This window comes from Scyliorhinus torazame, chromosome 21, assembly GCF_047496885.1.
Source record: "Scyliorhinus torazame isolate Kashiwa2021f chromosome 21, sScyTor2.1, whole genome shotgun sequence".
Lineage (NCBI taxonomy): Eukaryota > Metazoa > Chordata > Chondrichthyes > Carcharhiniformes > Scyliorhinidae > Scyliorhinus > Scyliorhinus torazame.
Genome location: NC_092727.1, coordinates 3672071 through 3793966, shown reverse-complemented (window position 1 = coordinate 3793966; position 121896 = coordinate 3672071). Strand labels below are relative to the sequence as shown.

General features: G+C 46.7%; 3 protein-coding genes and 1 non-coding gene across 6 annotated transcripts; all 4 read left to right on the top strand.

Annotated features, from left to right (window-relative positions):
• Positions 1-436: 436 nt before the first annotated feature.
• vps11 (VPS11 core subunit of CORVET and HOPS complexes) lies at positions 437-23891 on the top strand. Its single transcript, XM_072486369.1, has 16 exons — positions 437-610; positions 2237-2381; positions 5173-5311; positions 5884-6047; positions 8262-8506; positions 9219-9420; positions 11114-11265; positions 11735-11921; positions 12262-12405; positions 14216-14413; positions 15025-15186; positions 16708-16847; positions 17712-17914; positions 19395-19566; positions 20771-20993; positions 22711-23891. The coding sequence occupies exons 1-16, from the start codon at positions 459-461 to the stop codon at positions 22876-22878; spliced, it is 2796 nt and encodes a 931-aa protein (XP_072342470.1). The 5' UTR covers positions 437-458; the 3' UTR covers positions 22879-23891.
• On the top strand, positions 3831-3912 carry trnas-uga (transfer RNA serine (anticodon UGA)). Its single transcript has one exon. It is a non-coding gene; the product is annotated as a tRNA-Ser (tRNA).
• Positions 23892-28427: 4536 nt separating the features above from the next.
• Positions 28428-64376, top strand: ift46 (intraflagellar transport 46 homolog (Chlamydomonas)). Of its 2 annotated transcripts, none has more exons than XM_072486368.1 (12): positions 28428-28497; positions 32580-32676; positions 34931-35025; positions 38872-38996; positions 49163-49237; positions 50922-51015; positions 52110-52238; positions 55628-55746; positions 56541-56607; positions 56711-56771; positions 60572-60657; positions 64161-64376. In XM_072486368.1, exons 1-12 carry the CDS (start codon positions 28468-28470, stop codon positions 64251-64253), a joined length of 1071 nt encoding a protein of 356 aa, XP_072342469.1. In that variant the 5' UTR covers positions 28428-28467; the 3' UTR covers positions 64254-64376. The 2 variants fall into 2 exon arrangements, with proteins under 2 accessions (XP_072342469.1, XP_072342468.1); XM_072486367.1 differs by having other exon boundaries at positions 28430-28587.
• A 14285-nt stretch (positions 64377-78661) lies between these two features.
• On the top strand, positions 78662-114793 carry LOC140397942 (HEPACAM family member 2-like). 2 transcript variants are annotated; one of them, XM_072486200.1, is made up of 7 exons: positions 78662-78957; positions 79885-80151; positions 82498-82635; positions 84424-84471; positions 85159-85206; positions 86569-86603; positions 114097-114793. In XM_072486200.1, the coding sequence occupies exons 1-7, from the start codon at positions 78771-78773 to the stop codon at positions 114217-114219; spliced, it is 846 nt and encodes a 281-aa protein (XP_072342301.1). In that variant the 5' UTR covers positions 78662-78770; the 3' UTR covers positions 114220-114793. The 2 variants fall into 2 exon arrangements, with proteins under 2 accessions (XP_072342301.1, XP_072342300.1); XM_072486199.1 differs by having other exon boundaries at positions 78662-79029.
• The last annotated feature ends 7103 nt before the right edge of the window (positions 114794-121896 follow it).

The following is a 121896-nucleotide window of genomic DNA, read 5'->3' as shown; positions in this document are numbered from 1 at the left end:
CTGGCATTCCTATTAAGTCTGAATTCGAGTTTGGTTTTAACAAATTATAGAAACACAGAGAAAGCCGATGTGGACCTGCTGCATTGTTGTGAAAACTCATCTGATTCATTAATGGCCTTGAGGGGAAAAAACGCTTCCGGCCTTAGCTAGCTTGGTGTCTGTGACGCCATTGAGGACCGAGTTGAGGAGAGGTTTGTTCTGAGGGTTGTGATCTTTGGGATTCTCTGGCCGGGGGTTGCTGACGGTGAGCGGGTTCACGGCCTCGATCGATCGATCGGTTTCGGGAGGGGCCGGGGTGGGAAGTGGATTCCAGACCGTGATCTTATTGAATGGTGGAACAGGCTCGATGGGCTGAATGGCCGTCTCTGGCCGATCAGGTGACTCCAGGCCAACACGCGGCCCCTTTAAGAGCGGTCCCATGACGCAGGTCACGTGTGTGGGTCATGTGACGGTGCAAGATGGCGGCCTTCCTGCAATGGAGACGCTTTGTTTTCTTCGACAAGGAGCCGCTGGTGGAGCGCGGGGAGGCGGAGCGGGAATTCCGCTGCCCCGGGGACTCGGCCATCAGCGTCTGCACCAGCGGCAGAGGCAGCCTGGTGCTGGGGGATATCCTTCACTTCAGCCCGGGGCTGCAGAGGCCGGAGTAGAGCCCGGGGTCCGGAATCCACCACCCCCAGGTTGGGCTGGGCCTCAGAGCCTGGGGTCCGAGTTCCATCTCCCCCGGGCTGGGCCTCAGAGCCTGGGGTCCGAGTTCCATCTCCCCCGGGCTGGGCCTCAGAGCCTGGGGTCCGAGTTCCATCTCCCCCGGGCTGGGCCTCAGAGCCTGGGGTCCGAGTTCCATCTCCCCCGGGCTGGGCCTCAGAGCCTGGGGTCCGAGTTCCATCTCCCCCGGGCTGGGCCTCAGAGCCTGGGGTCCGAGTTCCATCTCCCCCGGGCTGGGCCTCAGAGCCTGGGGTCCGAGTTCCATCTCCCCCGGGCTGGGCCTCAGAGCCTGGGGTCCGAGTTCCATCTCCCCCGGGCTGGGCCTCAGAGCCTGGGGTCCGAGTTCCACCTCCCCCGGGCTGGGCCTCAGAGCCTGGGGTCCGGGTTCCACCTCCCACGGCTGGGCCTCAGAGCCTGGGGTCCGGGTTCCACCTCCCAGGGCTGGGCCTCAGAGCCTGGGGTCCGAGTTCCACCTCCCCCGGGCTGGGCCTCAGAGCCTGGGGTCCGGGTTCCACCTCCCACGGCTGGGCCTCAGAGCCTGGGGTCCGGGTTCCACCTCCCAGGGCTGGGCCTCAGAGCCTGGGGTCCGGGTTCCACCTCCCAGGGCTGGGCCTCAGAGCCTGGGGTCCGAGTTCCATCTCCCCCGGGCTGGGCCTCAGAGCCTGGGGTCTGAGTTCCACCTCCCCCGGGCTGGGCCTCAGAGCCTGGGGTCCGGGTTCCACCTCCCACGGCTGGGCCTCAGAGCCTGGGGTCCGGGTTCCACCTCCCAGGGCTGGGCCTCAGAGCCTGGGGTCCGGGTTCCACCTCCCAGGGCTGGGCCTCAGAGCCTGGGGTCCGGGTTCCACCTCCCACGGCTGGGCCTCAGAGCCTGGGGTCCGGGTTCCACCTCCCAGGGCGGTGCCTCAGAGCCTGGGGTCCGGGTTCCACCTCCCAGGGCTGGGCCTCAGAGCCTGGGGTCCGGGTTCCACCTCCCAGGGCTGGGCCTGGGGACCGGGTTCCACTTCCCCCCCCAGGCTGGGCCTGGGGTCCGGAATCCACCACCCCCAGGTTGGGCTGTGCCTCAGCTTGAGGTCCGGGTTCCATCCCACCCGGGCTGGGCCTCAGAGCCTGGGGTCCAGGTTCCATCTCCCCCGGGCTGGGCCTCAGAGCCTGGGGTCCGGAATCCACCACCCCCAGGTTGGGCTGTGCGTCAGCTTGAGGTCCGGGTTCCATCCCCCCCCGGGCTGGGCCTCAGAGCCTGGGGTCCAGGTTCCACCTCTCCTCGGGCGGGGCGCTCATCACATTCCTGTTCTGGGCTACTGGAGATTCCGGGTTGTTTTGTACAAGGGCCGGAGGGAAGTGAAGCTGCTTCACTCTCGGACTCCTGGGTCAGTTTTAAAGGAACAGTTGCCAGTGCGAAATTACATTTCCTGACGGTGATCAGATCAGTTTTGGTTCATATTTGTGTCCTGTTTTGTGAAACTTTCTTTTCGCCTGTAGATGTTAGTTTTGCTGAGATTGTAATGAATGAATTCCTTAACAATAGAGCACATATTGAGGGGACTATCTGGTCCCTGTCGCGGACATTACAATTCAGCTCCTTCCAGGCATACAAGCTGCGAGTTACACACCTCTACCAGCTCAAACAGCACAGTATCCTGGTCTCGGTGGGTGAGGATGAGCTTGGCATTAACCCTTTGGTGAGTGACATAAACCTAGTTAATCAGCCAATGAACCATGTGTGTAATTGGGGGAAGCAGTGGTGTAGTGGTATTGTCACTGGACAGAATAATGCTCTGGGGACCAAGGTTCGAATCCCACCATGGCAGATGGTGGAACGTGAATTCAATAATAAAAGCCTGGAATTAAAAGTCCAGGAATTAAAATGGCCATGAAATCATTGTCGATTGTCATAAAAAACCTAATGTCCTTTAGGGAAGGAAATCTGCCGTCCTTACCTGGTGTGGCCCAAATGTGACTCCAGACCCACAGCAATGTTGACTCTTAAATGCCCCCTGGGCAATAAATGCTGACCTAGCCAACGACACCCACATCCCATGGACGAATAAATAAAACTCCTAATGAGCAATCAGGGCACTGCCATATCCGTAGCTGTTTGAAAGTGAAATGTCAGACACAGAGAAGATGAAACAATTGTTCAACTTAACTTCAAAATGCGCAACAGGTAAAATGTCGAAAATAAAAGTTATTCCTCTCTTTCACCCTGCCCGGTTTTCTCTTCAACTCTCCTGAGGGCCCTGACTACTGGGGTACTGGTTCCATTGACGCTCCGTGTCCCATGTACCTTACCTGGGTGGTTGTACATGGGGACCAGGCATGCGAGCTGCAGTGTGCTGCTGGTACACTGACAAAGAGTTAGGCTAACCAGTAACAAGCTGCATTTATGTAACACCTTTTAAAAAATATACATTTAGAGTACCCAATTCACTTCTTCCGATTAAGGGGCAATTTAGTGTGCCCAATCCACCTACCCTGCACATCTTTGCATTATGGAGGCGAAACCCATGCAGACACGGGGAGAATGTGCAAACTCCACACGGACAGTGACCCAGAGCAGGGATCGAACCTGGGACCTCGGTGCTGTGAGGCAGCAGTTCTAACCACTGCACCACCGTGCTGCCCTATGTATCACCTTTAACATCAGAATATGTCCCAAGGTGCTTCACAAAGGCATAATAAGAAAAAATGAAATGTGCACCAAAGATGATGTTCGTAGTTATTAGAAACTTGATCAAAAGGATGGGTTTTAAGGAGATTTTAAAATGAAGCTTGAAAAGTGGATAAGTTTAGAGAAGGGAATGCCGTTACTAAAACTAAAAGTACCGATGATGGCATGAAGGGAGGACAGAATTAAAAATACTCAGCAGAACAGTGTTCAGGGAGGGGCTGTAGGGTTGCACAAGATTACAGCTCAGCATTGGGGGAAGGTCATTGAAGGGTTTAACATGTGGATGAGAAATTTAAATGGGAGGCGGTGACTAATGACCAATGAGGGAGGACAGGGTCGATGAGGCAGCAGAGTCCTGCATAAGCTGAAGTATCTAGGAAATGGCAGGCCAGCCAGGGAGCATTGTATTAGTTGAGTTTGCAGATAAAGGCACGAGGGTTTCAGCAACATAACATTTACAGCTGCGATGGCCGACTGGTTAAGGCGTTGGACTTGAAATCCAATGGGGGTTTCCCGCGCAGGTTCGAGCCCTGCTCTCAGCGACTGTGATTCGGAATGTTTGTTCAACTCCCCGCACAAGCCGCTGACTTGGCATGTTTGTAAATGAACGGTTTGAATCGAGTTGAGTCAGATATTTAACATTTGTTTTGGATAGTCAGAGGCTTTTCCCCAGGGTAGAGGGGTCAATTACTAGGGGGCATAGGTTTAAGGTGAGAGGGGCAAAGTTTAGAGTAGATGTACGAGGCAAGTTTTTTACGCAGAGGGTAGTGGGTGCCTGGAACTCACTACCGGAGGAGGTAGTGGAGGCAGGGACGATAGGGACATTTAAGGGGCATCTTGACAAATATATGAATAGGATGGGAATAGAAGGATACGGACCCAGGAAGTGTAGAAGATTGTAGTTTAGTCGGGCAGTATGGTCGGCACGGGCTTGGAGGGCCGAAGGGCCTGTTCCTGTGCTGTACATTTCTTTGTTCTTTGTTCTTTGAGGCAGGGGGAAATGTGTTTAATTGTATAAAATGCACAGTATTGGTAATGAAGAGAATATGGAGTCAGGATCATCTTCGGGTCACATAGGGCACAAATTGTGACGTGTCTGGTTCAGCCTGAATAATGACAAATGGCTGTAGAAAGCCTCAGTGCAGAAAGAGTTGCATTTATATAGTGCCTTTCACAGTCCCCAGACATCCCAAAGCGCTTTAGACAATTAAGTACTTTTGAAGTGTAGTCTCTGTAACTTAGGATACACAACAACCAATGTTCACACAGAAAGCTGCCACAAACAGCAATGATGATTATGGCCAGATAACGTTTTTGCCATGTTGATTGAGGGATCAAATATTGGCCAGAACATTGGGGATAATTCCCCTCCTTCCCCCATAATAATACCAAGGGATCTTTTACTCCACCTGAGAGAGCTGAAGGGCCTTGGTTTAACATCATTTGAAAGATAGTACTTGTGGCAGTTCTGCATTCCTTCAGTACTATGTTGTGCAATCAACCTAGATGTTTGTGCTCAGAATCTGGAGTTGTACTTGACCCACAACCTTCTGACTAAAAGGGAAGTGTGCTACTCCTGACTCACAGACCCTCAGATGATGCAGTCAGATATTGACCATGTTCTTCGCTCCAGAAGAATTATTGGTGTTTTATTTTATTTTAAGCTGTTTATCTCTGGGAACAAGTTGTTTTGTAGAGAAATTTTGCAGATTTAGGAATTGATGAGGTGTCGATAACAGCTGGATTTTCAATAAACCTGGAATAGATGGAACTCAGTGTTTTAATTTTACTTTCCGTTCCAGGTGAAAGTCTGGAATCTGGAGAAGCGGGACAGCAGTGGGAATCCTCTCTGCACGCGGATATTTTCTGCAATTCCTGGAAATAAGCCCACGGAAGTCTCCTGCCTCACCGTCCATGAGAACCTTAACTACATGGCAATTGGTAATCGGCAGTAACTGCTGCTTATTTTGCTGAGATCAGCTTAACAGCACAAGTCAGAATATAATCTGGGGCATCATTGACATGTGAAATTCAATGCCCCATAGCACAATGCATCTGCCAGGAGGTATCCTGCATCATTAAAACCTCCTCTGTCACCTGGCAAAAATCTGAATCAGTCTCTTTAAACATTTACATTCTTTCAGTGGCTCTTCCTGTTCTAAAGTCAGGATTTATTTTTGTTAGCACACTGGGCTAAATCGCTGGCTTTGAAAGCAGGCCAGCAGCACGGTTCAATTCCCGTAACAGCCTCCCCGAACAGGCGCCGGAATGTGGCGACTAGGCTTTTCACAGTAACTTCATTTGAAGCCTACTTGTGACAATAAGCGATTTTCATTTCATTTCATTTTCAACAAAGGATCAGGAATTCAGCCCAACGGTTCTGTTCTGATGTTTGCGTTGCTGATCAGCTTCCTCCCTGTCAACATAACGCATGCCTTTCCTTTCTGTGTGTTTATCTGGCTTTCCCTTGAATACATTTGCACTGTTCACCTCAACCACTCTGTCCTCTGCAGGTTTCACAGATGGTAGTGTTGTCCTGAAGAAAGGGGACATCACTCGTGACAGACACAGCAAGACCGATGTTCTACCGGAGGCAACCTACCCCATCACTGGCCTTGGATTCCAGCAATCTGGGAAACAGACCCATCTCTTTGTGGTTACTACCGAGAATGTCAAGGTGTGTGGGATTTGTTTTTTTAACACTGGGAAAGTGAGTGTTGGAAAGGAATGTGTTGCATGTGTTGAGCACACATGGTGATTCTCTCTGATAGGAGAAGATTCAGCAGCTGAACAAAAATTGTTGCTGATCACATTGTAGCAGTTTGACTGAGGATTGGTGGGTCACGCACCCACTCCACCAATTAACCAAAGAGCAAATGCTGGAAAATCTCAGCTGGTCTGGCAGCATCTGTAGGGAGAGAAAAGAGCGAATGTTTCGAGTCCAGATGACCCTTTGTCAAAGCTCCAATTAACCATGTTGTTTGAGAAACAGCAAAGCAGAGTAGCTCTTTCCCCAGTAGATTCATGACAACTGCCCTGTTGATGAGGTTTAATATCTGGCCAATGCCAAGGTTACCAGGGCATCATTTGTCGTACAAAATCTGCACCTGGCATCTCGAGAATGGAAAAAGGGTGAATAATCTGCTAGCCAGAGGGACAGTACTGAGGGAGTGCTGCACTGTCAGAGGGTCAGTACTGAGGGAGTGCCGCACAGTCAGAGGATCAGTACTGAGGGAGTGCCACACTGTCAGAGGGTCAGTACTGAGAGAGTGCTGCACTGTCAGAAGGTCAGTACTGAGGGAGTGTTGCACTGTCGGTCAGTACTGAGGAAATGCACTGTCAGAGGATCAGTACTGAGGGAGCACCGCACTGTCAGAGGGTCAGTACTGAGGGAGTGTTGCGCTGTCAGAGGGTCTGTACTGAGGGAGTGCTGCACTGTCAGAAGGTCAGTACTGAGGGAGTGTTGCACTGTCAGAGGGTCAGTACTGAGGAAATGCACTGTCAGAGGATCAGTACTGAGGGAGCACCGCACTGTCAGAGGTACAGTACTGAGGGAGTGCCGCACTGTCAGAGAGTCAGTCCTGAGGGAGTGCCGCACTGTCAGAGGGCCAGTACTGAGGGAGTGCTGCACTGTCAGAGGGTCAGTACTGAGGGAGTGCTGCACTGTCAGAAGGTCAGTACTGAGGGAGTGTTGCACTGTCAGAGGGTCAGTACTGAGGAAATGCACTGTCAGAGGATCAGTACTGAGGGAGCACCGCACTGTCAGAGGGTCAGTACTGAGGGAGTGTTGCACTGTCAGAGGGTCTGTACTGAGGGAGTGCTGCACTGTCAGAGGGTCAGTACTGAGGGAGTGCTGCTCTGTCAGAGGGTCAGTACTGAGTGCTGCACTGTCAGAGGATCAGTCCTGAGAGAGTGCTGCACTGTCAGAGGGTCGGTACTGCGGGAGTGCTGCACTGTCAGAAGGTCAGTACTGAGGGAGTGTTGCACTGTCAGAGGGTCAGTACTGAGGGAGTGCTGCACTGTCAGAGGGTCAGTACTGAGTGCTGCACTGTCAGGGTCAGTACTGAGGGAGTGTCGCACTGTCAGAGGGCCAGTACTGAGGGAGTGCTGCACTGTCAGAGGGTCAGTACTGAGGGAGTGCTGCACTGTCAGAGGGTCAGTACTGAGGGAGTGCTGCACTGTCAGAGGGTCAGTACTGAGGGAGTGCTGCACTGTCAGAGGGTCAGTACTAAGGGAGTGCCGCATTGTCAGAGGGTTTGCACTGAGGGAGTGCTGCACTGCTGGAGGGGAAAAGGCGCTGTCTTGAGTGAAGGGGGTGTAACGGATTTACAGTGCTGTCGAGAGGGGGGTGGGCAGCAGGGCCGAGGGTGTCCCTTGGAATAAGATGTTAAACTGAGGACCTGCCTGTACCAATGGTGGATGTAAAATATGGCAGGAATGATTTGAAGAGGCGCAAGTGTGTCCGCCCCAATTTCCTTGCCTTTGTTTATTTTTAATTAGCAACACTGAACCAGATTAGGTTAGTCATTAGCATGTTGGATCTGGTTTAGCACAGTGGGCTAAACAACAACTGGCTTGTAATGCAGAACAAGGCCAGCAGCGCGGTTCAATTCCCGTACCAGCCTCCCCGAACAGGCGCCGGAATGTGGCGACGAGGGGCTTTTCACAGTAACTTCATTGAAGCCTACTTGTGACAGTAAGCTATTACTATTATTATGTTGCAGTTTGTGAGATTTTACTGTGCACTAATTGGCTGCCATATTCCCTGCATTACAACAGTAACTACGCTTCAAAGAATGTCTTTTTTTGTAAAGTGCTTTGGGATGTCCTAAATTGTCTGTGCTATATAAATGCAAGTTCTTTCTAGCTCTCACTTTGCACTCTTTTGTAGTCGTTCAATGTTTCAGTGAAGGATTTCCCTGTGATTGAGCTGGATAACCACGGCTGCAGTCTGCACTGTTGCGCCCTGTGTGACCCCTCGCAGGATAACCAGCTGATTGTTGCGGGCGATGACTGCGTTTATCTGTACCAGCCCGATGAGCGTGGCCCCTGCTTTGCTTTCGATGGGCAGAAACAGATTGTTCACTGGTATCGTGGTTACCTTCTCATCGTCTCAAAGGAAAAGAAGATCTCCAAGTATGAGAATAGTTTTATTTCCTGTCTTAGGGGTTGTTATTATTGAGCTTTAGACAGTCACCAATTCATTTGAAGAAAAAAAGCAGCTCTCAATTATGAAGGACCAGACTAGAATTAATTAGACCAGTAATAAACATGGCAGCAGCAGACCCAGGATTAATCAACCTCACATGGGAATAAAGCTCCCTCTACACTGTCCCCATCAATCACTCCCAGGACAGGTACAGCACAAGGTTAGATACAGAGTAAAGCTCCCTCTACACTGTCCCCATCAAACACTCCCAGGACAGGTACAGCACGAGGTTAGATACAGAGTAAAGCTCCCTCTACACTGTCCCCATCAAACACTCCCAGGACAGGTACAGCACGGGGTTAGATACAGAGTAAAGCTCCCTTTAGATTGAGTAAGTTATTGATGGTGAATTCTAGCTCTCAGCTGAGAGGGAGATGGGGTTGCCAAGGCCAGGGTCTTCAGGATGGGCTGGGAGTGTCCAGAGGTCTGATTCCATTGTTCCCGGTGGAGGTTGTGCGGTGATGGTGGATGAGATTATGGACTGAAACCTGCCATTCTATTCCCGTTCACAATGCCCCATCATCACCCTCAGGGGAAAAGAGGAATCCTTCCTCACAATGCCTAAGAATTCATTTTTAAAAGTTGTAGGTTGGGGGTTTCCCTCACTATCTCTCATCCTTCACTGCTTATTTCCCCCAGGACTGATTTTGTTGGAGGGAATGAACAATCCTGTGAAAAGCAGATATTAACCATATACGACATCGAAAATAAATTCATCGCCTACATGGCAGCTTTTGATGACATTGTTGATGTTATGTCCGAGTGGGGATCACTCTATGTGCTGACCAGCAATCGGAAAATCAGCATTCTGCAGGAGAAAGACACTCAGACAAAACTTGAGGTACTGACCTTGCAGACTCAGGGCGGTCAGCGTGAGGCAGACACACAATAGCAGTCGGTTCATCGTTCGTTTTTTTTAATACAGAGGCCCCTGTACAATTTGCTCAGTATGAATCATGTCAGAATGGTTGAGGTGGAGCACTCTGCGTCTAATTTTTGGGCTGCAGTGTTGTAGTGGCTGATGCTGAATGAGTTCAAATCTCTGTATAAAATTTCAAAAATGGGCGGCACGATGGCGCAGTGGTTAGCACTACAGCCTCATGGCGCTGAGGACCTGGGTCACTGTTCGTGTGCAGTTTGCACATTCTCCCCCTGTCTGCGTGGGTCTCACCCCCACAACCCAAAGATGTGCAAGCTAGGTGGATTGGCCCCTTAATTGGAAAAAAAAATAATTGGGCACTCAAAATTTATAAACAAATATAAAACTTCAAAAATTTGAATTGAGTAATTGGATCTAAGCTGGTCTCAGCAAAAGTGATCATGGAGCTGTCACAAAAATCCAACTGGTTTATTTGTGTCCTTGAGGGAAGGAAATGTGCCATCCTTAACTGGGCTGCTCTGTGACTCCAGTCCCACATTAACATGCTCTCTGAATTGATCTACCAAAGTTACTCCTTTTATATCAACCTGTTACTAGTGGTTCAGAAAAGGCAGCCCATTACCGTCAGCTTTGGCAACTAAAAATGGGCAATAAACGATAGTGACAGCTGCATGCTGGAAATCATGATGAAGTTAAGAGTTCAAGACCCACTCCAGAAATTGAGCTCCTTGATCTATGTTGACACCAAACGCCCCATTGTGCGGATGTTGCACTATCAGAGGTGATGTCCTTCGATTGAGGCAATGAGCAGGGGTCCTTTCTGTCAGATAAAGCAGAGGGGTTTTTTGTTTGCTTTGTGGAACACTGAGGTTAAATAACAGAAAGGCTTCTCAAACAAATCAGTAACTTGCAAGTATGTTTAAGAATCATGGTGAGGTTACATGTTTAAAGCAGCTTTCTGGCCATTGGAAAATAGGCATTCAGTTTCTGTCTCATGTTTGACTGATGATCCTGCACATGTTTGAGTCGTACAGTTGCAATTTGCACAGTTAATTAACCAGGACAGATCCCCCTTGCAATATTGAGGTAAAATATCGTACTGGAGTAGAGCAAGGGCAAATGTGAGGTTATTCACATTTGAGAGGAACAACAACAAAATCTAACCATTGGAAATGGTGACGTACTATTATGTGTTGTAGTTCAGAGGGATTTGGATATCCTTGTAGATGAAACTTGAAGTTAACTTGTCGGCATTGTATGCTGGAGTTGGAGTCAGGAAACCTTGCTGCAATTATATGGAGCTTTGGTGAGATGACAGCTGAGTACTCTAGTTTTGTCCTCCAACTCCGGTTTCTTGTGCAGTCCCAGTTTTCATTGTTCCAGCATTGGTAATCATGCTTTCAGTTGCCCTGGACCCTGAGCTCTGCAATCTCCTCCCCAAACCTTCACCATCTCTACCCCTTTGTCCTCCTCTTAGACAATCCTTAAAGGGGTAGCGCTTTGGCAAAGTTTTTAGTCACCTGTGCTGTTAGTTCTTTATGTTGCTTGGTGTCAGATTCTGTCCAGTGAAGAGCCCTGAAATGCGTTTTCTACAGATTATTGGTGCTATATAAATGCAAATCTTTGCTGATAAGACATTGTTCCTGTTTGACAGATGTTATTTAAGAAGAACTTGTTTGTTATGGCAATCAACCTGGCAAAGAGTCACCATTTAGATAATGATGGACTAGCGGAAATCTTCCGCCATTACGGTGACCACCTGTATGTGAAAGGGGATCATGATGGTGCCATCCAGCAGTACATCCGGTACGTGCAGCTCAGACCATCCGGTGCGTGCCACGCAGACCGCCCGGTGCCCCGACCGCCCGGTGCCCGCGGCCCAGACCGTCCGGTGCCCAGACCGCCCGGTGCATGCCACGCAGACCGCCCGGTGCCCAGACTGCCCGGTGCCCAGGCCGTCCGGTGCGTGCTGCCCAGACCGCCCGGTGCCCAGACCGCCCGGTCAGTGCGGCCCAGACCGCCCGGTGCCCAGACCGCCCGGCGCGTACGGCTCAGTTCCTAAGGGGTGGGTGGGGGGAGAGCTTCTGATCCACAGCCTCGAGTCACCTTCCAACAAGCATAAAATTGATTAATAAATGGCACAGAATTGCAGAACCAAACCCCAACTCCAACTCCACCTCTCAGATTGGAGAACACGCCACACAGCCAGGTGGTTAGGAGTCCCAGCGATTGTGCAACTGTTTCACGACACCACTAAACCTCTTCCTCACTGCAGCACGATCGGGAAGCTGGAGCCATCCTATGTTATACGGAAGTTTCTGGATGCACAGCGGATCCACAACCTAACAGCTTACCTTCAGGCCTTGCACCGGCAGACACTGGCTAATGAGGACCACACAACACTTCTCCTCAACTGTTACACGAAACTGAAAGACAGCTCAAAGCTGGAGGAGTTCATCAAGGTAAAACAGCAACTCTTCCCACTGCCTACCAGCCCCGAGCACACAAACAACCTGCTAATTCACAATGAGGAAACACAAGTCCTTCAGCATCCTTTTGCTGTTCACAGTTTCACTCAGAATTTATGAGCTTGAGACTCTGAAGAGAATACTGGATAGGTGGGTCTGACTGGTGGCCGGCGGGGGATGGGTGGCGGGGGTCAGCGGGCAGGAGGGGAGCTCCGAGGGAAGGTGAAGGTTGTGAAAGGTGCTAGAGATATATTATTTTGTAACATCTGATTGGACGGCAGTTCAGAATTGGGATTGACCTCTGCATGTTGATCTTTATTCACTTTCACCGCAGACCAGCGACAGTGAGGTCCACTTTGATGTTGAGACTGCCATCAAGGTGCTGCGGCAGGCGGGGTATTACAGACATGCTGTCTATCTGGCCGATAAACACTGCCACCACGAATGGTACCTGAAGATCCAGCTCGAGGATATCAAGGTAACTCTTTGCTGCTGTCAGCTGCTCCTTCCTCTGAACAATGGCACCAGTGTGTGCTTATCTGATAGGGGCTGAAATGCGAAAGGGGAGGAGGGGGTTGTGTAGACCCTGCTCACGCCCAGGCACTGTGTTCTGCACCCTGTCATCTTGTTATTTCTCTCTCTGGCTCTGCCGGTTTTCCAGTGCTTGGATCTGTTATCAGATGTTACAGCAACTCCATCTCTGTCCCTGGGAGATTAACGAGCAGGAGTCTGTGTGTAATAAGTGGCTGGTGAATGTGACCCTGGATCGTTACAGATTAGACTGTCTACCTGTGTCTGCAGATGTTCTTCATTCCATCATCACTCTCCCACTGCACACCCAACGCAAGCATTGAGTTTTGTAATTGAGCACAAGAGAAATGGGTGACAAGTTGGTCACATTTTGTACCCTCCAGAAACCCCTGGGGGCAGCACTGTAGCACAAGTGGATAGCACTTGGCTTCACAGCGCCAGGGTCCCAAGTTCGATTCCCTGCTGGGTCACTGTCTGTGCGGTGTCTGCACGTTCTCTCCGTGCCTGCGTGGGTTTCCTCCGGGTGCTCCAGTTTCCTCTCACAGTCCAAAGACGTGCAGGTTAGAACAAAGAACAAAGAACAAAGAAATGTACAGCACAGGAACAGGCCCTTCGGCCCTCCAAGCCCGTGCCGACCATACTGCCCGACTAAACTACAATCTTCTACACTTCCTGGGTCCGTATCCTTCTATTCCCATCCTATTCATATATTTGTCAAGATGCCCCTTAAATGTCCCTATCGTCCCTGCCTCCACTACCTCCTCCGGTAGCGAGTTCCAGGCACCCACTACCCTCTGCGTAAAAAACTTGCCTCGTACATCTACTCTAAACTTTGCCCCTCTCACCTTAAACCTATGCCCCCTAGTAATTGACCCCTCTACCCTGGGGAAAAGCCTCTGACTATCCACTCTGTCTATGCCCCTCATAATTTTGTATACCTCTATCAGGTCGCCCCTCAACCTCCTTCGTTCCAGTGAGAACAAACCGAGTTTATTCAATCGCTCCTCATAGCTTATGCCCTCCATACCAGGCAACATTCTGGTAAATCTCTTCTGCACCCTCTCTAAAGCCTCCACATCCTTCTGGTAGTGTGGCGACCAGAATTGAACACTATACTCCAAGTGTGGCCTAACTAAGGTTCTATACAGCTGCAACATGACTTGCCAATTCTTATACTCAATGCCCCGGCCAATGAAGGCAAGCATGCTGTATGCCTTCTTGACTACCTTCTCCACCTGTGTAGCCCCTTTCAGTGATCTGTGGACCTGTACTCCTAGATCTCTTTGACTTTCAATACTCTTGAGGGTTCTACCATTCACTGTATATTCCCTACCTGCATTAGCCCTTCCAAAATGCATTACCTCACATTTGTCCAGGTTAAACTCCATCTGCCATCTCTCCGCCCAAGTCTCCAGACACTCTAAATCCTGCTGTATCCTCAGACAGTCCTCATCGCTATCCGCAATTCCACCAACCTTTGTGTCGTCTGCAAAGATTAGGTGGATTGGCCAGGCTAAATTGCCCTTAGTGTACAAAAAGGTTAGGAGGGGTTATTGGGTTACGGGGATAGGGTGGAAGTGAGGGCTTAAGTGGGTCGGTGCAGACTCGATGGGCTGAATGGCCTCCTTCTGCACTGTATGTTCTATGTTTCATAGATACTGATTCACCACATTCCCCAGATGTTTCTATTGGGTAAAATGTTTCCTCCTTGCCCCTCTCTGAGCTCCTAATTCCAGGGATCTGTTGTTTCTTCACAGAACTACCAGGAAGCTCTGTACTACATTGCGAAACTTCCCTTTGACCAGGCAGAGAGGAACATGATGAAATACGGGAAAACACTGATCCATCACGCCCCAGATGAGACCACTGAGCTGCTGAAGGCCCTGTGTACAGACTACAGACCCGGAGGAGACCCTCCAGCAGAGAGAGAGCCTGTCAGCAGATACAAGGACAAGGTACTGGCACAGCCCACTGCCAACCACACTCAATATCACCAAAGGTGGAGGCTATTTGCTCCATTGTGTCTCTGCCGGCCCTTTGAAAGAGTCATTCAATTAGTCCACTCTGCTCTTTTCCCACCCGCCCTTTCAGAGCCCTGCAGATGATTTCCAGTCCAGGATCGGTATAACTCTCTTTTCAAACTTATTGAATATGCTTCCGCCGCCCTTTCAGACAGAACCTTCCAAATTATCACAACTCGCTGCATTTAAAACAACAACTTCTCATCTCCTTAATTCTGCCCCCACCCCCACCTTCTGGTTACAGAACCAGCAATGGAACCATTTTCTCCTTATTTACCTTAGTTCTGTACACCTTGATCAAATCACTCCTTAACACCTTTTCTAATCTAAAGAGAGCAACCCGAGCTTCTCCAGTCTCTCCCCGGAGCTGGAGTCCCCTCATCCCAGGTATCATTCTTGTAAATTTCCTCTTCACCCTGTCCAAGGATTGACTTCGTTCCCAAGTTGTCTTACCCCAAGTTGGACACGAGCGGGGGCTGGACCAGTGGTTTCCTAAAGTTCCTCATAATTCTCACTTTTCCTTGTGATTTTCTGTTTTGTTTTAGGCAAATTCCGAGCAGTTTATTTCAATCTTTGCCAACAACCCACGGGAGCTGAAGAATTTCTTGGAGCACATGATCCAGGTTCAGGTTAACTCGCCGCAGGGGGTGTACGATACGCTTCTGGAACTCCGACTGCAGGACTGGGCACACGAAGGGGACTCTCAGGTTAGAACGCTATGTTATTCCCCCATGGTGATTTTCACTGATTTGCAGATGGGTAATGAAGACACTTTTGTATCCCGAGTACAGTGTGGGGTAGAGGGGTGAAAATGTTCCTAATGCCTCCTCCAACAATATACATCATCACAGCCTCAATAGTACCTCTTTCTGGTCCTCTGCAATTCCGATTTCTTCCACTGCCCCTTCTGGAACTTCAAAAAAAAAAAAATTTAGAGTACCCAATTAATTTTTTCCAATTAAGGGGCAATTTAGCGTGGCCATTCCACCTAACCTCCACATCTTTGGGTTGTGAGGGCGAAACCCACGCAAACACGGGGAGAATGTGCAAACTCCACATGGACAGTGACCCAGGGCTGGGATTGAACCTGGGACCTCGGCGCCGTGAGGCTGCAGGGCTAACCCACTGCGCCACCGTGCTCCCCCCCCCCCCCCCCCCCCCCCTTCTGGCACTTTTGATTGAGATTCTTAATTTATTGGCGAAGATTCCCATTTATGTTTGTGCTCGCTTGATGTCACAAGGCCTTTGCTTCATCACTCTGTTTGATCAATGAATAATTATATCAAATTTAAAGCACAGACCAATCCGTGTTGGCATTAACAAGAACCGTCTCCTGTCCTTCCTCACTCACTCCATCAATGTAACCCTCTCTTACGTTCTCCCTCGTGTTTATCCTGCATTTATGCCATTTTCCTCAGCCACTCCGTGATAGTGAGTTCCACATTCTCATCCGTATCTGGCTAAAGACATTTCTCTGTTTGATTTCTTGGCAAATATTATTTTTTGGTGGCCTTGAGTTTTGCTCTTCCCAAATGGAAACATTCTGTGTCTACTCTTATCAAACTCACCCACAATTTGAAGACCCTGATTTCATTCATCACTCCTCAGCCGTCTCTTCAAGATAAAATAGTTCATCATTTCTTGATATATATGACCTCAATTCTGCTATCATCCTTAACTCTTTCTTGCACTTCTCCAATGTCTCCAAATCCTTTTTATAAATTGCACACGTTCTCCATGTGTGAGCTAAGATTTGATATGTTTAGTATAACCGTTCTACTTCTCAATCCCCCTCATGTTTGGCTTGCTTTCTATATGGCCTTGTTAAACTATGTGACTACCTTTGGTGATGTGTATATTTACCTCCAAGTTTCCAAATTGTTGCCCCAAAATTAAATACCTCACATTTACCTATATTGACATTAATTGCTTGTGGACCCATTCTGCTAGTATATTAATGTTCTCTTGTGTTATTACTGTCGTCCTCTCTGCTGACCACTCCAGCTCACCACCAAAATGCGGTGTCATTCACAAAAGCGCAGTTTTAAGAGCCAGGACTCAAAATGATCAATGGCACTTTGATTCCAGCAGCAGGGGTAGTGGGTATGGAGGGAGAGCGAGTTTGACATCCTTGTGCTTCCAGGCAGTCAGTAGTGATGGCAGAGCTCCTGTTTGCTGTGGCCTACTGCTCTGTATTGAATGGTGATATTGTTACATTTCTCACTCAGGCAAAGAAACAGCTGCAGGAAGATGTGATGAGCCTGTTGAAGAGTGGATTATTTAAGGCTGTCTTTGACAAGGCACTGGTGTTGTGCCAAATGCATAATTTCAAAGATGGGGTGTTGTACCTGTACGAGCAGGGCCGACTGTGAGTACAGAATGTGATCACTCGTGTTTCTGGATGTTGTGACATCCTTAACCTGTTGCGAAGACACCGACTGTCCCACTCTTTTCTAATTTACAGCTACTGCTCAGAGGTGTACTCAGAGCAAGCATTGCTGTTAGTTTTACTCATGGGGGAGCTGGCGGGGGGAAGAGTTGGGGAGATGGCGAGGGGAGAGAGTTGGTGGGGGGGAAGAGGGTCAGGGGGTGGGGGGGGGGAAGAGTCTGGGAGCTCGGGGGAGGGGTAGTCAGGGGAGCTAGCGGGGCGTAGGGGGAGAGTCGGGGAGGTGGGGAGGGCCAGTCGGGGAGGTTACGGAAGGACTTCTAGAGCCTTAGGGATCCAGGTAATTGAAGGCATAGCCAACAGTGACAGAGTGAAAGGATACACAAGGTCACATTTTGTGGAATGTGGAGAAGCTGGGAGGTCGTACCTCCTGGAGGTTGAAATGGGGAGAGGTGAGACCATTGGAAGAGTTTGAACGCCAAGGGCGTGGACAGAGGGACTCCGGGTGGCAACATCGAGTGTGGCTCAGAGGGCAGCAGCTTCAGCTCAGAGTCAGAAATTCTGGGTTCAAGTTGCACTCCGGGGACCAATATTGCTGGACTGCTGCACTCTGAGAGACCGTGATGTCAAATCAGGACCCTGTGTGCTCCCTCGGGTGGATGTAAAGGATCCCATGGGAATCCCATGGCACTGTTTCAAGAGGATCGGGGTGTTCTCCTTACTGCCCTGGCCAATATTTATTTTATGGAGAGAATGCTGACTGAGGAAAGGGCAAAAGGATAGACATTGTCCTAGTCTCTGGTGTCTCTCGATTCTATGTTGTAACTACTCTCTGTGCCGGTACAGGTACCAGCAAATAATGCATTATCACATGCAGAACGATGAGTATGCCAAGGTGATTGAGACATGTGAGCGGTACGGGGAGCAGGAGGCCTGTCTGTGGGAACAAGCACTCGGATACTTTGCACGAAAGGAGGAGGATTGTAAGGAATACATTGGCAATGTGTTGAGGCACATTGACAGGAACAACCTCATGCCTCCGTTGCTGGGTAAGGCCTGGGTCATCTTGTTGTATCGTGTTTGTGGGTGAAACTGGACTCACTCACTGACCCGATTAAATTCTGAATGTCTTGTGGGTCAGCCTATCCTTTTTTCAATTTTGAAATGTGCTTTCATAGATCATAGAATTTACAGTGCAGAAGGAGGCCATTCGGCCCATCGAGTCTGCACTGTTGGAAAGAGCACCCTACCCAAGGTCAACACCTCCACCCTATCCCAGGGACCCCACCCAACACTAAGGGCAATTTTGGGCACTAAGGGCAATTTATCATGGCTAATCCACCTAACCTGCACATCTTTGGACTGTGGGAGGAAACCGGAGCACCTGGAGGAAACCCACGCACACACGGGGAGGATGTGCAGACTCCGCACAGACAGTGACCCAAGCCGGGAATCGAACCTGGGACCCTGGCGCTGTGAAGCAATTGTGCTATCCACAATGCTACCGTGCTGCCCTCCACAATGCTACCGTGCTGCTTTCCAAGTCATTCTAGTAGCAAATCACCAGGGACTCTTTTACACACACCCCCAAGCTGCACATACAATAGTGTAAATGGTCTCACCTATTTCACAATCATCCACCAGCATCCCATAACTGAAGAAGTGAACGATTTGTCTACTCTGATGTTTGCTTCAACAGAGAACACAGAAAGGTGCAAGTTGGCAGCCACACAGCATGTGACAATCTGCATCAAATCACATGATCAGAGATGATGTCTGTTACATTTTACTAATCGGCACTAAGTCACGATGTTCATTTGGAGAACCAGTACAAACACGATGGGCCAAATGGCCTGCTGCACTGCTCCAATTCTTTGGGAATTTCATTAGCTACATCTGGTTTCCCAGTTCACCACATGTGGCCAGTGGTTAACTTACTGGATAGCACCGGGTTACAGTAACAGAGGTTCAGTAACATACCGAATGATGTTGTGCAGACACTGCTCTGTGAGTGGGCTGACTGCAGTGAGGCAGACAGAGACCAGACCACTTTACCACACCGGTACTTCACAATGTTGTGTAAATTTACAGCGAGTGTAAAGTTTCCTCAAAACCTAAGAAACGCGGGCCTGGTTCTCCTGACAGAAGGACTGTCCGCGTGCTTTACAATTGCGCGACCAGAAATAGGGATGGAGCAATTGTACAGTTTGGGCAAAAGAAATTCCAGCTTGTGGGAGGGTACGTTGCCATTCCCTTCATGCCTGGGTGCAACACATTGCTCCTCTGAAAAGAGAACTGGACAGCACTCATTGAGGCCATCAGCCCATTGCACCTTTGCTATCTCTCTGAAAGGGCTTTCCAGATTTATCCAATCTCTGCCCTGACTTTTCCTCATAAACCTTTTAAATGTTTTCTTTCAAATATTTACCCACTTCCCTTTTAAAAGCTGTTTGAGATTCTGCTGCCTGCCTTAGCGGTTCTGTTATCTGTTCATGAATCTGAGCTGTCTCCGGCCTTCTCTTCTCTCAGTTGTACAGACGCTGGCTCATAACTCCACAGCCACACTTTCGGTCATTAAGGATTATCTCATTAACAAGCTGCAGCAGGAAAGTGACCACATTGCTGAGGATGAGCGAAAGATCAAACAATATCGAGAGGAAACCAAGAAAATCCAAGAAGAGATTGAGGAACTAAAGAGCAGGTAAATTAGCATAAAGCAGCCAGGATGTTTCTCTGCCTCATTGGGTCAGGTATAACTTAAAACTGGGATTGATGTCCCCTGTCTGCATCTCACCTACAATGCAAACTGGGACTCAACCTGCAACCAAACCCCCTGACATCTGGCACTACTGCGATATGTGTTTTGCACCTCTTCAGGGTATTCGTTTTCCAAAGGTTTTGGGGTAACTCTGTCTCAGGGCTGCGGAGAGGTTTGTTGGGGTTCAACATTCCTGTCTTCAGGAAGCAGAGGCTTAACCTGAGCTCCGCACTGCCGTGTGCAGAGAGCAGGTTCCATCCTTTAGCTGTGAACATGAGTGCATGGGCTCCCTTTCTCTAACTTCCTCATTTTCACTCATGTTCCTCACCCTCCTGCATGTTAGATTTTTAAATGAAAGATTGTGTATTAGGACGGAGTTATCGTGTGTTTTGTATGGAGTTATCGTGTGTTTTGTATGGAGTTATCGCGTGTTTTGTATGGAGTTATTGCGTGTTTTGTATGGAGTTATCGCGTGTTTAGTACGGAGTTATCGCGTGTTTGGAGTTATCGCGTGTTTAGTACAGAGTTATCGCGTGTTTAGGATGGGGTTATCGCGTGTTTAGGATGGGGTTATCGCGTGATTAGGATGGAGTTATCGCGTGATTAGGATGGAGTTATCGCGTGATTAGGATGGAGTTATCGCGTGTTTAGGATGGAGTTATCGCGTGTTTAGGATGGAGTTATCGCGTGTTTAGGATGGAGTTATCGCGTGTTTAGGATGGAGTTATCGCGTGTTTAGGATGGAGTTATCGCGTGTTTAGGATGGAGTTATCGCGTGTTTAGGATGGAGTTATCGCGTGTTTAGGATGGAGTTATCGCGTGTTTAGGATGGAGTTATCGCGTGTTTAGGATGGAGTTATCGCGTGTTTAGGATGGAGTTATCGCGTGTTTAGGATGGAGTTATCGCGTGTTTAGGATGGAGTTATCGCGTGTTTAGGGAGGAGTTATCGCGTGTTTAGGGAGGAGTTATCGCGTGTTTACTGAGGAGTTCTCATGTTTAGTGAGAAGTTATCGTGTGTTTAATGAGGAGTTATCGCGTGTTTAGAGAGGAGTTATCGCGTGTTTAGTAAAGAGTTATCGCGTGTTTAGTGAGGAGTTATTGAGTGTTTAGTAAAGAGTTATCGCGTTGATGTTGATCTGTTGTCAGTGCTAAGATTTTTCAGAAGCCCAAGTGCAGCATGTGTAACAGTCCCTTGGAGCTGCCATCTGTCCACTTCCTGTGTGGCCACTCCTTCCACCAGCACTGCTTCGAGAGTTACGCAGATACTGACTCAGAGTGTCCGACTTGCATGCCCGAAAACCGCAAAGTCATGGACATGATCCATGCCCAGGAGCAAAAACAGGATCTTCATGAAAAGTTCCAGCACCAGGTAACTTGAAAAGTTTTGCATGCGAGGCCCGAGGGTTAACGGGACGGTATTGTGTTTGAGGACTGACAGAGTACTTGCCCGTGACGGCCTTCGCAGTTGATTCTGATCCCCTCTGACAGCCAGCTCCGCAGGAATTGAAACTCAGACTGCCTCCCTCCTTCGACCCAGAGTCACTGTGGACCTAGATCCATAGAATTCCTACAATGCAGAAGGAGGCCATTTGGCCCATTGAGCCTGCACTGACCCTCTGAAAGAGCACCCTACCTCGGCTCACTACCCCCATCTTTGCCCCGAGGGGCAATTTAACATGGCCACCTAACCTGCACGTCTTTGGACTGTGGGAGGAAACCGAAGCACCCGGAGGAAACCCACGCACACACGGGGAGAACGTGCAGACGCCGCACAGACAGTGACCCAGCCGGAATCGAACCTGGACCCTGGTGCTGTGAGGCAGCAGTGCTAACCACCGTGCCACTGTAGTGGAGGTCAGTCAACTATGTACAACACTGTGCATTGGACAGAGCCTTACTCAAAGCCTGGCATTCCTCCACACGCGTCACTGATTGTGTCGCGTCACTGATTGTGTCGCGTCACTGATTGTGTCGCGTCACTGATTGTGTCGCGTCACTGATTGTGTCGCGTCACTGATTGTGTCGCGTCACTGATTGTGTCGCGTCACTGATTGTGTCGCGTCACTGATTGTGTCGCGTCACTGATTGTGTCGCGTCACTGATTGTGTCGCGTCACTGATTGTGTCGCGTCACTGATTGTGTCGCGTCACTGATTGTGTCGCGTCACTGATTGTGTCGCGTCACTGATTGTGTCGCGTCACTGATTGTGTCGCGTCACTGATTGTGTCGCGTCACTGATTGTGTCGCGTCACTGATTGTGTCGCGTCACTGATTGTGTCGCGTCACTGATTGTGTCGCGTCACTGATTGTGTCGCGTCACTGATTGTGTCGCGTCACTGATTGTGTCGCGTCACTGATTGTGTCGCGTCACTGATTGTGTCGCGTCACTGATTGTGTCGCGTCACTGATTGTGTCGCGTCACTGATTGTGTCGCGTCACTGATTGTGTCGCGTCACTGATTGTGTCGCGTCACTGATTGTGTCGCGTCACTGATTGTGTCGCGTCACTGATTGTGTCGCGTCACTGATTGTGTCGCGTCACTGATTGTGTCGCGTCACTGATTGTGTCGCGTCACTGATTGTGTCGCGTCACTGATTGTGTCGCGTCACTGATTGTGTCGCGTCACTGATTGTGTCGCGTCACTGATTGTGTCGCGTCACTGATTGTGTCGCGTCACTGATTGTGTCGCGTCACTGATTGTGTCGCGTCACTGATTGTGTCGCGTCACTGATTGTGTCGCGTCACTGATTGTGTCGCGTCACTGATTGTGTCGCGTCACTGATTGTGTCGCGTCACTGATTGTGTCGCGTCACTGATTGTGTCGCGTCACTGATTGTGTCGCGTCACTGATTGTGTCGCGTCACTGATTGTGTCGCGTCACTGATTGTGTCGCGTCACTGATTGTGTCGCGTCACTGATTGTGTCGCGTCACTGATTGTGTCGCGTCACTGATTGTGTCGCGTCACTGATTGTGTCGCGTCACTGATTGTGTCGCGTCACTGATTGTGTCGCGTCACTGATTGTGTCGCGTCACTGATCCCATGCTCTGCGTCCCTGTCCCTAACACTCTCATTCTTTCTTCCCAGCTGAAGTGTTCAAAGGATGGATTCTCCGTCATCGCGGATTACTTTGGTCGTGGGGTCTTCAACAAACTGACACTAATCACGGACCCCCTCCCTGGGAGAGCAGCCACGGCGAACATTGACGTTGCACTTCAGAGGGACTTGTTGATACACACTAAGAGAACAACCTAGGGGCAGAACCCAACAACTGCACCTTCGTCAAACATTTTGTGCCGACCTCCTGAAATCTAGAAGTTACAGAAAGTTGACTTGTTTGGTGACCGAGACTTGCTGTGCCGGTGAGGGGTTTGTGTATCTGATGTGAATCAAGAACCCTTTAGAGCCACATCTCATTGGGTGTAGCTGGCAATAAGCATTCTAGCCATCGATTAAACCCCAGAGACCCCTGGTTACTATTGGCTGGAGAGACCGATCCCTCCAGCTCTTATTTTGGGATAAGGCTGGCTCAGCTTTCACTTTGGAGTAATTTAAAATTGTCGGAAAACACAACACTGTGTCCAGGGTGTATGCTGGGTCCCACAGCCCTCCATAAAGGAGCCAGAGAAGCTGGCAGTGTCCAGCTGCACCGTCCATTCATGTGCAATATTGAATTATGAGTTTGAAGTCGTGTATCATGAGGGTTCTGCATGCAGACCCACCAGAACTGTTTGGTGATGGTGTTGGTGTGAATTGATCTCGCTGACAGTTGACAGCAATGCTGGAGAAAATCTTACAAATCATGAATGGATTATTGCCCCAACGCCTCCGCATTAAATCCCCTTCCTCCACCTGCTGCATGATAAGATCCCGTCCGACATTCCCCCATCTGGCAATGTTGGGGGAGCGGCAATTGTTTCCTCCATCTCAGTCCATCTGCTGTAAATGTCTGATTGTAGCCATTATATATCTTACCAGGAGACAGGAGGGTACTGCCCTGATGATAGTATCCTGTGTGGTTTTCCAGGTGCCCCATAAGGAGTTTATATTGCTTTGAGGATTTGACTTCACTGACTTGAGGCCAGCTTCTCACTCTGACTTACACAGATCACTGGGCAGGACTCTGTCTTTGCTTCTTTGTGATTTGTCTATTTCCTATTCTTGCATTTTCTGCTCTTCTGCCTGGTCAGTGATAGATTGTATCTGTGTAGCTGAAATATAACCGTCACAATTTGAAAATATAAATAAAGAGCATTGCAGTACTCCAATTGCTGTTGTTTTTACTCATTTATGGGATGTGGGCCAGCATTTATGGCCCATCGCTAATTACCCTCCGTTACAGAGGGCATTTATGAATCAACTGAATTGCTGGGGGTCTGGAGTCGCAAAGGCCAGACTAGGTACGGTCGGTAGATTTCCTTCCTGAAAGGACATTAATGAACCAGATGGGTGTTTGCGACAATGACAATGGTTTCACAGTCGTCATTAGCTCCAGGACCGGGTTTAATTCCAGCCTTGAGTAACTGCGTTGAGTTTGCACGTTCTCCCCATGTCTGTGTGGCTTTCCTCCTGGTGCTCTGGTTCCTGTCACAGTCCAAAGATGTGCAAGTTAGGTGGATTGGCCACGATAAATTGTCCCTTAGTGTCCAGGGATGTACAGGTTAGGTGGGGTTATGGGTTTAGGGTGGGGAATTGGCCTAGATCTGTGCTCTTTCAGAGGGTCAGTGCAGATGTGATGGGCCGAATGGCCTTCTGCACTAAATATTTTATGATTCTATTAGACTTTTAATTCCAGATTTTGTGTTTATGAAATTCAAATGTCACCATCTGCCATGGTGGGATTTGAACCCAGATCTTGCCGTGGGTCTCTAGATGACCAGTCCAGTGATGCCATTGCTGTTCATTGAACATTATTATCTGCATGGACATTTTTGACAACAGTTGCATTTATCAAAACATCCTGAGGGAAGTTATACAACGAAATTTGAGACTCAGTCACACAGGAAATATCAGGAGAGGTGACCAAAAACTTGTTCAGAGGGGTAGGTTTTAAGGAACATCTTGGAGGTGGACGGCACGGTGGTTAGCACTGCTGCTCACAGCGTCAGGGACCCGGGTTCATTTCCGTCCTTGGGTGACTGTGGAGTTTGCACATTTTCCCTTTGTCTGCGTGGGCTTCCTCCGGGTGCTCCGGTTTCCTCCCACAGTCCAAATACCTCAAACAACGATGCTTTAGAGAACAAGTGGGAGATAGAGAACCAAGTGGAGTGGTGTAACAACAACAATCTCTCCCTCAATGCCAGCAAAACTAAGGAGCTGGTCATTGACTTCAGGAAGCAAAGTATCGTACACACCCCTGGCAGCATCAATGGTGCGGAGGTGGAGATGGTTGACAGCTTCAAATTCCTAGGTGCACACATATTCGTGATAATAAAGATTATTATTATCTGTCCTGGTCCACTCACGTCAACGCTATGACCAAGAAAGCACAACAGCGCCTATACTTCCTCAGAAAACTTAAGGAAATTCGGCATGTCCACATTGACTCTTACCAATTTTTAAAGATGCACCATAGAAAGCATCCTATCTGGCTGCATCACAGCCTGGTATGGCAACTGCTCAATCCAAGACTATAAGAAACTACAGTGTCGTGAACACCGCCCAGTCCATCAGCGAAACCACCTCCCATCCATTGACTCTATCTACACCTCCGCTGCCTTGGGAAAGCGGGCAGCATAATCAAAGACCCCTCCCATCCGGGCTATTCTCTCCTCCAACTTCTTCCATCGGGCAGGAGATACAAAAGTCTGAGAACACACACGAACAGACTCAAAAACAACTTCCCCGCTGTTACCAGACTCCTGAATGACCCCCTCATGGACTGAACTGATCTCTCCACACATCTTTACTGTGTAGTACTACACTATGCTTTACTCAATGTCTGTGTATTTACATTGTGTGTTTATTGTATGTCCTATGTTTATATGTATGGAACGATCTGCCTGGATTGTACGCAGAACATTACTGTACCTTGGTACACATGACAATGGATCCAAATCTAAAAAATATGTGCATGTTAGAGAATTGGCCATGCTAAAATTGCCCCTTTAATGTCCAGGGATGTGCAGGTTCGGTTATGAGGTTAGGGCGGGTGAGGAAGGGTCGATATAGACTCAATGGGCCGAATGGCCTTCTTCTGCACTGTAGGAATTCTACAGGGAGAGAATTCCAAAGCTTAGGACCTAGTTAGCTGAAGGCCTTCCAATGGTAAAGAGATTAAAATGGTTGCTCAAGAGGCTGGAATTGGAAGTGTGCTGTGATTTTTGGAGGCAGTTTGACGTAGGACTGGATCAGCCAGAGATAAGTTGAAAGTTTCTCTCCATTGAGTGGGTATATTTCACTGTTGGCCCACAAAGCTTCAGAACTACTTCGTCTCCAAGCTCTTGGTGTTAGCTAATCGCAGAGCTCCATTTAAGCTTCATCTGATCACAGTGAGCAGACCGGAGAAATGTGTGCAGATCTGGTTGAGAAGGTGAAGGCTCGGCTGTGACATCCTTCACTTAAATGAAATGAAAATCGCTTATTGTCACAAGTAGGGTTCAAATGAAGTTACTGTGAAAAGCCCCTCGTCGCCACATTCGCCCGGCGCCTGTTCGGGGAGGCTGGTACGGGAATTGAATCCGCTCTGCTGGCCTTGTTCTACTTTACAAGCCAGCTGTTTAGCCCATTGTGCTAAATACAGTAAGAAGTCTTACAACACCAGGTTAAAGTCCAACAGGTTTGTTTCGAATCACTAGCTTTCGGAGCGCTGCTCCTTCCTCCGGTGAATGAAGAGGTGGGTTCCAGAAACATATATACAGACAAAGTCAAAGATGCCAGACAATACTTTGAATGCGAGCATTTGCAGGTAATTAAGTCTACAAATCTATTTCAGTTAAATAGACTGTTGACATTGCAGTCAGCGCGCATATGAAAAATGGCCACTTGGGTAGATAGCAGAGACCAAACTGAACATATTTACCCACAATTTGGGAACTGTTGACCTCTGGGTCAGTTCTGCAGTCAAAAGACTGAATTGGTTAAGTGTTCTTAACCAAGCTAGAGCAATTCAGTGGCATTGCGACTCAAAATGAGGATCATAGAATTTACAGTGCAGAGGCCATTCAACCCATTGAGTCTGCACCAGCCCTTGGAAAGAGCACCCTACCCAAGCCCACACCTCCACCCCATCCCCACCCCCATTTTTTCCATTCTGTCCGGAAAATAAAAAAGCACAGCCGAAACGGACGGAGGGGGGGACAACGGGGACCAATCCAGAGGGTAACGAAATACACATAAGGTCAGTCAAACGAAGGACAAAATAAACCTCTTGCTGATTTTCTCCTTGGTTCAATTGCTCTGTTTTATTACCTTTGCTCTCGAGTCGCCAGGTATCTTTATGATACCGCCACGAGGTTCAAGTCCGAGTAATGATCAATAACCCAATACACCGATTGGTAAGATTTAAATCAAAGCACATTTATTATACACAGTAATCGCTACTCATGCACAAATTCTACATCTAAGCTACTTCTACAACTAATAGGCCTATACTTAACTTCGGACTGGCCCACCAGGTCAGGGGAACAAATGGCCTTTCGTTCGGGTTCTGAGTCTGCGGGATTCGAAGTTGGTACGGATTGGTAGATAGGAGCTCCTATCTCGTAGCGTGCGTTGAATTAAGACTTACGTCAGTCGACGATCACTGCACCGGTTACGGTCAATGTTGGTTCGTGTTGCTGGGTGACCCGGGCAGGAGGAAGAGAGTGAAGAGGGCTTGGGGCTCAACTCTTAGTCTCCAGGGACTTCCCGCCTTTCGGGGCGGACCCTGTACCTGGTCCCAAGTGATTGGACTTTGTCCCAATCGCTTGGTTCAATTTTCTCCAATACTGGAGCGGTTCCCTGATCGATGGGCGGTCTTGAGATGCTCGTTCACCTCCTTTGTGTTGGCTCCTGCTGGCGCCGAGGAGCCTGGCTTTGCTTTGTGTGTCCAAAATGTTACTTATTGTTCCCGGGGATTGCTCATCAGTATGCAGATGGCTGCTACTTTGTTATGCTGATGGTCGCTGGTATTGATGTTGTCTGGCCTTTGCAGAGGTAAATACACAGCAAACCTGCAGCTGCTGGTTTCTGACTTGTTGGCTGACTTTCCCATCAGCCTTTGCCGTTCACCATTTTAAATCGGGAGTTGGCCAATTTAGGTGGCTACACCTCTCTGTATAATAAAGCAAATTAGTGCGGGCGAGAAAAATGTGATGTGTATATATACAACTGTTTATAAATATGAGAAATGCCAATAAAAAGATTTCTTTAAAAAACTGTACCACCGTGCCGCCCAGGCAACTCCAATTCTATGACAGAGTCATCGGACTCGAAACGTTCGCTCTTTTCTCTCTCTACAGATACTGCCAGACCTGCTGAGATTTTCCAGAATTTGCTCTTACCTCCAATTCTATAGCACCTTTTACCAGGGTTCACAAAGTGTTTTACAGCCCATTAAATGCTTTTGATTTATCACTGTTATAATGTAAGAAACTGGGCTGTGTAAACAACAGTAAAATAAGTAAGATGCAATGTGACTCATGAAACTGAATCGACTAAAAATGGGACGTTTTCAATGTGCAAACAATTGCGGTGGTGCTCAGTTGCAGTTCTCTGAATCTCCGGGCCGTGGCGCATCAGCGGGAGGAGCGGAGTCGGGGAACCGGCCCTCGGGGTCTTCTCCTGGCCTTTCACCCGTCGACGGCAGGGGGTGCCAGCGGCGGGTTCTGCGCATGCGTGCATCTGGCCGGCGGCGTCGTCGTCATGGCGGAGTCGGACTCGGAGGGAGCGAAGGTAACCATAGCAACGCGGCCTGAGGCCCGCCGCCGCCCCACTCCAAAGCGCCGCCGCTCGGGGTTCCGGGGGATGAGGGGAAGCCACCAGGTAACCGGCGGGAGCGCGCCACAGCGCACAGCAAGATCCCACCCTGGGCTCGGAAACTGGAGAGGGAGGAATGTTGGTCAAGACACTGGACCGACCAACCCGCCCGGCCGGAGCGGAGCCGCGAAACTCCGGGGCTCAGAAACAATCTTCCCACTAATTTACTATAATAACAGTGAAGGAGCCAAATAGCAAGTAAACCCCTCAATACAGTGCAGCACTCAGTACTGACCCTCTGACAGTGCAGCACTCCCTCAGTACTGACCCTCTGACAGTGCGGCACTCCCTCAGTACTGACCCTCTGACAGTGCGGCACTCCCTCAGTACTGACCCTCTGACAGTGCGGCACTCCCTCAGTACTGACCCTCTGACAGTGCGGCACTCCCTCAGTACTGACCCTCTGACAGTGCGGCACTCCCTCAGTACTGACCCTCTGACAGTGAGGCTCTCCCTCAGTACTGACCCTCTGACAGTGCGGCGCTCCCTCAGTACTGACCCTCTGACAGTGCGGCACTCCCTCAGTACTGACCCTCTGACAGTGCGGCACTCACTCAGTACTGACCCTCTGACAGTGCGGCACTCCCTCAGTACTGACCCTCTGACAGTGCAACACTCCCTCAGTACTGACCCTCTGACAGTGCGGCACTCCCTCAGTACTGACCCTCTGACAGTGCAGCACTCCCTCAGTACTGACCCTCTGACAGTGCGGCACTCCCTCAGTACTGACCCTCTGACAGTGCGGCACTCACTCAGTACTGACCCTCTGACAGTGCGGCACTCCCTCAGTACTGACCCTCTGACAGTGCGGCACTCACTCAGTACTGACCCTCTGACAGTGCGGCACTCCCTCAGTACTGACCCTCTGACAGTGCGGCACTCCCTCAGTACTGACCTTCTGACAGTGCGGCACTCCCTCAGTACTGACCCTCTGACAGTGCGGCGCTCCCTCAGTACTGACCCTCTGACAGTGCAGCACTCCCTCCGTACTGACCCGCTGACAGTGCAGCACTCCCTCAGTACTGACCCTCTGACAGTGCAGCACTCCCTCAGTACTGACCCTCTGACAGTGCAGCACTCCCTCAGTACTGACCTTCTGACAGTCCAGCACTCCCTCAGTACTGACCCTCTGACAGTGCAGCACTCCCTCAGTACTGTCCCTCTGACAGTGCGGCACTCCCTCAGTACTGACCCTCTGACAGTGCAGCACTCCCTCAGTACTGACCCTCTGACAGTGCAGCACTCCCTCAGTACTGACCCTCTGACAGTGCAGCACTCTCTCAGTACTGACCCTCTGACAGTGCGGCACTCCCTCAGTACTGACCCTCTGACAGTGCGGCACTCCCTCAGTACTGACCCTCTGACAGTGCAGCACTCCCTCAGTACTGCACTAGGAGTGTCAAACTAGATTTTTGGCATGAAATGTGAACCCAAAGTTGCTGACTGATTCGTGAAGCCACGTCTGGCACTTGAAACACATTGAAGCAAGAGTCGGAAAATTGTCGTTATCCGGATAGCTGCAGGAAATAGTCCTGGAATATATAATAGATTTTACAAGGGAAATTACTAAAAGTTTAGGGAAATAAAATTTTGAAAGTGTGTCAGTCTGTCTTCATACGTTACTTACTGTGGTGCTGCTGGAATATGAGCATTTTCCTGGTGACTTGATCAGTATTAGCATTCAATAAACACCAAAATGCATTAACTGTTCATTTATCTCGGTGGTATCTGAATCTCGCCTCCCTGACAGTGACAGCATGTCAGTGTGAACCATTTTCGACTTGGGCTTTGGGACATTTCTGACAAATGTGAAAAGACAGTCTGTAAATCATTTTCTTTTTATAACAGACTGAATGTAAATCCTTTCCAGTGATGTACCATGACTGCTGGGTTTGCTGATACCCAGGCTCTTTGCATGTGAGTGGAGCCTATATGTGGTAAATAGCCTGCTGGATTCATGCTGTGTGTAGTACACAGCCTGCTGGATTCATGCTGTGTGTGGTACACAGCCTGCTGGATTCATGCTGTGTGTAGTACACAGCCTACTGGATTCATGCTGTGTGTGGTACACAGCCTGCTGGATTCATGCTGTGTGTAGTACACAGCCTGCTGGATTCATGCTGTGTGTGGTACACAGCCTGCTGGATTCATGCTGTGTGTGGTAAACAGCCTGCTGGATTCATGCTGTCTGTAGTACACAGCCTGCTGGATTCATGCTGTGTGTAGTACACAGCCTGCTGGATTCATGCTGTGTGTGGTAAACAGCCTGCTGGATTCATGCTGTGTGTGGTAAACAGCCTGCTGGATTCATGCTGTCTGTAGTACACAGCCTGTTGGATTCATGCTGTGTGTGGTAAACAGCCTGCTGGATTCATGCTGTGTGTGGTACACAGCCTGCTGGATTCATGCTGTGTGTGGTACACAGCCTGCTGGATTCATGCTGTGCGTGGTACACAGCCTGCTGGATTCATGCAGGGTGTGGTACACAGTCTGCTGGATTCATGCTGTGTGTGGTACACAGCCTGCTGGATTCATGCTGTGTGTGGTACACAGTCTGCTGGATTCATGCTGTGTGTGGTACACAGCCTGCTGGATTCATGCTGTAAGTGGTACACAGCCTGCTGGATTCATGCTGTATGTGGTAAACAGCCTGCTGGATTTATGCTGTGTGTGGTACACAGCCTGCTGGATTCATGCTGTATGTGGTACACAGCCTGCTGGATTCATGCTGTGTGTGGTAAACAGCCTGCTGGATTCATGCTGTGTGTGGTACACAGCCTGCTGGATTCATGCTGTGCGTGGTACACAGCCTGCTGGATTCATGCAGGGTGTGGTACACAGTCTGCTGGATTCATGCTGTGTGTGGTACACAGCCTGCTGGATTCATGCTGTGTGTGGTACACAGTCTGCTGGATTCATGCTGTGTGTGGTACACAGCCTGCTGGATTCATGCTGTAAGTGGTACACAGCCTGCTGGATTCATGCTGTATGTGGTAAACAGCCTGCTGGATTTATGCTGTGTGTGGTACACAGCCTGCTGGATTCATGCTGTATGTGGTACACAGCCTGCTGGATTCATGCTGTGTGTGGTACACAGCCTGCTGGATTCATGCTGTAAGTGATACACAGCCTGCTGGATTCATGCTGTATGTGGTAAACAGTCTGCTGGATTCATGCTGTATGTGGTACACAGTCTGCTGGATTCATGCTGTGTGTGGTACACAGCCTGCTGGATTCATGCTGTATGTGGTACACAGCCTGCTGGATTCATGCAGTATGTGGTAAACAGACTGCTGGGTTCATGCTGTGTGTGGTACACAGCCTGCTGGATTCATGCTGTATGTGGTGCACAGCCTGCTGGATTCATGCTGTATGTGGTAAACAGCCTGCTGGATTCATGCTGTATGTGGTACACAACTTGCTGGATTCATGCTGTGTGTGGTAAACAGCCTGCTGGATTCATGCTGTATGTGGTACACAACTTGCTGGATTCATGCTGTGTGTGGTAAACAGCCTGCTGGATTCATGCTGTGTGACGTACACAACATGCTGGATACATGCTGTGTGTGGTAAACAGCCTGCTGGATTCATGCTGTATGTGGTAAACAGCCTGCTGGATTCATGCTGTATGTGGTACACAGCCTGCTGGATTCATGCTGCTAACTTTTTATTTCCTATTTCAAGTCTCGAACTCTGATTCAGTTCTGGCCTGAACCTCACCCAAATGGCCATGCTTCACATGTAAACCTAGCCTGAATATTCAACTGTGGGAGTCATCACAATGGAGTCTGATGACATCCTCAGCAGATGTTTCCAGAGTCTTCCCAGCAAGAGATACTGGATGATGATCAGGATTGTTACCCACACCAATATTTTTCACCCCTGTCCTTTAGCCGAGATGTTTATTTAATGAAGTATATCACAAACGACTGATTTGCATCCGTGTTTGAAACCACTTATTTTATTTAACTTAAAATAACCTTTCAATTTCTTTTCAGACAAAGCTTGTTACTAATCAACCATATGATGAAAGTCTGGATGTGAATGATTCTGAAGAGGTAGCTAGCATCTACACTCCATCCCCAAGACAGCCGGGTAAGTGCCAGTTGGAGGAAACGTGGTCCGAGGTAGAGGCAGAAGAGGTTACGTAGTGGGGATTGCAGACTGGGATGTTCCATGAAGGGTACACATGAAATAAAATGCCTTAACATAACATGACAAATGCCTCGGGCTGATGAGGGAAATCATCAGAAACATAGGATGGGATTCTCTCATCCTGCGGCAGAGTGTTCACGCCGTCGTAAACACCGTCGCGTTTTACAACGGAGTGAATGGGCCGCTGCCAGGACTAATTCTGGCCCCTACAGGGGGCCAGCACGGCGCTGGAGCGGTTCGCGCCGCTCCAGCTGTCGATCCCGGCGCGAACAGGGCGCCGCGGGATCTGCGCAATGGCGCCGGCGCCAACGCAGTGGCCTCCTTCAACGTGCCGGCCCCGACGCAACATGGCGAAGGACTGCAGGGGCCGACGCGTAGGAAAGCAGGCCCCCAGCCAGAGAGGCTGGCCCGCCAATCGGGCCCCGACCGCGGGCCAGGCCGCATCGGAGGTCCCCCCTGGGGTCGGCGCCCGACCCTTCCACGCTGAGGTCCCGCCGGCTGACAGCAGGTTAGACCTGCACCGGCGGAACTCAGCGTTTCCATGATTGCCGCTTGGCCCATCCTAGCTAGAGAATCGGTGGGCCGGCTGCGTAGTGCGGCCCGCGACCAGCGCCGTGCCAAATACGGCGGCGCCAATGGCGCCGATTCTCGGCTCTGCGGCATGGCCCGGATGCGGGGATTCTCTGGCCCGGCCCCGGGCTGAGGGAATCCCGCCCATAGTCATAGGTGCAGGTTTTGAATGAAATTCATTGCTGAGGGTGTGGGAAGACTGAGTCGCGTGGGGTAATGTCTATTTAATTGTTATTGTATATTCTCTTTTTGCACTATGTTAATGTTCACTCTATTTTGTTTTATTATTGTTGCTGCTGTTTTATTATGAAAAATTCTGCAAAATCTTAATAAAAATATTTTTTTAAAACAAATTCATTGCTGAGAGTAATTTATTCTGTTTCTGATGGCTGTAGTTTGTTCCCAACAGAACAAACAAAACATCTGTTGGCTAAAACGACTTGCAGTTGTCTCTTGACATCTGCAATGTCACCCCTTGTCTTGCAAAGGTAATGACTCCTGAAGGAGGTACAGTTCCAGGGACATACAGTGCTCTCCACTTTATTACCCAATTAGCTGTTGTTATTTGAGAAAGCTGTTATTCACAGTGGGAGGTAACACAGGAGCCAAATTCCATTCTCACTCAATCTCCTGCACACCTAATTGCTTTGAACAGGAATCACTGGTTAATGATCCAGAGTGAGGATTATTGTGGATATTCTCCAAGGATTCCAAATTCAACTTTGCTTCCCTTACTGTTCCCTAGCGGAATCCTGCGAATGCAGCACATATTGGGCATTGAACCCGACACCTTCCTGATTCATGTTACTCAATGAAGCATTTCAGAAAATAACCGTGTGAGCTGAGCTGGTTTGTGCTTGGCACTCAGCGGTACCAAGATGCTGAGACCTTCAGGTATTTTATACTCGGGTCCTGCTGTTATTCTGGCACGCTGGGCATGTGTCACTACGAGCTCTGCCTCTCTATAAACTTGTATGCAGCATTTAAATTTGTTGTGCCGGTCCTGCAATCATTGCAGTGAAAGGTCTTGAGTTGGAAAGATAGGTAATTCCCAATCAATATAACTCAACCCTTAACAAGATCTGTAGTATTTTGTAACAGTTTTATTTCAACCTACTGCTCCATTCATTAAATGCGTTGATAGGAGCGTGTGTCTGTGCCTCACTGGTGTGTACTGCTGAGGTCTACAAAGAAGTCTGAACTGTTCATGTATCACTGGAATTTGATTCTGTTCAGGTTGTGCTTGACAATAAATTACTGATTTGGTGCAGCAGATGGGTGTGCGCTCAACATTGTGAAATATATCCCATCTTTCTTCAAGTAATCCTGTTTAATATGAATATTGAGACCTGTCCGTGTGGAGTTTGCACATTCTCCCCATGTCTGCGTGGGTCTCACCCCCACAACCCAAAAGATGTGCAGGGTAGATTGGCCACGCTAAATTGCCCCTTAATTGGAAAGAAAAGAATTGGGTACTGTAAATTTATTTTAAAAGAAATGAAAAATCAATATTGAGAACTCTGTCTGCACTGCAGTGGAAGTAAGATGCATTATTTACACATGCACTATTTACTCGAAGCAAAACTCAAAGAATTTTCTGAAGTTTCATTCTGTTTGCTTGTAGCTGATTCGAGGTCAAACCGTTCTCAGACCAGGCTCATGGCGGATAACAGCAGTGATGAATATGAGGAGGAGAACAGTAAAATAACATCCACTGAGGTAATGCATATATTCATCAGAACTACTCATATCGGCTCTACACGCACATCCATCTGCAGTGATGCACCAACACAACACAATGATAATGTATTTTTTTATATAAATTTAAATTGCCCAATTCTTTTTTCCAATTAAGGGACAATTTAGCACGGCCAATCCACCTATCCACATCTTTGGGTTGTGGGGGTGAAACTCCTCAGATATTTATTTAAGGTGTCAGTGAGATGGGTGTGCCTACTTTTCACTGCAGACTTTGTCCATCATTGTGTGGTGTTTGCTGGACACCCCAAGCCGGCTGCATTATTACTTTCCACATTATTTTGCGGAGCACTGCATCAGATAGGATCCAAAAAGCAGATCACGTGACATCCGGCCATCAGTCTTTCAGTCCATTCCGGAGAACATGGTTTTCAGGCATTTGTTCCACTCATCAGATTCCAAACTCTCTACAAACACACTCAAGTCAACTCACTCACCAATCTAGAAGTTACAATCCTAGCCACTGTAGCATATCACAATGCAATTGCCTCCAATTATTAAACTCATTGTACATTCCTTGGATTACTGTTCAAACTCTTTCCACATTAACTGATGAATGGAGGCTCCTACAGTCCTTTTCTGTTCTCACTGGAGCACCATTTATGTAAAAAGTAGTGCTTGAAGAAGCTGTCAGGACCTTCTACCATGCTTTTTAAAAATAAAAATTAAGAGTACCCAATTCATTTTTTCCAATTAAGGGGCAATTTAGCGTGGCCAATCCACCTACCCTGCACATCTTTGGGTTGTGGGGGCGAAACCCACACAGACGCAGGGAGAATGTGCAAACTCCACACAGACAGTGACCCAGAGCCAGGATCGAACCTGGGACTTCGGCACCGTGAGACAACCACTGGCCACTGTGCTGCCCTGGACCTTCTACCATGCTGATCACTGTTAGTAATGCCAGCTCTAGGGAGCGGGGATAATCTATGGGTAATTTTAGGAACACCTCCAGGGAGATTCCTCTCCAAGTCCATAAGACAGTTGAGCAACTTTCAGGAAATTGTGTTTTCCTGTGATGCCTTACTTGGTCCCTTGCCATGCATTTCAGTGGTCTCTTCCCTCACAGACATGATAGGCCACTCAAGGAATTTAGCAGACCCATATTGACAATAATCACCAATACATGAAGTGCCTGACCAGCTGAGGAGTCTTGTAGTTTCTCTGTTCTCTCGTGTGGAAAACAGTTTATTGTAAATTCACCATGCAGTTCAGCCTGGTGTCCTTTAGTCTCAGGCCCAACCATCTTCAGCTGCGTCTTCAATGATCTTCCCTCCATCATAAGGCCAGAAATGGGATATTTGCTGATCATTGCACATTCGCAACTGGTCAGATACTGAAGCAGGCCGAGTACAAATGCAGCAAGACCTGGACAACATTCAGGCTTGGGCTGATAAGTGCTGAATAACGTTTGCACCAAACAAGTATCTGGTAATGACCATCTCCAGTGAGAAATAATCTAATCATCTTCCCCTGACATTCAATGGCATTACCATCGCTGAAATCCCACTATCAACATCTTGAGTTTCACAGTCAGGAGTGTGTTGGAATACTCTCCCCTTGTCTAGATGAGTGCAGCTCCAAAACATTCAAGAAGCTTGACAGCATCCCAGACAAAACAGCCCGTTTGATTGCCACCCCTTCCAGAAACATTCACTACCTCCACAACTGACACACAGTAGCAGCCGTGTCTACCATTTACATGATGCACTGCAGTAACTCACCAAGGTTCTTAGACAATGCTTACCAAATCCGTGACCTCTGCCACATAGAAGAATAAGGGCAGAAGATACCTGGGAACCCCACCACCTGGGGGTTCCCCTGACTTGGAAATATATCGCCCTTCCTTCACGGTTGCTGGGTTAAAATCCTGGAATTCCCTCCCTAATAGCACAGTGGGTGTACCTACACCACATGGTTCAAGAAGGCAGCTCGCTCCCACCTTCTCAAGGACAATTAATAAATGCTGGCCTAGCAAACAATGCCCTTATCCCATGAACAAATAAAAAAAGCTGCTTTAGACCTTAAGTTAAACAATGCTGACCATCAAGATCCCAGATTCATGGCTGTAGTGGTGTTGCCAAAATTGCCCTTGGTGCCCTTTGGGTTCAAGTACAAGGGCAATCAACCAGTGTTACCATTCCTTTTCCCCGTTCAATCACTTCAAGTACTGGAAAATGTTGTGTGTATAAATCAGAAGTGATTAAACAATCAGATCACATGTGGACACTCGCAACCGATAATAAACATTGCCTGTAGTATTAAAGGACTATTGGCTCCACTGCTGAGGAAGTGGCATGGGCTCAGCAGCAGGCAGGTTCCGGCTCAATAAAAGAGGGAGCTCAATAGGCGCAATGGCCTTGTCTCGGTTTGAGTTTCTTGTGTTTTTTCAAAGTGGTCGAAGTTGGCATTGTGCCTCGTTCTTCGTGGATTTATACTCCTGTCAACGGATCACAGGGATCATGCAGATAACAGCAGTAGGAAATGAATTACCCTTTTCAAAACTGAGTCAGAAGGGCCTTGGATTAGATTTATGTTGAGCTGGCTGATTTCAGTTGATGTGGCCCATTTGGGTTCAGTGTTGGCAGTTAGAGGCTGGAGTAATCGGCCACGGTTCCTGCTCATGATCACTATCCACAGATGCATGTGCGTAGACAGGATCAGCCTCAACTGTCACTGATTAGTAAGTTTGCAGATGACACAAAGGTTGGTGGAATTGCGGATAGCGATGAGGACTGTCAGAGGATACAGCAGGATTTAGATTGTCTGGAGACTTGGGCGGAGAGATGGCAGATGGAGTTTAATCCAGACAAATGTGAGGTCATGTATTTTGGAAGGTCTAATGCAGGTAGGGAATAGGCAGTAAATGGTAGAACTCTCGAGTATTGACAGTCCGAGAGATCTAGGAGTACAGGTCCACAGGTCACTGAAAGGGGCAACACAGGTGGAGAAGGTGGTCAAGAAGGCATACGGCATGCTTGCTTTCATTGGCCGAGGCATTGAGTATAAAAATTGGCAAGTCATGTTGCAGCTGTATAGAACCTTAGTTAGGCCACACTTGGAGAATAGTGTTCAATTCTGGTCGCCACACTACCAGAAGGATGTGGAGGCTTTAGAGAGGGTGCAGAAGAGATTTACTAGGATGTTGCCTGGTATGGAGGGCTTTAGCTATGAGGAGAGGTTCTCACTGGAACGACGAAGGTTGAGCGGCGACCTGATAGAGGTCTACAAAATTATGAGGGGCATAGACAGGGTGGATAGTCAGAGACCTTTTCCCAGGGTAGAGGGGTCAATTGCTAGGGGTTTAAGGTGCGAGGGGCAATGTTTAGAGGAGATGTACGAGGCAAGTTTTTTTTTTACACAGAGGGTAGTGGGTGCCTGGAACTCGCTGTCGGAGAAGGTGATGGAAGCAGGGACTTTAGTGACGTTTAAGAGGCACCTTGACAAATACATGAATAGGATGGGAATAGAGGGATACGGACCCAGGAAGTGTAGAAGATTTTAGTTTAGACGGGCAGCATGGTTGGCGCAGGCTTGGAGGCCTGTTCCTGTGCTGCACTTTTCTTTGTTCTTTGTTCTTGGTTCTCAGGACCCAGGATCTCACTCATAAGCGCTCGCCAAGGTACCAGAGTTGGCCAATCCTACAGAATTCCGAGAATGAGTCAGTACCTCTAGAGGAGGGAAAATCAGCCAGAGTTAATTTCAGTCAAGAAGTACAGTAGTAGAAGGCTTAACGATATGGAACAAACACAATCAGCTGAAATTATTTCTTCTTCAAAATGAACAATCTTTGCATTTGTTTAACAGAAAAAGAAAGGGTCAAAGGCCTTGCAGCAGGGGTTTGTGGAGAATGAGGATGAGGAGGATGATGAAGATTCAGATGATACAGAATCTGATGATGATGACGAGGAGCATGGAGCACCACCAGAAGGGTGAGTCAGTGCAAAACGTGAGCAGAAATGAAAGCCAGAGATGGGCAGCACAGTGGCCAATCCGCCTACCCTGCACATCATTGTATTGTGGGGATGAGACCCATGCACAATGGGGAAAATGTACAAACTCCACACAGACAGTGACCCGGGGCAAGGATCGAACCCAGGTTGTTGGTGCTGTGAGGCAGCAGTGCTAACCACTGTGTCACCGTGCTGCCCCGCATTTCCATTTATGATGGGTTCAGGTAAAAAATGCCAATGGCATAAGGCTCAGCATCTGAGAGGGTGGAGAGTGCCTGATACTGCAGGACGTTTCTGTGAGCAGTCAGGAATGAATGAATTGAAGAATTTCATGCTTATCACAGGCAGTTATTTATGTCCATTCACTGTTGCGGACCATTTTTTATTGCATCAATTACAAAGGAGCCATTTGAAAAGTATTAAATGCACCAACTATTTTTTGCCGTTCAGCACTTGCTGATTGTCAATTGTATAATAATTGAATATTTCATTTGTGTTCAAATGATGGGAATTATCTGGAGAATCACCTTTGCTCCGATATGTAGGTGCAGATCCCAAATTCTCCCTCAGAAACTCAGCCCCACAATTTGAAACATCTTGCGGAAATTCCCTCCATGCCATTTCAATCTGCATGGGCTGCTGCTACTGCACCACCTTCACTCCATCGCCCTCGCCAACCATCCCGGCACGCTGCGGTGTTGCGTCCTGCTGCCCAGAGGTAACTGGGGCCCAGAGGAGGGCTTTCTTTTTTAAAAAAAATATATATTTTATTCAAATTTTTCGGCCAAACAAAACAGTACAAAGGTTTTTCCCTTTTTACAGCAACAAAACAATATAAATAACAGCGACCGTTTTTTAACAAATAAGTAAATATATATACTAAATGGCAACTGCCATAATAAAAATAATAACTCTCCCAAATAATAGAATCAAACAATCCAATATACATAACCAAGTACAAATATCTATACATAAACACTCCTGAGGGACCCCCCCCCCCCCCCCCCCCCCCCCCGGTTGCTGCTGCTACCTTCCCATTTCCTTTATCGTTCTGCGAGGTAGTCAATGAACGGTTGCCACCGCCTGGTGAACCCTTGCGCCGAACCTCTTAGTGCAAACTTTATCCGTTCTAGTTTTATAAACCCTACCATGTCGTTTATCCAGGTCTCCACGCCCGGGGGTTTGGCTTCCTTCCACATAAGCAATATCCTTCACCGGGCTACTAGGGACGCAAAAGCCAAAACATCAGCCTCTCTCGCATCCTGCACTCCCGGCTCTTCTGCAACCCCAAATATAGCCAACCCCCAGCTTGGCTCGACCCGGACCCCCACCACCTTTGAAAGCACATTCGCCACCCCCACCCAGAACCCCTGTAGTGCCGGGCATGACCAAAACATGTGGGTGTGGTTTGCCAGGCTTCTCGAGCATCTCCCATACCTATCCTCTACCCTGAAAAATTTATTGAGCCTTGCTCCGGTCATATGCGCCCTGTGCAAAACCTTGAATTGTATCAGGCTAAGCCTGGCGCACGAGGACGAAGAGTTCACCCTACATAGGGCATCTGCCCACAGCCCCTCTTCAATCTCTTCCCCCAGCTCTTCTTCCCATATTCCCTTCAGCTCATCCACCATGATCTCCCCCTCGTCTCTCATTTCCCTGTATATACCTGACACCCTACCATCCCCCACCCATGTCCCTGAGATCACTCTATCCTGAATCTCCTGCGTCGGGAGCTGCGGGAATTCCCTCACCTGTTGCCTCGCAAAAGCCCTCAGTTGCATGTTCCCTTAGGGCAACCCATATTTTTCCGTCAGTGCTCCCAGACTCGCAAACGTCCCGTCTAAGAACAGATCCCTCAATTGCACAATCCCAGCTTTCTGCCATGCTCCAAATCCCCCATCCATTCTCCCCGGGACAAACCTATGATTATTTCTTATCGGGGACCGCACCGAGGCTCCCGTCATTCCCCTATGCTGTCTCCACTGCCCCCAAATTTTCAGTGTTGCCACCACCACTGGACTTGTGGTGTATTTCTTCGGGGAGAACGGCAACGGCGCCGTCGCCAGTGCTTGTAGGCTGGTTCCTTTGCAGGACGCCATCTCCAATCTCTTCCACGCCGCTCCCTCCCCTTCTCCCATCCACTTACACACCATTGAGACATTGGCGGCCCAATAGTACTCACTTAGGTTCGGAAGTGCCAGTCCCCCCCCCTATTCCTGCTATGCTGCAAAAACCCCCTCCTCACTCTCGGGGTCTTCCCAGCCCACACAAAACTCATGACACTTTTCTCGATTTTCTTGAAAAAAGCCTTCGTGGCCATCACCGGGAGGCACTGAAACACAAAAATGAATCTCGGGAGGACCACCATTTTAACCGCCTGCACCCTACCTGCCAATGACAGGAACACCGTGTCCCATCTCTTAAAGTCCTCCTCCATCTGTTCCACCAACCACGTTAAATTAAGCCTGTGTAATGTACCCCAATTCTTGGCTATCTGGATCCCCAAGTACCGGAAGATCCTTGTTACCTTCCTCAACGGTAAATCCTCTATCTCTCTGCTCTGCTCCCCTGGATGCACCACAAACACCTCACTTTTCCCCATGTTCAGTTTGTACCCTGAAAAATCCCCAAACTCCCCAAGTATCCGCATTATCTCTGGCATCCCCTCCGCCGGGTCCGCCACATATAGCAACAAATCATCCGCATACAGAGATACCCGGTGTTCTTCTCCCCCCCCTGAGTACTCCCCTCCACTTCCTGGAACCCCTCAATGCTATGGCCAGGGGTTCAATCGCCAGTGCAAACAATAACGGGGACAGAGGACATCCCTGCCTCGTCCCTCTATGGAGCCGAAAATAGTCAGACCCCCGTCCATTCGTGACCACGCTCGCCATCGGGGCCCTATACAGCAACTGTACCCACCTGATATACCCATATACCCATCCCCAAAACCAAATCTCCTCAGCACCTCCCACAAATAATCCCACTCCACTCTGTCAAATGCTTTCTCGGCATCCATCGCCACCACTATCTGCGCTTCCCCCTCTGGTGGGGGCATCATCATTACCCCTAGCAGCCTCCGTATATTTGTATTCAGCTGTCTCCCCTTCACAAACCCAGTTTGGTCCTCATGAACCACCCCCGGGACACAATCCTCTATCCTCATTGCCATTACCTTGGCCAGAATCTTAGCATCTACATTCAGGAGGGAAATTGGCCTGTAGGACCCGCATTACAGCGGGTCTTTTTCCTTCTTTAGGAGGAGCGATATCGTTGCCTCTGACATAGTCGGGGGCAGCTGCCCCCTTTCCCTCGCCTCATTAAAGGTTCTCATCAGTAGCGGGGCCAGCAAGTCCATATATTTCCTATAGAATTCAACTGGGAATCCGTCTGGTTCCGGGGCCTTCCCCGCCTGCATGCTCCCAATCCCTTTCACTACTTCCTCCGTCTCAATCTGTGCTCCCAATCCCACCCTCTCCTGCTCCTCCACCTTGGGAAATTCCAGCTGATCCAGAAAGCCCATCATTCTCTCCTTCCCATCCGGGGGCTGAGCTTCATATAATCTTTCGTAAAATGCCTTGAACACTCCATTCACTCTCTCCGCTCCCCGCTCCATCTCTCCCTCCTCATCTCTCACCCCCCCATCTCCCTCGCTGCTCCCCTTTTCCTCAGTTGGTGGGCCAGCAACCTGCTCGCCTTCTCCCCGTATTCGTACTGTACACCCTGTGCCTTCCTCCATTGTGCCTCTGCCTTACCCGTAGTCAACAAGTCAAATTCTACATGTAGCCTTTGCCTTTCCCTGTACAGTCCCTCCTCCGGTGCCTCCGCATATTGTCTGTCCACTCTCAGCAGTTCTTTCAACAACCGCTCCCTTTCCCTACCCTCCTGCTTTCCTTTATGTGCCCTAATAGATATCAGCTCCCCTCCAACCACTGCCTTCAGCGCCTCCCAGACCACTCCCACCTGTACCTCCCCATTATCATTGAGTTCCAAGTACCTTTCAATACACCCCCTCACCCTTAAGCACACCCCCTCATCTGCCAATAATCCCATGTCCATTCTCCAGGGTGGACGCTGTTTTTTTTCTTCCCCTATCTCCAGGTCCACCCAATATGGAGCATGATCCGAGATGGCTATAGCCGTGTACTCCGTCCCCGTCACCTTTGGGATCAGTGTCCTTCCCAGAACAAAAAAGTTTATCCGTGAATAAACTTTGTGGACATAGGAGAAAAACGAAAACTCCTTACCCCTAGGTCTACTAAATCTCCAGGGGTCTACTCCTCCCATCTGCTCCATAAAGTCCTTAAGCACCCTAGCTGCAGCCGGCCTCCTTCCAGTCCTGGACCTCGATCTGTCCAGCCCTGGGTCCAGCACCGTATTAAAATCTCCACCCATTATCAACTTCCCCACTTCTAGGTCCGGGATTCGTCCTAACATACGCCTTATAAAGTTGGCATCATCCCAGTTCGGGGCATACACGTTCACTAATACCACCGCCTCCCCTTGCAATTTGCCACTCACCATCACGTATCTGCCCCCACTATCTGCCACTATAGTCTTTGCCTCAAACATTACCCGCTTCCCCACTAGTATGGCCACCCCCGTTTTTTGCGTCTAGCCCCGAATGAAACACCTGCCCCACCCATCCTTTGCGTAGTCTGACCTGGTCTATCAGCTTCAGATGCGTCTCCTGAAGCATAACCACATCTGCCTTAAGTTTCTTTAGGTGTGCGAGTACCCGTGCCCTCTTAATCGGCCCATTCAGCCCTCTCACATTCCACGTGATCAACCGGGTTGGGGGGCTCTTTACCCCCCCCCCCCCCCCCCCCCCCCCCCTTGACGACTAGCCATCTCCTTTTCCAATCCAGCTCCTCACCCGGTTCCCACGTAGCCGTATCTCCCCCAAGCGGCGCCCCGACCACCCCCCCCCCCCCCCATACCAGCTCCCCCTTCTCCCCAGCAGCAGCAACCCAGTTAACCCCCGCCCCCCCCACCCCCCGCTAGATCCCAAACTAGCGTAATTGCACCCCCCATGTTGCTCCCAGAAGTCAGCAAACTCTGGCCGACCTCGGGTTCCCCCCGTGACCTCGGCTCACACTGTGCAAGGCCCCCTCCTTCCTGCTTCCCTGTTCCCGCCGTAATTACCATAGCGTGGGAACAAAGCCCGCGCTTTCCTTTTGGCCCCGCCCCCAATGGCCGGCGCCCTCAGCTCCTCATCCTCCCTCCCCCTCGACATGGGGAAGAGAGAAAAGTTACAGGGTCGCAGGATGAACAACTTGGGAAGTCATCTCTTCCCTCTTTTCCCCCCCTTCATCCCACATATTCACCCCCCACTTTGTCCCAAACGTTCTTTTTATGGCCCGCTCACTCCAGTTTCTCCTCGACAATAAATGTCCACGCCTCATCTGCCGTTTCGAAGTAGTGGTGTTTCCCTTGATGTGTGACCCACAGCCTTGCCAGTTGCAGCATTCCAAATTTAATCTTCCGTTTGTGCAGCAAACCCGATTAAAGCTTGCCCTCCTTCTCGCCACCTCCGCACTCCAATCTTGATATACGCGGATCACCGCGTTCTCCCACCTACTGCTCCGAGTTTTCTTTGCCCATCTGAGGACCATTTCTCTGTCCTTATATCGGAGAAATCTCACCACTATGGCTCCAGCCCTCGGTCTTCGCGCCATAACTTGATAGGCTCCCTCCACCTCCAGCGGACCCGTCGGGGCCTCCGATCCCATTAACGAGTGCAGCATCGTGCTCACATATGCCCCGACGTCCGCCCCTTCTACACCTTCGGGAAGACCAAGAATCCTTAAATTCTTCCTCCTCGCATTATTCTCCAGCACCTCCAGCCTTTCCACACACCTTTTGTGTTGTGCCTCGTGCATCTCCGTTTTCACCACCAGGCCCTGTATGTCGTCCTCATTCTCAGCAGCCTTTGCCTTCACGACCCGAAGCTCCTGTTCCTGGGTCTTTTGCTCCTCCTTTAGCCCCTCAATCTCTTGTAATATCGGGGCCAACAGCTCCTTCTTCATCTCCTTTTTGAGTTCTTCCACGCAACGCCGCAGGAACTCTTGTTGGTCAGGGCCCCATATTAAACTGCCTCCTTCCGACGCCATCTTGCTTTGTGCCTGCCTTCCTGGCCGCTGCTCTAGAGGATCCTCTGCAATCCGGCGACCTTCCTCTCTTTTTTCCATCCGTGTCCAGGGGGATTCCCTTCTGGATTACAGCACAGTGTTTTTTGCCGTTAAAATTGCCGTTGGGGCTCCTATTAAGAGCCCAAAAGTCCGTTCCACCGGGAGCTGCCGAAACGTGCGACTTAGCTGGTCATCGCCACACCCGGCCTGCCTTTAATTTCTTTAGGTGTGCGAGTACCCGTGCCCTTTTAATCGGCCCGTTCAGCCCTCTCACGTTCCACGTGATCAACCGGGTTGGGGGGCTCTTTACCGCCCCCCCCCCCCCCCCCCCCCCCCCCCCCCCTTGTCGACTAGCCATCCCCTTTTTTAACCCAGCTCCTCACCCGATTCCCACGTACCTGTATATCCCACCAACGGTGCCCTCCCCGTCTCGACCACCCCGTCCCATAGCAGCTCCCCCTTCTCCTTAGCAGCAGCAACCCAGTTAATTCCCCCCCCCTCCTCCGCTAGATCCCCCTCTAGCGTAGTTGCACCCCCCATGTTGCTCCCAGAAGTCAGCGAACTCTGGCTGACCTCGGCTTCCCCCTTTGCCCTCGGCCCCTCACTGTGCGAGGCCCCCTCCTTCCTGCGTCCCTGTTCCCGCCACAATTACCATAGCGCGGGAGCAAAGCCCGCGTTTCCCACTCGGCCCCGCCCCTAATGGCGCATTTCCGTTCTCCTTCCCCTTTCCTTCCCACCGGCGCCCACAGTTCCTCATACCCCCCCCCCCAAAGAGGGGAAGAGAGAAAAGTTACAGGGTCGAAGAATTAACAAATTGAAAAATCATCCGCCCCCTTCCCCTTCCTCGCCCCACATAATCACCCCACCACTTTATCCCAGAAACTCTTTCTCTCGCCAGACTATTCCAGCTTCTCGTCCACAATGAATGTCCACGCCTCTTCTGCCATCTCAAAGTAGTGGTGCTTCCCTTGGTGTGTGACCCACAGTCTCGCCGGTTGCAACATTCCAAATTGAACCTTCTTTTTGTGAAGCACCGCCGTAGCCCGATTGAAACTTGCCCTCCTTCTCGCCACCTCCGCACTCCAATCCTGGTATACGCGGATCACCGCGTTCTCCCACCTACAGCACCGAGTTTTCTTCGCCCATCTGAGGACCGTCTCTCTGTCGTTGTAGCAGAGAAACCTCCCCACTATAGCTCGAGGTATTTCTCCAGCCTTTGGTCTGCGCGCCAGAACCCGATAGGCTCCCTCCACCTCCAAAGGGCCCGTCGGGGCCTCCGATCCCATTAGCGAGTGAAGCATCGTGCTTACATATGCCCCGACGTCCGCCCCCTCTGCGCCTTCGGGAAGACCCAGGACTCTTAAATTCTTCCTCCTCGAATTATTCTCCACTGCTTCCAACCTCTCCACACACCTTTTGTGCTGTGCCTCGTGCGTCTCTGTCTTCACCACCAGGCCCTGTATTTCATCTTCGTTTTCAGCAGTCTTTGCCTTCACGACCCGAAGCTCCAGCTCCTGGGTCCTCTGCTCCTCCTTTAGCCCTTCAATCGCCTGTAATATCGGGGCCAATACCTCCTTCTTCAACTCCTTCTTCAGCTCTTCCACGCAGCGCCGCAGGAACTCTTGTTGCTCCGGGCCCCATAACAAACGGCCACCTTCCGACGCCATCTTGCTTCGAGCTTCCCTTCCTTGCCGCTGCTCCAGAGGATCTTCTGCAATCCGGCCGCTATCCTCTCCTTTTTCCATGTGTATCCGGGGGGAATTCCCTTCTAGTTTACCGCACAGTGATTTTGGCCGTTTAAATTGCCATTGGGGCTCCTATCAAGAGCCCAAAAGTCCGTTCCAACGGGAGGTGCCGAAACGTGCGACTCAGCTGGTCATTGCCGCACCCGGAAGTCCAGAGGAGGGCTTTCTATGTGCGAGTTCTCACCTTCAACTCGGGGATTTAGTCCTGTACCATTGTAGGTTAAGATGGTTGATGGACTCCCAGGCTGTGTCAGGTTATACAGGGGGCTATTGAACAAGACCATTTGACCCTATTCTGCGACTGTGTCTGCGCCAGGTTGACCCTGGGGACAAAGCACGTGGTGTCCACTGATAGGCTTGAGGTCTTCCATGACAGGTGGGCTCCACAGAGGCTGAAATGCGTCATCAACCCTGGGAACGACATTTTCAGTTAATTAGGTAAGTTTCCTTTGTTAGATTGCTCCTTTAACAGGTTGTCACCCTGTTAATTAATTTATTTTTGTTTATTCATGTGTTTAAAAGAGTCGGTGCAGATCCAAACTCTCCCTCAGGAACCCCAGCCCCACAACAATTTCAGCTGTTTCTCAGAAATTCCCTCTGCCTTCTCGATCTGCATGGAGGCGTTTCCTGTGCAGGTTGCTGCTGAGAACCCTTCACTTCCTCACCCTCACCAGCTATCTGAACTCACGGTGCCATTCCGTCCTGTTGTCTGGAGCTGGCGGGGAACCTCCAGTGGAAGGATTTGTAAGTGGGAGACGTCTCCTTTAGCATTGCGGATTTGGCACAGAAGTTGTTGCAGTCCCTTGTAATAGAGGATTGAGATGTTTCACAGACTCCCAGGTCAGGTCGCCTATATTCTCTGTGACCTCAAGGAGTCAATGTTCAACGTATAGAGGCCGTGTGAAGTTGCTGTCCCTTTCCACAATTTGAAGGGATGGCTGCTCAATTTTGTTTCCACTTCACCCCAGCGCTCCAGATATTTAGCCTCCTGATACGGAGGGGGACAGGCAGATATGAACACATATATACGAGTTAGGAACAGAAGTAGGCCACTCGGCTTCTCCAACCTGCTCTGCCATGTAATAAGATTGTAACCTCAACTCCACATTCCTGCCAACCCCTGATAACCTTCTCCTCCTTTGCTTATCAAGAATCTATCTAGTGCTGCCTTAAAATTGCTGGGTAGGTGGATTGGCCAAGCTAAATTGCTCCTTAAACAAAAAGGATCTTATTTGTTTCAATCTAGTTGTCTCTCACTCTTCTAAACTCCAGTGACCACAAGCCCAACCTGTCCAGCCTTTACTCATAAGACAATCCTTCCAATCCAGTTATTATCTTTGAATTGTTTCCAATGTATTTACATCCTTCCTTAAATAAGGAGACCAATACTGTACACACTACTCCAGATGTGGTTTCACCAATGATCTGTATAACTGAAACATCACCTCGCTATTTTCAGAGGGTCAGTGCAGACCCGAGGGGGCGAATGGCCTCCTTCTGCACTGGAAGGATTTTATGATTTCTATGATTTTGTATTCAATTCCCTTCTTAATAAATTATTACATTCTATTAGCTCTCCTAATTACTTGCTATACCTGCATATTAACCTTTTGTGATTCATGCACTAGGCAACCCATAGATCCCTCTGCATCTCAAAGCTGAGAAATCTCTCACTATTTAGATAATAAGCTTTTTTCTTTATTCTTCTTGCCAAAATGGACAATTTCACATTTTCCCACATTATACTCCATTTGCCAGATCTTTGCTCTCTCACTTAACCTGTCTGTATCCTTGTGTAGCCGCCTGAAGTGCTCTTTACAACATTTTCAGATCAGATTTTCTAATTTAGCACTGATGTTAACCTGTTTAAAATAACTTGCTTGTTGCCATCGTCTTTACCTTTGTATTTACACTAAATTATCCCCTTGGATTTGTTAACACCTACCACAACATTGGATTTCTTATCCAGATTTATTTGTACAACGGCTGACAGGAGCAAGATCCAGGGACTGAAGGGGGAAGCTTTGTAGCTGTGTACTCCCTGTACAAGGTGCGGTAGGTGGAATAAACACGCACTTGATCAGACTAATACAAATCAACAGGTACTTTATTTATGCCAGAAGGAACTGTAATTCTAGGAGGAGACATGAGACACAGGACTGTTTTCACTAAACTGAAGATTTTAATATTAAAAAGATTTAATTCAGATCTAGCATTGAATAAGAATCTGGATCACTACCTAGAACCTAGATTGTTCTGTCTCTTTCAGTGCATATGATCCTGCAGATTATGAGCATCTACCTACCTCCACTGAGATAAAGGAGCTCTTCCAGTACATCACAAGGTAACCGTCAGCCAGTCATTTTTAAAATAAATTTAGAGTACCCAATTCATTTTTTCCAATTAAGGGGAAATTTAGCATGTTCAATCCAACTACCCTGCACATCTTTGTGTTGTGGGGGCGAAACCCACGCAGACACGGGGAGAATGTGCAAACTCCACACGGACAGTGACCCAGAGCCAGAATCGAACCTGGTACCTCGGCGCCGTGATGCCAATAATTTATTTAATGTGGATCCCTGTGTTTCTGACAGTGCTTTTATATTCCAGCGGGTTTGAGAGTGGTCCTATGGCAAACCCTCAGCAATAATCTCCGACAGTTTATATACCCAAAAGCCTCTGTTCTCCCAACAGGTGCCAGGCAGAAGGAACTTGTGAATCCAGTAATTACTCCCAAGATTCATGCAAAAGTGGATTTTTCAGTTTAGATCAAGCTGGCAATTTTATATTAATGACTGCAGCCAGCGGACTTACTGTTTGGTTGAAAAGCATATACCTAACTCACTGTGTACCTGTACAGCATGTACCTCATTCACTGTATACCTGTACAGCATGTACCTAACTTGCTGTGTACCTGAACAGCATGTACCTCATTCACTGTGTACCTGTACAGCATGTACCTCATTCACCGTGTACCTGTACAGCATGTACCTCATTCACTGTGTACCTGTACAGCATATACTTAACTCACTGTGTACATGTACAGCATGTACCTCATTCACTGTGTACCTGTACAGCATGTACCTAATTCACGGTGTACCTGTAGAACATATGCCTAATTCACTGTGGTCCTATACATCATATTCGTAACTCACTGTGTACGCACAATGTTCCTAACTCACCCTGTACTTGTAGCATGTACCTAACTCACTGTGTACCTGCAAGGCATGTACCTAACTCACTATGTACCTGCAGAGCATGTACCTAACTCACTATGTACCTGCAGAGCATGTACCTAACTCACTATGTACCTGCAGAGCATGTACCTAACTCACTATGTACCTGCAGAGCATGTATGTAATTCGCTGGATACTATGCAGCATGTTCCTGACTCATGCTGAGAAGAGGGGACATTTTTACTGTAGAGATGGGAAGGTGATCATTGGGAGCATCGCCATGGGGGAAATTTTTCGGCCAATTAGAAGGTATGACTTTACCCACACACTGAATTGTTTATCTCGACTGCTGGGTTGGAGAACAGGCATTTCCAAACAAAGAGGGGGCTCTGGGCTCTCTCAAAACAAGAAAAAAGATAAGGAATGGAATTGTCACGATTGAAGTGGAGAAATTGTTTCCATCATGAAAAATCAAAAACCTGGGGGCACCCATCAATACAAAATCCAACAGGGAAATAGGAGAGATTTCTTATTTAGCGAGTGGTCAGAATGTAGAACTTACTACCACAGGCAGTGGTTGAGGTAAATAGCTTAGATACTGGAAACTTAATGAGTTCACGACAGCCTATGGAAGAGCAACTTGCTGAAAGCGGAGGGAAGATGGATGCAATGTGGCCACGCAAGTGGAGAATAAACAAGGGCACAAACTGAATTGGGCTGAATGTTCTGATTTTTGTTTGCTGTTTATTTTCTTAATTCTATGTATCATCAAGCTTCCCTTTAAATGCATAAACTGAGCAAGTGCTAAGAAGTGGTTATGTATTTGAGTATGTTTGTCCTTGTGTGTAACAGATATACTCCACAATCCATCGAACTGGACCATAAACTAAAGCCGTTCATTCCTGACTTTATTCCTTCAGTGGGTGATATTGATGCCTTTTTGAAGGTAAAGAAGTTAAATATTAATGTAATAAATACATTTAGCACAGTGGTTTAGCACAGTGGGCTAAACAGCTGGCTTGTAATGCAGAACAAGGCAGCAGCGCGGGTTAAATTCCCGTATCAACCTCCCCGAACAGGCGCCGGAATGTGGCGACTAGGGGCTTTTCACAGTAACTTCATTGAAGCCTATTTATGACAAGCGATTATTCTTATTAATTACAATACATAGCTTCCCCTTCTTCATGCTTGCTTTTCTAGCCCTAATTTTATGGTTTAATTTGTCGCTGCGTAGAATCCATATAATCGCTACAGTGTAGGAGGCCATTCAGCCCAGCGTGTCTGCACCGATCCTCCAAAAGAACACCCTGCCCAAGCCCACTCCCCTGCTCTATTCCCCGTAACCCCACCTAACCTGCACATCTTTGGACACGAAGGGGAAATTTAGCATGGCCGATCCACCTAACCTGCACATCTTTGGACTGTGAGAGGAAACCAGAGCACCCGGAGGAAACCCACGCAGACACGGGGAGAACGTGCAGACTCCGCACAGACAGTGACCCAAGCCGGGAATCAAAATTTAAAATAAAAAAAAATTAAAAAATTTAGAGTACCCAATTGAGTTTTTCCAATTAAGGGGCAATTTAGTGTGGCCAATCCACCTAGCCTGCGCATCTTTGGGTTGTGGGGGCAAACACGGGGAGAATGTGCAAACTCTACACGGACAGTCACCCAGAGCCGGGATCGAACCTGTGACCTCGATGCCTTGAGGCAGCAGTGCTAACCCCCTGCGCCACCGTGCTGCCCTACCACTCAATCTATTCTAACCTTTTTTTTTCTCAATGCGCCTTATGAGCATGTTCCACATGTCACAGTCACAGTAATGCATCAAACCAGGAACAGCCACTGACAAACTAGTTGACTAATAAAATTGCCCTCCGAGCCTGGGTCAGCTGGGCAAACGTCAATATATCTGTGGCATGCTAAGTGTTTAAACTATTTACTGATTTCAGCACACCAGAGATTAATAAAGACTCTATTGTGAACGTTTATCACTATGATTTCTCTAATTAGTGGAGTTATTTCCCACGTGACCTGTAGGTACCCCGTCCTGATGGAAAGCCTGACAACCTGGGCCTGATCCCATTGGATGAACCTTGTGCGAAGCAGTCCGATCCAACTGTACTGTCACTGTGGCTGACAGAGAATTCAAAACAGCACAGTATCACGGTAAAGGGATAAACAGTTAATAGAGGTGACACACCCTTCGCTGTAGTAACATTATTGATTAAACAAACCACCCAAACCAGCTTAGTGCACTCGCTAGGGATTCAGCAGAGTGTAATGGAAATTAAATTAAATTTATACAGTGTGCCTGCTTATACTGCAAAATATCCAGCAGCTTAATTCTAGAGTCCATCCTTGTAGACGTGTGTCTCGAGAGAGTGCTTTGGATTATAGACTGTACTAGTGGTTACAAGATTGGCAGACTCAATCTCCCAAAAAGCTGTTGCTGCCGGAGGTCTGTTGAAAATTTCAAAACTGATATTTATCAATTATTGTTAAAGATATTAAGGGCTACAGAACCAAGACAAGCTGGGTGGAGTTAAGATATAAATGAACCATAAACTTAACTGAGTGGTGGAACAGGCTGGAGGGGCTGAATGGCTGCCTCCTGTTGACATGTAGGAATCATTTTAGAGGAAGAATTCAGAGCATCATGCAAGAATTGTACATTTCATGTACTTTTTCCTCTAAATAGTCGTTTGGTTCCACAGAACTTGAGTATTGCTGAAAAAGATAATTTCTTGAAGCTTTTCCTCTTGCACTCATCAGGACAAGCACAAGAATACCAATGTCAGGGGAAACAACAACTTGATACTGTATGAGAGGCGTGTAATATTCTTGTCGGATGGCCTGATTTATATTACAAGAACACTTGTAGCTAAAGCTATAAACGATTTATTAACATTAACTGTGGATGAACTATATACCAAACAACAGATGAATTACAGTATGATCATGCACAAGCAACCTCTCTCTTCCAGCTCTTCAGTCAGTCTCCAGTCACCTGACTCTAACATTCACTTATATACTAATGAGACTCCTAGTGGTCAGTCGGTGAATTACAACACAACCATGATATCACCACCAAGAGAGTGCTGATTGGTTGGCAAGTGGACTTTGGTAGACACCTATCACACAAATTAATAATGTGATATATGAATTTCAGTGCCAGTGTAATGCTGGGTAAGTAGGTCATACATCCCAAACACTAGCTGATCGTATCAAACAGCATGTCTCTTCTGCTGTTCGCAATAAGCAAGGTACAGACTACCCAACCAGCCCATGCTTACAAAACTCAAAGCACAATGTCCAGCATTAGATGTGATTCGGCGGAGCAGCACGGTGGCGCAGTGGTTAGCACTGCTGCCTCACGACGCCGAGGACACGGGTTCAATCCCAGCCCCGGGTCACTGTGTGGAGTTTGCACATTCTTCCCCGTGTCTGCGTGGGTCTCAGCCCCACAACCCAAAAATATGGGCAGGGTAGGTGAATTGGCCATGCCAAGTTGCCCCTTAATTGGAAAGAAAAAAATTGGGTACTCTAAATTTATTTTAAAAGAAATGAAAAATCAATATTGAGAACTCTGTCTGCACTGCAGTGGAAGTAAGATGCATTATTTACACATGCACTATTTACTCGAAGCAAAACTCAAAGATTTGGTTACTCTAAATTTATTTTTTTTAATTTAAAAGATGTGATTCGGAGATTGGACAACTTTTACTAATTAATCCTCTGTGTGCTTAAAAATTACCTGACAACCAATTTAAGATTGTCAGTTGGGCTCGAAGTGTGGTGTATTTCTGTGTACTGGAAGCCACATATATTAATACATAGAACACTGTTCTTTGCAGACAGAAATAACATGTACATACATTGCACCTATTTCAGCTAAACAAAATAAATGGCAGCTATCCTCAGGGCAATGCTTTGACCAATCGGAGTCGAGCTGCCTGGTTTACATTTTCAGTCAATGCTTGGTAGTTAACTGTCAGCCACCATTATCTGGTACATTCTCCATGGCAACGCCTCTACCAATAAGTTTATTTCCCAACCAATAAACACTCTCTGCTCACATATTATAAGTTGTTTCCCCTGATATTGGGATTCTTGTGATTGTCCTGATGAGTGCAAGATGGAAAACTTTGACAAAATGTATTTTTTCAGCAATACTCAAAATTTCTCCCTTAATGGTGGCGTAATTAAAATCGGGGATGCAAAGGGCCCAGAACTGGAGGAGTGCAGATATCCGAGAATATTGTATGTTTGTGGGAGATTACAGAGACAGAGGGTTAAGGCTATGAGGGATTTAAAAACAAGGTTGGGAATTTTAAATTTGAGGTACAACGCAACCATGATATCGCCACAAAGAGACTTTGAGAAGGAGAACAGGTCTGTAATTGTGTCTGTATCTCCGTCTAAAGAATTATTCCTACAGTTAAAGGTTCTGGTATTACACCTGAATTGGAGGGCTGTGACTAGTGGTGTTCCGCAGGGATCAGTGCTGGGACCTTTGCTGTTTGTAGTATATATAAATGATTTGGAGGAAAATGTAACTGGTCTGATTAGTAAGTTTGCGGATGACACAAAGGTTGGTGGAATTGCGGATAGCGATGAGGACTGTCAGAGGATACAGCAGGATTTAGATCGTCTGGAGACTTGGGCGGAGAGATGGCAGATGGAGTTTAGTCCGGACAAATGTGAGGTAATGCATTTTGGAAGGTCTAATGCAGGTAGGGAATATACAGTGAATGGTAGAACCCTCAAGAGTATTGACAGTCAGAGAGATCTAGGTGTACAGGTTCACAGGTCACTGAAAGGGGCAACACAGGTGGAGAAGGTAGTCAAGAAGGCATACGACATGCTTGCCTTCATTGGCCAGGGCATTGAGTATAAAAATTGGCAAGTCATGTTGCAGCTGTATAGAACCTTAGTTAGGCTACACTTGGAGTATAGTGTTCAATTCTGGTCGCCACACTACCAGAAGGATGTGGAGGCTTTAGAGAGGGTGCAGAAGAGATTTACCAGAATGTTGCCTGGTATGGAGGGCATTAGCTATGAGGAGAGGTTCAATAAACTCGGTTTGTTCTCACTGGAACGACGGAGGTTGAGGGGCGACCTAATAGAGGTCTGGAAAATTATGAGGGGCATAGACAGAGTGGATACTCAGAGACTTTTTCCCAGGGTAGAGGGATCAATTACTAGGGGGCATAGGTTTAAGGTGCAAGAGGCAAGGTTTAGAGGAGATGTACGAGGCAAGTGTTTTTACACAGAGGGTAGTGGGTGCCTGGAACGCGCTGCCGGAGGAGGTGGTGGAAGCAGGGACGATAGTGACGTTTAAGGGGGATCTTGACAAATACATGAATAGGATGGGAATAGAGAGATACGGACTCCGGAAGTGTAGATGATTTTAGTTTGACGGGCAGCATGGTCGGCACAGGCTTGGAGGGTCGAAGGGCCTGTTCCTGTGCTGTACTTTACTTTGTTCTTTGTTCTTTGAAAGTGGCTTTTAAGTGCCTTCATGGTGTGGTTATCATTCATTTCTTTTACAACAGCAATTGAAGGTGAAAAGTCTGGAGAATGCAGAGAAGAACCCAAAAGCTCTGGATAACTGGATGGACAGCATCAGTGAACTACATCACTCCAAGCCACCTGCCAACGTCCACTATACCAAGTGAGTGATGTCTGTCCCCTCTCCCCACCTCTTCCGGCACCGTCCAAAAATGTGCCGTTAGGTGGATTGGACTTGCTAAATTACCCTTAGTGTCCAAAAAGGTTGGGTAGGGTTATTGGGTTAATGGGGATAGGGTGGATGTGCGGGCTTGGGTCGGGTGCCCTTTCCAGGGGCCGGTGCAGACTCGATGGGCCGAATGGCCTCCTTCTGCACTGTAAATTCTATGATTCTAATCGGTCCATTGTATCAAATATTCAGAATCCACACAGCAGCATGACATTGTACTGCTTGCCCCTTACTTGTGCTCACAGTGGATATTCATGTCAGGTTGAGTATTACGGATGTGGTTTCTGAACCCGTTGCCTTGTGCTGCTTGCCATTTTTGAAAGTTTACAGGATATCCTCTTGTGGTGTGAAACATTTATCTCACCAGTAACTCAGATGCTGGATTTTCCCTGACCCACATTAAATTTTTTTATTTCAGCAGTAAGCTACTACAGTTGTCTTCAAAACTCTCCATTAGGAGGGGGCAATGAGCCAGGAATCCTGATCATTGCCCAGTGGCCACTGCTGGAAAGCACAGGGGCACCGAGTGATAAGACAGGGATTACCCATGTAACCCATTGATATTCACTGGCCCAGCTTGAATGTGAAGCATTGTGATGGCTCCAGCTGGTGGATGGGAATTGTGGAGCTTCGCCCCAATAAGACCCATTGCTCTGAGGAGAAAAAGGGCTAAATGATCAGCTTGTAGCTGCGAGCTGATGTAAATTGATACTCTTCCTTCCTTACAGGCCAATGCCTGATATCGAAGCTCTCATGCAAGAATGGCCACCAGAGTTTGAGGAGCTGCTGGGGAAGGTGAGTAAGTCTGATCAGGACTGTAAAGCTGTGCCATTTATTAGCATTGCAAGTGTGAAATATTTCCCTCTGTGACTAAATTATATAACTTCTTTCAACCTAGGTGAGCCTGCCAACAGCAGAAGCCAACTGTGACCTGACCCAATACATTGACATGATCTGTGGTAAGAACAATGTTAGAACACTGAACCAGACCCCAACTTGTATTGGGATCCAGGAAGGGAACCCCAAACAATTTTTATATTTGTAAAACTATGAGGAAAGGATACTTCACCCCAGGAGTGATGACCCTGACCAATAAGTGTCTTTTATGTTAAAGCAAAGTTTAATTTAAACACGGAATTGACCACGTTAACATCAGACACAACTTTACGATTATCAGTTAAACAGTTCTTAAATTAAAAAAAATTGAATGTACTATCGACACCTACCATTAATTCCATTTAAGCAACCCAATACAGTTCAAGTGCCACTTATAAATAAAGTTAATAAAACAGCTTTACTCATTTATCTGTGCACAACTTTGGAGAGAGTTCCTTTCATGAGCAGATTCAGTACCCTTATGCTCAAACTGACCGCATTTGGCAAAACTGCTGTTTAATTTAAAATCCTATAACATATTGCAAAACTACAGGTAGTCCTGGCTCCACCCATTATTACATAATTTGTATCGCACTAAGTTCCATGACCTGCTTAGCTCGGACAAAATACAATCCCTCAGATTATATACACTCCAGGGAATCTCCAGCAATCAAAACACTATTCCATTAGTCTTTAATCTGCAACCAAGTAAGTGGTTAACATGAATGATCAACTCACCTTTTTTGGCTGTTTAATTACAGCTTTAGTAGACACACTGCTTGTATTTTCATTCTAACCTGCCCGGATCCTATTGACTAGGGACAATTGGTTACCCCATGTTCTTCGGGGGATATGAGCTCCCCCAAGGAGAGGAGGGGGGGGGGTCACTGGGCAGTCATTAGCAGTGCAGCTGTATAAATAGAGCTAGTCAGAGTGGTACTGGCCAGAGAGGGAACCAGTAGTGAACTGCTGGTACTTTGTACATATTGTTGTAAATAAAGTTACTTTTTATTTGACTCTACAAACTCATGCTGGATTCTTCGTGGCCCCCACAAAAATATTAAACCAGTGTTTTTAATAATAATCATCTTTATTAGTGTCACAAGTAGGCTTGTATTAACACTGCAATGAAGTTACTGTGAAAATCCCTTAGTTGCCACACTCCGGCACCTGTTCGGGTACACGGACGGAGAATTCAGAATGGCCAATTCACCTAACAAGCACGTCTTTCGGGACTTGTGGGAGTAAACCGGAGCACCCGGAGGAAACCCACACAGACACAGGGAGAATGTGCAGACTCCGCACAGATAGTGACCCAAGCTGGGAATCAAACCCAGATCCCTGGCACTATGAAGCAACAGTGCTAACCACTGTGCTACTGTGCAGCCCATATCATTATTGCAACAGAATATAATATATAACAATTTCTACATTCATCACAGCAAGTGTTAGCATTAAACAATTGGCAAGAAGGAAGTTAATTACATATTGGGTAACTTCAGAAAACCTGTCCAGATACAGAATGGCTGCCACAGTGTGTATGGATCGGAAATCAGTTCCATCCACTCGCAAATCTGCGTGATAATCCAGACTGAGGATTTGAGGTGCTATGTCGTGCGTCAGATCCTGTTTATTCGACACTGCATCTATGAGTCAGTCATGTCCTCAGCCAAGGTGTTAACATTGGCAGCTTGAGGCCAGGGAGAGGAACAGATCGACAGACTGCCTGATGCTGATCACTGTGCCTCCAGTCCAGTGTGGATGTGAGACATAATTGAAAACATTTCTGCTTTATTCCAACCATCAGCATGTAGATGAGATTAGGAATTTTCTGTGTGATATTTTCAAAAAGAACGAGTGACCTGTACACCAGCTCAATGCACTGTCCACTGTACTGCGCCCAGACCCACACCCTTACCCTGTACACCAGCTCACTGCTCTATCCGCTGTACTGCGCCCAGACCCACACCCTTACCTGTACACCAGCTCAATGCACTGTCCGCTGTACTGAGCCCAGACCCAGACCCTTACCCTGTACACCAGCTCAATGCACTGTCCGCTGTACTGAGCCCAGACCCACACCCTTACCCTGTACACCAGCTCACTGCTCTATCCGCTGTACTGCGCCCAGACCCACACCCTTACCCTGTACACCAGCTCAATGCACTGTCCGCTGTACTGAGCCCAGACCCAGACCCTTACCCTGTACACCAGCTCAATGCACTGTCCGCTGTACTGAGCCCAGACCCACACCCTTACCCTGTACACCAGCTCACTGCTCTATCCACTGTACTGCGCCCAGACCCTCACCCTTACCCTGTACACCAGCTCAATGCACTGTCCACTGTACTGAGCCCAAAACCACACCCTTACCCTGTACACCAGCTCAATGCACTATCCGCTGTACTGCGCCCAGACCCACACCCTTACCCTGTACATCGGCTCAATGCACTGTCCGCTGTACTGAGCCCAGACCCACACCCTTACCCTGTACATCGGCTCAATGCACTGAGCCCAAATCCACACCCTTACCCTGTACACCAGCTCAATGCACTGTCCGCTGTACTGAGCCCAGACCCACACCCTTACCCTGTACATCGGCTCAATGCACTGTCCGCTGTACTGAGCCCAGACCCTCACCCTTACCCTGTACACCAGCTCAATGCACTGTCCGCTGTACTGAGCCCAGACCCACACCCTTACCCTGTACACCAGCTCACTGCTCTATCCGCTGTACTGCGCCCAGACCCACACCCTTACCCTGTACACCAGTTCAATGCACTGTCCGCTGTACTGAGCCCAGACCCACACCCTTACCCTGTACATCGGCTCAATGCACTGTCCGCTGTACTGAGCCCAGACCCACACCCTTACCCTGTACATCGGCTCAATGCACTGTCCACTGTACTGAGCCCAGACCCACACCCTTACCCTGTACATCGGCTCAATGCACTGTCCACTGTACTGAGCCCAGACCCACACCCTTACCCTGTACATCGGCTCAATGCACTGTCCACTGTACTGAGCCCAAATCCATACCCTTACCCTGTACACCAGCTCAATGCACTGTCCGCTGTACTGAGCCCAAATCCACACCCTTACCCTGTACACCAGCTCAATGCACTGTCCGCTGTACTGAGCCCAGACCCACACCCTTACCCTGTACACCAGCTCACTGCTCTATCCGCTGTACTGCGCCCAGACCCTCACCCTTACCCTGTACACCAGCTCAATGCACTGTCCGCTGTACTGAGCCCAGACCCACACCCTTACCCTGTACATCGGCTCACTGCTCTATCCGCTGTACTGCGCCCAGACCCACACCCTTACCCTGTACACCAGTTCAATGCACTGTCCGCTGTATTGAGCCCAGACCCACACCCTTACCCTGTACATCGGCTCAATGCACTGTCCACTGTACTGAGCCCAGACCCTCACCCTTACCCTGTACATCGGCTCAATGCACTGTCCACTGTACTGAGCCCAAATCCACACCCTTACCCTGTACACCAGCCAATCAACGGATTTAACTATGGCAGCTAATCAATAAGTTTTAGTAAAATACTATCGATGTTGGAAAACTGGAAGAGGAACAGAAATTGCTGGAAATGTCCTGCAAGTCTTTCAGCGTCTGTGGTGAAAGAGAAACAGAGTTGATGATTAGGGTTTGCTGTTTCCCTCTCCACTGACGCCATAACCCCAGCTGAGTACATCCAGCACTTGCTCTTGTTACTCAATGTGTGCCCATCACAGCCAATCAACAGAGATTCTTCAGGAGTTCATTAGCTAAGTCTCTGAGGAAATATCCCATTTAATTTGCTGCAGCCCAAGCTATTGACAATATTTATTTTAATAAATACTTATTTTCCTCCTCCCTCCACAGCAATCCTAGATATTCCTGTGTACAAGGACCGCATTCAGTCCTTGCATGTGCTTTTCACCCTCTACTCTGAGTTCAAAAACTCACAGGTAAGAGTTATTGCGATACGGTCTGAATCGCTGGGCCTCACTGTCTTTAGTTATCCTCAGAGTCAGAGTCACACAACAAACTGCAATTATGGTTGGCAGATTCCTCTACAAAGAAGGAAGGTTTGTCAATGTTCCCACCATTCTTGCTGTCTCTTTGTCTCTCCAATAATGATTCCCCTCTCCTCTGGATGGCATTTGTGCTGAATGAATGTAGCAGCTCTGGCCCAGTGACTGTCACCAGACAATTGTGGGTTCAAGTCCCATTGAGGGAGTGCTGCACTGTCAGAGGGTCAGTACTGAGGGAGTGCTGCACTGTCGGAGGGTCAGTACTGAGGGAGTGCCGCACTGTCAGAGGGTCAGTACTGAGGGAGTGCCGCACTGTCAGAGGGTCAGTACTGAGGGAGTGCCGCACTGTCAGAGGGTCAGTACTGAGGGAGTGCTGCACTGTCGGAGGGTCAGTACTGAGGGAGTGCCGCACTGTCAGGGTCAGTACTGAGGGAGTGATGCACTGTCAGAGGGTCAGTACTGAGGGAGTGCTGCACTGTCAGAGGGTCAGTACTGAGGGAGTGCTGCACTGTCAGAGGGTCAGTACTGAGGGAGTGCTGCACTGTCAGAGGGTCAGTACTGAGGGAGTGCTGCACTGTCGGAGGGTCAGTACTGAGGGAGTGCTGCACTGTCAGAGGGTCAGTACTGAGGGAGTGCTGCACTGTCAGAGGATCAGTACTGAGGGAGTGCTGCACTCAGAGGGTCAGTGCTGAGGGAGTGCTGCACTGTCAGAGGGGTCAGTACTGAGGGAGTGCTGCACTGTCAGAGGGTCAGTACTGAGGGAGTGCTGCACTCAAGAGGGTCAGTGCTGAGGGAGTGCTGCACTGTCAGAGGGTCAGTACTGAGGGAGTGCTGCACTGTCAGAGGGTCAGTACTGAGGGAGTGCTGCACTGTCAGAGGGTCAGTACTGAGGGAGTGTCGCACTGTCAGAGGGTCAGTACTGAGGGAGTGCCGCACTGTCAGAGGGTCACTACTGAGGGAGTGCCGCACTGTCAGAGGGTCAGTACTGAGGGAGTGCCGCACTGTCAGAGGGTCAGTACTGAGGGAGTGCCGCACTGTCAGAGGGTCAGTACTGATGGAGTGCTGCACTGACAAGAGGGTCAGTACTGATGGAGTGCTGCACTGTCAGAGGGTCAGTACTGATGGAGTGATGCACTGCTTTCAAATGAGATGTTAAACAAAGGCTTCATCTGTCCACCTCGATGTTGGTACGGGATTGTGCAGCGACTCTTTTGAAGAGGAGCAGGGGAGGTCCCAAAATCGTCCTTCGTAACATTTTTACCCTTGTCAACACTAAAGCAAAATATCTGGTCATTAGTTCATTGATATTTGTGGGAGCTTGCTGTGCACAAATTGCCACATATCCTAGACCACAATGCAAAGTACTTGTATGGATGTGGTTTGGGACAGTTTTTCTGAAATCCTTAAAAACATACATAGAAAATAGGAGCAGAAGGAGACCATTCGAGCCTGCTCCGCCATTCTTTGTGAACATGGCCGATCGGCACGAGCAGCATGGTAGCACAGTGGGTAGCACAGTTGCTTCACAGCTCCAGGGTCCCAGGTTCGATTCCCGTCTTGGGTCACTGTCTGTGCGGAGTCTGCACGTTCTCCCCGTGTGTGCGTGGGTTTCCTCCGGGTGCTCCAGTTTCCTCCCACAGTCCAAAGACGTGCAGGTTAGGTGAATTAGCCATGACAAATTGGTCTTCATGACCAAAAAGGTTAGGTGGGGTTACGGGGAAAGGGTGGAGGCGTGGGCTTAAGTGGGGTGCTCTTTCATAGAACTTAGAAGATACAGTGCAGATGGAGGCCATTCGGCCCATCGAGTCTGCACCTACCCACTTAAGCCCTCACTTCCACCCTATCCCCGTAACCCAAACCCCTACTAACCTTTTTTGCTCACTAAGGGCAATTTATCACAGCCAATTAGTCCCAAGAGCTATATCTAATTTCTACTTGAAATTACGCAATCTTTTGGCCTCAACTACTTTCTGTGGGAGTGAATTCCACAGATTCACCGCTCTCTGGGTGAAGAAATTCCTCCTCACCTCAGTCCCGTATCCTCAAACTATGACCCCTAGTTCTGGACTGCCCCACCATCGGGAACATTCTTTCTTAATCTACCCTGTTAGAATTTGATAATTTTCATTGAGATCCCCTCTCACTCTTCTAAACTCCAATGAATATAATCCTAACCATAATCCTTAAATCCTGAGTGGATATATTGTAATATGTATACGGTGACTGGTCACCGGTAAGATTCTCACCTGAACTGCATTCACATTTATTGTGGAAATGAACACAACTCTTTGGCTCAGCCGGTTTGTCTTACTCATTCACATCCTGAATCTCACTTCCTGAAACTGCCCCAATGTTCACTGCTCAACAACCCTTGTTTCAACCTTAATACCAACATACCAGCCAGGAACCAGAGGAGGCCATTGAACTCTCGAACCTGTTCCACCGTTCATACAATCGGGGCTGATCTGATTGTGGCTTCAACTCCACCTCTGTCACACATAGGGATTAGCACCCACCCACTTCGGGCAACGGTATAGGGCGAGATCTACTGCCGCGTTGCACCCGAAAAGCAGTGTGGGGCAGCCAGTAGATCCACAAGATCCCACTTCTGGGGTCTACCTGGCTCACCACGAGATTAAAAAAAAAACTTTATTAAGGCATTTATAATTTTAACACTTTTAAACAGAAAAGGCAAAAAACCCACAATAACATAGCCCCCCCCCCCCCCCCAACACCGACACCAACCAACATGGTCCGTATAATAACTCCCCCTTGCCTCACAAAATTTAATGTGATCTCGCGAGATGCCGCGATTTGAATCCCGCTATTGTGGGTGGGATCACTTTCTGGCAAATCTGCATGTTAGAGTGAGACAGCTAGTCTCACTCCAATACGCGTTCTCAAAATATAACCACGGTGTGGGATCTAACACCCTCGCCTTAGAGACTTGGGGTGAGCGCCGTTCAGTGTTGGTCCCCCACAAACGGGGACCAGCTGGGATGGCACTTGTGGGGTCTCCCAGGGGATCGGAGGCCATCAGGTCCCCTATGCCTTGTGTTGCTATGTTCCAGGTGCTTGTCCTGTGGGAAGGGTGGTACCCTGGCACTGCTGGTGCCACCTGGACATGCTGCCACTGCTGGCCTGGCAACCTGGCAGTGCCACTGGACGCCAGCGTGAGTGGAGCTCCTCCGTGCAGGTTCTGGCCACGCATTTCCTGCTGAGGACCCCGATCTATCCGGATGGGTGTTGGATAGCATGGTGTTTCTTGGCGTTCCGAGCTCCCGGAAACACCCGGCCAATCGCACGTGCTGTCCCCATTCAGGTAGATTGTGTCCGTACCTTTTTCTGACAAACACTTCACAGTCGAAGGGAGCAGTGGGCAGGGGCAGGTGTCTTCTTGTTGTCTCCAACCAACAGTTCTCCTCTCCTGTTTGCAGCATTTCAAAGCTCTGGCTGAAGGGAACAAGGTGAGCAGTTGTGAGGAGCCGACACCTCACAGTGCAGAAGTGGACACTGTGACATTCGACTGAATAACAGCTCTGAGCAAAAAAATCTCTGGAAACTTCTGAATCTTCCTTTTGTTCTAAAAACACAGCTTCAGTTATTTTTCTATTTATTGTATAATTTTTCCTAATAAACATTATTCTGAACAACGTTTATCCTCATTAATATATTGCATCTCATACAACTGAACAAATGTGTCACGGGGCATTTGGGTATAAATAGACACACTGTTCGGTATGTCATCAGATATTGTGTGCGCCCATCTATCACCTATCCCAAGGTGTTTAACTTTTATATTTGTCTTGCAAACAGAGACAAAAGTACAGCGAAGATTCACAGTTCCTATGCTGCTATGGTCTGATTCCAATCCATTCTCCGCACATGTTCAGTCAAAGCCCATATAGGAAAAAGCTGAAAATTGAGTTATTGCAGGGTAGCACAGTGGGTAGCACTGTTACTTCACAGCTCCAGGGTCCCAGGTTCAATTCCCGGCTTAGCTCACTGTCTGTGTGGGTTTCCTCCGGGTGCTCCGGTTTACTCCCACAAGTCCTGAAAGATGTGCTGTTAGGTAATTTGGACATTCTGAGTTCTCCCTCTGTGTACCCGAACAGGCGCCGGAGTATGGCGACTAGGGGCTTTTCACAGTAACTTAATTGCTAATGTAAGCCTACCTGTGACAATAAATATTATTATTATTTCTTATAATGCAGAAATGGCAGACATGTTGAACAATTCCGTTGCCTCAGTATTTACAGTTGAAAAGGAGGATAACTTGCTGGAAATCCCCAAAATATTAATAGTCGATAGAGGACAAGGACTTAATACAATTAACGCAAGTACAGCATCGGTAACTAGGAGATTAATGGAACTAAAGAATGGCAAAATCCCAGGACCCGACGGTTTCCACCCAAGAGTGTTAAAGGAAGTAGGGGAATACATTGTAGATGCCCTAACTAATCTTTCACAGAAAAGCAAATTATTGCGGATGCCGGAATCTGAAACAAAAATACAAAATACTAGACAATTGCAGCAGGTCTGACGGTGTCTGTGGAGAGAGAATGGTGCTAATGGGTGGAGTCTGGATAATCTTTCAGAGTGCCCTGGATTCTGGATTGTAAAATTGCATGTTACTCCATTTTTTAAGAAGGGGGAAACCATGGAATTACAGACCAGTTAGCCTAACATATGTGGTGGGGAAATTGTTGGAGTCTATAATCAGGGATGGGGTAACTGAACATCTCGAAATTTTGGTTGATCGGGGAGAGGAAGCATGAGAGCAGCACGGTGGCGCAGTGGTTAGCACTGCTGCCTCGTGGCGCTGAGGACCCGGGTTTGATCCCGGGTCACTGTCCGCATGGAGTTTATACATTTTCCGCGTGTCTGCGTGGGCCTCACCCCCCACAAACCCAAAGATGTGCAGGATAGGTGGATTCTCCATGCTAAATTGCCCCTTAATTGGAAAAAAAGAATTGAGTACTCAAAATCTATTAAGAAAAAGGGAGAGCCAGCATGGATTGGTGAAGGGAAGTCTTGGCTAACAAATCTCATTAAATTTTTTGAAGAGGCCACTAAGGGGTAGTCAACAAGGGAATGTTTCTGGATGTTAATTATATGGACTTCCAGAGGCATTTGATAAAGCCCCACTTAAAAGACTGTTAACTAAGGTGGAAACCCACAGAGTTGAGGGCAAATTATTGACATGGTTAGGAAATTGGTTGAGTGGCAGCCGACAGAGAGTTGGGACATCCTACTTGGTAGAATATGACAAGTGATGTACCACAGGGATCTGTGTTTGGGGCCTCAGTTATTCAGATTATTCCTAAATGACTTGGATGATAGCATAGAAAGTCATATATCCAAATTTGCTGATGATACAAAGACAGCATTGTAGACAGCCTAGATGATGACATAAAATTGCAAGATGATATTGACAGACTAGGTGAATGGGCAAAACTAAGTTTGCAGCAAGTGGGTGGCATGTGGCGCAGTGGTTAGCACTGGGACTGTGCCGCTGAGGACCTGGGTTAGAATCCCGGCCCTGGGTCACTGTCCGTGTGGAGTTTGCACATTCTCCCTGTGTCTGTGTGGGTTTCACCCCCACAACCCAAAGATTTTTATATATTTTTTTTAATTTAGAGTACCCAATTCATTTTTTCCAATTAAGGGGCAATTTAGTGTGGCCAATCCACTTAGCCTGCACATTTTTGGGTTGTGGGGGCGAAACCCATGCAAACACTGGGAGAATGTGCAAACTCCACACGGACAGTGACCCAGAGCCGGGATCGAACCTAGGACCTCGGCCCCGTGAGGCCGCAGTGCTAACCCACTGCAACACAACCCAAGGATGTGCAGGTTAGGTGGATTGGCCACGCTAAATTACCCCTTAATTAAAAAAATAATAATCGGGTACTCTAAATTTATTTTAAAAAAGATTGCAGCAAAGTAACAACAAACAGGAGCATTAATATAATTTTCAGAGGAAACATTGATATGAGAAGAATCACAGATTAGTTTTGGGTTTTAGAAGTAGGTGCAATATGCATAGGTGCCTAAATCCTGTGTAACCTGCAATCAGTTTGAGTGTAAAATTTAATTCATACATTGATATGCTTTTTAATAGAGTTTTGTTTGGTTTGAAATTGCATTCTATATTGTAGGGAAGAGCTCAGATGGTGAATAATTCAGCCATAAAGGACTTTACTATAGCTGTTACCACTCCCATTGCCTTTTGTTCGGTGATATTTAATATCTGCTCCATCCTTTACCTTATCCCAGACATTTCCTTTTGTTCTCCTCCCACCCCCACCTTTCAACAGCATGAAACTCGTCACGTTTCTACCTTCCTTCAGTTCCAAAGAAGAACCATATTCAACTTGATACAGCAATTAACTCTGAAGCCCCTAACTTCCTCGGAGTGGCAATGGGACTGGTGGAGGTTACTCTGCAGGATTAGGTCTGGGACTTTAAAATAGTTGCCCTGAAGTTGGAAGCGTTTTTTCTTGTCACTCTTTCAGGGTGTCGGAGTGTTAAAGTAGCAGAACTATCCGATGGTAGCGGTTTAAATTACTTTGTCAGATGTTTGGTAGCTCAGCGCAATTGTCCAGTGGAAGTTAACCCTTCTGGACAGTTGCCAGGTTAATCCTTATGTGGGAACTTCCAAGAGGGGCTCCATAGCGCATCATTGGAATACACCCCCAAATCCTACACTGGGGAGCCCAGAAGTTATGGCCCAAAGTTTGGACTTTAGAGAATGTTTAAATATGAAGAACAGAGAGCAAGAAGAAGTGGCTGAAACTCTGCTGTTAAAAAAGGAGCAAAGAAAGAGTCTCAAGCTGAAGGACTGAGTTGATGAATTGTACATCAGGCTACTGAACTCTGAGCTCCTGTATCTTGCTATTATATCCATATGTTCAGAGGCTGACACTCCACAGGTCTGACTGTAATCCCACTTAAACTCACACACAATACAGGTAAATGTCATACATCAATATTTACTTACCAAACGTCTAGCACCATTCAATAACCAAGGAATTGAAACATTCATACACCCTGCTTCACCATTTTGTTAACAGAAAGGGTACAGTTCACAAGCATGACTCTGAAAAATGTGAACATTTAAATCACAAATGTGCATCTTAATCACTTTATTTATTCACTAGAAGTTTAATTAGTCATATGTGGCTAATGTATTAGAGAACATTGTCTTAGAATAATCCACAGCTTTTTCCCATGTATGGTATAAAGCACTTAAATAGTAATTTGGTTACAAAAATTTAACAAGACACAAGAGGGTATGAAACAACATTGGTCAAACAGCTATTTCACAAAGCCAGCTTTGTGGGAAGAGGGTTAGATTAGAATATTAAGCACAATGGATTGTTTGTTTTCACCAAAGCCTTCGTGGGACCATGTATTGCTTCTCCGGCTTCAAACCACCCTCAATCCACATCTCCATGTTATGCACACATTAAGCACAATCAAATAGTGATAATGCTCAGCTTCTAACCAAAAGTATTTGTTTACATTTAACTTTCCTATTATTGAGTGAAAGGAAACCACAATCAATTAACAAGATCAAACCATGCACCAGAATCACAGCATCATGCAATCACTCTCAAACGTTTGAACCTCCAGCAGGAAAGTCACGTGAAAACTAACATTTGCCTATCAAGAAATGCTGGTGCAAATTAATAGGTATATTCATATTGCACCAGGGATTTGGTAAATAGGCGGGTTAGCAGTGAAGAGGAGAGCAGCTGACCAGTAAACAAACTAAGTGCAGCTCGGGAAGGTAAGGCAGTTCTCTGTCTGTCTCTGTCTCTCTGTTTATCTCTGTCTGTCTCTCTCTGTCTCTTTCTCTCTGTCTGTCTCGTCCTGTCTGTCTCGCTCTCTCTGTCTGCCTGTCTGTCTCTGACTGTCTCTCTCTCTGACTCTCTGTCTCTGTCTGTCTCTGTCTCTCTCTGTCTCTGTCTCTCTCTGTCTCTGTCTCTCACTCTATCTGTCCCACTGAAACTGACAGAGTCCTGATTGGGAGAAAAAACAAAGTGACACAACAGGAAGGCTGTGATTTGATTGGCTGATAGAAAAACTTAAATTTGAAAAGTGATTTTATTACAGTTTATAAATTGTTTTCAGATAGAGGTAATAAGGAGAGATTATTTAAAGATTTTTTTTTGAATAAAAAAATAGGGTTAATAAAAATTAAAAACGAATTAAATAAAATAGAGATGAAGAGTAAGATGATGTGCTGTTCCTGCATGATGTGGGAGCTGGTGGGCCCCTTTGTGGTTCCAAGTGAGCACGTCTGTAGTAAGTGTTGATTGCTTCAGGAACTCCGGCTCAGAGTTGATGAGCTGGAGTCTGTGACACATCCGGGAGGGGAAGAGGTACCTGGACAGTGTTTCTTGAGACAGTCACACCCCTTAGAATAACTAACTTAAATTTGGCCAGTGATCAAGTACAGGAGGGTGTGTCTGCAAGTGAGGCAGGTAGAAGGATCCAGGAGGTAGGGTTGCAGGAGCCTCAGCCTTTATCCCTGTCCAACAGGTTTGAGATTCTTGCTCCCTGTGTGGACGGGAACGGGGACTGCAGGGAGGATGAGCAAACTGACCACAGCTCCGTGGTACAGGGAGCCATTCAAGGGGTGGGAGGGAAAAGAAATGAATCATAGAGTCTACAGTGCAGAAGGAGGCCATTCAGCCCATCGAGTCTGCACCAGCCTTTGGAAAGAGCACCCCACTCAATCCCCACACCATCCCCTTTACCCCCGTAACCCAGCAACAGACAGGAGATAGAGGCTGGGATTCTCCGCCCCGCAATCGCGTTTGTGCGGGGGCGGAGATTGGGTGCCAGGCCCATGATTGGGTCCGACGCCGCTCCTGCGATTCTCCGGTCGCCGCCAATCATGCACACATGGTTGACGCATCGCCGGTCAGGGGCCATTGAAAGAGGCCCCCGTGGCGATTCTCCGCCGATTATTGGCCGAGTTCCCGCCGGCGTGGTTCACTAATGGTTCCACCCTGCGGGAGCTCAGAGTGGCGGCTGCGGATGGGGAGGTCCGTCACCGGAGGTGGGGGCCTCCAGGACGGCCAGGCGCGCTTGATCGGCCACCGCAGGCGCGGACCCGCGGCCGGAAGTGCAGGGCCCCGTATGGGCAGCCAGAGCTGCGAGGAGCCACTCCGGGGCCCTGCTAGCCCCCTGCAAAACAGAATCTGAGTGATTTGTTCATTTTTCCGCGGGCGTAGGGACATAGCCCCATTATCAGAGAATTCCGCCCAAAGAGCTGGGATAAATGGGTATTTTTCTGGATGGCAAGATGTAACTAGTGGGGTACCACAGTGTTCGGTCCTTGGACCTCCGCTATTTACAATCTATATTAACGGCTTGGATAGAAGGTTCGATAGCCAAATTCGCAGATGACACTAAAATAGGTGGGACAGTAAGTTGCAGTGAAAACCTTACAAATGGATATAGATAGGTTAAGGGAGTGGGCCAAAATGTGGCAGATGGAGTTTAATCAACATGGATAAGTGTGAGGTCATGCATTTTGGTCAGAAAAATGGGAAGGCAACTTATCTAAATGGGGAGAGACTTCAGGGAGCTCCGCTGCAGACTGGGGGTCCTCGTGCATGGGTCACAGAGAATGAGCATGCCGGTACAGCAGATAAGGAAAGCAAATGGAATGTTGGCGTTTATAGCAAAAGGAATTGAGTATAAAGATAAGGAAGTTTTGTTGCAACTGTACAAGATGCTAAAAGGTTTGGCTAAAGTAGACGTGGAGCAGATGCTTCCTCTTGTGGGGATTCTAAAACGAGAGGTCATAATCTTCGAATAAAAGGTAGCAAATTTAAAACAGATTTGAGGAGAAACTATTTCTCCCAAAGGGTTGTGAATCTGTGGAATTCGCTACCCCAGGGTGCGGTGGATGCTGGGACAGTGAGTGAATTTAAGGAGGAGTTAGACATATTTTTAATTGGAAATGGGTTGAAGGGTTATGGAAAACGGGCAGGACGGTGGAGTTGAGGCCAGGGTGGGATCGGCCATGATCACATTGAGGGTGTTAGGCTCGGGAGGCTAAATTGCCGATTCCCGCTCCTAGGTCATGTGTTCTCGGGAGGAGACGCTCTGGCTGATTTCATAATCCAGCTCTTGGTCTGTAACATTCTAGGTAGCAGATGAGGAACATATCAGCTATGGTGGAGCAGACTCGATGGGCCGAATGGCCTAATTCTGCTCCTATATTCTATGAACCTATGATGAGAAGGTGGGGCTAAGTACTCGAGAGAAGGTGGGTAGGTAGAGTTGAGGGACCATAGTGGGATTGATCTGAAAGGGATAGGTTTATTAGGCTGTGTCCCCTCTGCTGTTTGCATTAGCAATTGAACCTTTAGCCATGGCGTTAAGGGAGTCGGGGAAATGGAAGGGGGTGGTTCAAGGGGGAGAGGAACATCGAGTGTCGCTGTACGCAGATGACCTGTTGCTGTATGTGACGGATCCAGTGGGGGGGGGGTGGTTGAGGTAATGCAGATCCTACGGGAGTTTGGAGACTTTTTGGGCTATAAGCTCAATGTGGGAAAGAGTGAGCTCTTTGTGATCCATCCGGGGGACCAGGGAAGAGGGATAGACGACCTACCGTTGAGGAGGGTGGGAAAGGAGCTTTCGATACTTGGGGATTCAGGGAGCTGGGGGGCACTGCACACGCTTAATTTGACGCAGTTGGTGGAACAGATGGAGGAGGATTTTAAAAGGTGGGACATGTTGCCACTCTCGCTGGCGGGTAGGGTACAGTCGGTTAAAATGGTGGCCCTCCCGAGGTTTCTTTTTGTATTCCAATGCCTGACAATTGTGATTACTAAGGCCTTTTTTAAGAGGGTAAGCAGGAGCATTACGGGATTTGTGTGGGCGAGCAAGACCCCGCGGGTAAGGAGGGGTTCTTGGAGCATAGCAGAGATAGAGGAGGGTTGGCGTTGCCGAATTTGGGTGGTTATTATTGGGCAGCCAATGTGGCAATGATCCGTAAGTGGGTGATGGAGGGAGAGGGGACGGCGTGGAAGAGGTTGGAGATGGCGTCCTGCAAAGGAACGAGCCTGGGGGCGCTGGTGACGGCACCGCTGCCACTCTCGCCAACAAGGTATACCACGAGCCCAGTGGTGGCAGCAACGCTAAAGATCTGGGGGCAGTGGAGACGGCACAGGGGTGCGACGGGAGCCTCGGTGTGGTCCCCGATCAGAGACAACCATCGGTTTGTCCCAGGAAGGATGGACGGGGGATTTCAGAGCTGGCATCGGGTAGGGATTAGAAGAATGGGGGACCTGTTCATTGACGGGACGTTTGCGAGCTTAGGGGCGCTGGAGGAGATGTTTGGGCTACCCCCAGGAAACGCTTTCAGGTACATGCAAGTGAGGGCGTTTGTGAGGCGGCAGGTGAGGGAATTTCCGCTACTCCCGGCACAGGGGATTCAAGATAGGGTGATTTTGGGCGTATGGGTCGGGGAGGGCAAGGTGTTGGCAGTATACCAGGAGATGAAAGAAGAGGGGGAGGCTTTGGGGCTTTGGTAGAGGAGCTGAAGGGTAAATGGGAAGAGGTGCTGGGGGAGGAGATTGAGGAGGGGCTATGGGCTGATGCCCTAAGTAGGGTTAATTCCTCTTCCTCGTGTGCCAGGCTTAGCCTGATACAATTTAAGGTGGTTCATAGAGTGCATATGACGGGGGCGAGGCTGAGTAGGTTCTTTGGAGTGGAGGACAGATGTGGGAGGTGCTTAGGAAGTCCGGCGAACCATGTCCATATGTTTTGGTCATGCCCGGCACTGGAGGGGTTCTGGAGGGGAGTTGCGGGAACAGTATCTAAGGTGGTGAAAGTCCGGGTCAAGCCAAGCTGGGGGCTAGCACTATTTGGAGTAGTGGACGAGCCGGGAGTGCAGGAGGCGAAAGAGGCCGGCATTCTGGCCTTTGCGTCCCTAGTAGCCCGGCGAAGGATCTTGCTAATGTGGAAGGAGGCGAAGCCCCCCAGCGTGGAGGCCTGGATAAATGATATGGCTGGGTTTATCAAGTTGGAAAGGATAAAGTTTGCCTTGAGAGGGTCTGCGCAGGGGTTCTACAGGCGGTGGCAACCGTTCCTAGACCATCTCGCGGAGCGTTAGATGAAGGTCGGACAGCAGCAGCAGCAACCCCGGGGGTGGGGTTCCGCTGGGGGGCATTTGAGCAAGAAAACACATGAATGATCCGGAAACTGACACGTACGGGAAGATTCCAATGTACAAAGTTCTGTATCTTATTGACTTGCCATGTTCATGTCTTGCCATGCGAGTTCTTTTTTCTTTTCTTTGTTATTGGGGGGGGGGGGGGGGGGTTGTTTGTAAGGTGGAAAATATTGTTGTTGAAAAATTCTTAATAAAAACATATTTTAAAAAAAAGGGTTTATTAGGCTGAATGGGTTTCATTTTCCTGAATGTGCTTCTGTTTCTATGTGTCACACAGGTGTAGGTGAGTTTATAAAATATGTGATTGTTTTAAGTGACACATTGGGACCTCAGACAGTAGACTGAACCCAACAAGGTCAGAACACAGAAACAATTTGGGCTGGGTGGCCTAAGCATGGTTCTGAGAGCTGGGAGGCTGCACGTCAAAGTCCAGTCTTTATTCTTTTATGGGATGTGGGCATCACTGGCAACACCAGCATGTTGCCCATCCATAATTGCCCTTGAACCCTTGGTCATTTCAGAGGGCAATTCAGTGTCAACCACATTGCTGTGGGTCTGGAGTCACATGTAGGCCAGACCGGGTAAGGGCGGCAGATTTCCTTTCCTAAAGGACATTAATGAACCAGATGGGTTTTTACAACAATCAATGATAGTTTCTTGGTCATCGTTACTAAGACTAGCCTTTATATTCCAGATTTATTAATTGAATTTAAATTTCACCAGCTGTCACAGTGAGATTTGAAACCAGGACCCTAGGCCATCAGCCTGAGCCTCTGGATGACTAGCTCAGTAAAGTTTAAAAAGTGTTAGGTGTTTTTGTGGTACATTGAAAGTTTTGGGCAAAAAACATGTTCGCAAGCCTCCTGCTTGATCTGTTGGTCGGGACACAGCCCACACCAGGGAGCCAGACAGAAGAAGAACAGAATAAATTAAAAAGGCGCGAGATTAACTGATGATTTACCCTATTCTGGCTGGTGAATCTCTACCCGTAAATGAGCCTTCACCACAATTTGAAAAAGTGCTGATGCAGGCATTAGATATTCTGCTGATCATAGGGTGATTCAATAGACCTCATCGACATTGTGGTTTAATCTTAGTTTCCATCTCCATTTTGCTGCTGGTTCAATAACGGAATAGGGTGGACCTATACACTGCTTTGGTGAAGAGTCTAATGCACAGCAGAAAAATCTTTTCTTGTGCTAATTCACTTGTGTTTTATGAAAAATCCGACATGTTGGCTCAGTTTAATTTGGAATTCCTTGCACTAGACCAGAGGTGTGTTCCTGGGAAGTGTTTGTGAAATCACAGGGACCATGCTGCCTTCCTGCACATATCTAACTTCCATCATAATCTTGCTCTTTGGGCAGCAGCAAGGTAAGTGTGAATGTTACTTCAGAACCGTGGGTTTAAAAGCCTCGAGGAAGTCAATCATTGTCTTGTTCAGTGATATCAGTACATCGCTTGCAAGAAATGACGGTGTGGGATAGGGAGGACCAAGCTTGAAAGTTTATAAAGTGGATCACCAAAACCAGCTCAGTCAAACGCTTCTCGTTTGCCAAGTGATAAAATGCCAAGATAAATCAGGAAGTTTGCAGTGTAATAACTTTTTCTCCCAAAGCATAATTGAAATGTGATGTAAGCTAGCAGGAGGGATATTAATGTGCACAGTGGAAATGGGGTCAAGATGCAATTGGAACATCAAGATCCCGGAATAGGAGAAAAATTGTTGTGATCCGGAATATGGTGCCTGAAATAGCGGTGAAAGCAATGATAACTTTCAAAAGGGAATTCAATAAGTACCTGAAGATGTGGAAATTATTCCGGGCTTTCGGCCAAGGGCAATCGTGGGGAACTAATCATGGAGCTGGCCCAGGGTGATGGGCTGAATTGTCTCCTGTGATATATGCAGCAAGCCCTCTCTGGGGAAAACATGCCAAGCTGGCTACCAGTAATCAAGCAACGGTGGCTTCACTGGCTTGGTCAGTGCGCAGGATGAAAGATAGTCACATCCCCTAGGATCTACTATTCAGCCCATGTCTAGAGACAGCAGAGCACCCAAAGATCCGATGCAAGGATGCTGTCAAAAGAGACACGAATGCCCTAAACAGCATACACAGCTTATCAGGGGAAACTGTAGCTGACAATCGATGCAAATTGCAACACCAGCAGGTTTTTGCCGCCACATTGACATTTAGTTCCCGAACCAGATGCCACTCCTGCAAACAAGGCGTCACCAGGGATTATCCCACATCACCGGCGAGGTACAACTTCCTGTTTGGTACTATGGCAGACTTTGCACTTTCAGATTCAGCTTGTTCAGCCATCGAAAGAAATGCAACAGATGATCTCATCTGACCTTAGCAAAGTTTCCATCATCTCTTGCAGATAGACGAGTGCCAATTAAGCTGCAGTAAGAGTCGATGATTCCCATTCAGCTCCTGGTAACGCTGCAAGTCAGTGCTCCCACAGGCAAGATAATCCTGGCTAGGCAACACGACAAAGAGTGTGAACACCGCCCAGTCCATCATGTGAACTCACCTGCCATCCATTGACTCTGTCTACACCTCCCGCTGTCTTGGGAAAACGGGCGGCATAATCAAAGATCCCTCCCACCCGGGTTATTCTCTCTTCCAACCTCTTCCACCAGGCAGGAGATACAAAAGTCTGAGAACACGCACTAACAGATTCAAAAACAGCTTCTTCCCCGCAGTTACCAGACTCCTAATCGGCCCTGTTATGGACTGATCTGATCTCTCCACACATCTTCTCTACTGAGTAGGACTACACTCTGTATGCTTCACCCAATGTCTACGTCTATGTATTTCCATTGTGTATTTATCGTATGCCCAATGCTTTCATGTATGGAACGATCTGTCTGGACTTTACGCAGAACAATACTTTTCACTGTACCTCGATACACATGACAACAAATCCAATAATAACCTAGCAGTTTGTAGGGCGGCACGGTGACGCAGTGGTTAGCACTGCTACCTCACGGCGCCGAGGTCCCGGGTTCGATCCCGGCCCCGGATCACTGTCCTTGTGGAGTTTGCACATTCTGTCCGTGTCTGCATGAGTCTCACCCCTCCCCCACAACTCAAAAAGATGTGCAGATTAGGTGGATTGGCCACGCTAAATTGCCCCTTAATTGGAAAAAAAAGAATTGGGTACTCTAAATTTACAAAAATAAACTAGCATTTTCATAGAATTTTTCATAGAATTTACAGTGCAGAAGGAGGCCATTCGGCCCATCGAGTCTGCACCGGCTCTTGGAAAGAGCACCCTACCCAAGGTCAACACCTCCACCCTATCCCCATAACCCAGTAAACCCCACCCAACACTAAGGACAATTTTGGACACTAAGGACAATTTATCATGGCCAATCCACCTAACCTGCACAAATTTGGACTGTGGGAGGAAACCGGAGCACACGGAGGAAACCCACGCACACACGGGGAGGATGTGCAGACTCCGCACAGACAGTGACCCAAGCCGGAATCGAACCTGGGACCCTGGAGCTGTGAAGCAATTGTGCTAACCACAATGCTACCGTGCTGCCCTTCCCCAGAGAGGGATTGCTGCATTTTGATAGCCTTTGATGTGTGAAATCACCCTGAGCAATTATTTTTATTTATTTTTTAAATTTAGTGTATCCAGTTCATTTTTTCCAATTAAGGGGCAATTTAGCGGGGCCAATCCACCTACCCTGCACATCTTTGGGTTGTGGGGGCGAAACCCACGCAAACACTGGGAGAATGTGCAATCTCCACACGGACAGTGACCCAGAGCCGGGATCGATCCTGGGACCTCGGCGCTGTGAGGCAGCAGTGCTAACCACTGCGCCGCCGTGCTGCCCTGCCCTAAGCACTTAGAACCAGAACGCTATTCAACCCTTGAGATATTAACAGGGAAAGACAGGGTAGATAAAAATAAACTATTTCCACTGGTTGGAGATTCTAAAACTAGGGTCATCGTCTGAAACTTAGGGCCAGACCGTTCAGGAGAGATGTTAGAAAGGAATCCTTCACTCAAAGGATTCCCGTACCAGCCTCCCCGAACAGGTGCCGGAATGTGGCGACTAGGGGCTTTTCACAGTAACTTCATTTGAAGCCTACTTGTGACAATAAGCGATTTTCATTTCATTTTTCATTTCAAAGGGTGGTAGAGGTTTGGAACCCTCTCCCACACACAGCAGCTGAAGCTTGAACAGCTGCTCATTTTCAATCTGAGATAGAGACATTTTTGTTCAGCAAAGATATTAAGGGATATGGGCCATAGGCAGGTCATAGATCAGCCGTAATTTCATTGAATGTCAGGACAGGCTCGAGGGGCTGAATGGTCTACTCTTGTTTATATGTTCATCTGAGCCTGTTCCACTGTTCAATGTGATCTGATTGATGTCTGACTTAACTCCATAAATCACATTACTCCATTTCCTTTAATAACCTTGGTTAACAAAAATCCAGAAGGACAGAATTTCAATTTACAAAGAAGCTTTCTGTGCTTCGCTGCTATCCCTCTTTCCCTGGATAAACTCCATACACATACTTGGGGTCCTGAATTCTTGGTTTTCCAACCTGCACTTGTATCTCTGGATGGGTAACTGGGGATGGGGTGACCGTGTGGAGAAAGAAACAGCACACCACGTAGGTTACGGGCCGGGTTATGGGACAAGTGCAGGAAGGTGGGATTGGAAAGGCCACCAGCTGGGCAGCACGTGGCACAGTGTTTAGCACTGCTGCCTCACGGCGCCAGGTCCCAGGTTCGATCACAGCTCTGGGTCGTGGTCTATGTGGAGTTTGCACATTCTCCCTGTGTTGGTCTCACCCCCACAACACAAAGATGTGCAGGGTAGGTGGATTGACCACGCCAAATTGCCCCTTAATTGGGTATTCTAAATTTTAAAAAGGGAAAGGCCACCAGCTGGTGTGGACAAGTTGGGCCGAATGGCCGCCTTCTGTGCTGTAACGTTTCTACGGTAAACCAGAAACGAGGAGCGGGATTCTCCGTAGCCTGGCGCCGATATCGTAATTGGAGATCGGGCAGAGACTCCCTGTTTACGACCAAAATCGGGTCGGTGCCTGTTTTCGGATGCTCCGCCCCCTCCAAAACGGCATCACCGAGGAGTACGCCGCACACCGTTGGGACGGCCTCAGGACGTCACCTGAAGGCCCTTCCCCCGATGCTCCGCCCCTGATGGGCTGAGGTCCCAACCGTGTGGGGCACATGTGCTCTCAGTTTTCATGAACCCGGGGTGGCGGCTGCGGAGTGTGTCCAGCGTCGCCCCAGTTGGGGGGGGGGGGGGGGGAGCCTTGCTGCGGCCCGGGGTGCTTCGGCGAGGGCTGGGGGGCGGCCCGGGGGGCACTATCTGGCAGGTCGGGTCCACGTGCCGCCGGCAGCATGTTGCACGTCGCGACCACTGCAGGCCGCCGCCATTCGCACGCACGGCCACCGAGCCGGCAATTCTCCAGCCGTTTATATCGGGAAGGCCGTGCGTTTTACGTGGCGCACCTGCTCGCCCCTCACCGGTCGGAGGATCAGTGCTGGGGCCTCACCGATTCTTTCATCGTAAAACTGGACACTTTCTCCGGACATAGCCTGAAAATCGGAGAATCCAGCCCGTGTTGTCCATTTCTCATAAACTTTGCTTTTTAAAGATGGGTTCCCACACCACAACAAACTAAATAACTTTCTCTGAGGTGAAAGGCTGATGCCTGGCCTCATCACATCACCCAGGCCCTGGAAACAAAATAACTTTCTGTTATTTTAATATGTGTTGACTTCCCTTTCAGCATTTCCTGCAATCCAAGTGACTGGTTTCCTGCATCAACCTGTCTGTCTTGCAATGGGGAGTAGGAGTGAGTCGAGTTCAGTGCAAACCATCAATTGGCACAAAGGGGGCCAGACAATACTTCAGTACGACAACAATGAAACAGAATCGTCAGTAATCTTCCCCAAGTACAAGGAACGTGTGACCTACATCGCAGAAAACAACTCATTACTCATCCATCAGCTGAACCTGCAGGACGAGGGTGAATACAAGATAACCATTACACTTCAAGTGGGGATACAAAATGTGACATTCATCAACCTGACAGTGCTAGGTCAGTTTATCAAACTTTTCTGAGCAATTTTAGTTGAAGGCGAGGGAGGCCGGTTAGCATCAACATTCACAGTCCCAGATACAATTCTACTTGGTTCAAGCTCTCTATATGGGACATTGTAACTCATTTAACCGTGGGAAATCAAACCTCAGACAGCCATTAATTCCCTCATTCTGTGGTGCACTTTGGCCAAGGAAACCTTTCATTCAAATAACATCTTTTTACTCAGAATCCATGTAGTTGGTGAATAGAGAGTTGTCCCACTGCTCAAGAGCACCTCTCAATAATGAAGCAATATGTGGCATCCCCTGTGCTGGGAAGAGGCACTCCACCCAGTGATGGAGCAGAGGCATTGTGCCTTTGACTTTCCATAAAATAGAACCATAGAACCCTGCAGAAGGGGGTCATTCGCCCCATCGAGTCTGCACCGACCCTTCGAAAGAGCACCCTACCTAAGCCCACTCCCCCGCCCTATCCCCGTAACCCCACCTAACCTGCACATCTTAGGATATCGGAGGATATCCACGCAGACACGGAGAGAATGTGCAGACTCTACACAGGCAGTCACCCAAGGCCTTGGTGCTGTGACCAGGACCCTGGTGCTGTGCGGCAGCAGTGCTAACCAGTGTGCCCCCCTAATGGATCAGGGTCACCCGTTGGGATCAAGGGAAGAAATCATGGCCCTTGGTACTAAGAGTAACCGCAACACCCCAACTGGTAGCGGCTGGGATCAGCATTGAATTCCAGGCCCTCTCTTGTTCCGGTGCTTTAGCAATGCACCATTTAGTGCTTTTAACATGCCTACGCCACCATGGTGCTGCTAGTCTCCGTCTCATATGGTTTGTGCTTGTTTAGTTCCAGTTACAGAGCCCAGGATTACGGTGCAGACACAAGACCCTCCTCACCCAAAGCTGACCATGAACTGCACAGTCGACAATGGCTCCAATCCCAAATTCTCCTGGATGAAAGATAACAAAACCCTCCTGAATGACCGACAATTCCAGCTATCAACAGACCACAGCACTTTAGGAGTCATCAACCTGACCAGCTCAGTCTGTGGGACTTACATTTGCAGTGTGCAGAACCCTGGCAACAAGGTCCAAGTTCAGCAGCTGATCACCAGTAAGGATAAATAAATAACTTGTATTTATATAAACCTTTTACACCCTTTGGGACGATAGATAGACTGGTTAGATGGGCAGAAGAGTAGCAAATGGAATTTAACCATGGAAAGTGTGAGGTGATGCATATTGGGAGGACTAACAAAGCAGGAAGTATACAATGAATGGTCGGACCCCAGGAAGTACAGAGGATCAGAGGGACCCAGGAAGTTCAGAGGGACCCAGGAAGTACAGAGGATCAGAGGGACCCAGGAAGTTCAGAGGGACCCAGGAAGTACAGAGGATCAGAGGGACCCAGGAAGTTCAGAGGGACCCAGGAAGTACAGAGGATCAGAGGGACCCAGGAAGTTCAGAGGGACCCAGGAGGTACAGAGGATCAGAGGGAGCTTGGTGCGCAGGTTCACAGTTAGCTGAAGGCAGCTGGACAGGTAGCTGGGGTGGTTGTTTCCTCCTACAAGTCCCGAATGACGTGCTGTTCGGTAAATTAGACATTCTGAATTCTCCCTCTGTGTACCCGAACAGGCGCCGGAATGTGGCGACTCGGGGATTTTCACAGTAACTTCAGAGGATCAGAGGGACCCAGGAAGTTCAGAGGGACCCAGGAGGTACAGAGGATCAGAGGGAGCTTGGTATGCAGGTTCACAGATAGCTGAAGGCAGCTGGACAGGTAGATGGAGTGGTGGTTTCCTCCTACAAGTCCTGAAAGACGTGCTGTTAGATGAATTGGACATTCTGAATTCTCCCTCTGTGTACCTGAATAGGCGCCGGAATGTGGCGACTCGGGGATTTTCACAGTAACTTCATTGCAGTGTTAATGTAAACTGACTTGTGAGAATAAAGATGATTAATTATATAAGAAAGCCTATGGGATACTTGCCTTTATTAACCAAGGCAGTGAATATCAGAGCAGGGAGGTTATGCTGGAGCTGTATAAAACGCTGGTTAGACCCCAGCTGGAGTACTGTGGGCAGCTCTGGTTACCACACTGTAGATTTTATTTATAAATTTAGAGTATCCAATCCTTTTTTCCCAATTCAGGGGAAATTTAGCGTGGCCAATTCACCTACCCTGCACATCTTTGGGATGTGGGGGTGAGACCCACACAGACACGGGGAGAACTCCATAGACATAGACTTTACAGTGCAGAAGGAGGCCAGTCGGCCCATCAAGTCTGCACCGGCCCTTGGAAAGAGCAGCCCAGTCAAACCCACACCTCCGCCCCATACCCGTAACCCAGCAACCCCACCCAACCCCTTTGGACACTAAGTGCAATTTAGCATGGCCAATCCACCTACCTGCACGTCTTTGGACTCCACACGGACAGTGACCCAGAGCCTGGATCGAACCGAGGCCTTGGCGCCGTGGGGCAGCAGTGCTAACCACTGCGGCACCGCGCTGCTTGTTATATTACCTTTGGTGGTAATATGTCATTGTTCTTTGCCTTTTGATCCAGAACGGTCCGATGAGTCGATGACAAAGAAACCACCAATCATTAGATTGAATCAAAACTAATTTATTGGATAACGATTAATTAAATGAAGTTCGCAAACACTACTGAGCTATAACTAATAATAAAGTAATATTGAATCTGTCTGGCAGTAATCAATAATCTAGTAGTCACTAATAATATCCTTGTGCTAACTCTCTCTAATCTAATCTACTCCTTGTGCTGTTCTGTCTTTCTCCTTTGCTAACTACCCAGCATTCCCTGAGGTCTGATATATATGCAGAGAAATGGCGGTGCCCTCTTGTGTTTGAATCACACAGAGATGTAATAATTAACCCTTCACTAGCTTGCCTATATACATATCATTACACTGCCCAGACCATACTATAGAAATAAAGTGATTGCAATGTAGAGGGTGCAGAGGAGATTCACCAGTTTGTTTCCTGGGCGGAATCGTTCAGCTATCAAGAGAGCCTGGATAGGCTGGGGCTGTTTTTGCTGGAGCAGAGAAGGCTGAGGTGTATAAAATTATGAGTGATATAGATAGGGTGGACAGGAAGGTACTTTTCCCTTTAATGGAAGAGTCAATAACCAGGGACATAGATTTAAGGTAAGGCACATTGGTCGCTTACCAATTGTGTCCCCGAACCGGGAGGTCAAAAAGAGTCTCCAGCTGCCTGTGGAATACACAAAGTGGATTTTATTGTGTGTGCACCTGTGTGGAGTTCAAAACTCTGAGTACATCTCCCAGTCAAAGACAATTCCAACCTGTCTGCTGTGGGACTATACCCGAAGGGGACTCAACATGATGGAGTCAATGTCTTAAAAGGAGAAGAAGGTGATCAGTGGAAATTGTGAATGGGAGCAGTTTGCATCTTAGTTTGTTTCTTCTTTCCCTAGATAAACATTTCCAGGAATGTTCACAGCCGTTCCGTCCGCAACAAAGACAAGTTGTGGTTGTGATAGTAGCTGTGCTGTGTGTGATCGGTTCCATTGCGGTTTTCCTTGCAATCAAAAAATGCAAAGAGCAGCGAAGGGGTAAGGTTATTAAATATGCGAGTCCGTCACTGAGTGCCTCACAGAGATTTAACCTGAGGGTCACCACACCTCAGGCAAGTTTGAGAAGGCGGGGCAGCACGGTGGCACAGTGGTTAGCACTGCTGCCTACGGCGCTGAGGACCCGGGTTTGAATCCCGGCCCTGGGTCACTGTCCGTGTGGAGTTTGCACATTCTCCCCGTGTCTGCGTGGGTTTCGCCCCCACAACCCAAAGACATGCAGGTTAGGTGGATTGGCCACGCTAAATTGCCCCTTAATTGGAAAAAAATAAAATAATTGGGTACTCTAAATTTATAAAAATGAAATAAAACAAAAAGGTTGAGAAGGCGGGACCTTCATGAATAATCTCAGTTGGAACAGGAATTGAACCCACGCTGTTGGTGTCACTCTGCATCACGAACCAGCCGTCCAACCAACTGAGCTAACCGACCCCGTCACTGGGATTGTTAGCATTTATTATCTCTAATTGAGTAGCCTGCTAGGAAATTTTAGTTGACAGTTAAGAATCAACTACATTGCTGCAGCCACATATTCACCAGAGCAGAAACAGACGGCAGATTCCCTTTCCGAAGGGGTATTAGTGAACAGCCCCTGGAGTTTAGCGCAGAGACTGGGTTCTCCACCCTTGGTGTTTTGCCCTGTGGGACCGTGTGTGTGTGTGTGTGTGTTTGTGTGTCCCTCCCCTGGAGATTTGTCCTGTGGGACTGGCCCCGCTGCCCCTGGTGTTTTGCCCTGTGGGACTGTGTTCCACCGCCTCGATTACTGTCCTGTGAGATTGAGAAATCAGACTGTGTCACCGGTCAGGTTAAGATGCTGATTTTCACAGGGTGATTTCGGGTGTATGGGTTGGAGAAGGCAAGGTTTCGGCGATTTACCAGGAGTTGAAGGAAGAGGAGGAGGCCTCGGTGGAGGAGTTAAAGGGCAAGTCGGAGGAGGAGCTTGGAGAGGAGATAGATGAGGGTCTGTGGGCTGATGCCCTGAGTAGGGTTAATTCTTCCTCCTCTTGCGCCAGGCTCAGACTAATACAGTTCAAAGTTACTCACAGAGTGCATATGACAGGGGCGAGGTTGAGTAGGTTTTTTGGTGTGGAGGACAGATGTCGGAGGTGCTCGGGGAGTCCGGCAAACCATGCCCATATGTTCTGGGCGTGTCCGGCGCTGTATGGGTTTTGGAGGGGTTTTGCGAGGACTGTGTCCAAGGTGGTGAATGCCCAGGTCAAGCCGAGTTGGGGATTAGCATTATTTGGGGTATCGGACGAGCCAGGAGTGCAGGAGGCGAAAGAGGCCGGTATTCTGGCCTTTGCGTCCCTAGTAGCCCGGTGGAGGATTTTGCTACTATGGAAGGATGCGAAGCCCCCTAGTGTGGAAGCTTGGATCAATGACATGGCAGGGTTCATCAAGCTGGAGAGGATAAAGTTTGCCTTGCGAGGGTCTGTGCAGGGGTTCCTCGGGTGGTGGCAACAGTTCCTAGACTATCTCGCGTTGCGTTAGGAGGAGGTCAGCAGCAGCCCAGGGGAGGGGCGTGGGGGTGTGTTTCCTCTTGGGGGGGGTGTTTGGGGCAAGGTGTTTTTTTCCCCCTATTTGTGCTGGTTACTGTTATAAGGGGGGTTTCTGTACATGGGGAAATCCAACGTATAATTTCTACTTGTGTTCTTGTTGCTTTCTTTTTGTTGGGGGGGGTTGTTGTTGAAAATTTGTTGAAAAACTTGAATAAATATATTTTTTTAAAAAGATGCTGATTTTCTTACTAAATGCTCTGTTTTTGCCCAGAGTTGCACCTCAGGGAGCATCTGAGTGGGGAGGAAGATCTATTCGAAGGTAAGGAATATCCTTTCGATTTTCGTTTTGAATCTTGCTGTTGTTTCTTTAACGGTGCCATTGTGAATTTTGTTCAGACTATCTGACAGCATGTGAGGATACAATTAGTGTGTAGTAACCGGGTATGATGTCACACATTTTCGGATGGGAGGGGCTGGCACTGATACCTTTCCTGGTGGTGTTATTCCAATTTCTCTTTCCATTCCACGGTGCAGGGAGCTGAGAACAGCAGAACAGTGAGAGGCCATTCAATCACTGAAGCCTGTTCTGCTATTCACTGAGCTCCTGACTGGTCTGTATCCAAACTCCATCACCTGCCTCATGCCGGTATCCATGGATTGAGGCCAGACATTTTCTTGCAGGTGATGCTGGTTCTTACTATGCGTTAGGATGTGTGTCACAGAGATACCTGCCAACCACTCACACTTAGCACAAAGTTTAAGTGGAGCCGCAGCTGGGCCTTTGGGATACAGATGGAGCCCAGACAACTTTCCAATGGGAATGGGTTAGAATTGGAGATTGATCAGCCTCGAGTTGCTCTCTGATCCTGCCTGGTGTCTGCACCCGGCCGCGGGATCCAACCCATAGTGTACGTGCTGTAGACAGATCTCAGACTCTGCTTTAATCAGTGTTGTTAGCTATTTGATCTTATTCAAATACAATTTTCCTTCTGTTTTGGTGTGGCAGGGACCAGAGGCATCAGGAGACCGTCCCCGGAGGCTGCAGAATTCCTCGGTATGGCACAGCGACCTCCCTGTGTGTTCTGAGTCTCTTCCTAACACTTCCTTCTTACCACGCAAATAAAAAATAGACAAATATTCTATTGCACCTTTCACAGCTGCATCGTAAAGCTCTTTGCAGCTACTGACGTACTATTTGAAGATTAATCAATGTTGGAGTAAAATATATGTGGAGGCCTAATTGTGCAGTAATTTCCCACAAACAGCAATGTACTATAAACAAAATCATCTGTTTTTGTGATGTTGGTTGAGGGACGAATATTGATCAGGAAACCAAGGGGAATAGTGTCCTGGTTTTTGTTACCTTAACCTGAATGCGTAAACAAGGCATTGGTTAATATCCCATGTAAAAGAAGGATCCTCTGACAGTGCAGCACTCCCTCAGTACTGACCCTTTGACAGTACGGCACTCCCTCAGTACTGACCCTCTGACAGTGCAGCACTCCCTCAGTACTGACCCTCTGACAGTGCAGCACTCCCTCAGTACTGACTCTCTGACAGTGCGGCACTCCCTCAGTACTGACCCTCTGACAGTGCGGCACTCCCTCAGTACTGACCCTCTGACAGTGCAGCACTCCCTCAGTACTGACTCTCTGACAGCGCAGCACTCCCTCAGTACTGACCCTCTGACAGTGCAGCATTCCCTCAGCACTGACCCTCTGACAGTGCAGCACTCCCTCAGTACTGACCCTCTGAGAGTGCGACACTCCCTCAGTACTGACCCTCTGACAGTGCGGCACTCCCTCAGTACTGACCCTCTGACAGTGCAGCACTCCCTCAGTACTGACCCTCTGACAGTGCAGCACTCCCTCAGTACTGACCCTCTGACAGTGCAGCACTCCCTCAGTACTGACCCTCTGACAGTGCAGCACTCCCTCAGTACTGACCCTTTGACAGTGCAGCACTCCCTCAGTACTGACCCTCTGACAGTGCAGCACTCACTCAGTACTTACCCTCTGACAGTGCAGCACTCCCTCAGTACTGACCCTCTGACAGTGCGACACTCCCTCAGTACTGACCCTCTGACAGTGCAGCACTCCCTCAGTACTGACCCTCTGACAGTGCAGCACTCCCTCAGTACTGACCCTCTGACAGTGCAGCACTCCCTCAGTACTGACCCTCTGACAGTGCGACACTCCCTCAGTATTGCACTGAGAATGTCAGTGTGGATTTTATGTTCCAATCTCTGGAATCAGAGTCCGCAGTGCACCAACTGACACATGTTGATGACAGTGGGAGCTGAGGGTGATGACACTCAAAGGCATTTTAGTAATTTTTTGTTTTATTTGGGAAGAATGCGGTGGTCAAACTAATTTTCAATTATGAAGGAAAACTGATATTATTCTTTCGTTTGCAGAGGATGAGATCCAAAATGAAGACAGCCAAACTAATGTGAGTAGCAATAAACCAGTGTTCCATAGAGAAAAATTCCAAATTTCCCAGTTGAGATAAATCTACCTGTGTTTGTACCGAGAGCTTGGTGGAGTAATCAGCAATAGGTGGAGTAATCAGCAATAGGTGGAGTAATCAGCAATAGGTGGAGTAATCAGCAATGTGTGGAGTAATCAGCAATGGGTGGAGTAATCAGCAATGGGTGGAGTAATCAGCAAGAGGTGGAGTAATCAGCAATGGGTGGAGTAATCAGCAATGGGTGGAGTAATCAGCAATGGGTGGAGTAATCAGCAATGTGTGGAGTAATCAGCAATGGGTGGAGTAATCAGCAATGGGTGGAGTAATTAGCAATGGGTGGAGTAATCAGCAATGGGTGGAGTAATCAGCAATGGGTGGAGTAATCAGCAATGGGTGGAGTAATCAGCAATGTGTGGAGTAATCAGCAATGGGTGGAGTAATCAGCAATGGGTGGAGTAATTAGCAATGGGTGGAGTAATAAGCAATGGGTGGAGTAATCAGCAATGGGTGGAGTAAACAGCAATGTGTGGAGTAATCAGCAATGGGTGGAGTAATTAGCAATGGGTGGAGTAATAAGCAATGGGTGGAGTAATCAGCAATGGGTGGAGTAATTAGCAATGGGTGGAGTAATCAGCAATGGGTGGAGTAATCAGCAATGGGTGGAGTAATCAGCAATGGGTGTAGTAATCAGCAATGGGTGGAGTAATTAGCAATGGGTGGAGTAATAAGCAATGGGTGGAGTAATCAACAATGGGTGGAGTAATTAGCAATGGGTGGAGTAATCAGCAATGGGTGGAGTAATCAGCAATGGGTGGAGTAATTAGCAATGGGTGGAGTAATCAGCAATGGGTGGAGTAATTAGCAATGGGTGGAGTAATAAGCAATGGGTGGAGTAATCAGCAATGGGTGGAGTAATTAGCAATGGGTGGAGTAATCAGCAATGGGTGGAGTAATCAGCAATGGGTGGAGTAATCAGCAATGGGTGGAGTAATCAGCAATGGGTGGAGTAATTAGCAATGGGTGGAGTAATCAGCAATGGGTGGAGTAATCAGCAATGGGTGGAGTAATCAGCAATGGGTGGAGTAATCAGCAATGGGTGTAGTAATTAGCAATGGGTAAATCAGTGGTGTATAAATCAGCAGTGTGTGTTTGATTCAGTGGTGTATAAATCAGCAGTGTGTGTTTGATTCAGTGGTGTTTAAATCAGCAGTGTGTGTTTGATTCAGTGGTGTATAAATCAGCAGTGTGTGTTTGATTCAGTGGTGTATAAATCAGCAGTGTGTGTTTGATTCAGTGGTGTATAAATCAGCAGTTTGTGTTTGATTCAGTGGTGTATAAATCAGCAGTGTGTGTTTGATTCAGTGGTGTATAAATCAGCAGTGTGTGTTTGATTCAGTGGTGTATAAATCAGCAGTTTGTGTTTTATTCAGTGGTGTATAAATCAGCAGTGTATGTTTAATTCAGTGGTGTTTAAATCAGCAGTGTGTGTTTGATTCAGTGGTGTATAAATCAGCAGTGTGTGTTTGATTCAGTGGTGCTTAAATCAGCAGTGTGTGTTTGATTCAGTGGTGTATAAATCAGCAGTGTGTGTTTGATTCAGTGGTGTATAAATCAGCAGTTTGTGTTTGATTCAGTGGTGTTTAAATCAGCAGTGTGTGTTTGATTCAGTGGTGTATAAATCAGCAGTGTATGTTTGATTCAGTGGTGTTTAAATCAGCAGTGTGTGTTTGATTCAGTGGTGTATAAATCAGCAGTTTGTATTTGATTCAGTGGTGTATAAATCAGCAGTGTGTGTTTGATTCAGTGGTGTATAAATCAGCAGTGTGTGTTTGATTCAGTGGTGTATAAATCAGAAGTTTGTGTTTGATTCAGTGGTGTATAAATCAGCAGTGTGTGTTTGATTCAGTGGTGTATAAATCAGCAGTGTGTGTTTGATTCAGTGGTGTTTAAATCAGCAGTGTGTGTTTGATTCAGTGGTGTTTAAATCAGCAGTGTGTGTTTGATTCAGTGGTGCTTAGATCAGCAGTGTGTGTTTGATTCAGTGGTGTATAAATCAGCAGTGTGTGTTTGATTCAGTGGTGTTTAAATCAGCAGTGGGTGTTTGATTCAGTGGTGTATAAATCAGCAGTGTGTGTTTGATTCAGTGGTGTATAAATCAGCAGTGTGTGTTTGATTCAGTGGTGTATAAATCAGCAGTGTGTGTTTGATTCAGTGGTGTATAAATCAGCAGTGTGTGTTTGATTCAGTGGTGTATCAAGAACAAAGAACAAAGAAATGTACAGCACAGGAACAGGCCCTTCGGCCCTCCAAGCCCGTGCCGACCATACTGCCCGACTAAACTACAATCTTCTACACTTCCTGGGTCCGTATCCTTCTATTCCCATCCTATTCATATATTTGTCAAGATGCCCCTTAAATGTCCCTATCGTCCCTGCCTCCACTACCTCCTCCGGTAGTGAGTTCCAGGCACCCACTACCCTCTGCGTAAAAAACTTGCCTCGTACATCTACTCTAAACTTTGCCCCTCTCACCTTAAACCTATGCCCCCTAGTAATTGACCCCTCTACCCTGGGGAAAAGCCTCTGACTATCCACTCTGTCTATGCCCCTCATCATTTTGTATACCTCTATCAGGTCGCCCCTCAACCTCCTTCGTTCCAGTGAGAACAAACCGAGTTTATTCAATCGCTCCTCATAGCTTATGCCCTCCATACCAGGCAACATTCTGGTAAATCTCTTCTGCACCCTCTCTAAAGCCTCCACATCCTTCTGGTAGTGTGGCGACCAGAATTGAACACTATACTCCAAGTGTGGCCTAACTAAGGTTCTATACAGCTGCAACATGACTTGCCAATTCTTATACTCAATGCCCCGGCCAATGAAGGCAAGCATGCCGTATGCCTTCTTGACTACCTTCTCCACCTGTGTAGCCCCTTTCAGTGATCTGTGGACCTGTACTCCTAGATCTCTTTGACTTTCAATACTCTTGAGGGTTCTACCGTTCACTGTATATTCCCTACCTGCATTAGCCCTTCCAAAATGCATTACCTCACATTTGTCCAGGTTAAACTCCATCTGCCATCTCTCCGCCCAAGTCTCCAGACAATCTAAATCCTGCTGTATCCTCAGACAGTCCTCATCGCTATCCGCAATTCCACCAACCTTTGTGTCGTCTGCAAACTTACTAATCAGACCAGTTACATTTTCCTCCAAATCATTTATATATACTACAAAGAGCAAAGGTCCCAGCACTGATCCCTGTGGAACACCACTGGTCACAGCCCTCCAATTAGAAAAGCATCCCTCCATTGCTACCCTCTGCCTTCTATGGCCTAGCCAGTTCTGTATCCACCTTGCCAGTTCACCCCTGATCCCGTGTGACTTCACCTTTTGTACTAGTCTACCATGAGGGACCTTGTCAAAGGCCTTACTGAAGTCCATATAGACAACATCTACTGCCCTACCTGCATCAATCATCTTAGTGACCTCCTCGAAAAACTCTATCAAGTTAGTGAGACACGACCTCCCCTTCACAAAACCGTGCTGCCTCTCACTAATACGTCCATTTGCTTCCAAATGGGAGTAGATCCTGTCTCGAAGAATTCTCTCCAGTAATTTCCCTACCACTGAAGTAAGGCTCACCGGCCTGTAGTTCCCGGGATTATCCCTGCCACCCTTCTTAAACAGAGGAACAACATTGGCTATTCTCCAGTCCTCCGGGACATCCCCTGAAGACAGCGAGGATCCAAAGATTTCTGTCAAGGCCTCAGCAATTTCCTCTCCAGCCTCCTTCAGTATTCTGGGGTAGATCCCATCCGGCCCTGGGGACTTATCTACCTTAATATTTTTTAAGACACCCAACACCTCGTCTTTTTGGATCACAATGTGACCCAGGCTATCTACACCCCCTTCTCCAGACTCAACATCTACCAATTCCTTCTCTTTGGTGAATACTGATGCAAAGTATTCATTTAGTACCTCGCCCATTTCCTCTGGCTCCACACATAGATTCCCTTGCCTATCCTTCAGTGGGCCAACCCTTTCCCTGGCTACCCTCTTGCTTTTTATGTAAGTGTAAAAAGCCTTGGGATTTTCCTTAACCCTATTTGCCAATGACTTTTCATGACCTCTTCTAGCCCTCCTGACTCCCTGCTTAAGTTCCTTCCTACTTTCCTTATATGCCACACAGGCTTCGTCTGTTCCCAGCCTTTTAGCCCTGACAAATGCCTCCTTTTTCTTTTTGACGAGGCCTACAATATCATTCGTCATCCAAGGTTCCCGAAAATTGCCGTATTTATCTTTCTTCCTCACAGGAACATGCCTGTCCTGTATTCCTATCAACTGACACTTGAAAGCCTCCCACATGTCAGATGTTGATTTGCCCTCAAACATCCGCCCCCAATCTATGTTCTTCAGTTCCCGCCTAATATTGTTATAATTAGCCTTCCCCCAATTTAGCACATTCATCCTCGGACCACTCTTATCCTTGTCCACCAGTACTTTAAAACTTACTGAATTGTGGTCACTGTTACCGAAATGCTCCCCTACTGAAACATCTACCACCTGGCCGGGTTCATTCCCCAATACCAGGTCCAGTACCGCCTCTTCCCTAGTTGGACTGTTTACATATTGTTTTAAGAAGCCCTCCTGGATGCTCCTTACAAACTCTGCCCCGTCTAAGCCCCTGGCACTAAGTGAGTCCCAGTCAATATTGGGGAAGTTGAAGTCTCCCATCACCACAACCCTGTTGTTTTTACTCTTTTCCAAAATCTGTCTACCTATCTGCTCCTCTATCTCCCGCTGGCTGTTGGGAGGCCTGTAGTATACCCCCAACATTGTGACTGCACCCTTCTTATTCCTGATCTCTACCCATATAGCCTCACTGCCCTCTGAGGTGTCCTCTCGCTGTATAGCTGTGATACTCTCCTGAACAAGTAGCGCAACTCCGCCTCCCTTTTACATCCCCCTCTATCCCGCCTGAAACATCTAAATCCTGGAACGTTTAGCTGCCAATCCTGCCCTTCCCTCAACCAGGTCTCTGTAATGGCAACAACATCATAGTTCCAAGTAGTAATCCAAGCTCTAAGTTCATCTGCCTTACCCGTAATGCTCCTTGCATTAAAACATATGCACTTCAGGCCACCAGACCCGCTGTGTTCAGCAACTTCTCCCCGTCTGCTCTGCCTCAGAGCCACACTGTCCCTATTCCCTAGTTCTCCCTCAACGCTCTCACCTTCTGACCTATTGCTCCCGTGCCCACCCCCCTGCCATACTAGTTTAAACCCTCCCGTGTGACACTAGCAAATCTCGCGGCCAGGATATTTATGCCTCTCCGGTTTAGATGCAACCCGTCCATCTTATACAGGTCACACCTGCCCCGGAAGAGCTCCCAGTGGTCCAGATAACAGAAACCCTCCCTCCTACACCAGCTGTTTAGCCACGTGTTTGTCTGCTCTATCTTCCTATTTCTAGCCTCACTGGCACGTGGCACAGGGAGTAATCCCGAGATTACAACCCTCGAGGTCCTGTCTTTTAACTTTCTGCCTAGCTCCCTGAACTCCTGCTGCAGGACCTCATGCCCCTTCCTGCCTATGTCGTTAGTACCAATATGTACAACGACCTCTACCTGTTTGCCCTCCCCCTTCAGGATTCCCTCTACCCGTTCGGAGACATCCTGGACCCTGGCACCAGGGAGGCAACATACCATCCTGGAGTCTCTTTCACGTCCACAGAAGCGCCTATCTGTTCCCCTGACTATAGAGTCCCCTATAACTATTACTCTTCTGCGCTTTGACCCTCCCTTCTGAACTTCAGAGCCAGCCGTGGTGCCACTGCTCTGGCTGCTGCTGTTTTCCCCTGATAGGCTATCCCCCCCGACAGTATCCAAAGGGGTATATCTGTTTGAGAGGGGGACAACCACAGGGGATTCCTGCACTGACTGCCTGCCCTTTCTGGTGGTCACCCATTTCTCTGCCTGCACCTTGGGTGTGACCACACTTACATAACTGCGATCTATGACGCTTTCCGCCACCTGCATGCTCCTAAGTGCATCCAATTGCTGCTCCAACCGAACCATGCGGTCTGTGAGGAGCTGCAGTTGGGTGCACTTTCTGCAGATGAAGCCATCCGGGACGCTGGAAGCCTCCCGGACCTGCCACATCTCACAGTCAGAGCACAGCACCCCTCTAACTGACATTGCGTCAATTAATTAAAATTAAAATTTGTCTTTTTTTTATTTTTTTTATTTTTTTATAAATACTTTTTTTTTTTAAATTACAAAGTTACTGTCAACTATCTGTTTCCTAGCACTAGATTTCTAATAGAAATGCGATAGCTAACTATAATATCCTCCGATCTCTGGCTTAGATATCCTCTAAATTATAATTAAGTTATTATGTTTAATTAGTTCCCAAATACTCAGGTCACAGCTTTTCTGTGATGTCACTTCAGTTTCCCCCCGACACACACAATTTGAAAAAAAGGTATAAAAGTAAAAATCACTTGCTTACCTTCTGAGATGTTCTCAGGTTCTCTCGCTGACAGAGACTGCTCCTCCACCTCCAATCCTTGGCCTGCACAATGCTAATAATATAATAATATAATATGGCACTTACCTTACACCAATGGGTCTTATTATTAGGTTAGAGGAGGAGGGCGGGTGGGAGACACTACACGTGTAGTGTCTCGGGTTTCCTCCCCACCAGAATTTATTGGGGGGGGGGGGGGGACTTGCCAGAGGTCGAACTTCCGGTTCCCGCCGAAATCCAAAGGGCTGCTCCTGTAAAGGTAAGAGCTTTTAAACTCACTACTCACCTCCCAGAAGGCCCCTGCGCACCGCTGCCGCCGAAATCCAAAGGGCTGCTCCTGTAAAGGTAAGAGCTTTTAAACTCACTACTCACCTCCCAGAAGGCCCCTGCGCACCGCTGCCGCCGAAATCCAAAGGGCTGCTCCTGTAAAGGTAAGAGTTTTTAAACTCACTACTCACCTCCAAGAAGGCGCCTGCGCACCGCTGCCGCCGAAATCCAAAGGGCTGCTCCTGTAAAGGTAAGGTTTTTAAACTCACTACTCACCTCCAAGAAGGCCCCTGCGCACCGCTGCCGCCGAAATCCAAAGGGCTGCTCCTGTAAAGGTAAGGGTTTTTAAACTCACTACTCACCTCCAAGAAGGCCCCTGCGCACCGCTGCCGCCGAAATCCAAAGGGCTGCTCCTGTAAAGGTAAGAGTTTTTAAACTCACTACTCACCTCCAAGAAGGCCCCTGCGCACCGCTGCCGCCGAAATCCAAAGGGCTGCTCCTGTAAAGGTAAGAGTTTTTAAACTCACTACTCACCTCCAAGAAGGCCCCTGCGCACCGCTGCCGCCGAAATCCAAAGGGCTGCTCCTGTAAAGGTAAGAGCTTTTAAACTCACTACTCACCTCCCAGAAGGCCCCTGCGCACCGCTGCCGCCGAACATCAATCAGTAGTGTGTGTTTAATTCAGTGGTGCTTAAATCAGCAGTGTGTGTTTGATTCAGTGGTGTATAAATCAGCAGTGTGTGTTTGATTCAGTGGTGTATAAATCAGCAGTGTGTGTTTGATTCAGTGGTGTATAACTCAGCAGTGTGTGTTTGATTCAGTGGTGTATAAATCAGCAGTGTGTGTTTGATTCATTGGTGTATAAATCAGTAGTGTGTGTTTGATTCAGTGGTGTATAAATCAGCAGTGTGTGTTTAATTCAGTGGTGCTTAAATCAGCAGTGTGTGTTTGATTCAGTGGTGTATAAATCAGCAGTGTGTGTTTGATTCAGTGGTGTATAAATCAGCAGTGTGTGTTTGATTCAGTGGTGTATAACTCAGCAGTGTGTGTTTGATTCAGTGGTGTATAAATCAGCAGTGTGTGTTTGATTCATTGGTGTATAAATCAGTAGTGTGTGTTTGATTCAGTGGTGTATAAATCAGTAGTGTGTGTTTGATTCAGTGGTGTATAAATCTGCAGTGTGTGTTTGATTCATTGGTGTATAAATCAGCAGTGTGTGTTTGACTCAGTGGTGTATAAATCAGCAGTGTGTGTTTGATTCATTGGTGTATAAATCAGTAGTGTGTGTTTGATTCAGTGGTGTTTAAATCAGCAGTGTGTGTTTGATTCATTGGTGTATAAATCAGCAGTGTGTGTTTGATTCAGTGGTGTATAAATCAGCAGTGTGTGTTTGATTCAGTGGTGCTTAAATCAGCAGTGTGTGTTTGATTCAGTGGTGTATAAATCAGCAGTGTGTGTTTGATTCATTGGTGTATAAATCAGCAGTGTGTGTTTGATTCAGTGGTGTATAAATCAGCAGTGTGTGTTTGATTCATTGGTGTATAAATCAGCAGTGTGTGTTTGATTCAGTGGTGTATAAATCAGCAGTGTGTGTTTGATCCAGTGGTGCTTAGATCAGCAGTGTGTGTTTGATTCAGTGGTGTATAAATCAGCAGTGTGTGTTTGATTCAGTGGTGTATAAATCAGCAGTGTGTGTTTGATTCAGTGGTGTATAAATCAGCAGTGTGTGTTTGATTCAGTGGTGTATAAATCAGCAGTGTGTGTTTGATTCAGTGGTGTTTATATCAGCAGTGTGTGTTTATTTCAGTGGTGTATAAATCAGCAGTGTGTGTTTGATTCAGTGGTGTATAAATCAGCAGTGTGTGTTTGATTCAGTGGTGTATAAATCAGCAGTGCGTGTTTCATTCAGTGGTGTATAAATCAGCAGTGTGTGTTTGATTCAGTGGTGTATAAATCAGCAGTGTGTGTTTGATTCAGTAGTGTATAAATCAGCAGTGTGTGTTTAATTCAGTGGTGCTTAAATCAGCAGTGTGTGTTTGATTCAGTGGTGTATAAATCAGCAGTGTGTGTTTGATTCAGTGGTGTATAAATCAGCAGTGTGTGTTTGATTCAGTGGTGTATAACTCAGCAGTGTGTGTTTGATTCAGTGGTGTATAAATCAGCAGTGTGTGTTTGATTCATTGGTGTATAAATCAGTAGTGTGTGTTTGATTCAGTGGTGTATAAATCAGTAGTGTGTGTTTGATTCAGTGGTGTATAAATCTGCAGTGTGTGTTTGATTCATTGGTGTATAAATCAGCAGTGTGTGTTTGACTCAGTGGTGTATAAATCAGCAGTGTGTGTTTGATTCATTGGTGTATAAATCAGTAGTGTGTGTTTGATTCAGTGGTGTATAAATCAGCAGTGTGTGTTTGATTCATTGGTGTATAAATCAGCAGTGTGTGTTTGATTCAGTGGTGTATAAATCAGCAGTGTGTGTTTGATTCAGTGGTGCTTAAATCAGCAGTGTGTGTTTGATTCAGTGGTGTATAAATCAGCAGTGTGTGTTTGATTCATTGGTGTATAAATCAGCAGTGTGTGTTTGATTCAGTGGTGTATAAATCAGCAGTGTGTGTTTGATTCATTGGTGTATAAATCAGCAGTGTGTGTTTGATTCAGTGGTGTATAAATCAGCAGTGTGTGTTTGATCCAGTGGTGCTTAGATCAGCAGTGTGTGTTTGATTCAGTGGTGTATAAATCAGCAGTGTGTGTTTGATTCAGTGGTGTATAAATCAGCAGTGTGTGTTTGATTCAGTGGTGTATAAATCAGCAGTGTGTGTTTGATTCAGTGGTGTATAAATCAGCAGTGTGTGTTTGATTCAGTGGTGTTTATATCAGCAGTGTGTGTTTATTTCAGTGGTGTATAAATCAGCAGTGTGTGTTTGATTCAGTGGTGTATAAATCAGCAGTGTGTGTTTGATTCAGTGGTGTATAAATCAGCAGTGCGTGTTTGATTCAGTGGTGTATAAATCAGCAGTGTGTGTTTGATTCAGTGGTGTTTAAATCAGCAGAGTGTGTTTGATTCAGTGGTGTATAAATCAGCAGTGTGTGTTTGATTCAGTGGTGTATAAATCAGCAGTGTGTGTTTGATTCAGTGGTGTTTAAATCAGCAGTGTGTGTTTGATTCAGTGGTGCTTAGATCAGCAGTGTGTGTTTGATTCATTGGTGTATAAATCAGCAGTGTGTGTTTGATTCAGTGGTGTATAAATCAGCAGTGTGTGTTTGATTCAGTGGTGCTTAAATCAGCAGTGTGTGTTTGATTCATTGGTGTATAAATTAGCAGTGTGTGTTTGATTCAGTGGTGTATAAATCAGCAGTGTGTGTTTGATTCAGTGGTGTTTAAATCAGCAGTGTGTGTTTGATTCAGTGGTGTTCAAATCAGCAGTGTGTGTTTGATTCAGTGGTGTTTAAATCAGCAGTGTGTGTTTGATTCAGTGGTGTATAAACCAGCAGTGTATGTTTAATTCAGTGGTGTATAAATCAGCAGTGTGTGTTTGATTCGTTGGTGTATAAATCAGATGTGTGTGTTTGATTCAGTGGTGTTTAAATCAGCAGTGTGTGTTTGATTCATTGGTGTATAAATCAGTAGTGTGTGTTTGATTCAGTGGTGTATAAATCAGCAGTGTGTGTTTGATTCATTGGTGTATAAATCAGCAGTGTGTGTTTGATTCAGTGGTGTATAAATCAGCACTGTGTGTTTGATTCAGTGGTGCTTATATCAGCAGTGTGTGTTTGATTCATTGGTGTATAAATCAGCAGTGTGTGTTTGATTCATTGGTGTATAAATCAGCAGTGTGTGTTTGATTCAGTGGTGTATAAATCAGCAGTGTGTGTTTGATTCATTGGTGTATAAATCAGCAGTGTGTGTTTGATTCAGTGGTGTATAAATCAGCAGTGTGTGTTTGATCCAGTGGTGCTTAGATCAGCAGTGTGTGTTTGATTCAGTGGTGTATAAATCAGCAGTGTGTGTTGGATTCAGTGGTGTATAAATCAGCAGTGTGTGTTTGATTCAGTGGTGTATAAATCAGCAGTGTGTGTTTGATTCAGTGGTGTATAAATCAGCAGTGTGTGTTTGATTCAGTGGTGTTTATATCAGCAGTGTGTGTTTATTTCAGTGGTGTATAAATCAGCAGTGTGTGTTTGATTCAGTGGTGCATAAATCAGCAGTGTGTGTTTGATTCAGTGGTGTATAAATCAGCAGTGCGTGTTTGATTCAGTGGTGTATAAATCAGCAGTGTGTGTTTGATTCAGTGGTGTTTAAATCAGCAGAGTGTGTTTGATTCAGTGGTGTATAAATCAGCAGTGTGTGTTTGATTCAGTGGTGTATAAATCAGCAGTGTGTGTTTGATTCAGTGGTGTTTAAATCAGCAGTGTGTGTTTGATTCAGTGGTGCTTAGATCAGCAGTGTGTGTTTGATTCATTGGTGTATAAATCAGCAGTGTGTGTTTGATTCAGTGGTGTATAAATCAGCAGTGTGTGTTTGATTCAGTGGTGCTTAAATCAGCAGTGTGTGTTTGATTCATTGGTGTATAAATTAGCAGTGTGTGTTTGATTCAGTGGTGTATAAATCAGCAGTGTGTGTTTGATTCAGTGGTGTTTAAATCAGCAGTGTGTGTTTGATTCAGTGGTGTTTAAATCAGCAGTGTGTGTTTGATTCAGTGGTGTTTAAATCAGCAGTGTGTGTTTGATTCAGTGGTGTATAAACCAGCAGTGTATGTTCAATTCAGTGGTGTATAAATCAGCAGTGTGTGTTTGATTCATTGGTGTATAAATCAGAAGTGTGTGTTTGATTCAGTGGTGTTTAAATCAGCAGTGTGTGTTTGATTCAGTGGTGTATAAATCAGCAGTGTGTGTTTGATTCAGTGGTGTTTAAATCAGCAGTGTGTGTTTGATTCAGTGGTGTATAAATCAGCAGTGTGTGTTTGATTCAGTGGTGTATAAATCAGCAGTGTGTGTTTGATTCATTGGTGTATAAATCAGAAGTGTGTGTTTGATTCAGTGGTGTTTAAATCAGCAGTGTGTGTTTGATTCAGTGGTGTATAAATCAGCAGTGTGTGTTTGATTTAGTGGTGTTTAAATCAGCAGTGTGTGTTTGATTCAGTGGTGTATAAATCAGCAGTGTGTGTTTGATTCAGTGGTGTTTAAATCAGCAGTGTGTGTTTGATTCAGTGGTGTATAAATCAGCAGTGTGTCTTAGATTCAGTGGTGTATAAATCAGCAGTGTGTTTTTGATTCAGTGGTGTATAAATCAGCAGTGTGTGTTTGATTCAGTGGTGTATAAATCAGCAGTGTGTGTTTGATTCAGTGGTGTATAAATCAGCAGTGTGTGTTTGATTCAGTGGTGCTTAAATCAGCAGTGTGTGTTTGATTCATTGGTGTATAAATTAGCAGTGTGTGTTTGATTCAGTGGTGTATAAATCAGCAGTGTGTGTTTGATTCAGTGGTGTTTAAATCAGCAGTGTGTGTTTGATTCAGTGGTGTTTAAATCAGCAGTGTGTGTTTGATTCAGTGGTGTTTAAATCAGCAGTGTGTGTTTGATTCAGTGGTGTATAAACCAGCAGTGTATGTTTAATTCAGTGGTGTATAAATCAGCAGTGTGTGTTTGATTCATTGGTGTATAAATCAGCAGTGTGTGTTTGATTCAGTGGCGTTTAAATCAGCAGTGTGTGTTTGATTCAGTGGTGTATAAATCAGCAGTGTGTGTTTGATTCAGTGGTGTTTAAATCAGCAGTGTGTGTTTGATTCAGTGGTGTATAAATCAGCAGTGTGTGTTTGATTCAGTGGTGTATAAATCAGCAGTGTGTGTTTGATTCAGTGGTGTATAAATCAGCAGTGTGTGTTTGATTCAGTGGTGTATAAATCAGCAGTGTGTGTTTGATTCAGTGGTGTTTAAATCAGCAGTGTGTGTTTGATTCAGTGGTGTATAAATCAGCAGTGTGTGTTTAATTCAGTGGTGTATAAATCAGCAGTGTATGTTTAATTCAGTGGTGTTTAAATCAGCAGTGTGTGTTTGATTCAGTGGTGTATAAATCAGCAGTGTGTTTTTGATTCAGTGGTGTATAAATCAGCAGTGTGTGTTTGATTCAGTGGTGTATAAATCAGCAGTGTGTGTTTGATTCAGTGGTGTATAAATCAGCAGTGTGTGTTTGATTCAGTGGTGCTTAAATCAGCAGTGTGTGTTTGATTCATTGGTGTATAAATTAGCAGTGTGTGTTTGATTCAGTGGTGTATAAATCAGCAGTGTGTGTTTGATTCAGTGGTGTTTAAATCAGCAGTGTGTGTTTGATTCAGTGGTGTTTAAATCAGCAGTGTGTGTTTGATTCAGTGGTGTTTAAATCAGCAGTGTGTGTTTGATTCAGTGGTGTATAAACCAGCAGTGTATGTTTAATTCAGCGGTGTATAAATCAGCAGTGTGTGTTTGATTCATTGGTGTATAAATCAGCAGTGTGTGTTTGATTCAGTGGCGTTTAAATCAGCAGTGTGTGTTTGATTCAGTGGTGTATAAATCAGCAGTGTGTGTTTGATTCAGTGGTGTTTAAATCAGCAGTGTGTGTTTGATTCAGTGGTGTATAAATCAGCAGTGTGTGTTTGATTCAGTGGTGTATAAATCAGCAGTGTGTGTTTGATTCAGTGGTGTATAAATCAGCAGTGTGTGTTTGATTCAGTGGTGTATAAATCAGCAGTGTGTGTTTGATTCAGTGGTGTTTAAATCAGCAGTGTGTGTTTGATTCAGTGGTGTATAAATCAGCAGTGTGTGTTTAATTCAGTGGTGTATAAATCAGCAGTGTATGTTTAATTCAGTGGTGTTTAAATCAGCAGTGTGTGTTTGATTCAGTGGTGTTTAAATCAGCAGTGTGTGTTTAATTCAGTGGTGTATAAATCAGCAGTGTGTGTTTAATTCAGTGGTGTATAAATCAGCAGTGTGTGTTTGATTCAGTGGTGTATAAATCAGCAGTTTGTGTTTAATTCAGTGGTGTATAAATCAGCAGTGTGTGTTTGATTCAGTGGTGTATAAATCAGCAGTGTGTGTTTGATCCAGTGGTGCTTAGATCAGCAGTGTGTGTTTGATTCAGTGGTGTATAAATCAGCAGTGTGTGTTTGATTCAGTGGTGTATAAATCAGCAGTGTGTGTTTGATTCAGTGGTGTATAAATCAGCAGTGTGTGTTTGATTCAGTGGTGTATAAATCAGCAGTGTGTGTTTGATTCAGTGGTGTTTATATCAGCAGTGTGTGTTTATTTCAGTGGTGTATAAATCAGCAGTGTGTGTTTGATTCAGTGGTGTATAAATCAGCAGTGTGTGTTTGATTCAGTGGTGTATAAATCAGCAGTGCGTGTTTGATTCAGTGGTGTATAAATCAGCAGTGTGTGTTTGATTCAGTGGTGTATAAATCAGCAGTGTGTGTTTGATTCAGTGGTGTATAAATCAGCAGTGTGTGTTTAATTCAGTGGTGCTTAAATCAGCAGTGTGTGTTTGATTCAGTGGTGTATAAATCAGCAGTGTGTGTTTGATTCAGTGGTGTATAAATCAGCAGTGTGTGTTTGATTCAGTGGTGTATAACTCAGCAGTGTGTGTTTGATTCAGTGGTGTATAAATCAGCAGTGTGTGTTTGATTCATTGGTGTATAAATCAGTAGTGTGTGTTTGATTCAGTGGTGTATAAATCAGTAGTGTGTGTTTGATTCAGTGGTGTATAAATCTGCAGTGTGTGTTTGATTCATTGGTGTATAAATCAGCAGTGTGTGTTTGACTCAGTGGTGTATAAATCAGCAGTGTGTGTTTGATTCATTGGTGTATAAATCAGTAGTGTGTGTTTGATTCAGTGGTGTATAAATCAGCAGTGTGTGTTTGATTCATTGGTGTATAAATCAGCAGTGTGTGTTTGATTCAGTGGTGTATAAATCAGCAGTGTGTGTTTGATTCAGTGGTGCTTAAATCAGCAGTGTGTGTTTGATTCAGTGGTGGATAAATCAGCAGTGTGTGTTTGATTCATTGGTGTATAAATCAGCAGTGTGTGTTTGATTCAGTGGTGTATAAATCAGCAGTGTGTGTTTGATTCATTGGTGTATAAATCAGCAGTGTGTGTTTGATTCAGTGGTGTATAAATCAGCAGTGTGTGTTTGATCCAGTGGTGCTTTGATCAGCAGTGTGTGTTTGATTCAGTGGTGTATAAATCAGCAGTGTGTGTTTGATTCAGTGGTGTATAAATCAGCAGTGTGTGTTTGATTCAGTGGTGTATAAATCAGCAGTGTGTGTTTGATTCATTGGTGTATAAATCAGCAGTGTATGTTTAATTCAGTGGTGTATAAATCAGCAGTGTGTGTTTGATTCAGTGGTGTATAAATCAGCACTGTGTGTTTGATTCAGTGGTGTATAAATCAGCAGTGTGTGTTTGATTCAGTGGTGTATAAACCAGCAGTGTATGTTTAATTCAGTGGTGTATAAATCAGCAGTGTGTGTTTGATTCATTGGTGTATAAATCAGCAGTGTGTGTTTGATTCAGTGGCGTTTAAATCAGCAGTGTGTGTTTGATTCAGTGGTGTATAAATCAGCACTGTGTGTTTGATTCAGTGGTGTTTAAATCAGCAGTGTGTGTTTGATTCAGTGGTGTATAAATCAGCAGTGTGTGTTTGATTCAGTGGTGTATAAATCAGCAGTGTGTGTTTGATTCAGTGGTGTATAAATCAGCAGTGTGTGTTTGATTCAGTGGTGTATAAATCAGCAGTGTGTGTTTGATTCAGTGGTGTTTAAATCAGCAGTGTGTGTTTGATTCAGTGGTGTATAAATCAGCAGTGTGTGTTTAATTCAGTGGTGTATAAATCAGCAGTGTATGTTTAATTCAGTGGTGTATAAATCAGCAGTGTGTGTTTGATTCAGTGGTGTATAAATCAGCAGTGTGTTTTTGATTCAGTGGTGTATAAATCAGCAGTGTGTGTTTGATTCAGTGGTGTATAAATCAGCAGTGTGTGTTTGATTCAGTGGTGTATAAATCAGCAGTGTGTGTTTGATTCAGTGGTGCTTAAATGTGCAGTGTGTGTTTGATTCATTGGTGTATAAATTAGCAGTGTGTGTTTGATTCAGTGGTGTATAAATCAGCAGTGTGTGTTTGATTCAGTGGTGTTTAAATCAGCAGTGTGTGTTTGATTCAGTGGTGTTTAAATCAGCAGTGTGTGTTTGATTCAGTGGTGTTTAAATCAGCAGTGTGTGTTTGATTCAGTGGTGTATAAACCAGCAGTGTATGTTTAATTCAGTGGTGTATAAATCAGCAGTGTGTGTTTGATTCATTGGTGTATAAATCAGCAGTGTGTGTTTGATTCAGTGGCGTTTAAATCAGCAGTGTGTGTTTGATTCAGTGGTGTATAAATCAGCAGTGTGTGTTTGATTCAGTGGTGTTTAAATCAGCAGTGTGTGTTTGATTCAGTGGTGTATAAATCAGCAGTGTGTGTTTGATTCAGTGGTGTATAAATCAGCAGTGTGTGTTTGATTCAGTGGTGTATAAATCAGCAGTGTGTGTTTGATTCAGTGGTGTATAAATCAGCAGTGTGTGTTTGATTCAGTGGTGTTTAAATCAGCAGTGTGTGTTTGATTCAGTGGTGTATAAATCAGCAGTGTGTGTTTAATTCAGTGGTGTATAAATCAGCAGTGTATGTATAATTCAGTGGTGTTTAAATCAGCAGTGTGTGTTTGATTCAGTGGTGTTTAAATCAGCAGTGTGTGTTTAATTCAGTGGTGTATAAATCAGCAGTGTGTGTTTAATTCAGTGGTGTATAAATCAGCAGTGTGTGTTTGATTCAGTGGTGTATAAATCAGCAGTTTGTGTTTAATTCAGTGGTGTATAAATCAGCAGTGTGTGTTTGATTCAGTGGTGTATAAATCAGCAGTGTGTGTTTGATCCAGTGGTGCTTAGATCAGCAGTGTGTGTTTGATTCAGTGGTGTATAAATCAGCAGTGTGTGTTTGATTCAGTGGTGTATAAATCAGCAGTGTGTGTTTGATTCAGTGGTGTATAAATCAGCAGTGTGTGTTTGATTCAGTGGTGTATAAATCAGCAGTGTGTGTTTGATTCAGTGGTGTTTATATCAGCAGTGTGTGTTTATTTCAGTGGTGTATAAATCAGCAGTGTGTGTTTGATTCAGTGGTGTATAAATCAGCAGTGTGTGTTTGATTCAGTGGTGTATAAATCAGCAGTGCGTGTTTGATTCAGTGGTGTATAAATCAGCAGTGTGTGTTTGATTCAGTGGTGTATAAATCAGCAGTGTGTGTTTGATTCAGTGGTGTATAAATCAGCAGTGTGTGTTTAATTCAGTGGTGCTTAAATCAGCAGTGTGTGTTTGATTCAGTGGTGTATAAATCAGCAGTGTGTGTTTGATTCAGTGGTGTATAAATCAGCAGTGTGTGTTTGATTCAGTGGTGTATAACTCAGCAGTGTGTGTTTGATTCAGTGGTGTATAAATCAGCAGTGTGTGTTTGATTCATTGGTGTATAAATCAGTAGTGTGTGTTTGATTCAGTGGTGTATAAATCAGTAGTGTGTGTTTGATTCAGTGGTGTATAAATCTGCAGTGTGTGTTTGATTCATTGGTGTATAAATCAGCAGTGTGTGTTTGACTCAGTGGTGTATAAATCAGCAGTGTGTGTTTGATTCATTGGTGTATAAATCAGTAGTGTGTGTTTGATTCAGTGGTGTATAAATCAGCAGTGTGTGTTTGATTCATTGGTGTATAAATCAGCAGTGTGTGTTTGATTCAGTGGTGTATAAATCAGCAGTGTGTGTTTGATTCAGTGGTGCTTAAATCAGCAGTGTGTGTTTGATTCAGTGGTGTATAAATCAGCAGTGTGTGTTTGATTCATTGGTGTATAAATCAGCAGTGTGTGTTTGATTCAGTGGTGTATAAATCAGCAGTGTGTGTTTGATTCATTGGTGTATAAATCAGCAGTGTGTGTTTGATTCAGTGGTGTATAAATCAGCAGTGTGTGTTTGATTCAGTGGTGTATAAATCAGCAGTGTGTGTTTGATTCAGTGGTGTATAAATCAGCAGTGTGTGTTTGATCCAGTGGTGCTTTGATCAGCAGTGTGTGTTTGATTCAGTGGTGTATAAATCAGCAGTGTGTGTTTGATTCAGTGGTGTATAAATCAGCAGTGTGTGTTTGATTCAGTGGTGTATAAATCAGCAGTGTGTGTTTGATTCATTGGTGTATAAATCAGCAGTGTATGTTTAATTCAGTGATGTATAAATCAGCAGTGTGTGTTTGATTCAGTGGTGTATAAATCAGCAGTGTGTGTTTGATTCAGTGGTGTATAAATCAGCAGCGTGTGTTTGATTCAGTGGTGTATAAACCAGCAGTGTATGTTTAATTCAGTGGTGTATAAATCAGCAGTGTGTGTTTGATTCATTGGTGTATAAATCAGCAGTGTGTGTTTGATTCAGTGGCGTTTAAATCAGCAGTGTGTGTTTGATTCAGTGGTGTATAAATCAGCAGTGTGTGTTTGATTCAGTGGTGTATAAATCAGCAGTGTGTGTTTGATTCAGTGGTGCTTAAATCAGCAGTGTGTGTTTGATTCATTGGTGTATAAATTAGCAGTGTGTGTTTGATTCAGTGGTGTATAAATCAGCAGTGTGTGTTTGATTCAGTGGTGTTTAAATCAGCAGTGTGTGTTTGATTCAGTGGTGTTTAAATCAGCAGTGTGTGTTTGATTCATTGGTGTTTAAATCAGCAGTGTGTGTTTGATTCAGTGGTGTATAAACCAGCAGTGTATGTTTAATTCAGTGGTGTATAAATCAGCAGTGTGTGTTTGATTCATTGGTGTATAAATCAGCAGTGTGTGTTTGATTCAGTGGCGTTTAAATCAGCAGTGTGTGTTTGATTCAGTGGTGTATAAATCAGCAGTGTGTGTTTGATTCAGTGGTGTTTAAATCAGCAGTGTGTGTTTGATTCAGTGGTGTATAAATCAGCAGTGTGTGTTTGATTCAGTGGTGTATAAATCAGCAGTGTGTGTTTGATTCAGTGGTGTATAAATCAGCAGTGTGTGTTTGATTCAGTGGTGTATAAATCAGCAGTGTGTGTTTGATTCAGTGGTGTTTAAATCAGCAGTGTGTGTTTGATTCAGTGGTGTATAAATCAGCAGTGTGTGTTTAATTCAGTGGTGTATAAATCAGCAGTGTATGTTTAATTCAGTGGTGTTTAAATCAGCAGTGTGTGTTTGATTCAGTGGTGTTTAAATCAGCAGTGTGTGTTTAATTCAGTGGTGTATAAATCAGCAGTGTGTGTTTAATTCAGTGGTGTATAAATCAGCAGTGTGTGTTTGATTCAGTGGTGTATAAATCAGCAGTTTGTGTTTAATTCAGTGGTGTATAAATCAGCAGTGTGTGTTTGATTCAGTGGTGTATAAATCAGCAGTGTGTGTTTGATCCAGTGGTGCTTAGATCAGCAGTGTGTTTTTGATTCAGTGGTGTATAAATCAGCAGTGTGTGTTTGATTCAGTGGTGTATAAATCAGCAGTGTGTGTTTGATTCAGTGGTGTATAAATCAGCAGTGTGTGTTTGATTCAGTGGTGTATAAATCAGCAGTGTGTGTTTGATTCAGTGGTGTTTATATCAGCAGTGTGTGTTTATTTCAGTGGTGTATAAATCAGCAGTGTGTGTTTGATTCAGTGGTGTATAAATCAGCAGTGTGTGTTTGATTCAGTGGTGTATAAATCAGCAGTGCGTGTTTGATTCAGTGGTGTATAAATCAGCAGTGTGTGTTTGATTCAGTGGTGTATAAATCAGCAGTGTGTGTTTGATTCAGTGGTGTATAAATCAGCAGTGTGTGTTTAATTCAGTGGTGCTTAAATCAGCAGTGTGTGTTTGATTCAGTGGTGTATAAATCAGCAGTGTGTGTTTGATTCAGTGGTGTATAAATCAGCAGTGTGTGTTTGATTCAGTGGTGTATAACTCAGCAGTGTGTGTTTGATTCAGTGGTGTATAAATCAGCAGTGTGTGTTTGATTCATTGGTGTATAAATCAGTAGTGTGTGTTTGATTCAGTGGTGTATAAATCAGTAGTGTGTGTTTGATTCAGTGGTGTATAAATCTGCAGTGTGTGTTTGATTCATTGGTGTATGAATCAGCAGTGTGTGTTTGACTCAGTGGTGTATAAATCAGCAGTGTGTGTTTGATTCATTGGTGTATAAATCAGTAGTGTGTGTTTGATTCAGTGGTGTATAAATCAGCAGTGTGTGTTTGATTCATTGGTGTATAAATCAGCAGTGTGTGTTTGATTCAGTGGTGTATAAATCAGCAGTGTGTGTTTGATTCAGTGGTGCTTAAATCAGCAGTGTGTGTTTGATTCAGTGGTGTATAAATCAGCAGTGTGTGTTTGATTCATTGGTGTATAAATCAGCAGTGTGTGTTTGATTCAGTGGTGTACAAATCAGCAGTGTGTGTTTGATTCATTGGTGTATAAATCAGCAGTGTGTGTTTGATTCAGTGGTGTATAAATCAGCAGTGTGTGTTTGATCCAGTGGTGCTTTGATCAGCAGTGTGTGTTTGATTCAGTGGTGTATAAATCAGCAGTGTGTGTTTGATTCAGTGGTGTATAAATCAGCAGTGTGTGTTTGATTCAGTGGTGTATAAATCAGCAGTGTGTGTTTGATTCAGTGGTGTATAAATCAGCAGTGTGTGTTTGATTCAGTGGTGTTTATATCAGCAGTGTGTGTTTATTTCAGTGGTGTATAAATCAGCAGTGTGTGTTTGATTCAGTGGTGTATAAATCAGCAGTGTGTGTTTGATTCAGTGGTGTATAAATCAGCAGTGCGTGTTTGATTCAGTGGTGTATAAATCAGCAGTGTGTGTTTGATTCAGTGGTGTTTAAATCAGCAGAGTGTGTTTGATTCAGTGGTGTATAAATCAGCAGTGTGTGTTTGATTCAGTGGTGTATAAATCAGCAGTGTGTGTTTGATTCAGTGGTGTTTAAATCAGCAGTGTGTGTTTGATTCAGTGGTGCTTAGATCAGCAGTGTGTGTTTGATTCATTGGTGTATAAATCAGCAGTGTGTGTTTGATTCAGTGGTGTATAAATCAGCAGTGTGTGTTTGATTCAGTGGTGCTTAAATCAGCAGTGTGTGTTTGATTCATTGGTGTATAAATTAGCAGTGTGTGTTTGATTCAGTGGTGTATAAATCAGCAGTGTGTGTTTGATTCAGTGGTGTTTAAATCAGCAGTGTGTGTTTGATTCAGTGGTGTTTAAATCAGCAGTGTGTGTTTGATTCAGTGGTGTTTAAATCAGCAGTGTGTGTTTGATTCAGTGGTGTATAAACCAGCAGTGTATGTTTAATTCAGTGGTGTATAAATCAGCAGTGTGTGTTTGATTCATTGGTGTATAAATCAGAAGTGTGTGTTTGATTCAGTGGTGTTTAAATCAGCAGTGTGTGTTTGATTCATTGGTGTATAAATCAGTAGTGTGTGTTTGATTCAGTGGTGTATAAATCAGCAGTGTGTGTTTGATTCATTGGTGTATAAATCAGCAGTGTGTGTTTGATTCAGTGGTGTATAAATCAGCAGTGTGTGTTTGATTCAGTGGTGCTTAAATCAGCAGTGTGTGTTTGATTCAGTGGTGTATAAATCAGCAGTGTGTGTTTGATTCATTGGTGTATAAATCAGCAGTGTGTGTTTGATTCAGTGGTGTATAAATCAGCAGTGTGTGTTTGATTCATTGGTGTATAAATCAGCAGTGTGTGTTTGATTCAGTGGTGTATAAATCAGCAGTGTGTGTTTGATCCAGTGGTGCTTAGATCAGCAGTGTGTGTTTGATTCAGTGGTGTATAAATCAGCAGTGTGTGTTGGATTCAGTGGTGTATAAATCAGCAGTGTGTGTTTGATTCAGTGGTGTATAAATCAGCAGTGTGTGTTTGATTCAGTGGTGTATAAATCAGCAGTGTGTGTTTGATTCAGTGGTGTTTATATCAGCAGTGTGTGTTTATTTCAGTGGTGTATAAATCAGCAGTGTGTGTTTGATTCAGTGGTGTATAAATCAGCAGTGTGTGTTTGATTCAGTGGTGTATAAATCAGCAGTGCGTGTTTGATTCAGTGGTGTATAAATCAGCAGTGTGTGTTTGATTCAGTGGTGTATAAATCAGCAGTGTGTGTTTGATTCAGTGGTGTTTATATCAGCAGTGTGTGTTTATTTCAGTGGTGTATAAATCAGCAGTGTGTGTTTGATTCAGTGGTGTATAAATCAGCAGTGTGTGTTTGATTCAGTGGTGTATAAATCAGCAGTGCGTGTTTGATTCAGTGGTGTATAAATCAGCAGTGTGTGTTTGATTCAGTGGTGTTTAAATCAGCAGAGTGTGTTTGATTCAGTGGTGTATAAATCAGCAGTGTGTGTTTGATTCAGTGGTGTATAAATCAGCAGTGTGTGTTTGATTCAGTGGTGTTTAAATCAGCAGTGTGTGTTTGATTCAGTGGTGCTTAGATCAGCAGTGTGTGTTTGATTCATTGGTGTATAAATCAGCAGTGTGTGTTTGATTCATTGGTGTATAAATCAGCAGTGTGTGTTTGATTCAGTGGTGTATAAATCAGCAGTGTGTGTTTGATTCAGTGGTGCTTAAATCAGCAGTGTGTGTTTGATTCATTGGTGTATAAATTAGCAGTGTGTGTTTGATTCAGTGGTGTATAAATCAGCAGTGTGTGTTTGATTCAGTGGTGTTTAAATCAGCAGTGTGTGTTTGATTCAGTGGTGTTTAAATCAGCAGTGTGTGTTTGATTCAGTGGTGTTTAAATCAGCAGTGTGTGTTTGATTCAGTGGTGTATAAACCAGCAGTGTATGTTTAATTCAGTGGTGTATAAATCAGCAGTGTGTGTTTGATTCATTGGTGTATAAATCAGAAGTGTGTGTTTGATTCAGTGGTGTTTAAATCAGCAGTGTGTGTTTGATTCATTGGTGTATAAATCAGTAGTGTGTGTTTGATTCAGTGGTGTATAAATCAGCAGTGTGTGTTTGATTCATTGGTGTATAAATCAGCAGTGTGTGTTTGATTCAGTGGTGTATAAATCAGCAGTGTGTGTTTGATTCAGTGGTGCTTAAATCAGCAGTGTGTGTTTGATTCAGTGGTGTATAAATCAGCAGTGTGTGTTTGATTCATTGGTGTATAAATCAGCAGTGTGTGTTTGATTCAGTGGTGTATAAATCAGCAGTGTGTGTTTGATTCATTGGTGTATAAATCAGCAGTGTGTGTTTGATTCAGTGGTGTATAAATCAGCAGTGTGTGTTTGATCCAGTGGTGCTTAGATCAGCAGTGTGTGTTTGATTCAGTGGTGTATAAATCAGCAGTGTGTGTTGGATTCAGTGGTGTATAAATCAGCAGTGTGTGTTTGATTCAGTGGTGTATAAATCAGCAGTGTGTGTTTGATTCAGTGGTGTATAAATCAGCAGTGTGTGTTTGATTCAGTGGTGTTTATATCAGCAGTGTGTGTTTATTTCAGTGGTGTATAAATCAGCAGTGTGTGTTTGATTCAGTGGTGTATAAATCAGCAGTGTGTGTTTGATTCAGTGGTGTATAAATCAGCAGTGCGTGTTTGATTCAGTGGTGTATAAATCAGCAGTGTGTGTTTGATTCAGTGGTGTTTAAATCAGCAGAGTGTGTTTGATTCAGTGGTGTATAAATCAGCAGTGTGTGTTTGATTCAGTGGTGTATAAATCAGCAGTGTGTGTTTGATTCAGTGGTGTTTAAATCAGCAGTGTGTGTTTGATTCAGTGGTGCTTAGATCAGCAGTGTGTGTTTGATTCATTGGTGTATAAATCAGCAGTGTGTGTTTGATTCAGTGGTGTATAAATCAGCAGTGTGTGTTTGATTCAGTGGTGCTTAAATCAGCAGTGTGTGTTTGATTCATTGGTGTATAAATTAGCAGTGTGTGTTTGATTCAGTGGTGTATAAATCAGCAGTGTGTGTTTGATTCAGTGGTGTTTAAATCAGCAGTGTGTGTTTGATTCAGTGGTGTTTAAATCAGCAGTGTGTGTTTGATTCAGTGGTGTTTAAATCAGCAGTGTGTGTTTGATTCAGTGGTGTATAAACCAGCAGTGTATGTTTTATTCAGTGGTGTATAAATCAGCAGTGTGTGTTTGATTCATTGGTGTATAAATCAGAAGTGTGTGTTTGATTCAGTGGTGTTTAAATCAGCAGTGTGTGTTTGATTCAGTGGTGTATAAATCAGCAGTGTGTGTTTGATTCAGTGGTGTTTAAATCAGCAGTGTGTGTTTGATTCAGTGGTGTATAAATCAGCAGTGTGTGTTTGATTCAGTGGTGTATAAATCAGCAGTGTGTGTTTGATTCATTGGTGTATAAATCAGAAGTGTGTGTTTGATTCAGTGGTGTTTAAATCAGCAGTGTGTGTTTGATTCAGTGGTGTATAAATCAGCAGTGTGTGTTTGATTTAGTGGTGTTTAAATCAGCAGTGTGTGTTTGATTCAGTGGTGTATAAATCAGCAGTGTGTGTTTGATTCAGTGGTGTTTAAATCAGCAGTGTGTGTTTGATTCAGTGGTGTATAAATCAGCAGTGTGTGTTTGATTCAGTGGTGTATAAATCAGCAGTGTGTTTTTCATTCAGTGGTGTATAAATCAGCAGTGTGTGTTTGATTCAGTGGTGTATAAATCAGCAGTGTGTGTTTGATTCAGTGGTGTATAAATCAGCAGTGTGTGTTTGATTCAGTGGTGCTTAAATCAGCAGTGTGTGTTTGATTCATTGGTGTATAAATTAGCAGTGTGTGTTTGATTCAGTGGTGTATAAATCAGCAGTGTGTGTTTGATTCAGTGGTGTTTAAATCAGCAGTGTGTGTTTGATTCAGTGGTGTTTAAATCAGCAGTGTGTGTTTGATTCAGTGGTGTTTAAATCAGCAGTGTGTGTTTGATTCAGTGGTGTATAAACCAGCAGTGTATGTTTAATTCAGTGGTGTATAAATCAGCAGTGTGTGTTTGATTCATTGGTGTATAAATCAGCAGTGTGTGTTTGATTCAGTGGCGTTTAAATCAGCAGTGTGTGTTTGATTCAGTGGTGTATAAATCAGCAGTGTGTGTTTGATTGAGTGGTGTTTAAATCAGCAGTGTGTGTTTGATTCAGTGGTGTTTAAATCAGCAGTGTGTGTTTGATTCAGTGGTGTATAAATCAGCAGTGTGTGTTTGATTCAGTGGTGTTTAAATCAGCAGTGTGTGTTTGATTCAGTGGTGTATAAATCAGCAGTGTGTGTTTGATTCAGTGGTGTATAAATCAGCAGTGTGTGTTTGATTCAGTGGTGTATAAATCAGCAGTGTGTTTTTGATTCAGTGGTGTATAAATCAGCAGTGTGTGTTTGATTCAGTGGTGTATAAATCAGCAGTGTGTGTTTGATTCAGTGGTGTATAAATCAGTAGTGTGTGTTTGATTCAGTGGTGCTTAAATCAGCAGTGTGTGTTTGATTCATTGGTGGATAAATTAGCAGTGTGTGTTTGATTCAGTGGTGCATAAATCAGCAGTGTGTGTTTGATTCAGTGGTGTTTAAATCAGCAGTGTGTGTTTGATTCAGTGGTGTTTAAATCAGCAGTGTGTGTTTGATTCAGTGGTGTTTAAATCAGCAGTGTGTGTTTGATTCAGTGGTGTATAAACCAGCAGTGTATGTTTAATTCAGTGGTGTATAAATCAGCAGTGTGTGTTTGATTCATTGGTGTATAAATCAGCAGTGTGTGTTTGATTCAGTGGTGTTTAAATCAGCAGTGTGTGTTTGATTCAGTGGTGTATAAATCAGCAGTGTGTGTTTGATTCAGTGGTGTTTAAATCAGCAGTGTGTGTTTGATTCAGTGGTGTATAAATCAGCAGTGTGTGTTTGATTCAGTGGTGTATAAATCAGCAGTGTGTGTTTGATTCAGTGGTGTATAAATCAGCAGTGTTTGTTTGATTCAGTGGTGCTTAAATCAGCAGTGTGTGTTTGATTCATTGGTGTATAAATTAGCAGTGTGTGTTTGATTCAGTGGTGTATAAATCAGCAGTGTGTGTTTGATTCAGTGGTGTTTAAATCAGCAGTGTGTGTTTGATTCAGTGGTGTTTAAATCAGCAGTGTGTGTTTGATTCAGTGGTGTTTAAATCAGCAGTGTGTGTTTGATTCAGTGGTGTATAAACCAGCAGTGTATGTTTAATTCAGTGGTGTATAAATCAGCAGTGTGTGTTTGATTCATTGGTGTATAAATCAGCAGTGTGTGTTTGATTCAGTGGCGTTTAAATCAGCAGTGTGTGTTTGATTCAGTGGTGTATAAATCAGCAGTGTGTGTTTGATTGAGTGGTGTTTAAATCAGCAGTGTGTGTTTGATTCAGTGGTGTTTAAATCAGCAGTGTGTGTTTGATTCAGTGGTGTATAAATCAGCAGTGTGTGTTTGATTCAGTGGTGTTTAAATCAGCAGTGTGTGTTTGATTCAGTGGTGTATAAATCAGCAGTGTGTGTTTGATTCAGTGGTGTATAAATCAGCAGTGTGTGTTTGATTCAGTGGTGTATAAATCAGCTGTGTGTTTTTGATTCAGTGGTGTATAAATCAGCAGTGTGTGTTTGATTCAGTGGTGTATAAATCAGCAGTGTGTGTTTGATTCAGTGGTGTATAAATCAGCAGTGTGTGTTTGATTCAGTGGTGCTTAAATCAGCAGTGTGTGTTTGATTCATTGGTGTATAAATTAGCAGTGTGTGTTTGATTCAGTGGTGCATAAATCAGCAGTGTGTGTTTGATTCAGTGGTGTTTAAATCAGCAGTGTGTGTTTGATTCAGTGGTGTTTAAATCAGCAGTGTGTGTTTGATTCAGTGGTGTTTAAATCAGCAGTGTGTGTTTGATTCAGTGGTGTATAAACCAGCAGTGTATGTTTAATTCAGTGGTGTATAAATCAGCAGTGTGTGTTTGATTCATTGGTGTATAAATCAGCAGTGTGTGTTTGATTCAGTGGCGTTTAAATCAGCAGTGTGTGTTTGATTCAGTGGTGTATAAATCAGCAGTGTGTGTTTGATTCAGTGGTGTTTAAATCAGCAGTGTGTGTTTGATTCAGTGGTGTTTAAATCAGCAGTGTGTGTTTGATTCAGTGGTGTATAAATCAGCAGTTTGTGTTTAATTCAGTGGTGTATAAATCAGCAGTGTGTGTTTGATTCAGTGGTGTATAAATCAGCAGTGTGTGTTTAATTCAGTGGTGTTTAAATCAGCAGTGTGTGTTTGATTCAGTGGTGTATAAATCAGCAGTGTGTGTTTAATTCAGTGGTGTATAAATCAGCAGTGTATGTTTAATTCAGTGGTGTTTAAATCAGCAGTGTGTGTTTGATTCAGTGGTGTTTAAATCAGCAGTGTGTGTTTGATTCAGTGGTGTATAAATCAGCAGTGTGTGTTTGATTCAGTGGTGTATAAATCAGCAGTGTGTGTTTGATCCAGTGGTGTATAAATCAGCAGTGTGTGTTTGATTCAGTGGTGTATAAATCAGCAGTGTGTGTTTAATTCAGTGGTGTTTAAATCAGCAGTGTGTGTTTGATTCAGTGGTGTTTAAATCAGCAGTGTGTGTTTGATTCAGTGGTGTATAAATCAGCAGTGTGTGTTTGATTCAGTGCTCGGTGCTACATTAGTTGTCAGAGATCGGAGCATTGCTTGGTCATTAATGTTTTATATTGCTGTTTCGCAGATGTCCAGCTCGGTGGAAGGGACTCAGCGATGCCTGTACACCTACCTGCAATTCATCCCCAGCAGTAGAAATCAAGAGGATCAGGATCCATCCTATTATCACACCATCGGACCACAACTGTGAACCCTGATTAAATTACAGTGTATTCTTTGCCTAACCTTTGAACACAATGCACGGTAACTCAGTGTTTCAAGGGCTGCACAGCGTGAGATTGAAAGTTTAAAAAGAGACAAAGCTCTTCTGGAACTTAATCCAGGCTGTGGAACAGGGTGCTGCATGCATGCTGACACACAGGTTAGTCTCCACCAGGCCGAGGTCACCTGCCTGCATCCTGGTTCTGGAGCAGCAGATTCCGGTCTAATCTCTTCACCCATCCAGATGTGACTGTGGGGGTTGTTTGAAATGAGAATTGTATCAATTCCTCAGGACCGTCAGTAACTTTGGGAGAGATGGGGCTGTACAATCTCCACAGCCACAGAGAGAGAGATTGAACATAAATCCAGAATCCTGTTAGTCATGGATTTATGCCATTTCTCTTCCACCCTCTTTAGCTGTTTCCTCCTTCAGGAACCAATGGCTAGTGGTTTCTTTAATACAAGCGGCTTTGTTTATGGGATGGGGAAGCAGTCAATTGATAATGTTTGAATAAACATCATTGGTTCATCACTAGGGTGGCTCTCAATCCAGGAGATTCCCATTGAATGTGTACAAAATAAATGATACATATTTGAACATGATACAAAGCTAGCTGCATCCAGATCCTGTTAAACATACAATGATCTCTCTGCAGTCTCTAACTCCAGTAATGGTACTGGTTAGGCAAGTCCCTCGGTCAAACACAAGCATCCTGTAATAAATCACTAAGATCTGCACTTATCAAACCTCACAAAGGCTGGTAGAAGGGTAAAAGACTGTCCTACAAAAAAATAATATACGTCAGCTCAATGAACAACTTTAAATAAGATGAATAGATTTTTGTGACTCAAGGGTGTTGAGGGATGTGAACCAGGGTGGGTCGCTGAAGTTAGGATATAGATCAGCTGTGATCTCACTGACGGGCAAAACAGACATGGGGAACTGAGTGGCCACCTCCTATGAGCTAATGGGCTGTCTCTTTTTCTTTTTTTTTATAAATGTTTTATTGAAAATTTTTTCCCAAACAACAATTTTTCCCCTCTTACAAAGCAAACGCAACAATAACAATACAGAAATTTTAAACAATACACAAGTAACAAAACCCCTTTATCTTTGACCTAAACTAAACCCCCCCCCTCCCCCCCCCCCCCCCTCCCCCTGGGTTGCTGCTGCTGGTCATCTGTCTTCCCTCTAACGTTCCCCTAGGTAGTCGAGAAATGGCTGCCACCGCCTGGTGAACCCTTGAGCCGATCCTCTCAGGGCAAACTTTATCTGCTCCAGTTTAATGAACCCCGCCATATCATTTACCCAGGCCTCCAGTCCGGGGGGTTTCGCCTCCTTCCACATGAGTAGGATCCTGCGCCGGGCTACTAGGGACGCAAAGGCCACAACGTCGGCCTCTTTCGCCTCCTGCACTCCCGGCTCTTCCGCAACTCCAAATAGAGCTAACCCCAGCCTGGTTTGACCCGGGCCTTCACCACCCGCGAAATCACTCCCGTCACTCCCTTCCAATACCCTTCCAGTGCCGGGCATGCCCAAAACATATGTGCGTGGTTTGCCGGGCTCCCGCCACACCTCCCACATTTGTCCTCCACTCCAAAGAACCTGCTCAATCTTGCTCCCGTTATGTGTGCTCTATGTAGCACCTTAAATTGAATCAGGCTAAGCCTGGCGCATGAGGAAGAGGAATTTACCCTGCTTAGGGCATCAGCCCACATACCCTCCTCTATCTCCTCCCCTAGTTCTTCTTCCCACTTTCCTTTTAGTTCGCCCACCGACTCCTCCCCCTCTTCCCTCATCTCTCGGTAAATCTCTGACACCTTGCCCTCTCCGACCCACACCCCTGAAAGCACCCTGTCCTGTATCCCCTGTGTCGGGAGCAACGGAAATTCCCTCACCTGTTGTCTAGTAAATGCCCTCACCTGCATATATCTCAAGAAATTTCCCCGGGGCAACTTATACTTTTCCTCCAATGCTCCCAAGCTCGCAAAAGTCCCATCTATAAATAAATCTCCCACCCTCCTAATTCCCAACTGGAACCAGCTCTGAAAACCTCCATCCATTCTTCCTGGGGCGAACCTATGGTTGTTCCTGATTGGGGACCCCACCAGGGCTCCCCGCACCCCTCTCTGTCGCCTCCACTGTCCCCAGATATTCAATGTTGCCGCCACCACCGGGTTCGTGGTAAACGTTTTAGGTGAGATCGGTAGCGGCGCCGTCACCAGCGCCTCTAAACTCGTCCCTTTACAGGACTTTCTCTCCAGTCTTTCCCACGCCACTCCCTCACCCTCCATCATCCATTTACGTATCATTGCCACATTGGCGGCCCAATAGTAATCGCCCAAGTTCGGTAGTGCCAATCCTCCTCTGTCCCTACTACGCTGAAGGAACCCCCTCCTTACTCTCGGAACTTTCCCTGCCCACACGAAGCTCGTGATGCTCCTGTCTATTTTATTAAAAAGGTCTTAGTGATTAGTATAGGGAGACATTGAAATACAAATAAGAACCCCGGGAGGACCATCATCTTAATTGCTTGCACCCTGCCCGCCAGCGATAGAGGCTGCATGTCCCACCTCTTGAAGTCCTCCTCCATTTGTTCTACCAACCGTGTCAGATTAAGTCTGTGCAAGGTTCCCCAACTCCTAGCGATCTGAATCCCCAGGTATCGGAAGTTTCTTTCCACTTTCCTTAGTGGCAAGCCTTCTATCTCTCTACTCTGGTCCCCTGGATGTATCACAAATAATTCACTCTTCCCCATGTTTAGCCTATACCCCGAGAAATCCCCGAACCCCCTCAAAATTCGCATAACCTCTATCATTCCCCCCGCTGGGTCCGACACGTATAACAATAGATCATCCGCATATAACGAGACTCGGTGTTCTTCTCCCCCTCTAATCACCCCTCTCCATTTCCTGGAGTCTCTCAACGCCATGGCCAGAGGTTCAATTGCCAACGCGAACAACAATGGAGACAGCGGGCATCCCTGTCTTGTTCCCCTATATAGTCGGAAATACTCCGATCTATGTCGACCTGTAACTACGCTTGCCGTTGGAGCCCCATAAAGAAGTCTAACCCAGCTAATAAACCCGTTCCCAAACCCAAACCTCCTTAACACTTCCCATAAATACTCCCACTCCACCCTATCAAATGCCTTCTCTGCATCCATTGCCGCCACTATCTCTGCCTCCCCCTCCACTGGGGGCATCATTATCACCCCTAATAGTCGTCGCACGTTAACATTCAGTTGTCTCCCTTTTACGAACCCTGTCTGGTCTTCGTGCACCACCCCCGGGACACAGTCCTCTATCCTCGATGCCAGTACCTTTGCCAACAATTTGGCGTCCACGTTCAACAATGAAATGGGTCTATAGGACCCGCACTGCAACGGATCTTTATCCCTCTTCAAAATTAACGATATCGTCGCCTCCGACATCGTCGGGGGTAGAGTCCCCCCTTTCCTGGCCTCATTGAACGTCCTCACCATCAACGGGGCCAACAAGTCCACATATTTTCTGTAATACTCCACCGGGAACCCGTCTGGTCCTGGGGCCTTCCCTGCTTGCATGCTTCCCAGTCCCTTAATAACCTCGTCCACCCCAATCGGTGCCCCCAGGCCTACCACCCCCCGCTCCTCCACTTTCGGGAACCTCAATTGGTCCAGGAACTGCCGCATCCCCTCCTCTCCCTCTGGGGGTTGAGACCTATACAGTTCCTCATAGAAGGTCTTGAACACCTCATTTATCTTTCCTGCCCTTCGCACCGTGTCTCCCCTTTCGTCTCTAATTCCCCCTATCTCACTCGCCGCTGTCCTCTTTCGCAATTGATGAGCCAACAGGCGACTCGCCTTTTCCCCATATTCATACCTCCTCCCCTGTGCCTTCCTCCACAGTACCTCCGCCTTTCTGGTGGTCAGAAGGTCAAATTCCGTCTGGAGTCGTCTCCTCTCCCTGTACAATTCCTCCTCCGGGGTCTCTGCAAATTCCCTATCCACCCTTAAAATCTCCCCCAGTAATCTTCCCCTTTCCTTGGTCTCTGTTTTCCTTTTGTGGGCCCCAATGGAGATCAGCTCTCCTGACCACCGCTTTTAGTGCTTCCCATACCACTCCCACAGGGACCTCACCGTCGTCATTGACCACCAGATATCTCTCAATACACCCCCGCACTCTTGCACACACTCCCTCATCCGCCATCAGTCCCACATCTAATCGCCAGAGTGTTCTCTGCTCCCTTTCCTCTCCTAATTCCAGGTCCACCCAATGTGGGGCATGATCCGAAACCGCTATGGCTGAGTACTCAGCTTCTTCCACCCTAGAGATCAACGACCTTCCCAAAACAAAAAAATCTATCCGGGAGTACACTTTATGGACATGGGAGAAGAAGGAAAACTCCCTAGCCCTAGGTCTAAGAAATCGCCATGGATCCACTCCCCCCATTTGGTCCATAAACCCCTTAAGTACCTTGGCCGCTGCCGGCCTTCTTCCGGTCCTTGAGCTGGATCTATCTAGCCCCGGGTCCAGCACCGTATTAAAGTCCCCTCCTAAAATCAAGTTTCCTACCTCCAGGTCCGGTATACGCCCCAGCATCCGTCTCATAAATCCCGCATCGTCCCAGTTTGGGGCATACACGTTAACCAACACGACCTCCATTCCCTCCAGCCTGCCACTCACCATTACATATCTACCTCCGCTATCTGCTACGATGTTCTTTGCTTCAAATGCGACCTGTTTCCCCACCAAAATGGCCACCCCTCTATTCTTTGCGTCCAGTCCTGAGTGGAACACCTGTCCCACCCATCCTTTCCTTAGCCTAACTTGGTCCGCCACCTTTAGGTGCGTCTCTTGGAGCATAACCACGTCTGCCCTTAGTCCTTTCAAATGCGCGAGCACTCTGGCCCTTTTTATCGGTCCGTTCAGGCCTCTCACGTTCCACGTGATCAGCCTCACTAGGGGGCTACCTGCCCCCCTCCCGTGTCGACTAGCCATTACCTTCTCTAGGCCAGTCCCATATCCCGCCTCCCGCTCGCTCCCCCAGCGTCGCACACCATCCCCGCCCACCCACTCTTTAGCCATTTCCTTTTGGATTTCCGCAGCAGCAACCCAGTTGTTCCCCCCCCTCTCCCCCTCCCTCCCCCCCTCCCCGCTAGATCTCTTTCTAGCATGATTGCTCCCCCCATATTACTTCCGTAAGTCAGCTGACTTCAACTGACCCCGGCTACTCCTGCTCACTCCTCGACCCCCCCCATGTGGGGAACTCCCATCCGCCTTGCGCCTGTCTTCCCGCCTTATTCTTTCTGGTGCGGGAACATCCCTTTACCTGACCCGCCTCTTATGGCGCAGCTCCCTTTCCCCTCCCCCTCCCCTTCCCCATTCTCCAACTATGTCCCGTCTTTCCCCCCTCACCGGCGCCCACATTTCCCCAATGTCTCCCCCCTTCCCTGTTTACTTCTCAATTAACTTCCACCGTAACATTAACAATAACATTTCCTGCAGCATCAGTCCCTCAGTTCCGATCCAATTTCTCTTCCTTGATGAAGGTCCATGCTTCCTCCGCCGTCTCGAAATAATGGTGTCTCTCCTGATACGTGACCCATAGTCTTGCCGGCTGCAGCATCCCGAACTTCACCTTCCTTTTATGCAACACCTCTTTGGCTCGGTTGAAGCTCGCCCTCCTTCTCGCCACCTCCGCACTCCAATCCTGGTATACCCGTACCACTGCATTCTCCCATCTGCTACTCCGCACCTTTTTAGCCCATCTCAGGACCTCTTCTCTATCCTTAAGGCGGTAAAATCGCACGATTATCGCCCTGGGTGGTTCTCCCGCTTTTGGTCTTCTCGCCGGAATCCGATTTGCCCACTCCACCTCCAAGGGGCCCGTAGGGGCCTCAGCACCCATCAGTGAGCTCAGCATCGTACTTGCGTACGCTCCACAGTCCACTCCTTCCACACCCTCAGGGAGACCCAGTATCCGAAGGTTCTTCCTTCGCGCTCCATTTTCTAGGGCTTCGATCCTTTCAGTACACTTTTTATGAAGTGCCTCGTGCGTCTGTGTCTTAACCGCCAGGCCCAGGATCTCGTCCTCAATATCTGTCACCTTCTGCTCCACCACACGGAGCTCTGTCTCCTGGGTCTTTAATGTCTCCTTGAGCCCCTCAATTGCCTGTAGCAACGGGGTCAGCACCTCCCTCTTCAGCAGCTCCACGCACCGTCTCACAATTTCATGCTCAGGCCCCCATGTCGCCTGCACTTTCTCCGCCGCCATCTTGTACTTCTCTCTTTCTGACCCTTTGGTCGACGATTCCTCGCGCTGCAGCCGCCGCCGCCGGTTTTTTCCTCCTTCGTTTGGGGGGGACTCCCTTCTCACACGCCCCACACCGGGTTGCGTCGTCGAAAAATTCCCAGTTGGGGCTCTTAAAAGAGCCCGAAGGTCCGTCGGAGCTGGAGCCGCCGAAGCGTGCGGCTAGCTAGGCATCACCGCAACCGGAAGTCCCTTCAGTGGCCTTGATGAGGTCTTTTCACAGTTGTTCCCTCTGCTGCTAGAATTCACTTTTGATACAGGCCCTCAGGTCAGCTTGCAGCTTTAAGCTTGCCCTTCCCCCGCCTGCATGCTGGAAGAGGCCCTGTTTATCCTGCAGTTGCAGCCAAATCTTTTACTGTTTCTGCCGTGTCTGGCAACCAAGAGACATACCCTTCCTGGGGGACACTGGCGGGGGAATATTGCAGCCTTCTTCCCACACCGGGAAATGTCAAACAAATGCCGTGGGGGCCCTGTAAAAGAGCCCAAAAGTCCGTTCCAAGCAGGAGCTGCCGAATATGCGACCTAGCTCTGCATAGCCGCACCCGGAAGTCGGGCTGTCTCTTTTTCAAATCATGATCTACTTACTTAGAAATATACATAGAAAATAGCAGGAGGAGGCCATTCGGCCCTTCGAGACTGCTCCGCCATTCATTATGATCATGGCTGATCATCCAACTCAGTACCCTGATCCTGCCTTCCCCCCATATCCCTTTAGCCCCAAGAGCTATATCTAATTCCTTCTTGAAATTTCACAACGTTTTGGCCTCAACTACTTTCTGTGGGAGTGAATTCCACAGATTCACCGCTCTCTGGGTGAAGAAATTTCTCTTCAACTCAGTCCTAATCTTTATCCTCAAACTATGACCCCTAGTTCTGGACTCCCCCACCATCGGAAACATTCTTTCTGAATCTACCCTGTCTAATCCTGTTAGAATTTTGTAAGTTTCTATGAGATCCCCTCTCACTCTTCTAAACTCCAGTGAATATAATCCTAACCGACTTAGTCGCTCCTCCTATGACAGTCCCGCCACCCCAGGAATCAGCCTGGTAAACCTTCGCTGCTCTCCCTCCCTAGCAAGAACATCCTTCCCCAGATAGAGACACCAAAACTGCGCACAATACTCTCGATGTGGCCTCACCAATGCCCGATACAATTGCAGTAAAACATCTCTATTCCTGTACTCAAATCCTCTCGCTATGAAGGCCAACATACCATTTGCATTCGTTACCGCCTGCTGTACCTGCACGCTTACTTATAATAATCTTTATTATTGTCACAAGTAGGCTTACATTGACACTACAATGAAGTTACTGTGAAAAGCCCCTAGTCGCTACATTCCGGCGCCTGTTCGGGTACACAGAGGGCGAATT

What these genes read in the sequence shown, in the direction of transcription:
- vps11 (XM_072486369.1), top strand. Translation starts at nt 459, where the DNA reads ATGGCGGCCTTCCTGCAATGGAGACGCTTTGTTTTCTTCGACAAGGAG. An exon ending in AGCCTGGTGCTGGGGGATAT is followed by an intron (nt 611 to 2,236) that starts CCTTCACTTCAG and finishes TAGAGCACATAT; the next exon opens with TGAGGGGACTATCTGGTCCC. An exon ending in AGCTTGGCATTAACCCTTTG is followed by an intron (nt 2,382 to 5,172) that starts GTGAGTGACATA and finishes TTTCCGTTCCAG; the next exon opens with GTGAAAGTCTGGAATCTGGA.
- ift46 (XM_072486367.1), top strand. Translation starts at nt 28,468, where the DNA reads ATGGCGGAGTCGGACTCGGAGGGAGCGAAGGTAACCATAGCAACGCGG. An exon ending in GTAAAATAACATCCACTGAG is followed by an intron (nt 35,026 to 38,871) that starts GTAATGCATATA and finishes TTTGTTTAACAG; the next exon opens with AAAAAGAAAGGGTCAAAGGC. An exon ending in CATGGAGCACCACCAGAAGG is followed by an intron (nt 38,997 to 49,162) that starts GTGAGTCAGTGC and finishes TGTCTCTTTCAG; the next exon opens with TGCATATGATCCTGCAGATT.
- LOC140397942 (XM_072486199.1), top strand. Translation starts at nt 78,771, where the DNA reads ATGGGGAGTAGGAGTGAGTCGAGTTCAGTGCAAACCATCAATTGGCAC. An exon ending in GGAGGCTGCAGAATTCCTCG is followed by an intron (nt 85,207 to 86,568) that starts GTATGGCACAGC and finishes TTTCGTTTGCAG; the next exon opens with AGGATGAGATCCAAAATGAA. An exon ending in ATGAAGACAGCCAAACTAAT is followed by an intron (nt 86,604 to 114,096) that starts GTGAGTAGCAAT and finishes GCTGTTTCGCAG; the next exon opens with ATGTCCAGCTCGGTGGAAGG.